This window comes from Phaenicophaeus curvirostris, chromosome 2 (assembly GCF_032191515.1).
Source record: "Phaenicophaeus curvirostris isolate KB17595 chromosome 2, BPBGC_Pcur_1.0, whole genome shotgun sequence".
Lineage (NCBI taxonomy): Eukaryota > Metazoa > Chordata > Aves > Cuculiformes > Cuculidae > Phaenicophaeus > Phaenicophaeus curvirostris.
Genome location: NC_091393.1, coordinates 96,692,740 through 96,802,393, shown reverse-complemented (window position 1 = coordinate 96,802,393; position 109,654 = coordinate 96,692,740). Strand labels below are relative to the sequence as shown.

At 42.7% G+C, this 109,654-nt stretch overlaps 5 protein-coding genes across 5 annotated transcripts; 2 read left to right on the top strand and 3 right to left on the bottom strand.

Moving 5' to 3' along the window:
* Window positions 1–3,369: 3,369 nt before the first annotated feature.
* PROKR1 (prokineticin receptor 1) lies at window positions 3,370–11,858 on the top strand. Its single transcript, XM_069850116.1, has 3 exons — window positions 3,370–3,561; window positions 5,047–5,723; window positions 9,577–11,858. Exons 2-3 carry the CDS (start codon window positions 5,227–5,229, stop codon window positions 10,271–10,273), a joined length of 1,194 nt encoding a protein of 397 aa, XP_069706217.1. The 5' UTR covers window positions 3,370–3,561; window positions 5,047–5,226; the 3' UTR covers window positions 10,274–11,858.
* Window positions 11,859–25,625: 13,767 nt separating this feature from the next.
* On the bottom strand, window positions 25,626–28,465 carry CST3 (cystatin C). Its single transcript, XM_069850125.1, has 3 exons — window positions 28,177–28,465; window positions 27,148–27,261; window positions 25,626–26,036 (listed from the first exon to the last, which is right to left on the bottom strand). Exons 1-3 carry the CDS (start codon window positions 28,432–28,434, stop codon window positions 25,959–25,961), a joined length of 450 nt encoding a protein of 149 aa, XP_069706226.1. The 5' UTR covers window positions 28,435–28,465; the 3' UTR covers window positions 25,626–25,958.
* A 21,580-nt stretch (window positions 28,466–50,045) lies between these two features.
* Window positions 50,046–73,352, bottom strand: APLF (aprataxin and PNKP like factor; the record flags this gene model as incomplete). Its single annotated transcript, XM_069850900.1, is given in 10 exon segments — window positions 50,046–51,020; window positions 54,962–55,000; window positions 56,439–56,485; window positions 58,999–59,124; window positions 64,548–64,936; window positions 67,707–67,885; window positions 70,319–70,445; window positions 71,808–71,888; window positions 71,890–71,969; window positions 73,178–73,352. Coding segments are annotated over 10 exon segments (1,449 nt in total), but the record flags the coding sequence as incomplete, so codon positions are not given.
* A 90-nt stretch (window positions 73,353–73,442) lies between these two features.
* FBXO48 (F-box protein 48) lies at window positions 73,443–75,956 on the top strand (the record flags this gene model as incomplete). The annotated part of the gene is made up of 2 exons (XM_069850899.1): window positions 73,443–73,928; window positions 75,220–75,956. Coding segments are annotated over 2 exons (648 nt in total), but the record flags the coding sequence as incomplete, so codon positions are not given.
* Window positions 75,957–87,054: 11,098 nt separating this feature from the next.
* On the bottom strand, window positions 87,055–103,967 carry PLEK (pleckstrin). Its single transcript, XM_069850113.1, has 9 exons — window positions 103,775–103,967; window positions 100,418–100,573; window positions 96,071–96,252; window positions 94,724–94,815; window positions 93,841–94,025; window positions 92,099–92,203; window positions 90,239–90,322; window positions 88,885–88,954; window positions 87,055–88,015 (listed from the first exon to the last, which is right to left on the bottom strand). The coding sequence occupies exons 1-9, from the start codon at window positions 103,820–103,822 to the stop codon at window positions 87,876–87,878; spliced, it is 1,062 nt and encodes a 353-aa protein (XP_069706214.1). The 5' UTR covers window positions 103,823–103,967; the 3' UTR covers window positions 87,055–87,875.
* Between the last annotated feature and the right edge of the window lie 5,687 nt (window positions 103,968–109,654).

The window sequence follows — 109,654 nt, the reverse complement described above, 5'->3', positions numbered from 1 at the left end:
GAAGAAATCAGGAAATACACAGTGCAAAAGAATTAAAAAGATTTTAACAAGAGACTTTGAAGAAAGCCTCTGATTGCCCCTGGGTCACCTTGGACATTAAGTAATGTCTGTGCAGCTCTGCTAAACTTTGTGTAATTAGGCTGTGAGATCTGCCTTAATGCCACTGTCCACAGAAACTTGTGCAGCTCTGAAAGGCAAAAACCATTTGGATGAAAGAACCATATCTGCTGTTCCAACAGTGCCGACAGCTGTCTTTCTGGGGCATCACTATGGTTGCTGACAGCCTACTCTGCCACTCCTTCAGATGCTTTTTGCAAGCTGAGAAGTCATGCACTTAGTAAGGAAGGAAAAAGGTAGTAAGAAGGAAGTTAACACGATGATCTAATCCATTAATGAAGTCAAAGTTCTCTCTTTCCCAGGGCGCAAGTCACCATTGGAACTGCTGAGTACGCTGAGATTATTCCTGTGTGAATTTTTTTGCCAAACTCCATCAAAAAAATCACTTTCATCTAAGAATAATTATTAGACAAGGTGTAAATTGCAGAAGGCAGACAGTTTTTCTTTATTTCTGACCCAAAGAAGATCCAACAGGCATGTTCTCACGTATTAGAAAAAAATACTAACTCTTTATGTAAGCATATTTAGTGTCCTCAGGAACATTTACACACACTTATGTTTAGCAAAGCCCCTGCACCAAAAGTGTGGTTGGAATACTGAGCAGAAATGGACATAGTTCTAACTCATGCGTGCTGCTACCTTTTGTTTGTTTTTCCAGAAAATCACAGCATGCTTTTGTCACATTTCACCAACTGATTTGTATTAGCAACCTTTGTAAAATTCCAGCTATACTTTTGCAAAGCTTTTGTAAGTCCCCTAGGATTAATTACTTTGCTCAGAGTCAAATTGTTTCAGCAATTAGGAAAAATTAGGCAGTAGCTAGTGAGTTTGCTGTTTTGAAATGAAAGACCAGAGTCCTTAGGTCTGTTCCCAGGGTATATACTAGTTTTAGAAATTCATTGTTCGAAAATCTCTTAAGAAGTACTTTGCATTGCAAATTTTTTTGTATCTTTTAGCCTCCAAATAACTTACGTGTTCAAACTGTGAGCATACTACTGAAAAAAACCCAAACTGACAGGAATGTAAATTGTTTGCATGTTAGTTTGTAGTATCAGCTTTTCTTTCCCAGCCTGAATTTGTCATACTGGTATCACTGGTCTCAGGAAATGCACTGTCACATCGTTTAGAATGTTGTTGACAGCACTGGGGAAGGCACTGAAACCATCAGTAGAAGCTATCAAGGAGAAACCTTGTCCTAAGCAGAAATCCCACACCAGTTGTGCTCTCTGAAAAATAATGGGGACTTCAGCTCTGCAAGCTGCCCAGAGCCCTGTTCCCAGGAGAAGACCTGAAGGTTGCAAAACCACTGGACTGAGTAGTGTTGGGACAACAGAAGACAGACAACTGCCCCTGCCATAGGGCAGTCTGGCTGCCCAATGGAGCTGCTCTTTCAGCATATTTCCAACAGAAGTCACAAGAAACTACGGGATTTCAAGGCAGCCCTTGGGACTACTTACGCAACATCTGCAGCTGGGAAATCCTCATGCATATACCCTGTGGCTTTAGAGTCCTTCCACTGGCATTTCAGCCTATTTTGGCTCTAGACACACCTTTTAAATTTCACTCAGTCCATTTGGCTGTGAGGGTAGCTTTCAGGACCAGCAATTTCACTGTTCAACAATTTCTATTCAACAATTACAAAGCATTGCTGCACACGGCACATGCAGATCACATCATTTCACAATATTACTAGCATTTTCTGAGGAACAGCTTGACGTATATAGCACAATTACTTGGAGCACGGTGGATGAGCAACTGCTGTACAGAATCTGTGTCCGGAGCATGAACTGCAGATCTAGAAGGGCTGTATTTATCAGGGCTCCTATGCCAACTTGCCTTGGGTCAATGGGGACAGACTGTTCTGCAGCAGCTGAGGTTCTGGCCTAAAGGAACATAAATATTTGGATATCACGTTGCTTGATTAACTCACTAGATAAATTAATGTGAGATGGCTGAATAAAGTCTTAAAGAGATCATGCATGTTCTTAAGGTAAAGCTTGCAAGAGCTCCCTTTAGTGTACTATCTTTTTTTAAGGGACATTTAAGGTTTATGTGACACATTTTAGGGATCTTTTAGATGTGATTCTGATGTATGCTGTAAGTTCACTTTGTCTCTCTCTCTAACTTACTATATTTATTCTTTTGTGACAGAATGCAACAAGTGGACTGTGTTCGATTTCCTTGTTTTTCATTTGGTTGCACACTTTCAGGATATTAAATATTGCTTAATGGCTTTTCATATATTACATTGACTGTTAAAAATAAAGCCAAGTGAAGTATTTGTTGTGAAATTCTTAATGCTGTCTGCTGGCTCCAGATAGTGGGGACTCTGGATTTCACAAGGTTTTCTGGAAGAAATATCACATTAGTGGCTATTTTACACCAGACATATTTCACATTAATACATTTCTTTCCTTATCTCTTCTTCCAGAGATAAGTGACCACTAGCTCATTAAAGCTGAGTCTTGTATGTGTCTACTGTAGGCTACATATTTTAGGTTTTCTCCACATCTTCTATGCTCTTCATGACCTTCTACACTCTCCTGTAGTTTCACCAGCTAAGGACTATGTAATGTGTCCCAACTATGCATTTTGGAAAATATCAACTAAAGTGAATAAGCCCAGAGGTGAGGAAGAGGACAGGGGATTCATAGTGTGTTTCCTTCTGGAAAACTGGGAGGCAAGAGAACTGCTCCTGGGACTGTGAGCGGTTCAGATCAAGGAGGAGGCAGCATTAGCAAAGGACACCAAGTGCTTAAGGATTCACTGCCTCATTTCTGCTCTGAGTAATTCCCTGAGAGGGCAAGAAAAGCTGTCAGGGCTTCTCTGATTTACAACTATTCAACATTTTACCCTCCTGCAGGAGCTGCCACAGTTGCGGTCCTAAAGACAATAGCCAGGGAGAGATCCACAGAGAAAGGTCCCTAGGGAAGTAGTTTGCCCTCCTTCCTCGCCCTCCTCTTCACTGTGAGGTTTGTATTTTGCTTCTGTGTCACATTAGGTGTAGGTAGTTGCAGCTCAGCACAGGCAAAACTCAGAGCAAGTGCAGACCGCGGTTTTACACCTTCCATGCTCAGGCTTTGTAACAAAGCTGCTCCGCCAGTTCAATGTGTTCAGGGGATTTAAAGCAGGAGAGAAAAAAAGAAAAGAGCTGAGCTCTATTGTCTCTGTATTGCACTGCCTCTTTAAAATCAGAAATGCATGGACAGCTTCAAGGTGCCTCCCACTGAGAAAGGGCTTTAGATGCACAGAGACAGCAGAGCCATCCTCCCCTGAGCTGCAGGGCAAACCTGTTTGGGAGAGAAATGATCATTCAGCAAAGTCCTCTGGCTGCTTTTAGTGATCCTTTCTCTGCTCCAGTGATAGCAGCACATTTGTAGAGGAGACACCTAAAGGCCACACCCAGGGGGCCAGAGACCTCCAAGAAGATGGGAGCAACTACAGGTACAGTTAGCTGATGCTCTTATGTCAGTTTGTGGATTATTGGGTTGTCTGTGTTTATTGTAAAGCTCCTCTCTTGGTATTCAGCAGGGAAACCTGTTTGAAACATACTGCTCCTTGCTTTGACCAAAATACAGATTTTTCATCCAAGTATTTATTTAGTACTTCTCTTAAATGAATGTTCCCATTTCCAGGGAACTGTGGGGATGTCTTGTAAAACAGTCAGTTGTTTGAAATGTTATTTAGTTTCAGGCTTTGTCTTTCTCTTACTCTGTTGCTCTGCAACTCTTAGCTTGAAAAGCAACGTGGAGACAAGTTGCACAAGAGAGTCTCACAAATTTATTAAGCCTTGATACATCAGAGACAGAGGGTGGTTCCAGGGAAGGAAGGACTATATAGATTGTCCTTTGTAGCCATAATAGGGATGGTTCAATAGCATTTAATACCCTGAAGACCTACTGCTTCAATTCAGAAAAAGCAGTCATGCCCACTGATTCTCTTCTGGGATAGGGCAGGACTGTCCTGACAGCTGGGAGGATTCCCAGATGTGACATGGGAAGATGCAAGAAGGTAGCCCTCTCAGCATTTTGATACAGAGTAGAGACAAATTTAGGGAGTTGATTAAATTTTTTTCCTTAGTATGGAAAATAAATTGATTTTTAACATTTGGTACAATCAGCAGTACAAAGAGGGTAGCCTGCTCTTCCTTGTCTTCAAGAATTCATCTTGCTTAAGAAAGATGTTCCCTCTCACCTCAAGAGACTGTGGAGACATTCTCCCTGCAAACAGCAGATTTAGCTTTACAGTAAAGCCTTACAAGCTGCTTCATGGGACAAAATGTTGTCTATGCAAATTGGCAGAACTCCACTGGTTTGAGAGAAGCAAAAATGCATTGTGCTGGCTGAAAATATAGTACCCCTACTCAATTAATGGCTGCCAAAAAGGAAAGTGCTGGCTTCATAATTGTTCTGGGTCTTGGCAACACTTACTTAATTAAGAAATGTATTTAGAAGCCAGAATATCAGTTGTCTTTTCATTCTCAGCTACCATATCGCTCTGACTGAGACATCCAGTGTAAAGCAAAAGAACTATCCAAAAGACACATCACATACTTTTCAGCAAATTGATGTGTCATCTCATTTTAGTTTGTTTTTTTTTACCTCGCACAGGAATGACAGCATCGTGGGCTTGAAAGCTGCTGGAGGTTTAAACTGAATTTTACACTCCTCCTATATTGTCATTTCACTGTGTACTGAAAACAAAATTTCATCGTTGATAAATAAAACTGCTGGGTGTAACAACCAGTGTATTATGCAATTCAAGGGATTTTATGACAACGGAAGCATCCTTTTACAGGGTATTTCTTTGCAATCTGCGCAGAGAGCAATAGAGCTGTTGGGCAATAAGGTGGTTGTTGCTTTCCCTCAAGCACAGTATTTTTGCAGTAATTTCCTCTCAGGAAATGTTTTCCTCTTTTTGTTTCCACAGAAGGAGATAAATGATGCTGTTGCTCTACAATCTCATGGGGACAAGGACAAGGTGACTCACTGCTCAGAAGGAAACTTTGGATGAGGTCTTTCACCTGCCACCATCATGCCCTGCCACTCTGGGTAACTCTAACATGAAACTAAGGGCTAGCCAAGCCTCGCAAGTCGAAAGAAGATAGACATGGCCATGGAGCAAGCCGAACATAATCCAAATGATACCACCAACCTCAACTTTGCTGCAATCTACAATCTCCACGATGGGGATTTAACCTCCTTGCGAAACTTCTCCTTCCCTTTCAATTTCAGTTACAGCGATTATGATCTGCCACTGGACAGTGAAGATGACATGACCAAAACCCGCACCTTCTTTGCAGCCAAGATTGTAATCGGGGTGGCTTTAGTTGGCATCATGCTGGTTTGTGGCATTGGCAACTTCATTTTCATTGTTGCTCTTGCCCGCTACAAGAAGTTGCGAAACCTCACCAACCTGCTGATTGCCAATTTGGCCATCTCAGACTTTATCGTGGCCATCGTGTGCTGCCCCTTTGAGATGGACTACTATGTGGTACGGCAGCTGTCCTGGGAGCATGGCCACATTCTCTGTGCCTCAGTCAACTACCTACGAACTGTCTCCCTCTATGTTTCTACCAATGCTCTCCTGGCTATAGCTGTTGACAGGTAAGTGGAGTGATATGACTGCAGGAGGAGATGGCCAGAGCTTCTGAGGTTGGCTGTCTACATTTCTAGATTTACAATATGGTCAACTGTTCTGCAAGATTTGCTGGTGTCCAGGTAGGTACTATGCAGATCTAGGTATCCTGTTTCATAAAAATTTAACCACATCAGGTCATGATGTTACCCTGGAGAAAACTCAGTGGAAATTCCTCGATTGAACTTTCCAGGTGACTTGAATGTTGATTTATTAAAACAAATTTTTTCCTCATAAGCATACGCCCATTTCAAGTGCAGGGCATTTATGAGGGAAAGAGGAGAAAGAGAGAGACAAATTAGAAACACCCTGATTAGAGTGTTCATCAGCACTATATAACCTGATTCAAACCATACATTTCTAAGGAATCTTTACTACTGGCTTACACAGCTTTTCCGAGTCTAGCCTTTTCTGTAAACAGTGAAGTAAGTACTCTTTAGTGAGAGAAATAGTTGACTGGTGATACAGAATTTGACAGGTGAGTTTCTTAACAGAGTTATTACATTACAGGATATTTCTTTCTCTCTCTAAGGCATTTTTCCCAGTTTTCATTTCAGTGTGAGAGAGAGTAAAACATAAGACTTCTGTTTAGCCTAGAAATTAATGTTCTTATTCTCTGTCCTGCCCCACTGAGAAAACCCAGGAATTGCGAAATTAACCATTTGATATTACTGAGGTTTTAGCTGGATACTCCAATCTAGAAATGGATGCTTGGCAAGTGTGGCCAGCACTCGCCTCTCCATTAAAGTACTCTCTTCCTCTGTGTCTCTTTACACACCTCTCTGAGGGCTGCACAGTGGCAAGCCAGAAAAGATCCATGTGTCTTTTATGGCACTGATATTTATGGCACTGTTTAGGAAATGACAAAATGCTAAATCAACCCAGTTCAGCAGAGATGTTCCTATGGCCTTCATATGGGGTAAGGAGAATGTATCGATAGCCACCTGCTACACTACCTGCTTTATGATGCAGTCCTGAGATATTTCTATCCCTGCCTCTCATTATAGGAATGTTAACAATATCATTTAATTGCTATCTGTCTATGACTCCTGTTCTCTTAGCCTTGTGCACCACGGATTCTGCCAGACCCAAGCACTTAGGAATAGCTTCATGCTGACATAAGCCTGACATGACTCACAAAAAGCCAGAGACCTGTAGAGAAACCTCGTTACAGAAAGGCCATCACAAGTCATGTTTGGTGTGCAAACACAATATACATCTCTGTATAAACTCTGCATATACATGTTATATGGTTCTCACCTCCCTTTCCTTTTTTTCTTTTTTCCAATTTCTCTCAGTTGTTGTCTTTGGTACCTGATTCAAAAGACAGCTCAGGAACAGCTAACCCTGCTGATGCTTGTATAGACTCATCTCATGTGCAGATGATTCGGCTATTATTGACGTCAATAGAAGTCTGTGGAAAGACTCTGGGGAAGTTAGAGATGCTTTGCTTGGTGAGGGGGCAAGTCCTTAACAAATGTCTAACGAAATAACCTTTTAACAGCAGCTGAGGGTTCAGGGTTAAGCTTCTAAACACTATGTTTTATGCAGCATTATTTTCTATTACTTATCTTTTTTCAATTAGAAAGAAAAAAGTCTTGGAAAGTTCTTCTAGTGCATCCCAGGTTGATGAAGTAACACAGGTCATTGAGCCCTTATGCCTACTAAGAAATCAGAAGATTTCTATTGTATTTCCCCAGGCATCTTTAAAAACAGCCCTGGAAATGATTAATCACTGAAGTTTGTTTTAAGAACACACTGTTTTTGTTTTCCTGCCCTTTTTTGTGAGCTTTTGACTTCGTAAACAGAGAGAAACTTTTGTTCATTTAATGATCAACCATTCCATGTTGGTTATGTCATGTGGGTCATTGATTTTTGTCTTTAAAAAGGATGGGCTTCTAACAAAAGCCTTCCCATATTTAGATCATTTAAAAGGGCTTACCTGTGTAGAAAGAGTAAGCCTGTCCCCACAGGATTTCTGTTGAGTACGGCTCTCTGTCATCTTCCTGGATGCCACATAAAACGCAGACATTTCATTTCACATCTACACCAGAAACGTAGTGTGAAAGGAGAGGATCTGAAGATCAAGAGTTCATGCTAAGGGTCCAATGTCCATGCTGTAATTATTTTGGGGGGGTTAGCTTTATCTGGGTCACCTGGACTGAACACCCATGGGTACTTAGCATGTTTATGTACACTTTTCAAGCACATAATCCAGGGCAGATTCATATGCTCCAGGACCACTCCACAGCCCAAGTGTGGTAAGCAATGACAATCAGCAAATTCATCACAAAAGCCCCTCCTAACTCTCTTAGAGAGATTTATCACATCCAGCCAAATGTTCTGCTGTGCAGATATGCATGCTTATGAATGCACACACATGCATTACCCCACAAACTTATTTCCACAGACCTGATCTAAAAACATTCATTTATCAGCTCCAAAATGAGGATGAGAAATTCTGCTGTCCCTTGACATCTAGCCTGCACCATTAAGAATGATGAACAATTCATCTGCTTCCAAGAACTGGCTGATGAAAAGCACCACTGACTTTCCATTTTATTTTGGAATGAATATATCCTGTGGGTGGGGGGGTTTTATCACTCTGTATAGAATATATATAGATAGAAAAGCCTATGAATGAATGAGAAATTCCATTTCTTGAAAGAATCCTTTGTGTTAAATACAATTGTACTGGGAGCTCTGAAGTGCCTCCAATAAAAATCTCCTTTTAAACAAAATACCCTAATCTTTCTGTCACAGTGTACTCTAATGTAAGCTCTTCTTACGTATATAGCCCCTCTTAAATAATCACTACTCATGAACTCCAACCAAACGAAAAAAAAACAGAGTGAATGCTATTTGGTCGTAGCCCCTTTTTAACTGAATTGATGGCAACTGATATTGCAAGTAATGTACTTCCACTTCTCCACATTTCTTTGTGAAACATTGCAGAACACCTTGCAGTTTTACGGTCATCAGGAATGCAAAAGCCTAGCTCTAGTTTTATGGTTTGGCATATAACTTAACACAGCATATTTAAGATGAATTGGCAATTAATGGACACACAGTTCTTTGTTGGTGGCATGAAAGCATGTTCACCTTTAACCATTCATTAGTATCAGCTTCAGCTCTTTGCAGCTGATGGAATAAGCAGGACAATTATTAGAAGTTACACATATTTGACACCTTGGTAAAAAAAAAATAATATTTAAATAGTTCTCTGCCTAGAGATATTTGCCTTTTTACCTGTGCCTGACTAGATGCATATTATTGCATATTTCTAACTCTCACTATAACATGTGAAATTCCAGATGCTATACCATGGTACATCCTGGATACAACATCACCTGTGTATTGTGCTAGGTCCTGCAAACATATTTGTCAGTAATAGGAATATTGCCTCTCTTTCTCCTTTTCCAGTCTTTCCATAACACCCAGACAGGTGAGCTGCGTTAAAAAGTTTGTGATATAAAAATTACAACTTTTCCAGTTTGATCTTGTTAATAGGTGGGAGTTTAAGATTGAGGTCTTAAAACCGTCCTCGGACACGCTAGCATATGTTCAGGTTTTCAGATTGTCAAGTACCCACTGTCCTAACAAAACTTTCAGCCACTTTTTCAGAGCTTCTGCCTAGATTTGGGGACTCAATTCTAGGCTGCTACTTCAGAAAACTTTCTTAACTTTCCTCATAGACAAATTTGTCAGGCGCTCTCTTTAAGAATGATATGTATTTCCTGCTGCCTAATTCTGTCCACTTGCATTTTGAAGTGTGTTCCGATTAATAGTATTTTCAGACTTCATTTTGTTTGTCTCTTCTAGGTATCTGGCCATTGTTCACCCACTGAAACCACGCATGAATTATCAAACAGCAACCTTCCTAATAGCCTTGGTCTGGATTGTCTCCATACTTGTAGCTATCCCATCTGCATACTTTGCTACGGAAACAGTGTTATTTATAGTGAAAAATCAGGAGAAAATTTTTTGTGGTCAAATTTGGCCAGTTGACCAGCAGATGTACTACAAATCGTACTTCCTGTTCATCTTTGGTATTGAATTTGTTGCACCTGTGATTACGATGACTTTGTGTTATGCCAGGATCTCTCGGGAGCTTTGGTTTAAAACCGTACCAGGATTTCAGACAGAACAGATTAGAAAGAGGCTTCGATGCAGAAGAAAAACTGTTATGGTACTAATGTGCATCCTGACTGCCTATGTTCTCTGCTGGGCACCTTTCTACGGCTTCGCAATTGTCCGCGACTTTTTCCCCACCATCTTTGTGAAAGAGAAGCATTACCTTACCGCTTTTTACATAGTTGAGTGCATTGCTATGAGTAACAGCATGATAAACACCATGTGTTTTATAACTGTAAAAAATAACACCATGAAGTATTTCAAGAAGATCATGTTGTTCAGATGGAGATCAACGTATAATGGAAGCAAATCTAGCACAGACTTAGACCTGAGAGCAAGTGCAATGCCTGTCACAGAGGAGGTAGACTGCATAAAGCTGAAATAAATCTGCAGTTCTAATCTCACGTATTTTGTAGAGAGGCTAAAGAGGAAATAATGACTCCTCAGAAACTTCTCCCTTCTTTGTGGGAATGCTCACCATTGGCGAGAGCCCTCAAAAGCAGCCTACTACACATTTCCACCAGAACTCTTTTCACTGGACTGCTGAATAATCCTGTAACTCAGACTGATACTGTGCTTCAGTTCACCCACCTGTAAATACGAGATGTAGACACTCATTTTAGAGTTGTTTAAAATTTAAGGTGAACAAAATAGTCTATGAATCCATTAAAGCATAATACGATGATGGAAGAGTTGATTGCTGATCCTAGCAATGATGCCTCTTTGTTTCTTCTTAAGAGAAATCTCTTAAACCCTTTGAGATTATATTTCATACTTTCAAGCTATTTGGTGTCCTTTTCCTTCTGCTCACAAGAGGAAGGATGTCAAAAAAAAGCCCATCTTGCTTCATTTCACTCTTTATCCTCTCAGTTTATCCCTCCTGGTGAAGCTCCTCAAAGTCTACAGACTATCAGCTTTCAATTGTCCAATGTACAACATGCTCTTACGAAAGGCACATTCTCTACAAAGCTAAATACTGCTTCACAGCCTAGTGAAGACCTCAGGTCTCCTCCTGTGACACCTTGTTTAAGAATATTTTAAAAATATTCCACTATGTAGTTTCATGTAGAGTGTTACTTTGTTCATTATGTGTTTCGAAATGGCACAGCTACATATTGATGGCACCTGTTCCCTCCTCTCACCTACAGGCACTCCATGGCCAGCTTCTGCTGCCTTTAGTCACTAAGCTCTTCACATAATCAAACACAAAATCATAGAGGTGGGGAACAACATCTCCAGATTGTCTGGTCCACCTCTCTTTTCAAGCAAGGTCAACTAGAACAGGTTCCCCAGGATTGTGTCCAGTTGGGCTTTGACTCACCCCAGGGAGGGAGATTCCACTGAGTCCCTGGATAAGCTGTGCCTGTGTTCAAAAGCCCTCACAGTGAAAAAGTGTTTTCTTATGTTTAAATGAAATTCCATGTGCTTCAACTTGTTTCTCAGGAGGACCCATATAAAAGAATATCTTGTTAGTGGGGAAAAAAACATCCACCCTGCTGAACTAGGCCTAGATATCATATCAAGTCTGTGTACACCTTGAAAATAAAGTGCAAGTAAGGCCAAAATAGCATAGAGATCTTAAGATGATTGATCTGTCCTTCTGCAAGCAACAGAAGCAAACTCCAGGCTTCAGCAAGACAGTCACTGGTCAAGTAGCTCATTGTCTAGTCAAACATGAGGCAAGAACTCAAAATGAATTCTTTATTACCTTCCTCAGTGGTCTTTTTACTAATCTGACTTCATGCAACTACAAGATGGGTGTTTCTTAGCTGATAATCATGATAAAGCAGGTGACAGTAGCAGTAATAACTACTTATTTGAGCTACACATAAGATATCATGGACTTTTGAGTATTGAAATCAAGTCTTTTCTATTGTGATGACAAATGCTTCCTGTTTTAAAGTATGTGGTACCAGCTACTTTTGGAGTAAATGGCTTTTGTAAATAATTTGTCTATTTGTGAATTTAAAGTAAGCATAATAAAACAGTAAACATGGAGTCAATATTAGCATTGTGAATTACTTTTTTTATATTTTCCCCTTAGACATAATTTTCCTACCCAAGTGACTAGCCTGGATTATCCCATTTCCACTGAAGAAAAAGTACCAGGATGACCAATTTAATGCCAAAAAGATACTCAAATCCATTAAAGTGCTCAAATCCTCTTGTCATTAGTTGTTCTTAAAAAAATAAACATTGGAGAAATTCTCATAATTTGCATTGTTAGGCAAAACAATTACTGAAACCATTCTTCAAAATGACGTTTTTAATAGGGATAAGTACTAAATCCATTTGTTTCCCAGCCTGCCAAAGAAATTTAAAGGACCAGAGAGTAGTAGTATTTCATCATCAAGAGGCTTAATCTTGTAATTTCTCCTGAAATCTCATGATCTCTTCTGAAACCACGCACCCATATATATCTCCTGAAACCTGTACTAGTTATTGGGGATTAGCCAGCAACAGCGTTATTAAAATGTCCTGATTCTCCTCCCACCTATTTTTCCTAGAGCTCTCTTGAAACAACAAAACAAACAATTTTCCACACCTGGAAATCCACCTCAGGCCGAGTTATTAAAAAAAAAACCCCAAACCTCAACCCCCACCAAACAACATAGTACCAAGCAAAAAAAAATTGCTTTAAAATTCTGCAAACCACATTGAGAGCCCTAAGAGAGCTATTCTGGTCAGACCTTCCCAGTGTTCTTAGACATGACCATGTTCCTGGCCCTGTGAAGCACAACAAAGCTGCCACAGCCTCTATTGCAGATTTAGGTTTTGCGATCTACAATGTTGCTGTATTTTAACATTTTGAGGTTTTCCCAGCAGAAAAGCAGTGTTTCGGCCTGAACCACTCAATAGGGCAGGAGAAAACGCTGTGCTGTTCTCTCAACTGCATTTGTTGTGAGCAGCATCCCCAGAAAGCAGATTATCACTGAGGAAGGGCAGCAGTCCCTTGTCGCAAGCAGTCACATAGCCTTTTGCTTGTGGCTGCATCAACTCCAAACGCTGCAAAACTGGTTACAGGCTTCACTTACATGGACCAGCATTTGCTCCTAAACTGCGCTCCTGCAAAGCAGGGACCCACAACAGTGAGCCCAAGGATCTTGCATAGGGAGAGAAATCCCGTGGAGCTGTTTCACACCCATACAGTTCTGGCTAGGGAGCATGCGTACCAACAGCTAGTCTGGAGACAGATGCTCCCTCAGCTCCCTGTCAGGTGGGATCTACCCTTCTGCCTCCAGCCCAGTGTCTCCCTATAGTGACACTCTCTCAGTTACATTGGATGGCAACATTTAATGAGGGAATTGAATGTGGACTGCACCTACCTGGGAGCTCTGCTTGCAAGAACCATGCTTGAAAAAAAGAAAGAAAAGCACAAACTGGGATGAAAGCAGCATCTGCAGCAGAGGAGAGGCAGCCCCTTCCAGCACAAGCTCTCACCCTCTGAAAAGGCAGTAAAAACTGCAGCAAGAACTCCATGGCCACCAGCTGCCCTCTATTAGCTCCAGCAGCAATAAGGACTTCACCATGCAGGGGCTGAGAGATGTGTCAAGGCTGAGGAGCAGGTGGGGGTGAGGCATCCTCCTGAGAGCTGTTAGCAGGGTTTAGATAAACCACACTGTAAACTAGATGACATCATGTTCCAGTTGTGACTCACTCTAATTTTTTCTTTTTGCCAAAAGCAAACTGTGGTGCTATCACACCAGATTCCTGCTCAGCTGTCCTCCTGTGTCACAGCTCTCAAAACCACAGGCTGGCTTCCTTCTGCAGCAACTCCTCCAACCTGCATACTGGCTCTCTGAAAAACAAAAACCACATGTAACTGGAAGTGGTGACCTCGAGAGGCTAAGAGAGGGTTAAAAGAAGGAGTTGTTATTCTCAGCAATGGTCACTGAGAAAATGAAGTATGTAGTTTAATAAATCAATAGCAGAAAAAGAAACTCCAGCCATTTTCCCTCTACCAAAGGAGGAAATCTCCAAGACCTCAGGCCAGGGTGAGTCACGATAGCCAGAACATGAAACTTCCCTGAGGAGTGACTGACTCACTCTGGAGCTCAGCCTGAGCTGGATTCCTTTTCCCTTGAGCTTGGCAGCCTTTCCTGTGGCAAGAGCACCCTCCAGCTGCTACATCAGCAGCCTCACATGCTTACTGCATGGCCATGAAAACCATGCCAGCTCAACCACCTTGGTGACCGGGACATACAGATGTTTCCAGGATAGTTTATAATGACACAGAGCAAAAAGTCTCTTGCCAGTTCTACAACTTCCTATCAAACTGAAATGCTAGAGCCAGTTTTGTTCAAAAGCCTCTGAGCAAGCCAGCTGGGCAAAAAGCATGTCAGAGCTTTGGAAACATCCCATTTCATTATTGTCTCAACATTTTGCAGAAAGAATAATTTTCACAGAGCCCCCTGGGGTGCTGCAGGAGATGGATAAAGTGTCAGATTGAATAGGAAAAACATTTCCAACTATGTTATCTCACTAACACAGAAGGGAATTTAAAGACCTACCATTCAGGGAGGAAAAATAGATAATAAAAAAATCTGTAGTAATCTTAACATGTCCCATGAGTTTTAACAGGGGAAGGTCAGTGTAACTAAACAATCCACTCAGCCAAGATGTGCTCAGAGCTCCAAAGCTAATTTCATTTTGCATGCTACTGCTCTCCTTGAAGGGAGCCTGTTCCTGGAGAGTTCTTAAGTGTCCTTCCTTGGACCGGTCTTGTGACCCTAAGATCATCACAGAATCATAGAATGGTTTGGGTTGGAAGTGACTTTAAAGATCATCCAGTTGCAACTCCAGGGATGGGGCATCCACAACTTCCCTGGACAACTTGTGCCGGTGTCTCACCACCCTCATAATGAAGAATTACTTCCTAATGTCTTGTCTGAATCTCCCCCCTTCCAATTTATAGCCATTCCCCTATCACTACAAGCCCTTGTAAAAAGTCCCTCCCCAGCTTTCCTGTATCCCCTTTCAGGTACTGGAAGGCCACTGTAAGGTCTTCTCAGAGCCTTGACTTCTCCAAGGCTGAACAGCCCCAACTCTCAGCTGTCCTCATAGCAGAGGTCCAGCTCTTTGATCATCTTTGTGGCCCTCCTCTGAACCAACTCCAACAGTTCCATACCTTTCCTATGTCAAGGATTCCAGAACTGGACACAGTACTCCAAGTGGGGTCTTAAGAAGAGTGGAGTAAAGGGGCAGAATCACCTCCCTCGACCTGCTGGCCATGCTTCTTTTGATGCAGCCCGGATACAGTTGGCCTTCTGGGCTGTGAGTGCACATTGCTGGCTCATGTCAAGCTTCTGATCAATGAGCACCCCCAAGTCCATCTCCACAGGGCATCAAATCACACCTCTGCACAACCAGAGCCCAGTACACCCAGTTTCACCCCATCAAGCTGCAATATGTCATGCCAAGGGCATCTTTTTCAATGGTTCTGGTGCCCCCTCTCCTCTACAGAAAACATGATCAGAACTAGCATAGCTGCATTTGCAAACCAAAGCCCAGATAAACTTATCTCCAGCTTCTTCCTCATCAGCAGGAGTGGCTTCATCCAGCTCAGCTGGCCATCAACAGAACCCTCCTGATGCTCGTGGGGAGGGGGGAAATCACTGTGCTTTTGACCTTTGATACATGGAGGTAGCAATTTCCCCGAGCAGTTGCTTGGGAAGGGTTGGGCACAGCTCATCTTGCACCAGGACTGCAACAGCGATGGAGCAAACTGGGTGAAGAGAGATGCTCACCAGCCCTGCAGTCTTCAGGGTTGCCATGTGATGGAGAGTGGTATTTCATTTTCTTCTCTGTTACAGAGCAATCCACAGCCTGGCAGAAAGCATCATGCAGCAATTCAATCAGGAAACATCAGAAGGTTGAAGATGTTCAGAGAGAAGTGGTCAGTGCATCTCTCATCACTAGTGTCTCTGCATGGGAAGCATCTGAGAGGGACAGTACTGTACTTTATCTCCCACCCTAGAGTTAAGGGTGGGTGATGTTACTGGGAACGTGGTGGTTCAGGCTTCACTGATGTTAATGCCACAGGTTTTAAGCCACTCTTAGCCACTTCTGGCACTCAAGGGAAGTCAGGGCTTCCTTAATCAGCCCCATAAAGAGGGAAGATAACCTGTATGGAAGGAGGGGCGTAACCTGGGACAAGGGAGAGGGGGTTGCTTGGCGTAACATCTCTACTTCTGAAAGTACTCATTTCTTGCTAATTTTTATATTCAAGATATAAAATCAATTCCCTGGCCTGCCCTGAATCGTGGTTTATTCTGTGGCTGGGGTTGTGCACTTTGTGGTACCCATACTTCACAGGAAGACAGAGAGGATCCTGATAGGTTTGGCTTGTCTATGGGATCATCTTGCGATGGAGTACATGCACACACTTACTTCATAAGAGCCTCTTAGGAAGAAAGTTTCACCCTAATTCACTCATATTGGTTTGTACCTGTTCACATGATTAGCATGACTTTTTTTTAATTGGTATAATATTTACCCACGTAGATTTTATTTTAAGCTTCTTTTTTTTGCTCCCCTGTCATTCTCCAAGTTAAGAACGTAGGATGAAAATTGATGCTGCCACACAGTGTCCCTAGCAGACTGTTGCTGTGAACATCCAGGATACCTGTTTGCAAGGTGAGTGGCAAGAACCACCTCCAGTGCTATCCGCCCACGGATATGGGCCAGAAGGAGGAGATGCCTTTGCTTGCTGATAGTGGCTAGAGCCATATGACCCTGGGGTGCTTGAAAGAAATGGGGTGGAGATGGCATGACACAATGTATGACTTTTCTCAGCTGATGGGGAAGAGGGGACAGTGCCTCCCAGTAAGGCATAATACAACAAAGGCATCTGAGTCACTGGTGTTATTTCTCCTGCTGGAAGTAGAGAAAGCTTTCCCCATCACCAGTCCTATACACACTCACTTTTGGTAAGGTTAGAAATACCATCCAGCACACACCTCAGCACTCATGGCTTATCATGGTGATGAGCAGCTGAGCTTCTCCTTTTCCTCCCAGATGCAAAATCCTACAGCAGGAGCCTACCAGCTCCTGGAAGCTGAGCAATGCCATGCAATTGAGTGACAACATGGGATAGAGTTGTTAAGCAAGTGTCATCTCTAGCCTCGGGTCCTACCCGAGGGCCCACCACCACATTGAGTCATGCACCATGTCAGAGGGGGACAGCAGGGAGATGCTTGTGAGAAATTTGCACTGTGGAGCCTACAGGCTGGCTGCTCCTCTCATTCAAGCCAGGTGGGCATCAAGAGTTTTCTTACTCCTCCTTGCCAAGCCTGGGACCATGCTGCTTGGAGAGAAGAACCAGGCACCCGCCCTCCCACTTCCTCACCAGCAGGCCACCACCAAAGCCGGGCAACAAGAATTGTGGAGGAGACCCAGCATCATCAGTAGTGACCTAATTTAGGACACTTACCTGCTCAACCCTGCAGAAATTATGTCCAGGTCACAACTGCATCCCACAGTGAAGGGGATCTGAAGTCTTACATCTCTGGCATTATCATCAAGAGATAAAGCACCAAGATTCAAAATGGGATATGGGTTTGATCAGTAAATTTGATCTCCTGAAGGTTCCGCACTACAGTGACTCTAAAGCATTGCATGGTATCAATGAGAGAATGAATGACAACCAGTGAGCCCCCAGGGAGACCAGTCTGGAGCAGGAGAAGGAGCTGGAGACAAAGCTGGTCCAAGGTCCATGTAGCAGCAAGGGCTGGCGATAAGGACAGTTCAAACCGGGACAGGTGACCCAGGCTTAAGCTTAAATGAAGTCTCAGTCCATGGGCAGTGAAGATGTGTGGGTGAGGGTCTCAGATAAGGTAAAAAAGCCAAAGGCAAGCTGTATCCTATTTCTCAACACTGCCTGGGCTTTTTGGGTTTCATGGTAAAAATCAGACTGTCACACATGTAAGATGTTCTTCAAAAAAGTCAGCTAGGCTGAAAGCAGCCAGCCTAGTCAGCTGGGATCAATACCTCTGCTTGTTCACCTTAATGAGGATACAGTTGCCTTCAGCTGAACATGCCACACTTGCGGCACACCAGTAATGCCCACCGGCTCCAAAAACTTCATGACTTTCACAGCTGTGTCTCAGCTGTGCTTTGCAGAGCTGGAAGCTACAAGTTCACGTGAGTACACATCCAAAGGTGCAGGCACTGCTAAGGAGAAAGAGTTCTCAGCCAGTTGCCTCTAAGACTCTCCCTGAGAACCAGAGCCAGGAAAAAGCTTTGGACTGATGAGGTGTAGCAGCAGCAAAGCTCTGACCACCTCAAGTTTAAGGAAGCATGACTCTGCAACTGATCCATGAGGTATTAGCAAAGCATAACAAGACACAATATAAAATAAACACTCCCCTGGCCACTCATTTGCATCTGTCACTGGCATTTGAAAGACTTACACAGTGAATGTAGCTTAAAATGAGGGCTCAATGTTCAGCTAACCAAGCTACCAACAGCCAGCCAAACAGAAAGACCTGGCATGCAAAATGCTCTTGGCAGGAGAACTTCCACCAATGCTCTTAACCTGTTGCAAATGCAGTTACACAGCCCACAGTGGAAGGTGCTTAAATTAGGTCAGTCTTTTTTGTCGTTTACTCTGAGTTCAGAGCATGTAGGGTCAATAATCAAGGCTGACACTCAGCAGTTTGTGATGATAGGGTAATCTGTGTCATTCATTTAACTCCTTGGTCATTGACATTTCAACATGAAAATGCAATACTTTTGAATTCAGGAGCTCTTAACACCCAAACTCTCATTTTCTCTGGCATGGCCACCCTTTCTCCTGCGTGCAGTTCAGAGCTGCTGGCTGATAAATACAGCTAAAGTGGTGAAAAAGCCTGGTTAAGTCCACCCAGGCGGTCTGCATCAGAAATGTGGCCAGCAGAACTGGGGAAGTGATTGTTCCCCTATACTCAGCACTGGTGAGGTCACATCTAGAATACTGTGTTCAGTTTTGTACCCCTCACTACAAGAAAGACATTGAGGTGCTGGATCATGTCCAAAGAAGGGAATGAAGCTGGTGAAGGGTCTGGAGCACAAGCGTTATAAGGAGCAGCTGAGGGAACTGGGGTTGTTTAGTCTGTGGAAGAGGAGGGTGAGGGGAGACTTTATCGCTCTGTACAACTACCTGAAAGGAGGTTGTGGAGAGGTGGGTGCTCTTCTTCCAAGTAACAAGTGATAGGATGAGAGGAAATAGCCTCAAGTTGTGCCAGGAGAAGTTTAGGCTGGATATTAGGAAATACTCCTTCACTGAAAGGGTTGTCAAGCACTGGAACAGGCTGCCCAGGAAAGTGGTTGAATTACCATCCCTGGAGGTATTTAACAGACATATATACATGGCACTTACAGACATGGTTTAGTGGTGGACTTGGCAGTGTTAGGTTTATGATTAGACTTGATGATCTTAAAGGCCTTTTCCAGTCTAAACTATGCCGTGATTCTGTGATATGCCTCAGCTCCTTACTAACAACACCAGTGCAGCTATTCATCCAGGCCTCAAGCCAAGATGATAAGAGGTAGAGGCTTGAAAAATGGGCAAACCTGCTAAAAGCATGATGAAGCTGCTTCACGACTACCTAATGCTTGTATAGATAAGTTGGAAAATGGGGAATAAGCATGTACAAATGAAGGTACTAGTTAGAAAAATGACAAGTGAGGGCACGTGAGCAGCTTGGCACCAGGATTTCCTTGGTCAGCAGAGTTATCAGCCCAGTGACAGGCCAGACAGGCACCCACACAGTCACTAACCTCAGTTGTACCTCAGTTTTCTTCGTTTTTCCATAGAAGTTTCTTAGCCGACAGGGACACAGAAAAAATCATGTACAAAACTGAGAACCAGCAGAGACACCCTTGTTTTGGGAGGTTTTGTCCAGAGAACTTGCAGGTAAGTTAAATATGGAAGGTGAGAAAGACATCAAGAAGTAAGAGAATGTGGGTAATATATTTGACAGCCTTTTAATTTTTTTTAAATAAATATATGTCAAATGCTCTTTTGCCATTCAGTGTCTTACACTGCAGCTCCAATAGAACTAGCCAAACTATTACCTATAAGAGTATATATTTTAACATCCTCCCGTAACAACAATATAATGGTGACCTAACCATTTGGTACTTTTTAGCCAGAAATCCAATATTCTAATGTATTTTATTTGAATGCAAACTAATTTTGTTCTACTGAGTAGCCAAGAAAGCTATTAGGTTTTTAAAGCTATTGAGAAGCAACATAGATCATAGTAATAAATTTCTCTTCTAGAACTGTCGTATTTGACTACTAACTGAAAACCTGGGAGCCACTTGCCCCGTACTTCCAGGATACTTGCATTCCCATGCACCCAGCTGTGGGGTTAGGGCAACAAAACTGCACCCAAGCACTGAAGCAGCAGCTTCTAAATAATGCTCAGCTACAGCCTCTCCAGGTGAGTCTTGGTTCCTGGTACTGCACAGTGCTGGACCACCTCTGCACTGAACGCTGTGCCCGCTCTACACAGGCCACGGAAAGTGAGACCAGTCCTGCTTTTGCTTTTCCCTCATTCACCTTCAAATCAAAAAAAAGCAATAATTACAGAATTTAATGATGCAGATATGCGATGACTTTTGCAGTGGTTACTAGTCTCTCTTTTTCACAGATCCTTAATGGCTTTCACACTCAGGAAACAGAAGAGAATTACCCATTGCTTATAATCCAGATTTCTCAGTACACAAGGAAACATTATGCTGGGTTTTGAAAGAGGAAAAAAAAGTCTAGCCTGGCTTGTTCACAGCAAGGGGACTGAACAGTCTTACTGGTGGGGCTCTCATGGTAGGGGTCCCTTCCTCACATTCAACTTCCCATCCACCTTCCCAAGGAAATATTTTGCTTAGGATGGCCCAGCAGGGCAAATGAGACCAGAAGACAAGCACAGCTAAAGGGAGTGATGGTCAGCGTAAGCTGACATAAGATTGCCCTGCCATTCCATGGATTCCCTCACCTTCACCACCTTCCCACCACATTCCTGCATGTTGGGTGAGTGAGATCAACACCTGCTGAAGACTAGTCCTACAGAAAGGACTTGTTTTAAGCAAGAAATGAAGTAAAGGAGCAGATTGCTTGAACTGCCTACTAGAAGCAGCTTACTAATAGCTTGGCTGAACTCTGCCACAAAATGACAGGGTGAGAGATGAAAGGAATCCAAAAGCAGACCAGGTGGCTAGCTGGACATTGCAGTATACACTAACAAAAAGAAAACTGCATACCACCATCTTCTGGTCTGAGATCTTTCTTGCCAAGGCAGGATGGTAAAAGCTTGGTTGTGAACCTCAAAGGAAAGCCTATGATTTTGTACAAGTAGACCTCAGCCGGGAAAGAATTATGCTTTATTTGCCTGGCCACACTTTAAGTTTGTCTAGGTCATCCTCTCCTCCACCATCATGCCTTGTAAAGAATATTTGTGAGTGTGTCTCAGACAACAAGCTCATTCCTTGTCAGCTTACGCTGCCGTCAGCACTTCCACAACTTGCAAGACAAGCCACAATAGCCTCTAAGGGACAAGCAAAATGACTGAAACTTTCACAGCCCACATAGGATTAGATCACAGAGCTAGACAGTGTTTGGAATAAAGCAAATCTAAAGCTGGCTGAACACTAAGGATCACAAACCATCGTGACATTTACACCAAACCCCAAGCACGTCAAAGGCCACATATACCTCTCCATTTCCTGGAGAAGATCTGGAAGGAATGTATGTCTTTTGTGATCTTGAACTTCGCAAAAGGAGTATCCAAAATTATCACTTCAAAGTTTTCCAAAGGCATCAACAATGTTGCAGAACAAAGGCAGGTCTTTAAATCTCACTATCTAAAAATGAACAGAGCTAGCCCTCATTCATCTTACAAAAATGTCTGCCAGATCATCAGTTCAAATTCACAGCTCCTTCTATACTTATCATCAGAACTGGCACTACAAAAACTATGACTCCAGTTCAGACTGGAAAGACAAATGCGTGAGAGTATAGCTTACCTTGCAGATCCCCTGTTAGCGGTGATATGTTTGCCCCTATAGCAAGGGGATCGTGTGGGTCCAAACTACTTGCAGTTTCTCAACACATGGTACATCTTTACAAGCAAAATGCAAAAGAAGGAAATCTCTCCTTGATATTCCTCATTCTGTCTTCAAATCCCACCAGCATGCAGATATCAATCCATTTTACTTGAAATTCTTATTCAACACTTGACAGAGAATGTGACCTGAGCCGCTGAGATTTACAAGAAATCTGTGTACTCGACAGTGACACAAGATACACATCTGGATCCACTTTGCCTAAAAGAAAATGACTTGTGGATAAAATGCACACAATGGGTCCAGAACTGGAGTTAGGTTTCAGACTGAGGTGAGGTTACTCATACACATACATATGTAAAGTGCTAGCAGAACACAAGCTGGTAAACAATCTTCAGCACAAAAAAAAAAAAAAATAAAGTATTGAAAACGTACCTGGGTGAAAGATACTTCAAAATTGATTATTTTCAATTAGCACTACAGCTGTTATTAAATAAATAAAATAAGCCAAATATTTATTTTATAAATAAGACTTGAACTGACAATGTTTCTGAGCACCCCTTGTGAGCAAACTGGAAAGGATGACCTGAGGGAAGGAGTCAATGCCATACCTTTATTCTAGAAACTGGAAATGGGGTGTGTTTCTTAAGCAGCAGAAACAGTCACTCTCCAGACTTGAGTTTCCCCAGCTTGCCTGGCCTCTGTGCTGAAGACCTTTCCTGAGATGCAGTCCACCTCAGGGGGAAAACAAAAACCAAACCAAACCACAAAGGTATTTTAGGCAAGCACTTCCAGCAGCCCCTTTATGGAGAAGAGGGCAGCACAGCACTCAGCTCACCAGGGTTTGGGTTTGTTATTTTTTCCAAGTTAGTTAGAACTTAGTTTCTTCTGCAAACTGTAGATGCCTAGCTGCACCTTTAGCCTAATACCAATTTTTTTTTCCCCGCAGGAACAGTTAATGTAAATACCCCTTGTCATAATAAGCAACTATGTTTAAAATGTGTAGTGTATGATGATTTCTGTACATTTTTAATTGTTTTGAAGTACAACAGGAGTGTGAAATAATTCTTACAATTACTCAGAAGGTATACAGTAACTAAGAAACGTGCTGGAATAAGAAGGTCTGCTAACAGTGTGCTGGTTATAACTAACGTACCACTAACCAATAAGAAAGGTTTGTTTTTTCTGAACATAACTTGTGTCAGGAATGCAAAGCAGGGTTGACATCAGGAATAAATACTTCCCTAGTTTAAACATACCTTCTTCTTCTGCATCAGCTCAGAGATATGGGGAACATAAGAAAAATCCGCTAGCGTAAAGTGGCAAATGTTATTACTCTGCACATGCCAGATTGACAGCATTAACACCTATTTGGCCTTCTGGTGGCATGGAGAATAGCAGATCACAACTACAAAAAACATTGGGACTTCCATTAAGTTTGGAGGAAGATCCTGATGTGACTGACTAATCTCATCCTTCCATGACAGACAGAAGAGCAGCTTCATAGAGTACAGAAAAACTTCTAACCATTAATGACCAATCAAGGGAAACCATGAAGGAGTTGAATAAACGCAGTCCCTCTCCTATCCAATACAGCGTGCAATCAGTGTACCACAAGTATGTCTATGAGGTTTGTGCCCCATTTTTCCAAAGCTGGAACTTACCAGAGGAGGTTGCTTCAGGTGATCAGAGTTTTTAATTCTGTATGTCTTACACACTTAAATGGATGCACACAGGTAATTTGTACGTGTTGAAAGTTAACTCCTTGGTGCCTTGTCAATTAAAATTCTTTATTATCTTTCAATAAGCAATTCCTTATTCTTAGCAATTGTGTTAAATTCCACCTTTTCAAATGAATGAAGTTGCATTTTTTCCAGTCCTCTTGCAAGTCACTTGACGAATTTTTCCTATCTAATAAACTAAATCCAAAGCAATGCCAGAGAGAGCTGCAATGTGTCACTTGGAGTATGGATCCAGTTGTTGTCCCTGCACCACTAGAGATGTTTCTAGCTGAAGTGGGGGAAATAAAACAAGCATGGGTTTTGGGTTGTTTTCTTCCTCCACTTTAGTCAGCTATACACTCGTGAAACTGGTAACCTATTTCTGGGAGCATGGTGTATTCTGATTAAATCCTGCATTTATAACTGGGTTAAATGTTCTTTGACATATCCTTCTTCTAAATTATCCATTTGGCAGATGTAGTCTTCGAACATAGGTTATAAAGTACTACTAAAGAAGTCACAGCAGAAAGACATTACATTGAACTCATCAGTCTTTTCACCACACTCACCTTTGCATGATCCTGCTTTTAAAATGAAGCACGCCGATTTATTTTAGCCATCAGTCAAGCCAAACTGCTACCTCCAAATTCAGATTTTATGTTGTTTGGGTTTTTTTAAAACACTGAACAACATGACCTCGCCTTAGAATACATAGCACATCAGGAACATTGCAAAATGTTCAAAGTGTTCCTGATTTCAAAAATTATTTCAACTTAAGAGGCAGAATTAACAACTGCTGGTTTTAAAAAATATTGAAGCTCATGTTTTAGGCTGAACATTAGGAAAAAATTTTTCACAGAAAGGGTCATTGGAAACTGGAACAGGCTGCCCAGGGAGGTGGTTGAGTCACCTTCCCTGGAGGTGTTTAAGGCACAGGTGGACGATGTGCTGAGGGGCATGGCTTAGTGATTGATAGGAATGGTTGGACTCAATGATCCAGTGGGTCTCTTCCAACCTGGCAATTCTATGATTCTGTGATAGAAGAAACTATTGCTGGATAAACACATCAGTAAAACATGCCTTTCTAATATCTTACCAGCCTTCACAGGATAAAACAAAGTCCTATCATTTCTTCTGTCCATTGCATACTGCCCAACAAATCTAGGTGCTCTGTGCAGCAAAAGCCCCCAAGATTTTCCCATTAATCTGAAGTTTTAATGCCAGAATTGTCAATGACCACTCTTCCTCAAATACTATCCATTGCAGTTCAGCTGCTGAATAATCAAAAATGTTATGATTTTACATAGTAATAGACGGCCAATGTTTTATCAGACATGAAAAAAAGAATAAGTTTTTTTGTGTAATCCACTGCTACCTGGAATGGTTATTACTGAACTGAGCTATGAATTACAGGCAGCCCTCCCTTACAGAGTTCAGGAGCTGACCCTATCTGCAGCAAACGTAGGTTTCCTTTCATACTTACACTTCTACTCTTACTATTTTATCTTAAATCTTAATAGTTTCATGTAAAAATACAGCAATTCCATGGGCTCTAAGGGAGAACTCCAGCAGTAACCGCAGCTCATCCAGTAAACTGGCCCAAGCACACTCATGTCATAAAAAGCAAGAAAGACCGGAACCATTGCCAGAAATGCTAAACACAGTCATCTGATTGGGTGCGGCAACACAAGAGTTAATGCAGGCAGGACCTGAAGTGATCACAGTCTTAATACAAGCCTTGATTAATCCACTTAAGACAAAGCATGTTGCATACTGCAGTGTTTTCAGAAGCTAGGCTTCTTCAATGACAACAGCTAAGGACTTCAATCTCTTACTCAAAACCAGAGGCCACATTAAAGGATAGGGTAGTACGATTATTCTCACCCTATTACCTAGGCATGATAGACTTGGTCATAAATAAAATCAAACCCTCCCTCCAAGACAACAGAAGACCAAAAAAATCAACACAGATCACAGAAGCAAAGTTTTTATGTTTACAGAAGTCACTTTACAGGGACACAGTTTTTTTAATCAGAATTATGATGCTGGAGTTACTTTATTGGGAAAGCTGAAGGAAGATCAAAACAGCTGCTCTAAATCATAACTAGGGAAAAAAACAATGCTGAGATCCTACTGTGCTTTAAAACAAAAGTTACATATTTTAACTTGCATAGCACAAGAATACATAAGTGGTTGAGTTAACAGGCATGGATAAATCCTATCTCAGTTTGTGTTATTGCTTTTTTTTTTTTTCTTTTAAATCTGAGTAACTGGTCGCTGGTCTCTGCTGGAACCACGGTAGGCTTATTCACAGGTATTTTTCAGAAGTTTAATTTGGTTTAGCCAAGGAACAGTGTAGACTGTGAACTCACAAACAGAATGCTAGGAAGAAAAAGAAAGCAGTTATGAGATTAAGAACACAAAACAGTGCCATTGACCAATTATCTACACAGAATTATTACCTAGCATGATGCAGAATGTATGCCACTTTTTATGACTCTCTAGCTTTGCACTCTCCTGACAAGTATTCTGGGACACCGCTCTTGTTAGTACCTGCTCAGGATGAATCATTTTTCTCAAATAATCACCAACAGAGAAGCTGAGCAGTGAGCACTTCTGAAGATCAGGTTACCTCTCCTTTACCCGTTCATTCACATACAGGAAAGCTTTCAGCATGGATAATACTCCAACACAAGCTCTCCAGCACAGGTAAGCACACATGCACAGGTAATCTGTATGTGCAAGTATCAAATCATTGCAGCTGTTATAATGGTACCTAGCTAGAGGCTTGTGTGTAACTCGTGTGCAGTCTCATACACGCAGGCAGAAAGGGCATGTACACAGAAAAGCTAAGCCTATCACTGCGAATAATGCAAGTTACAAAGTACAATGGAAGAACTACACTCAGGCCACATGCATGCAGATGCATCCAGTGCTCTCATCTGAAAAGCTGAAGTACTCTTTAAAGGGCATCATTATTTAGACAAAGCTTCTGTGTAACAGCTTGGTGGGTACAGAGACCAGGAGTAACCTGCATCTTGTGACCAGTGCTTAACTCAAAGCACTGTTCACAGTAATCTACATCTACCAGGAAAGCACATCAAATCAGGCATGCTTAAATCACAATAAGCAAGAGGAGCCAAAAACGGTACAAAGACTCTGGACACTCGACTGGGAGCCAGCAGGGCTGGCAGTTTCCCCCACACACCCTTGTGATACAGACCATGAGCACTTTAAAAGGATTAAGGCACACACAGTCCTCCACACACTACAGCCTCAGAGCCCCACTTACAAAACAGGCTAAGAGGCTCTGTCATCATCATCCAGCAAGACAAGTTCTGTAAGAGCAATATCTTGTCATGCATAAAGGCAAAAGGTCTCCAGTCTTGCCTGAGGCAGACAGAAAACACTGCCCATACCTCTCTGTACTAAATCCAGCCAGGGGGAAGTGGTTGAGAATGCAGGGGCCAGCACACTGTGCTCTGGATCCTACCTTAGCCATGTGTGGTGCATCATGGAAAGCACAGCTCTGGAGATCAGTTGCTGGCTTTGGGCAAGTTGTCCGGCCGATCTCCACTTTCATTATGTACTTGACTCCAGACACAATCTGCAACAAAACAAGCAAACAGAAGCAGCTTTATTCACAGTACATTCAGAAGGGGTCTCTGACAAGAAAGGCCTTGCAGAAAGACAAACAGTTCTATGGTCACAAATAGCTCCAAAATAGAGGACTGCATGCCACAGCCTCCACAGAAGCCGCCCTTGGAACCCTTTCAAAAGCAGGAAATAAAATCCAAGTAAACAAGTCTCACAGCACGGCTCCTTAACCAGCAAACAGCAACACGTATTAACTCATGGGCGGCACAGGGAAGTTACCAGCTTCCCCAACAACAAACTGCACCCCAGGGCATTCAGGCAGCACTCAAAAACAAGCATTTATAGAACCACAGAATCACAACGGTTTGGGTTGGAAGGGACCTTAAAGCCCACCCAGTTCCAGCCCCACCCCCGGCCATGGGCAGGGACACCTCCCACTGGATCAGGCTGCCCAAGGCCCCATCCAACCCGGCCTTGAACACCTCCAGGGATGGGGCAGCCACAACTTCCCTGGGCAACCTGTGCCAGTGCCTCACCACTCTCATCGTGAGGAATTCCTTCCTAATGTCTAATCTACATCTCCTCCCTTCCAATGTAAGGCCATTCCCCCTCATCCTACACCTACATGTCCTTGTAAAAACCCTCTCGCCATCTTTCATGGAGGCACCACCCGTGCAAGAAATCCAGCTCGAACAACCCCTGGAGCTCCTTCTCCACAGCAGCTGCGCTGGGCTCCCTCTCAGGGGTCTCCGCAGAGCGCTCCTGCCCATCCCGTCCCCTCCCGGTCCTCAGTCACCTACCAGCCTCCCCCCCGCCCCGTGTCTCTCCCCAGCGACCATCACACACCCCCCAGTCCCTCCCCAGCGACCGTCACCCCCCCCCAGTCTCTCCCCACTGCCCCCCCAGTCTCTCACCCCCGCCGTACCTGTCTTTGCGCGCTGAGGACGCGCACGGCGCGGCTGGAGTACATGTCGTTGCTGGCCTTGTTGTACTCCGCCACGGCGAAGCGCAGAGCCCGCTGCAGGCCCTCGTCGTTCTCGGGGCTGCCGATCTCTATCGGGGCCCCCAACAACCGGGGCGGCCGCCGCTCGCCGTCCGCCTCGCCGCCCATGGCGCCGCCGGCGAGGAGCAGCAGCACCAGCGGCAGCGCTACCAGCGCCAGAATCTCCCTCGCTCCCGCCATGGCCGCTCTCTGTACCGCCCCCTCCGCGGCTTTAAGCGCTCGGCCCGGCCCGGCCCCACCCGCCGGGGGCGGCTCCTCCGCAAGCCCGGCCCGGGCTCGGGGGGGGCAGGTCACCGGGGGGGTGCGGGGGCAGTGCGGGAACAGCCCGAGGGGATGGGGGGTTAATTGGGGCTAAGGTAAAGCATGAAGCTGGTATCAAGCATATTAGAATCATAGAATCATGGAATGGTTTGGGTTGGAAGGGACCTTAAAGCTCATCCAGTTCCAACCCCCTGCCGTGGGCAGGGACACCTCCCACCAGCCCAGGCTGCCCAAGGCCCCATCCAACCTGGCCCTGAACACCTCCAGGGATGGGGCAGCCACAGCTTCCCTGGGCAACCTGTGCCAGGGCCTCACCACTCTCATCATGAACAAATTTCTCCTTATGTCTAGTCTAAATCTGCCCCTCTACAGTTTATACCCATTGTCCCTAGTCCTATCACCACCAGCCTTTGTAAACCGTCCCTCCCCAGCTTTCCTGTAGCCCCTTCGGGTGCTGGAAGGTCATTACAAGATCTCCTCGGAGCCTTCTCCTCTCCAGGCTGAACAACCCAAACTCTCTCAGCCCATCCTGTATGGAAGGTGCTCCAGCCCCCTGATCATCTTTGTAGCCCTCCTCTGGACCCATTCGTTCCCACAGTTCGATATCCTTCTTATGTTGAAGATTCCAGAACTGGAGACAGATGAGGTCTCACAAGTGAGGAATAGAGGGGCAGAATCACCTCCCATGACCTGCTGGCCCCACTTCTTTTGACGCAGCCCAGGATACGGTTGGCCTTCTGGGCTGAGAGCAGAAGGCTCGCAGTTAGAAAAAAAAATTATTAAAAAGACCAGGTACTCCAAGCTTGACACACAGGATGATAAATCTTGAATATGTGAGAAGGCTAGTCTGGAAAAAAAATGCCTGGGAATAAGTGAGTTGGATATATGAATGAAAACAGTCACGAGTGTTTGGAATAGACAAAACCAAAAACATGCTGTTTGTCTGACACTGGAAAACTGAGGAACTGTATAAAGATCTATCTGAGAGAAACCAGTAGTAGTAGTAGCAGTGGTAGTACTTTCTTAATTTGACTTTCGTATGCCATGCTGATTAAAAGAATATGCTTAGAGAGGGCCCAGTGCTGGATCCAGTTCTGTTCAATATCTTTATTGATGACCTGGATGAAGGGATCAGATGTAACCTTAGCAAGTTTGTGGACAACACTAAGCTGGGAGGAACTGTTAATCTGTTGGAGGGTAGGGAGGCTCTACAGAGGGATCTGAACAGACTGGATCAATGGGCTGAGATCAACAGGATGAGGTTTAACAAGGCCAAGTGCAGAGAGACACAAAAAACCCATGCAGTGCTACAGTCTTGGGGAAGAGTGGCTGGAAAGTTGCTAGGCAGAGAAAGCCCTGGGGATGTTGGTCAACAACCGACTGAACATGAGCCAGCAGTGTGCCCAGGTGGCCAAGGAGGCCAATGGCATCTTGGCCTGTATGGTGTGACCAGCAGGAACGCGGCAGTGATTCTCTCCCTGTACTCAGCACTGGTGAGACCGCACCTCGAATACTGTGTTCAGCTCTGGGCCCCTCACTACAAGACAGCTCTGGTTCTGGAGTGTGTCCAGAGAAGCGCGATGAAACTGATGGAGGGGCTGGAGAACAAGTCTTACGAGGAGTGATTGAGGGAACTGGGGTTGTTTAGCCTGGAGAAGAGGAGGCTGAGGGAACACATTATTGCTCTCTACAACTATCTAAAAGGAGGTTGCAGAGAGGTGGGTGTTGGTCAGTTCCCCCAAGTGATAGGTGATAGGACAAAAGGGTCCTATCAAGGAGGACATCAAGCTGCATCAGGGGAAATTTAGATTGGACATTAGGAAGAATTTCTTCACTGAAAGGGTTATCAGTCACTGAAACAGGCTGCCCAGGGAGGTGGTTGAGTCATCTTGGAGGAGTTCAAAAAGTGGGTAGATGAGGTGCTTGGGGACATGATTTAATAGTAGACAGTTAAAGTTGGAGTTGATGATCTCTAAGGTCTTTTCCAACCTAATGATTCTATGATTCCATATTTCTATGAAAAGATAAGGGCTAATGGGTATCAGTTGCTCCTTATGAGATTCCGATTGGATTCCAGAAGAAAATTTTCAACCATGAGTACAGTTAAATATTGGGATAATCTCCCCAGGGAAGTGGTGGATTCCTCTGCACAGGACAATTTTAAGGTTCAGCTTGACAGGGTTCTGAACCATCTCTTTTAAACTATATTATCACATAAAAAGGATGGGCCAGATGATCTTTGAGGTCCCTTCCAACCTAGCATTCTATGAATCTATGATTTTCTCTTCTCTGTTCAGAAAAGCCCATGCTGTGAAGGTTTCAGTAACCCCTGAAATCTCTCTGCCTTGGGGAACGCCCTGTGCCCCAGGCCATCTTTGCTTGTGAAAGACATCCTATGTCCCTTTCTGGAGGGGACTGGAGGTGGTTGCAGAGGTGGTACTGGCATCATGCCCCATGGCCTCCACGGGGCAAGGCTGGAGGAGAAAGTTTCCCCACAAGGCTCTGGGAAGTAGGAGACTTTTTCCAAGCTCTGTCTCCTCATGGGTTATTCTAGCACTTATTTTCCTCTGCTGTGAAGGGAAAATAAAAAAAAAACAACAAAAAACAAACCACAAAACACAGAACATTTTAAGCTATAAACGTAGTTCCCAGCACAAAACACCATGTGTCATTTCCCATATCTGCCTCCACAACATTAGTGTTACTTTATCCACACTAATTGCTCCATTGAAGGTCAGAGGGGCATCTGCGACAGGGGGAGGTTCCCAGACAGACTGTTTCACTTCCAGTCTCCTCTCTTAACCACAAGCCTATTTACCGCATCCCATCAGGAATCCTAAATTTGGAAAGACAAGACCTGATACAGCATAAGAGATCTAGCTCCAGTGAGATTTAATGCTTCATGGAGCTGTTAGGCTAGGAGAGGGTGAATTTTGTGCCTCATTATCCACAGCAAGTCTTATACTGCAAAGGAAAGGGCTTGTGCACTGGCTGGAAAGTCTCCCTGCATTATAGCAATATGCAGCATGAGAGCTTCCACTGAAAGAATTCCTGTGGGCAGCACCAAGCTGTGCAACTAATTCAACAGCAACAGGCATGAGGACCACCAAAAGCACCAGAGAGACTGAGACGTCAGTACTGGGATGTGAGCCAGAGCTGCAAGTGGCTGTGTGAGTCTTTCTCCATTTATTTTTTCTCTTTGGATCCAGACTGGATCAGTTTAAAACTCAAGATCAGAGCTCACCTAAGTGTCTTTAGAGGTAAAGGCTCTCTTCTGCAATGTCAGTGACTGCTGCCAATGGGAACAGCCAGCTCTGGCCTGAATCAGTCACTGCACCTCCAAGGGACCTGCTTTGTCTCTTCCCACTGCTGACCTTTCCAGCTCCGGCCGCCATCAAGCAGCGCCTCAGCTCCCAGCCACTGGGGATGCTCAACCAGCCCCACACAGCATATGCACGGATCTGTGCCTCACACTAGGGAAGCACCTTGAGAGTGATAAGCAGCATCTGTGGGATTCAGGGAGCATTGACCTTGCAAGCAAAAAAGCAAGCAAAGCCTTAGCCCTGCTTTGGTCACTTTGCTGGACTTACAGTATCCAGCGTGGCTTAAACTCACACTGGCAGGCAGTAAGTCAGTTCTTAGTACAGTCCTGGTGATCTCATGGTTATTTCTGCAAGTGGTCATCGTATGAGGTACAGGACAAGACAGCTGCATTCCCTCTCATCTCTGCTTTGACACCACAGCATGCTTATTTAGCTGGTACTGTTCTGCCTCCAGCCCTCACCCAGGGCTTCAGTTTCTTACCGCATGCCAGTCTGTCACTGGCCCAATGAATAACAAAGCCACTCCAGCAGAAAAGCCCGAGGAAGCAGAGGAGACTTGTTTCCGTAATGTAAGGAGTGGTGACACCTTTTGGGAGGAAAAGATTCATTCCCCTCCTTAGGCAGATAATCATTCACACATTATGGCAGGGGCTCAGGGTGGAGGAGGACTGTGCTTTCGCAGACAGGGACCATCTTGCCCCCAGAGAGATGGGCACAGATGTGGAAAAATTTCTGTCTTGAGCGTGATGAAGCACAGCCTTCAGCCTGGGTTTCTTGTTCCCTTGGGAAGTGGCCTGTGTACTGGCTCCTCACAAGTGGGGAAATGTCACTATGGAGTTTCAACCAAAAGTTTCTTCCTCATCAAACTGCTGCCTTCAGCTTCCTCAAGCTGCAGCTGAGGCAAAGGAAAATTCCCGACTCCTTTCTGTGTATAACTCTCTTCAGCTATTCCTGTACTTGAATCTTGAGACCGGGTCATGGGACATATCCAACCCTTGCCTGAATTAATTCCAAAGGGACATCTTGGGTGCAAACAAACCTATGCACACTTGGACACAAATAAGTAATATCTGCTACAAATAAAATAAGTCACTGTAAATCAGATGCCAGCTTTGAAAACAGTTCAAAACCCTAGTTTTGAGTTAGGATCATTCTTGGTTTAGGGAAGAAATTACAGCTTTTCTGCCATTGCAAGCTCATCTCTGTGCTGAGTAGAGGTGGCATGTTTTGCAAATAGGCCTGGGCTGGTTGCCTGGAGTTGCAGCTCTTCTCAGTGTTGTTAAGCTTCTTTTGAAACTTCCTCAAAGAGTTTTTTACGTCCGCCCACACAGAGAATGATGCATTCCCAGGGCTATTGGTGCCACTTAGCAACACACTTCGGCTGGGAAGCCACGCAGGCAGCAGCAGTCAGATCTGAGACACTTCTTGGTGGTTGCACCAGTTCTTCCCCCCAACTTAACTTAGACAGCTGCAAGGACAATAATGAGCTTTGTCAGGGTTCTTGCCTCAAACAACAGGATCTACCCTTTGCATCAGCAATATTTGTGTTGAGTGGGGAAGAGAAAAGCAAAATCTCAAGTCACACAGCAGAACTGAGAACAGCCTTGGTCTCTTAGTCCCAGTCACGGGTGCTCCCCATCAGGGATGTTCTGGGGCTTTGTTGTTCCCAGTGAGTCAAACCAGTGGTTCTTGAAAACCAGTAGCTCTGAAAATTAAACTACTAAACATAAAAGGGAGTTGCCAAAAAGTGACACATGACAATGCAGTTGTGGCAAGTGGTAGAAGTAAGAAGACATTGAGGAAGGAATGGGTAGGGGTGGAAACGAGCTCTTTCCCCGTGGAAAGACTATTTCAGCCCAGAAAGGCAAGATCTATTTCAGCCTCACTTGACAACATATGGCATTGACTTCATTTGCATTGACTTCTTGATCCCTGGTCTCAGACCCAGGCTGATATACACAAATGACTGAAGAATATCTTAGTTCTCTCTTTCTTTAAGAGAACATTGTGTCCATCTCCAATGTGGTTTTCTTGTTTATCCTACTAAATAACAAACTGGTGCTGGCAGATCATAAAATGGAATTGTAGAATCATAGAATGGGTTGGGCTGGAAGGGACCTTAAACATCGTCTAGTTCCAACTCCCCTGCCATGGGCAGGGACGCTTTCATAGAATCATAGAATAACCAGGTTGGAAGAGACCCACTGGATCATCGAGTCCAACCATTCCTATCAAACATTAAACCATGCCCCTTAGCACCTCATCCACCCGTGCCTTAAACACCTCCAGGGAAGGTGAATCAACCACCTCCCTGGGCAGCCTCTGCCAGTGCCCAATGACCCTTTCCGTGAAACATTTTTTCCTAATGTCCAGCCTAAATCTCCCCTGGTGGAGCTTGATACCATTCCCTCTTGTCCTGTCCCCTGTCACTTGGGAGAAGAGGCCAGCACCCTCCTCTCCACAACCTCCTTTCAGGTAATTATAGAGAGCAATGAGGTCTCCCCTCAGCCTCCTCTTCTCCAGGCTAAACAACCCCAGCTCTCTCAGCCATTCCTCATAAGGCCTGTTCTCCAGCCCCTTCACCAGCTTTGTTGCTCTTCTCTGGACTCTCTCCAGAGCCTCAACATCCTTCTTGTGGTGAGGGGCCCAGAACTGAACACAGTATTCGAGGAGCGGTCTCACCAGTGCCGAGTACAGAGGGAGAATAATCTCCCTGGACCTGCTGGTCACACCATTTCTGATACAAGCCAAGATGCCATTGGCCTTCTTGGCCACCTGGGCACACTGCTGGCTAATGTTCAGTCGCTGTCAACCAACACCCCCAGGTCCCTCTCCTCCAGGCAGCTTTCTAGACAGACTTCTCCCAGTCTGTAGCACTGCATAGGGTTGTTGTGCCCCAAGTGCAGGACCCGGCACTTGGTCTTGTTAAACTTCATGCCATTGGACTCTGCCCAGCGGTCCAGCCTGTTCAGATCCCTTTGCAGAGCCTCCCTACCCTCCAACAGATCAACATTTCCACCCAGCTTAGTGTCGTCCGCAAACTTGCTAAGGGTGCACTCGATGCCTTCATCCAGGTCATTGATAAAGACATTGAACAGGGCTGGACCCAGCACTGAGCCCTGGGGAACCCCACTTGTCACTGGCCTCCAGCTGGATTTCCCACCATTTCCCACCACTCTCTGGGCCCGGCCATCCAACCAGTTTTCCACCCAGGAGAGTGTGCGCCTGTCCAGGCCAGAGGCTGACAATTTCTCAAGCAGAACGCTGTGAGAAACTGTGTCAAAGCTTTACCGAAGTTCAGGAAGATACATCCACAGCCTTTCCCTCATCCAGCAGCCGAGTCACTTTGTCATAGAAGGTGATCAGGTTAGTTTGGCAAGACCTGCCTTTTGTGAACCCATGTTGACTGGGCCTGATCACCTGGTTCTCTTGCATGTGCTTCATGATAGCACTCAAGGTCACCTGCTCCATGACTTTCCCTGGCACTGAGGTCAGACTGACAGGCCTGTAGTTTTCTGGGTCCTCCCTCTAACCCTTCTTGTAGATGGGCACAACATCAGCCAGCCTCCAGTCCAGTGGGACTTCCCCAGTCTTCCAGGACTGTTGGAAGATGATGGAAAGGGGTTTGGCCAGCACATCCGCCAGCTCCTTCAATACCCTTGGATGAATCCCATCCGGCACCATAGACTTGTGGGTGTCTAGTCGGGCTAGCAAGACTCTGACCACCTCCTCTTGGATCACGGGAACCTCATTTTGTTCCTCTAGCTCCTGGGTTTGTACACAGACGGAATGACTTTCTTTACAATTAAAGACTGAGGCAAAGAAGGCATTAAGTACCTCAGCCTTTTCCTCATCCCTTGTCACTGTTGTTCCTTCTGCATCCAAAAGGTACTGTATGGTCTCCCTAGTCCTCCTTTTATTATTTATATATTTATAGAAAGATTTTTTGTTATCTTTCACAGACTTTGCCAATCTGATTTCTAGTTGAGCCTTAGCCCTTCTGATTTTTTCTCTACATAATCTCACTTCCCTCCTGTAGTCCACCTAAGAGGCCCGTCCCCTCTTCCAGAGCCCATAAATGTTTCTCTTCTTCTTGATATCACTCAAGATCTCTCTGTTCAACCAAGCTGGTTTTTTCCCCTGCCGGCTTTTTTTCCAGAACATGGGGATGGCTTTCTCCTGAGCTGCTAGGATTTCCTTTTTGAAGAGCTCCCAGCCCTCCTGGGCTCCCTTGCCCTTGAGTACTGTTTCCCATGAGACTTTGCCAACCAGCCTTCTGAAGAGTTTAAAGTCTGCCCTCTGGAAATTTAATGCTACTGTCCTACTAACCACCCTCTTCACTTCACCTAGAACAGAAAACCCTATCATCTCATGATCACTTAGTCCTAGGCGTCAGCCTACTGCCACATCCCCCCCAAGGCCTTCTCTGTTCACAAACAGCAGGTCCAGGAGGGCACCATCCCTTGTTGGTTCATTCACCAGCTGTGCAAGGAAGTTGTCTTCCACGCACTCCAGGAACCTCCTAGACTACTTCCTTTCTGCTCTATTGTACTTCCAGCAGATATCAGGAAGATTGAAGTCTCCCACAAGAACAAGAGGCATTGATCTAGAGATTAACCCCAGCTGTTTATAGAAGAGCTCATCAGCTGCTTCTCCTTGGCTGGGTGCTCTGTAACAGACTCCCATCACAAAATCTACCTTCTTGTGGGCTCCTCTGATTTTAACCCACAGGCACTCAACCTCCTGATGGCCACAATCCATCTCAATGGAGTCCAAGTCCTCCCTTACAAAGAGGGCTACCCCGCCTCCTCTCTTACCCTTCCTATCTCGCCTGAAGGGTTTGTACCCCACCATAGCTGCACTCCAGTTATATGAGTCATCCCACCACATTTCTGTGATGGCAACGACATCATAGACTCCTTGCCCTACGACAGCTTCCAGCTCTTCCTTCTTATTACTCACGCTGCGTCCACTATAGTCTTCCATGGATAGGCAAGATGAACTTAAAGGTCTTTGCCATACCTAGTGTCTATGATTTTATGAGTTATTCCAGTCAGAAAAAGAGGAGGTGAAACGTGAATGAAGTTAAAAAGACATGACGTCATAGTTCTGTTTTCCTTCTTTGGACTTAGTAGCAAACTAAATTGTGCTCAGCTACTTATCATTAACAAAGAATCTTTAACTTGCTTTCTCCCAAGTTTGTTTCCCTTTTCTCCTAAACCAATTCACCAGAGAAAAGCAAGAGGCTTTCTCTTGTATATGCAAAGCAAAACAATTTGGTCTTTGAACAAGTAACAAAATTCCAGGCATAGCAAATGAATCAGCAATGTCTTGGCAATAGTACATCCAAACAGAAACTCAAATACTTAACTCCAGCTTTTAGCAGCACTTTTTTTATCTTGCCCTGCTGGGCTGACTCACACCAATGCCCTTCAAACCCTTGCAGTGCTGTCTCTTGTCCATTAGTCGTTGCACAGCCTGACCCCCATCTCCTCCAGGCTTTCTACCACAAACTCTCCCACTGAAGCTAAAGGATTAATTTGTTTTCAGGGGCTCACAAGTACAGGCTGAAGGTAAAATGCAGCCACCAGCCACCAAACTCTGCAAGGCATCGTCTTAATCTACCAAGCTTGAGGATATGCCAAAATGGCAATGTAGCAATCAGGTATCCTGTTTAAAGGAGTAGAATGCCATTTCGTCCCGTTACTGAACAATTCTTCTGAATTCTTAATGGTCAGCTAGGTTTCAGGTCCTATGATATGTGTCATCTTGTAAAAGTTCACACATTACAACTCACCTTATCTGTACCCCTTACACACAGGAATGCCTTCCCCAATCAGTGATTCATGTCTCCAGGAGACTTCATGTTTCAAATACAATTTTCCAATCTCTACAAAGGTAGAAGGGTTGGTACCTCTTGTCAGGGCTTTGGGTGCAGCAATAGGCTCTACAGTCAGGTGCTGTGGGACTGCACTGCCTTATGTCACCCCTGGCTCCCTGTTCCACTTCCCTTGTAGGATGGCCCTGATCTTGCTGCTTCTTAGTGCCTTTAAGCAAGGGAGATCACTAGGAAACTATTTTGATAGGATGAATGGGAATGGAAATTTCTGTGGATAAAAAGGTATTATAGGATACCAAAGTTTTACCCTCAGGTTTACCTATGCTTGTGGCATCACTTTGAGGTTACTTTCAGTGTTGCGATTAGTATAATTCCCTGCTCCGTCTGGTCATCCTAAAAGGGAAACTCTGTGATCTCTAACCTGGATGCCCAAGTAAGACCTGAACTAGGTAACAGTTCCATCTCTGTTCAGCCAAAGAACTACCAGGCAGGGTATCCAGTCATCACCACTTGTAGTAGCACCACCGCCTTCAATCTCCCAGATCTCTCTTGATTATTCATGCAGCCACACAGTGCAAATGCGGCTGTTCCCAGTAACCCAAGCAGCGGTACCCAGTCACATCCCTGCAGGAGCAGGGAAAGCATCCATCCTCCTGACTGTTACAACAAATGTCCCCAGGCTGGACACCTAATAGGAGAAGCATCTCACATTATTTGTCAGGGTTTGCAAATGGTGGCAATTCTACATTTTACCCTTGATCCTCAACATAGCAATGTCAGGAAGAATGATCTTGCTTTGCTAACAGATGGAAGCACATACAGTGAAGGCTCAGGTTGGTGAGGTATGGGCTTGTAGGTTAAAAGAGAAGCTGAACATACTGGAAGGGCCATTTAAGGATGACAATACTGTCACCACCTTGTGTCCATGCTGGAGATAGCAGAAGATGCACATTCTGCCGAAGAGATTTCACTGAGTTTACTGATTTTCCTTTGCATGAAGCTATGACAGCAATCTCTTAGATTAATTAATAATTACTGGAATATGTCACACTTGGTAGGAGGTAAATTATTTTGGCCTTAGCAAACAATTTTCAGACGTGCTGTTTTCTCTGTGGTCACAAAACCATTACAGCCTCAAATTTGCAAGGGAGCTGTTGGAGGGGCAGGGATGTTTTTGTGATAATAGCGGGGTCTGTAACAAAACAGTGAATGCAGGGGAACAGGAACCTCTGCTCCAGATTTCACTGTGACGTTGCTCACTGTGAGATTGTTCAGGTCCAGCTGACTTCCCAAATAAGTGGAAGCAGCTGTTTCCTCCAAATCACTTCATGGTAAACAGCACATCAACATAAATTCTGTTTCAAAAACAAAACACATACACCTTCCAGCTCTAACTGGAGCTACAAGTCTGATCTGCAACGTTGAGAGAAGTTCAGATTCCCACCACTTCACTTTTTTCCTAAAGACATCCTGAATTTATTTGATGCCAAACTGTGGTATCTTTAACATCTAAAGCTAGAAAACTCTGATATGAGATGCTTGCATTGGCAAGCCTGGCCTGTGCAGAGGAGACAGCTGTTTCTCTTGCTTTCTGCTATTGCCCCCTTGGCTTTTTTAAGAACTAGCTTGGACTTCCAGTCGTTGCACTCCCACAAAGGACCCTGAAGGACCTGTTCAGATGCTTTGGTTGCCTTTGTTGTGCAGAAATCTCCCTGATTCCCTACTAAAGACCACACTATCAACTGACTCTTTTGTCCTTATTTTCTTGGGAGCCCACTCCAATGTGCCAAGTGCCCAGAAAGAATAAATCTCTCTCTTTTTCAGTAGGGTTTGCTTTTGACACTTCTAGCCTATGAAGTGGCTAATGAACATAGTGTTGCTTTTTCAGTGCTGATGAATAACTTGGCAGCTTGAGTCCCACTGGCTTTCAATGTGATCCATGTTCCTTTGCTTCTCTAGGGTCTAAAGTTAAGGAAGGTCCCTGGTACCAAGTGCACATGCTGGCATCAGCCCTGCAAGCAGCACACTTCCAATGATGAGCCCTCTCATGATGAGTCCTCACAGAGATCCTCAGACAGAGACAGTAGCCATAAGGAGAGGACTCTCACAGTGACACACCTCATGATGGACACCAACATCCATCAGCTATCTCCAGGACTGGTGTCTAGGAATTCTGGGTAACAGCTGGTTTGAATTGCATGCCTCTCCTAGACTTCATGATGGCAAAGTACTCATTTTGAAGGCAGGATGAGGAGCGTGGATGAGCAGGGATTATAATTTCCATCTCTCCTGCTTAATGCTGTAACCTCTCTTCTTTTACCCCTGGCCTTCGTCACCCTCTTGGAGGAACCTGAGTTCCTCTCTGAACATACATGGACTTGCATTCACCCAAACAGCCATAAGTCTTTCACACTTCCTGGAAATAATATGAGAAATGCCAAGATGTGGAAAGATCATTCATAACTCATTGCTCATTGTGACCCATAATGACTGTATTTTAATACTAAACTGACACAGGGGAAGGGAGAAGAAAGATTTTCACAATATGAAAATGTTAGTGCTTTTTTTCCCTAAGCACATAAAATACCATGTTAGTTTTATTACCAACAGTACATTAAGATCATGTATCTTGATAGGTGCATTTTAATGCACTGCTTACCTCTATAGATAAGGCTAGGGGCAAAGCATCCAGCAAATGCTATTGTTTAGATTATGAACTAGTGTTTGGCAACATTGCACTAATATTAGGAATTAACTAATCCTTAACTTCTTAGAGAAAGATTTCAACCACTTTAGGCACATATGAAAAAGGGCTGGAAGCAGCGTACCTCTTGACCAGAGACAGGGTCAAGACTGTTACACATTGAGGCCAGAACTATTGAAGGAGGAGAGTGCTTGCATATCTGTATGCTCCTGGCAGCTGGAATTTCTAGTGACTGCTTCAGGGAAGCAGTTCCTGTGGGCTTAGTATTTTTTCCACAGTCATGGGAACATATTGCAATATTTCCAGAGCCATATACAATTAGAAGACAGCTGTCTTGTAGTAGCTAAAAATATGGTGTCATTCAATGATCATGAAGTGCTCATCCTTGCAAGTTCTGTGCTTTAACAGGAGTGCACGCATATGAACGCATATACAAACAGAGTTTGGAAGCAGAGCTGTATAAGCAGTTTGCAAGCAATGCTCACCCCACATTTCCTCACATAAAACCTTGTTTTCAATAGTTTGAAACTCTGTCAAACCTCAAAAATCTAACGTGCCCTTCCTCCAGAGCTCTTCCTGTGTTATGAATGTAGCTGGAAGAACTTGGCTCTTTCTTAGAATCATAGAATAGTTAGGGTTGGAAGGGACCTTAAAGATCATTTAGTTCCAACCCCCCTGCCAAGGGTAGGGATGCGGGATTTCACTGTGGCGCGTATGCTGGGACAAGCGGCCGATGCCTTGGCATACCCTTGATATTAGCAGCAAGCACAGAGCAAACGGCCAGTGTTCTCATGCTTGCTAGCTGGTTGAGACCTTGGAATCTTTGTCTCCTCATGCAGGCAGACCCTGCACAGCTGCATTGTTCGATTCGATGGCCTCCAACAAGCCTTAAGTCAGCAGCACGCTGGCAAGAGCCTTGGTGGAAACATTGAGTCCCACACAGAGAAGAAATAGCCCGTGCAGGAAGCATATTGCCTTTATAGAGCAAAGGGAAAGTTGATCTTTCTATTTGTAAAGAACACCTCTGAAACCTTACAGCTCCATTCCTGTATAATTCTTTTCCATTATGACATATACAGTGTAAATGCACTGCTAGGTGCTGCAGAGTTAAAGTGAAAGCACCTATTCCTTTGGGTTGAGCTGTACTGCAAATATATTTTCTGTAAATCAGGCCTTCATGTGTAAATGATTTGTAGACCTAGAAGAGACCAGGACCAGGAGTTCATCACTATTGCTAAATTCTGGCAGAAAGCATCCATCCATGTTACAATTTTTTCCCAGACTGGGACTTTTTAGTAGGACTATCCAGGTGACTTTTGAAAACATGACATTTTCAATAGCTCCAGCAACTGCCAAAAAGGATTTGAATGCAAGCAGCAAGTTTTGATCTTTATTTATAGTTCTGACTTAAGGTAAAAGACTGCGAATGTTAGACTACCCATTTGTATCAACAAGACCTCTCAAATGTTATTCAGGAGTTCAGGTTAGAAGACCTATATAAATAGAAATCACATGCTAACAAGATGTAATATTTTACTACCTCACATAGAAAACCTCATTCTGAATGGTTTATGCTTCAAAGCATGACTTGATACCACTGTTAGTATTAGCTCAGCTAGGTACAGGATCCCGATGCTTTATGCAAGCTATTTCAGACAGCTCTCAGCCATAGAGAAGGCTTTGGCCCTAATTTGACCTTAGTTTTTCCACTGGGAAATGACAATTTGTTGCACATGGGGTTTTGCAGAAGTGCCAGTTTCAGTGAAGGCTGCTGTTTTCTCAGGGCTGTGATGGACCCACTGGAGGGGAAGGCAGGCAGTGACAGTACCTGCCTGGGAACTTGGGGAGCAGACAGACCGATGTGCCTGTGCTGGACTGGGACAAGCAAGGACCGACCATCTTTCTGTGAGATCTGGGAAAAGAGTTCTCAGCAGATTCAACTGTTGGGGAGAGCTAAGAGGAGACATGGCAGGAAGGAGCCTGCAAGGGTGACATTATTATTACCATTTTTTAGTGTGGAAAGAAGTAAAAATTTCTTCTTCCTATGCAAAACCAAAAAGCAGAAGTCAAACTTCCCCAGTAACACAGCCCTTCCTCCTGGCTGGATTTAGCTACGGTTAACAAACGAATTTACTGCCTGTCAACCTGATAAAAGGAAAGCACCTGCTGACAGTTCCTGGTTTTAGGCAGTAACACTTAGCAGTTCCCCATTGTTAAGCTAAACCAAATCAACGCCTGAGTTTCCATATTCTAGGGCCTAAATTCTTCAGCACAACATCATCATATTTCACTGTCTTCATATGACCTCTTCAACCTTCCTTTATGTTCCCATTGAGGCAGTAGGTTTTCAAAGGATTTCAAAGTAGGATTCAAAGTTCTCCACCTCATAGGAGCTCATTATCACACCGCCACAGAGAAGACCTTTATCTTGTGCTTCAGAGGTGCTCTTTATCCGACCACCTCTTAGGTGCACTCAGTTATAGAATCCTAGAATCACTGAGGTTGGAAAAGATGTCTAAGATCATAGAGTCCAACCATCAGACCAACACCACCATGACTACTAAACTATGTCCCAAAGTGCCATGTCTGCATGCTTTTTGAACACCTTCAGGGATGATGACTCCACCACTTCCCCGTGCAGTCTGCTCCAATGCTTTACCACTCTTTCAGTAAAGACAATTTTTCTAATATCCAATCTAAATCTCCTCTGGTGCAAATTGAGGCCATTTATTCTCATCTTATCACTTGTTACCTGGGAAAAGGGACCAACACCTCACTACAACCTCCTTTCAGGTAGCTGTAGAGAGTGATAAGGTCTCCCCCCAACCCTCCTGTTCTCCAGGCTAAACAACCCCAGTTCCCTCACTTGGTCCTCATAAAACTTGTGCTCTAGACCCTTCACCAGCTTCCTTGTTCTCCTTCTTGTATAGAGGGGCCCAAAACTGAAAATAGCATTCAAGGTGCGGCCTCACCAGTGCTGAGTACAGGGGCACAATCACTTCCCTGGTCCTGCTGTTCACACCAGCCAGGATGCTGTTGGACTTCTTGGCCACCTGAGCACACTGCTGGCTCATGTTCAGCTGGCTGTTGACCATCACCCTCAGGTTCTCTTCTGCTGGACAGCTTTCCCGCCACACTTTCCCAAGTCTCTAGCATTGCATGGGGTTGTTGTGACCAAAGTGCAGAACCTGGCACTTGGCATTGTTGAAGCTCATACAATTCACCTTGGTCCATTGATCCAGCCTGTCCAGGTCCTCTGCAGAGCCTTACTTCTCTCAAGCAGATAAACACTCCCACACAACTTGGTGTCATCTGCAAACTTAATGACTTAATGAGGGTGCAATCAATCCCCTCGTCCAGATTGTTTATAAAGATACTAAATAGAAGTGGCCCCAACTCTAAGCTCTGAGGAAAACTGCATGTCACTGTCTGCTAACTGGAGTTAACTCCATTCAACACAACTCTCTGGGCTTGGCCATCCAACCAGTTTATTTTACCCAGCAAAGAGTACACCTGTCTAAGCCATGAACCGTCAGCTTCTCTAGGAGAATGCTGTGAGATACAGTATCAAAGGCTTTACTGAAATCCAGGTAGATAACATCCACAGACTTTCTCTCATCCACAAGGTGCATCACCTAGTCATAGAAAGAGATTGGACTGGTGACATGATCATAGGTGCCCTTTATCACTGAGCCTCAGAGGATCTCTTCACAATACCATCCCATTGGAGCCCTTTATTGCTATGCCTTAGAGGAGCTTTTGATCATGCCACCTCAGAGGAGCCATTTGGGCTGCCTAGGTGAAGCCCCTTATACTGTGGGCTTGGAGAAGAGCTTTATTGTGTCCCTTTGGAGAAGCTATTTATTGTGCCAAATTCTTAGACTCCTCTTGTGATGACTCAGACGACTCACATGCCATCTTGCAGGAACCCTTTATGTCACCATGTCACGGTAGACCTGTATCAAACCAACTCAGCAGAGTGGTTTATCATGTTGCCTTGCTGGAGCCTTCCATTGCACCACCAAGTGCAACGGGCTGCCCTTTATTGTGCCCCCTTTTGGAAGGCACCTACTGCAGTGCCTTGGAGGAGCATTTCATTGCAACAGCTTTGAAGAGTCCTTTATCGCACAGCCTTGGCAGAGCCCTTTATGGTGACACCTAAGTGGAGCCTTTCATCATGCTGCCTCAATGAAGCCGTTTACCGCACAGCCTTAGCAGAGCCTGTTATCCCACTGCTTTGGTGGAATCCTTAATGCACCAGCTTGGAGGAGCCCTTTATCTTGATGCATCAAAGGAGCCCTCCATCACACAGCCTAAGAGGAGCCCTGTTTTGCACTGCCTCAGTATTGCCCTTTACTAGCTCAGAGGAGCCCTTTATCACGACACATCAGAGGAAGCGTTTTTCTTCTGCCTCAGAGGTGCTTCATTATCATGTTACCTCATAGGTGCCCTTTGCAGGTTTGAGAGGTGGGCTTGTGCAGTTCTCATGAAGTTCAACAAGGCCAAATGCAAGGTCCTGCACCTGTGCCAGGGCAAACACAAGCACAAATACACACTGGGCAGAGAATGGAACGAGAGAGGCCCTGAAGAGAAGGACTCGGGTGCATTGGGTGATGAGAATCTCAGCATGGGTTGGTAATGTGTGCTTGCAGCCCAGAAAGCCAACCGTATCCTGAGTTGCATGAAAAGAAATGTGACAGCTCATGCTCACTAGGGGACATTTAAATCTCCTGCAGTTGCTTCCAGGAAAGCCCCCGCTGCATTCGTCACGTTCACAAGATCTGACAGCTTCCAGCAGACCTGTCTGCATGTCCCTGGGTTTCCCTGGTTCCGGGAACCTCCACTTTCCTCCGCAACACATGCTCAGCTGCAGAACTTACTTTTGCTGCCACTGTGCTCCTTGTCAACTGAGGAAGGTTCTGACAAGGTGGTGTTATAAAGGGTTCCTCTGTGATGGTGTGAGAAAGGGCTCCTGAGAGGTGTAGCAATAAAAGATTCTTGTGACATGGTGTGACAAAGGTCCCCTGTGAGGTGGGAACTGCATCAAAAGAAGTGTGACCAGCTCACACTCCTGCAATTGCTTACAAGAACATATCCGCCACGACAGCCGCTTTTGTGAGATCTGTCAGCTCCCAACCAATCTCTCTGTGCATCCACACATTCCCTGGTTCCCAGAACCCTGCCTTTGCTCCCCAACATGTGCTCAGCTGCTCACCTCTGAGGCGGGGTGATAAAAGGCCTTCACTGAGGTACCCCAATAAAGGGTCCCTTCAAGGCGGTGCAGTGAAAGTCTCCCCTGAGGCTGCACAATGAATGGACTTCCACAAGGTGATAAAGAGCTCCACAAGGCCATACAATAAAGGGCTCCTCTGAGGCAACGCTATAAATGCGTCCACCAGTGCAGTGAGATGAAGGACTCCTCAGTGGTGACACAAAAATACACCTCCGAGGCCACTTGATAAAGGGCTACTCCAAGGCAATACAATACAGGTCTTTTCTGAGGTGGCCTGAAAAAGCGCACCTCCAAGATGACTCAATTAAGGGTTCCTCCAAGGAAGCATCTTAAAGGGCTATTCCAAGAAAGCACCATAAAGGTCTCCTCTAGGGCTCCTTCCAGTCAGCATAATTAGTGCTCCAAAGAGGTGGTGTGACAAAAAGCTCCTCTAAGGCAGTTCCTCTCAGCTGGCACAATAACAGCACCTCTAAGGCAGAGCAATACAAGCCCTTCGCTGTGGCAGAACAATAAAGGGCTCCTACGAGGCAGCGTGATGACAAGCTCCAGCGCGATAGCACAATAAAGGGTTTTCCTCTGAGGAACTATAATAAAAGGCATCTCTGAGGCAGCTCAATAAAGGCCTCCACTGGGGTGACGTGATAAAGGGCTCCTCTGAGGCAGCACGATGAAAAGCTTCCCTGAGATCATGCAATGAAAAGCTTCTCCAAGGCTGCACAATGAAAGGCGCCTTCCAGTCTGTGCGACAGAGCACTCACAAGTGGTGGCGCATTGAAGGGCTCTTCCAGGATGGGGCAATGAAGGGCTCCTCCGTGGCAGCTCAGTAATGGGCACCTCTGATGCGGTGCAATACATGGTCCCGCTGAGGTGACACGATAAAGGGTTCCTCTGAGGCAGAACGATTAAACGCTTCTCTGAGATGGTGCAACATAAGGCTGATAAGAAGCAGCATGATAAAGAGCAACTCTGAGGTCGCACATCTCACACAGGGGAGGTGAGGCTTTTCTCTTGGCAAAGACTTGGTGCACACAGGCAGTATGGGGCATTTCTGCCTGTAGGTGGAATATAGGCTGTCTACAGAGCAAAGAAATTACTCTCTAGTTGGAAAATACACTGCTCATCTATACAACAGACCTACAGAGGTATCGCTACACAAGTTTGTGAAGAATGGACTAGGTGCCAGCTAAGTAAGGCATTCAGTTTTATTGAATTTTGTGCTAAGTTTGACTTTTCACCTTCAGGGTACTCTTTCATTGCAAAATTGTCTGAAGCTGGAAACTCACCCAAAAACTAGTCCCAAGTGTATATGGCAGAGAAGCTAACATGATGACCAGTCTGCTCTGGTCTCCTTATCTTAGTTTCAAGCTCAACAGAAGATAGTGCAAGAGACAAGCTGCATTACTGCAGTCCATTCCAGAAGATAATTAAAGCAGAGTCCTTCATTTCTGGCCTGCCAGACACCAGAATACAGCAAATTCTGCAAATGGGTACTTCAGAGAGAAAGCAATGAGCAAGTCAGTGCACTTTAGATCCTATTCTACAAGCCTTTCACATGTATGAGAGCAGGGGGGTGCCTCTCTGGAAGCAAGTCTTCCCCTTGCCAGCAACAGGCACCTCGACAATGAGCAAACACATACATCTGCTCTGACAAGATGACTTCACATCACCATCTTGGTCAAGCCCTGCAAAGCTGGGCAATACCATAATTAAGCCTGCTCAGGCAGCTCCTGCTTGGCTTGAGGGTGAATTACATCCCCTTCTCCCCACGACCAGCATAGAAAGACTGGAGGTCCCAGAGCACAAAAGCTGCTTTCTGCCCGACTCTTCCAGGTGTAGCTCAGTGCATGGCCAGGCTTCATTTATTCCACACTAATAACATTCTCTGAAGGACAGGTCTGGAATGCATTTACTTCTTCCCTCCCCTTTGTCTCAATATTAAAGCCATAACCAGCTCTGTTAGTTCCCAAATGGCAAGGCTGGGGTCCCTGCAATGATCTCTGCTGAAGAAGAACCAGCCAGCCCCTGAGGTCCCCAGCCTCTGACTCCAGTGCTCAGCCTCCCAAGGGCCGGCACCTTTGGCCTTCAGACACCCGCTGTGACCCTGCCTGCCACAGCCCACTGCACACTCAGTGCCTCCGGCAGCCAAGCCCTGTGACGGTCTTCTGACGGTACCATCAACAATATTCGTGTTGAGTCTCCTGAACAAATCCATCAAGGAATAAACTGGGAATAAACTTGGTTAAAGGTCCATAGCTGAGCACTCGGAAATCCCTTCTTCCCTTCTTCCGACAAACCTTTGTTTTGTCACAGCAGGATAGGGAAGAATTAAGAGGCAAGAGGGGCAAACAAAAATGGAGTTAAATTGAAAATTCATTAATTCAATTCAAAAATTAAATTACATTCTTTTAACTAAAATATCCATTCCCACTCCTAAGAAAGTCATTATCCAAGAGTTCATGTGTATTCAGGCAACCACAAGAAAAATGACAGCAGAGATGACTGTGCAGAATGAGCAACAACTGTTTCCTTTGGTGCCTGGCTCAAAACCCAGGCAGCCTCCACACCCTGGTACGCAGTGTTCCCATAAACAGGCTAACAGAGGGTAGTCTTGGTCAAATTCCTGGTGCCTGATAGGGAACCACTCCCAGAGTCAGGCCCAGGCGACATGTCTCCTGTCAGCTCCCACTGAAGCAGCGTCTGATTTGGAGGATCTCCCTTCAAGAAAGACAGATGCCAATTCAAAAGCATTTGGAGACTACAACTAAGAAGGAAACGTGGTCTCATACAATTAATTATAGGGTGAATGGACTGGAAAAGAAGGCAGAAGACAGCTGTAAAAGGGCCTCTAAACATGTAAAAATATGCTGCAAATGAAAAGGCAATTAACTTCTCCCCATGCTTTGTGTGGAGGGCAAGGAGGAATGGGCTTGAAATGAAGGAAAGAAAATTCACTTCAGGGGTTAGTGGAAAAGACTTCAGAGGCAGATTGAAAGAGGTATCATGAGTTAAAAGGAGGAGGAGAAATAACAGTTTGAGCCTCAATGCAAGAAACAGAGAGCTTACCCATCTTACCCTCGCCTTATGAAAACAGATGAGGACCCTCTCAGGTGACTGCCCTTCTCATTCATTTTACTTAGAAGTATGGTATTTTAAAAAACATTCTCTTTGATGGGGGTGGTAAATATTTCACCAGTCTTTTTCCCAGAGCTAATAAGCATATATTATGGGCTAATTTGATGCAGAGACTATATGCTGAAATGTTATACTCTGCCTTTGGGAGGCAGCTGGCAGAGATGGTCAGACATCCCTTTTATTATTTCACTAACATATTTACAGAATAAACTACAATTAGAGTGAGTCTGATCACAGGGCTATCTCTAGACTCATCCTTCTAAGTTGTGGTGCATTCCTGAAAAATACTGGGTAACTTCACATTTGAGGGTCTGCTAAGTGTCTGCGTAGTCTCACCTGTACCTCAGAGTAGTTTCAATCAATATTTTGATATCCTGCAGTAACAAGTTCACCCCTCCAGAACAATAAATATATATACACCACTGCTAAGGAAAGAATACAAGTATAGGAACATATACTTCAACAGAGATAACATCAATCTGCCGGCATAGAGCAGCTTGATTACAGCTTTGACTTTCCCAGTATGCTCTTTCAGTACCACATGTTTTTTTCAGTCCTGATGTATCAGTAATAAAACTTGATCCACCATGCAAATTCAAGCATTGCTTCTAAACTTGCTCTTGTGATTACATTTCTGACCAGGAACCTCCAGTGTTTCTGGAGGCTTCTGCTTTCGAAGCAAGGGCTAGAAGCTCCTAAGACCCGCTTAAAAAGCCATTCACAAGATAATGCTACAATACAGAATGCTTCTGTTTGAGGATAATTACAGTCACAGAAATCATCGGACTCTATAAATACTGACTGGATTCTTTCTGTATGAAATAGCTTTAACAGACAGTAAGGACTGGCCAACAGAAGCTGATGTTCTTCAAATTCAGAACAGTCACCCATCATGAATGTTTACATTTTCAGAATCCACAATTTTTGAGAGAACCTTCTGACACAATTGGCAAAAGATGATCCAGCATCCCAAATCAGCCCAATGGCAGCTTGTAGCAATGGCCATTTTGTTTTCATCAGAGAACATTTTGCCACCCAACTGAAAAGCTTGAGTGTATTTGGATGTCTATTTTCAACTAGGATTTGGCAGAGGTCCACAGGAGAGTCAAAGTCACACAAGAATGCTTTCCCTGCTGAATTTCAGAATTGCGTCCAAAAAGCCCCCCATTCACAGGGTTCCAGGCATCTGTCCTGAAAGACACTAACACTTTTTAATTTACTTGCTTGAAACCTCAAGAAAGTTGCGGACACACTAAAGGCAAGATCTTCCAATGAAGTCTTTAGAAACCATAGACACAGTTACAACTTTTTACCAAGTTTAATTGTGCAAAAATAGTCATCAAGACTTCAGTCTCATTGTGAACTGAACACAATTCCAGTGATGTATGGTAAGAGGCACTACTGTAATTAGAGCAAATACGCCATAATTATTGTTGATACAACCAAGTGGTTCAATACATGAGGAAACTGTTCTCAAGTGATCTAGACAATCTGTATTTACTGTACATCAAGAGAATCAAAGAAATTAAGCCTAAAAGGAAAGCTGGTAGCAGACTAATGAAGTTTGAGACTGTGCTAACTCATAAGAATATTAAAAAATTATTTAGATAGATCCGCCAGTGATCACCAAGACTTAGTCTGCAATACTGCAGGTATGAAGCCGAACTCATCTTTATTCAACACAGTACTGAGCTTCAGTAAAACAAAATACTTCCCTAATGCCAATATTTCTTTCAAGCACAGGAATGAAGCATTAACAGGATGAAGTATTAGCAACCTTCAAAACTGTATTTCCAACCATGAGACACCAGTGGTGCTGCAGAAGAAATAGACCAGAAAATAAAACCTAAACACTTACAGATCTTAGTCCTCTGGCTCCAGAACTTAATAAAATGAAAAAAAACTCACCAAATAATACATATAGAAAAGAAAGGTGTTGCTGAATCCCCTCACCCCCATTAAAATCCTCCTGTAGTGCCTACATCACTGAGGAAAAAGCAATTCCTTTTCTGGTGCATCCAAGTTTTAACACAACCAGATCAGACATTCATCATTTTGTTCTGTGTAGCTACTTTTTGGTCTTAACAAATCTATGTGCTTCTTGCAAGAGTGTTTCAACTTCTTCGTTATCCTTGTCTTCTGAACTTGGTTCCCAGTCAGAGTCTTCATCCGTAGGCTCGCACTCCTCTTCCTCATCATCTATAAAGCTGTCATTAAGGTCATATTCATTTGGTTCATCATCATTGGCATTGTCCTTCTCCACAGCCCTTTCTCCTGTAGGGACAGAAATGTCATATATATTCCTGAATCATAAATACAGGTGAGAGAAGGGAATCTGCTAGATCATTCACCTCCTACACTCTCAACTTGGATCCATGCTGGACAGTCTGTGCTTCCTTTCTGAACACAAGCTAAGGAAAAAACAAACACTAAACACATCTTTCCTGAGCTGGGCACCACCTACCTGTTTCCCAGTTCAGTCTGTGCTATCATGATGCTTTCTAATCTGCTGTCCACCCATCATCTTCAGAACCTACACTTTTGTGATGAAATTGCCTTCTGCCTTTACAGTATTTCACAATGCTTTTTACTGGCAGGAATCAAAGACTCAGAAACCTCTGTTTACAAGAAATGGATGCTCTCCACAGCATGTTCCTAAACTGTTTTACACAGCTTCTCTTGCAGTATTCTTGTAATTGCTTGGATATGTTGGCACATTTAAACCAATGTTCAAACCAATTCCCAGAGACAGGATAATTCTGTTATTTGGAGAAGCCTTACCTATCTGACATGACAGTGTGTACAAAGCTGCTGCCATGGCAGCATTACCTTCTATTATGTAACAGTAACTGTGAACCTTTAACAAGTTTATTTCCGCTGCTTTCTGATTTTGACAGATGTGTGTAACCTTTGCTCTACAAGCTTATGCTATCTCATTTTTTCTTACATGTCCACAATTCCTAATTAGCCACAGTCTTAATATTCCAGTCTGCCTTTAAGTCATACATCTAAGTAAAACCGTGCTTATTCCCCTTCTTCCCAGCCTCCAAGTTTTGCATTCTTATCTCACCTACACACGTCAATGATCTCATACAGATAATCTATCTGTTGAGCAGTTCTTATCATCTTTCATATGAAACTACAAATCTGTTCATTTCCTCGGCTACGGACCCCAGTCCAAATCAAAAAAGTTCATATTAGCCATAAGCATTTCTTACCAATCTCTTGCAACCATGGGCTGAAGCCCCAGTTGCTCAAGCTATACACAGGGTGAACAAGCAAGAAAACCAGTACTGATGTAGTCCAATCAAATCCTCTATCAATTAGCTTTCTGCTAGTGGCAATGTTACTACTCCAGAACTGTTTTATAGTCTGATTAACATTTTATACTCTATAGCCACTCTCACCCAAGCTTTTCAGAAGCGTTTACAGCATTAGTCAAGTATCTCAAAGATACACCATTTTATGGATGAATTGTGCTACAGAGACACTGAATGTCCACCTAGAATAACATCAGCCATGCGTGACACAGCCAATAAGATAACTGAAAAAAAGTCCTATGGCTGGTAATCAATATTCTTTGTAGGACTGACTGTGCACCTCCTAGCAGAAAATCCTGAAAATGCTCTCTGCCAGTTTGAGCTGTCATCCACTATTACGCTTGCTAGTTTATTGCTCATCAGACTTAAGGCAAAATTAATCACGTCCATGTTTACCAGCAGAATTACTTATCAAATCACAGACTATGGTCCTGCAGAGCAAATTATGTCTTGGAGGGGAGAGTTCAAAACAAAGATGCTAAATATGGCAAGAACAAATTCCCTCTTCTCATCTTACAAGAACAATAAGCCCGAAACCTGCTTAGTAAAGAAACTCTTTGTCACCTTCACAGCACTGTGGGTATTTTACAGCAGAGCTAGGAATTTTCTGGCAAAATACGCATTACTTCCATCAACCTATATATTTTCTTTTTTTTCCTACAAATGTACGGGGAGCATGCTATGTTTTTACTCCTGTACATCAATGCTTTTAGATTTCAGCAGTGAATTATGCACTTCCTTCCATGTCTTCCCACTCCCCCTTCTTTCTGCTACAGTTCAATTCAGCCACACAAGCCCTGAAGCTACTCATTAAGTACAGCTTAATTATTGTGTGTTCTGTGCTGGGAGACAAAAGCTTGCTGATCACCCATTTCCAAGACTGTAAGAAAATCTTGGAAGCAAGCTAATCAGCTTGCTAGAAAACCTCCAGAGAAGTGTGTAGGAGAATCCTGCATAGTTCAGAGCCACAGCAGGTCATTCATCTAGGTAACAACAATGCTGCGAGGTCATTCAGCAGTGAGAATTTAATGACAGCATAACTCTGACCTTTTTTCAGCTTCCTCCCTTACGACCATTCCCCCCTGAGATGCCTTTGAATATTTCTCAGAACATAGAGCACATTCTCTACAGGCAATTTGCAATCCCTCTGGCAGACTGAAGATGTTAAAAACTAAACATGTCATGTAGATGGTACCCTTCTTCTTTTAGCTGGTGGAGTTTAAATACACTTGTATGGAAATTAATCCTCTTGTGTTTAACAGCACAGTCATGCTGTACAGCAAAAAATAAAGGTTAATGGAGCCCTGCCTGTCTGTGCAACCTTGCATGGCTTGGCATGACTGCCTCAAATACGAACCCACTGAGCCCAGTCTTTCACAAGCTTTGCCCTCAAGAGAGCTAAGTAAACCAGTCAACAAGATACTGGTGAAAAAAAAATGTATCAGCAAATACAAGCAGCAACTTAATTAATTCCCTTATTTGCCTTGTGCACAGAATATCAATTCTTCCCTGGTTCTTACTTAGTAAGAGGAGTTGATATATTGAATTTCACTTCTGTGTTAAAAGTTTTACATGCTCACAAACTAAGCCCTTTTCCATCCACAGTAACACTTAGCTGACCACCTGCCACGAGCTGCCCACGCAAGAACTACCATTCAGAAAGGTGTTCTTATGAAAGGCACAGCTGCTGCAATATTAAACCTTCAAGATTTAGAGGAAGGACTTTATATATGCACACAGTCCAGCTTGCTTCACCATAAACTCTAAACTCCTCACTGCTCTTACAGTGCTGCTAGCAATTCTCACCATGCTGTAATACGCTTTCAATAAGAGAGCAGTGACCATGATGGGGCTGGTACCCATGGGGTGCAGCAAAGCAGGTAACAAATAAGCCTGTTTTGAAGATTTCTTTTGGAAATGCTCAGCCACACCTTGGTGATCTCAAGACAAGCCAGCTCCCACTTCCACTTGAGATGCAGCAGTTCCACATCCTCATGCCTTGCTCAGGCCAGGGAAAGTGAAGACACCATATCATCAGACTTTCATATCGCTCTTTAAAGCTCACTTTTAAGTTATTTTAGAAAGAATAGGAAGCGTCACATTTGGAATCTGAGACACAGTAGAAGCCTGGAAACAGACCTGAAGGCTATTTAAAACTGGAGTCAATGTACCCACAACATATAAGCTAACATCGTCAGCAGCAGCAAAGCAAGCTAGGTGCACGGCTGGTAAAAGGATAAGATGCACATACACAATTATTACATTATCAAGAGAGACTACAGTTTGCCTGTGCTGCTAAATAATCCTCACTGATGACTAGAAACTGAAGTAAGGATACATGTTGCGTACAGTGAAAGCTGCCCCCAGCTCAAAGGCATTAACCATCTTCTACACTTGGGTCCTAACAAGCCAGTACCTTTGCCTGAAACACTGATACCTCATAGTAAATGTCAGAAAAGCTCATCAGCACACGCATAGATGTCACCTAAAAGTTACTTAAAGGTCAGTGCAATGCAGAAGAAATATTTTAATGTTTTCAGAGCAATCACTCTTTACAGGGCAACCTTCACTTGGATTCCTTTCATCCTACTATGACCCCTGTGTAAAGAAGGAAGAATCAATTCAGCCATATGTGTCTCTCCTTAAAACATTTGTTTGTTTTCTTGCCTGATTCCAGAGAAGTACAGGTATGCTCATCCAAGAAGCCTGGCACAAATCCAATTTCAGCACTATTACTTGTAAAAGAGCAAGCAGGGTTTTACTAAAATAACAACTACTTTCTCCTCAGTTAAGTACTATCAAGCATTTCCAGGACTATTAAAAGCCAAAAAAACCAAAGTAGATCAGTCACATCCTATGCTGATGTGCCTATTCATAACGTTGGAACATACTCACTATTTTTCGATGTGCGTTGTCTGGTTCCTCTCTCAGTTACTAAAGAAAAAAAAAGTTATTAGTCATGACAGAGTAGAACCGAGCATAAGGGTTAATCACAGCAGGTTCTACAATAAAAGACTGACCTATTAAAGTAATGCTGCAACAACTGTGTTGTATTTACAAGCATAAAAACTATTCTCCTGTCCCTATAAACTATTTTTTTATTGAATGATATGTGAGAGAATACCAAAATGAACTCTTCTTACAATTATGAACCATTCCATTTGTAGAAAAATGTCATTAAGAGTGGTATTTTTATTTTAAATCACAAAATTAGAATATTTCAAAGCACTTAAATATTTTACACCATTATTTACATAAATGCAGTTTCTCCTTAATAGTATCATAATCCTGATTCTTTAAAGTAAAATACATTACCATTATATTTCTGTAACCGTTCTGCTCTGAAGTATGGTTTACTGCATTGGGATTTCAAGTGGAAAAAAAATCTTGAAGTCCAATAACCAAGAAAACCACAAAAATGCAAATTATCTCTTTGAATTCTTAAAGAGCATACAAAATGTCAACATTATGCCCCTCTGTGTTTTTCAACAAGTCTACCTACTGGGATATAAAAGACTAGATAAATATTAGGATAGAAACTTAGATTCAGTTTTAATTATATGCCCTCCTAGCCTCAAGAGAACACACATGCAAAAATTTGTTCTCTCGGTAAGCAAATCACTGGTCTAAGGAAAAAAAAAACCAAAACAGACAGACGTGCTTGCAATGTTTGTCTTAGACCATCACAAGATTTTATAATTTAATGTTTCCAGAGGATTTCCAATAAAAATAAACATAAGAATAAAAATAAAAATGTAAGTATGAAATCTATATATAAAGATATGAATCTAGACAGCTAAGACACAAAAGTATTTCTGTGTACACATTTTGCTATGGGGATGGGAGAAAAGCTATAGAAATAATTTACTGCAGCAGCCATTTGCCACGTTTAAAAACAGTTCAGTAACACCTAGATATATTCCCTGTTTTCACTGTAATACTCCCACTCTGGATGGGGAAGTACAATCCAGAGATCCAGTAATACCACACTATACAATGTTTTATTTTCAATAAAACCTACTAAGCTCAGGAAAAAAGCCACTTGCCATACAGCATTTTTGTCAGTATGTGAGATACAAGAGCATATGAACTACGTTAATTGTATCTGGCCCAGACTGTCTCACTTGCATTGAAAAACATTTGACAGAATGCAAGTTTGCAGCGGCCAAGCAATCTTCCCCATCACAGACAAGGGCAAGATCTCAAACTTCAGTGGCACAAGGGCACAGAGTATTACAAAGCAAGCTGCAAATGCAGAGTTTTTCACTTACAGTAGCTGAAAGCATTTTAGCCCAATTTTTTTTGTATCCATTACTGGGTTTTGGGGTTCCTCACACACACACCTTGAGCTACACTAAACAACTTGGCTTACCTGGAGGCGCACTGTGCTTGTATTCTAGCTTGTGCTGTGGATTCTTCCTGCAAAGAAGAAAACAGTAAAAGCTCAGCTCACCACCATGTTCCACACGTAATGAGCCCAGAAGTCTTTGGTATTTTATCAATAATTTCCATTTCTCTTCAAAATAAAATTCTGCGACCAGTGCCTTATGGCAGTGTCTCAGCTTGTAGTATGTAAGGTGAAAAAAAAAATCACGTTAAAGAAGAGCTGCTCTTGTTTCAGTACTAAAAAAACAGATAGCTGATCAAAAGCAAGAGATGAGGGAGTTTCCAAAGTTGTATGACAAGATGCATTTGGTCAGTATAAAAAGAACTGATCCGATTATTAACTCTCACTAAAAATGAAGCCAAAACATAACTTGTAGTGCATTAAGTACAATGCGTGCACAGTGCATTACAGGTCTGAGATGTCCAGGTGTAGCTTCCACTTTCTGAAACACAAGGCTACAAATCAAATAGCTTGGGAAAATTAAAGAATTTAGAGAGAACTGCTTCTCTCAGAGGGCCACAGGGAGAGGCCACAGAAGGATTTTGAGAGAGATGACTCATTTCTGCAATACACTGCTGTAATCCAGCAAGTTCAGTCTACCAGTTTACATATCTTCTATAAAAAAACAGCACCAAAGCAATGAAAGAAAATTAAAGTCAACTTACTGTTGGGTCTGCAATACCTGTTCCCCTCATTCAGGCTGTGATCCAGATCATTAACACACAGACAGAGCTTCCCCCTCAGTCATCCAATGCTGCTCTAGTAGTCTAACTTGGTCCAACTTACATTTTGCTATTCTGTGTTGCTAGTATATTAGAGGCTTTTCTCAGGGCTGCACATTAAAACAGTTTCAACTCTATTTTTGTGCAGAAGATTTTTAAAGATTCTAATTTCAGAAAGAAAAACAGTTCAGCTGTTTTAATTTTTGCTTCTGAAAATAAGCAACAATTAAAGCCTGCTCTTTAGAGTGACATACCATGTGGTGCTACTTGAAATTTGAGATTGATTTCTGTAGCTGCAGAAGTTTGTTTTACAAAACACCCTTGCTATGAAGACTGCCGTGTAAAATCAGTTGCTTATTTATGTTTTCTTAATCTTCAAAGAACAAAGTAATATAGTTAGTCTTCGGTAGAAAAACCTTATTTTTATGTCAAATACCTTGTGACAAATTCACACACTTCAAGTTGATTTACACTTCTGCAGCTCTGCCAACCCGAAGTACTTTACGTGTGCATTAGAAGTGGTACTTATCTGAATTAAAAAATGGAAATACAGCTTCCAATTAAATACACTGTAGTGGAACAAAAAGCATTAACTATTTTAGTGTTTCACTACTACCATCAGCACTAGACCATTTGATCGCAGCTCAAGGCATAGCACTTAGATCATTTAACTACGTTTCCCTCAAGTAGTAGACAATAGATAAAGACAACAAAAACAACAAGAAAACCCTTAAAACTGCATCTATTGCTTTGTTGAAAGAATTATCATTGTGCCATGGGTGGTTCTTTTCCTCTGCCCCCAAAGACTGAAACACAGATTAAGAAATCATCAACTAACACAGAACAGAGGTTGTCATATCTGGAAAGAAAGATAGTTCTGGTTTTGGATAAAGTATCCATTGTGGTTCTGAAAAGTAAGCTGGTGATTTGGTTAATGGTATAAACACACATTTCTCATCCTAAGATTAGAAATTAAACTACACAGCTATTTTTCAGAAGAAAAACACTTTTTCTGCATTAGCTGAATATAACATGGCTTTTTCTTTTATTATGTTTTATAGAGAACACACTCTTTAGGATCACCACACTTTCTGAGAAAGACAGGGGAAAATGTATCTGCTTAGTCACAATCTTCATTCATCGCAGACCTCAGTTTCAATACGCCCTCCCAGAAGTGCTGTTAGCTAAAAATGTATCCTTTCATCCACTGCATCAATTACACAGCAGTCATTAAACTCTGCTTAATGGAAGGGTAAAACTTAGACATTGTGAAACAAAATTAATTAAGCCAATCTTTCAAAGAAAATCAACAGAGCTTAAAATAAATTGTAGCCAACCATAAACTGGATTTTATTGCTGTTACCTAAATTATGCTTTCTAATAAATCAAATATTGATTAAAACAGTTTTTGTACAAAATCTCAACAAATACTCTACTGAAACGTAAACTAAAAGTTACATATCGAGAACAACACGTTACAATAAATTATTGTTTATATAAAATAAGAACAGTTTTCTACATGTTCACAAGTGAAAAACCATTTTTCTCTAGGTCACCGAAAAGGTTCCAAACATCAAGTTTTCATCTTCACTAGCTGAAAACACTAACAAGCACTTTGCACACATTTTGGTGCTGCAAAAATAGCAGCCTGCCTGCTGTTAATTTCAGAAGGCAGCGAGAATTTAGAAAGAGCCCTAATGATAGGCTACAGTCAAGATTTAACATCAAGAATTACTAGTTGTTCTATAGTAATTTTGTAACTCCAATGGAGAACTTTCTTAACCTGCAAACAAGAAAAGCCGTTTTGTTCAGTGTTTCTTTACCTGTAACAAGCTGTTCCATATGGACATTCAGGCCGGTTATCGTTGTCATCCTGAGTTATGACCTCCGTTTCATGATAATCAACATCATTAGGATGACTGAACTGTTGAAAGTGAACAGGATTCTTCCTGCAAAAGACAAATATGTATCGAGAAGTGACTGTTAATTTAAACATGAGAAGTGTGAGATAAGAAAGATTGTCACCGAATCGGTGACAATTCGTTTTTCTGTGGTTAGATAAAGAGAAGCTTTTCATGTTTAACTTTACGCAGAATGCAAGACCTACGTCTAGGTTAACAGAAGAAAAGTTTTGTCCCAGCACATGCTGCAAAAAGAGGTTAAACGAGGAATTTTCCTATTTTCCATTACCTTCAAGTCTCAAACCTCCAACATTTACACGATCTACTGATGTAGTGATATAGCGTGACTCCTTCTCAGTGGTTGACTGGCCATTATGCCTCCCTCTGGAGCTACCAAAGTGCTATAGAAACTAATACCAAAGCCTTGGCTCAAGTTTGAAGGGCCAACACATGGCAGCCAAACAACCCCAGTACTAAAGACTCCCCACACCTTTGAGTGATTGCCTACTAGATTCAGGCAATGTGTCTCAACTATAATTTCTGGTCTGTAGGCAAGTTACTCCTCCTCCTCACTTGAATACTACAAATGCCAGCATGCTATTCCAAATGGAGCAGCTTACCGGACACTGGTTATATTGCCAAATTTGCTTTGCCTACTATGACATTTCATTTGAAATAGGAAATTACAGCAATGACATGGAGTTATACCATAAGACATAACAACTCTGTATGTAGTGCAGTCACACCTTTAGTGATGAAAGCACATTACAAGCATCCACAACATTTATGCAGTCGAATCCAAAGTAAGTGATAACATACAAATCTACGCATTGTTGAAAGAACATCTCTACTGCTTCTAGACAAGAAATTGGAATACACACCATACACGACAAGGCAGCTGTCAACAACGCTGCTTAGAGAAGAGTTTGCTTTACAAAACTCCTGTAAGTGACATTAAAAAGAACACAGAAAAACAAGCTGCAACTTTAGGAGACATTCACGTGACAGACCAAAACATAGCACAAAAATAATGTCAAAGCAAACACACTGGTACCAAAAGCAAATCTGCTTTTTCCTTATGATTTCTTTTCTCCCAAGCATAAAAGCAAGAAATATGAGCTATTTGAACAATTTTCCAAAAGACATCCACAAAAGACTTCTGTGATTTACAACACTAGTTCCAGAGTACATAATCTTCAATGTGTTTGTGACTGCTTTAATTTACACTTGTTATAGCTTTATTTAGAAACACAAAGCCAGAAACATCTATGTAGCTAGCTACATATACAACAGCTTCCTCAATGATCACAAGCCTTCTTCCTTTAAATTCATAACCACCTCCTATGAACTTTATGGGGAACAGCTGAAGTTGATTTCAGCATTTCAACTACCACAATAAGGAAAAAGAAAGGCTTCTGTTGGAGCTTTTGCAAAATGATTACTTGAGCCCTGTGAGCTCTTCTAGCCCTTCAGGCCTCCTTTTATGCACTTGGAAAAGTATTAATACTTTAAATCTCTGTTTGCCTGGTACCTTTCGCTCAGGAAACACAACGAGCAAGCTGCAGATAAACTCTTCAATGAGCTACTTACCAAAGACCAGTGTCCTTTGGGTCTATTTAAATAGGTGACAGGCTTCTTGTCCTGGTCTTTTCTGGTAGTTCTGTTCATTTCTCTAAACTAGTGTACATAAATACTGTTTCTCTAGAAATCACTGCAGAGTTTCATTTACCAATCATTTACTCTACCACAAGTTCTCTGGAAACATCTTTTACACCAAATTCAAGTTCAGTGCCTACTTCTTTTCCCACCTAAAAATAAATGGGTCAAACCCAAGTAATTTTAGAGGATATTGCTTTGCTTTCTAAATGTATACAGCTAACTTATTAGCAATATTAGCAAGAATTTCAGGTCATTTGAAACACAATTCACCTTCTCAAAGGGATACAGAAGCAACTAATATTCTGTGAAATAATTTTTGTATTTATTCCTATAATAACATACAAGTAGCAACACAGTCACAAACGAAAGAAGACCAACCCATTGTATTTTAGGATATATCCATTTCATTTAAAAAAGTTTACTTTGAAACCTACTTGGACAGCAGCCCTTATCAGAGGAGAGAGGAAAAAAGAAAAAAGAAAAAGAAAATAGCCCGAGAGGAAGGAGGAAAAGAAACAAAAGGGTCTTGATGTACACTCCCTATCACAAAGCTTCAGCATTTTTGGGCCACTGCATGATGCTTCACTACCTGTGAAGCACCCTACCTCCAGATGCTCCGGACTAGTGGAGACAACATATTTTACCCTACTTTTATCTGGATAATTTGTACTTATTGTGAAACACACAGAAATGGAATTAAAACCAGCAAAATAAAGTAGAACAGTGTCTAGCTTATATTAAGGAAACATTTTCCCTCCTTGAAAAAAATCTAAAGTTTCTTCCTTTTATTAAGGGTTTGCTTTCTTTGAGGGTATTTCTTTTTAATATTTTTTTTAGACACAAGAGATTTGAGTTGTAAGAGCATATCGTTCATGCCATGAGCTGCACTCCAAAGTGAATTAGTTTCGCAACAAAACCTCACTGCACAGGAATATTTTATTCATCTGATCAAAACAAAATCATTAAGCTTTTAATTGGTTGATTTTTATGTAAGTAAAGCCTATTTTAAGAATAAAGTATTGTGGGACATTTGCCTTTTTATAAACATACACAGTTACTGCAACTTTGCTTTCACAGAAGCTCTGAATTTGTGTACTCACATTTCATGGTGCAGAAAACTATGCAAACAAAAATTATGCAAATAAAGTTGATAAATTTTTCAGAATCACTGCAGTCATCTCAAGCAGAAATTGATTACAGCTCAGTGTAACACTTAAGACAGTTTTTCGTCTGTGCAGTGACCAAAAGCAACCTTGCAAGCTTTTTCTAAAGTAAGTTTAATTTATTAGGTCAGACTCCCTTGCTCGCCACAATCACAAGCAGAAGGCCTCAGTCTTCTGAAGGGCTTATTTTCTCAGCTACTAAAGAAACTGGTAGTGAAGGTGCAATGAATTACCACACTAGTTATAAAGCCAAAGAATTCAAGGCCAAAGTTATACCACAACCACACGTAAGATGCTTGTAAGTTCTAACTTCTAAGTGTTACTAGAAGAGAGGACTCAGGGAGACAGATGCAGGTCTTCAGCTGCCAGATTGACAGGCTTAAGGCGAAACGAAAAATAGTTATTTACATAAACAAACAAAGAGCAACGTATGTAGAAGACTGCACACACAAATCAAAAGGTTGGCTGAGCATGCCCTGCTTTGACAGCTGTGAGAAAGATGCAAACACACCCAAGCAGCAGGGCACTGTATCGCAAGTTAGCAAAAGCATAGAACTGTGGACAAAAATTTTGAGTTGCCATTTTAGAGATGAGAGTTCAGATCTACTTCACCCCTTCTACAAAGCCCTTGAAAGGGGGAGATGGGTTTGGATTTATTTTTTAATTCCCTAGTCTTCTAACTTCAGACAAAAACAAGCAGCAGACAAGAAAATGAACACGAGTATTCAAAGAGTAAGTTCCTTGACAACAAACACAAACATAACATACACAGAACACTCTGCCTCCTGGTGGTTATAGAAGTTTCTTTCAAATTCCTAAAGTTTCAGGCTACCTCAAAAGGAGAATCTGTTACTGAAGGACGATGACAAGAAGAATCCCTGGAGCAAGAGTTGTGTACCAAGCTTGATTCTTTCAAAAGCAGTGTTTTCAAATTCATAAATGAGGAAACTGAACTCTGGGTTACAGAGTTATTTCCTAAATGTATAAGACATGTTAATGTCTAAAATTAATAGAACTAATCTTTTCAATTTGTGCTCATTAACTAGGCACCTACCAAAGGTGCCAAAGTCATGTCCAGAAGACAAGTAGCCCTTAATAGCAGTTTACAAAATAAAGATTATAACTCTGAAGAGCACTTATTTATTGGATAAATGACATTTTATAAATAAGAAAAATCACATAGAAAAAAGCATTATGGAAATGTTACACTTACAAAAGCAGTACTCATTTAAGGTGCTGATTCCTACAGCACACCTCATTAGCAGACAATTATCATGAAGTTATGAAGGAGAGGAAAACTCTAAAACTAGTTTCTGCTCAAGGAAAATACTACACGATGGAAAATCAAATACACTATGAACATGGTCCTTTCAAGTATCCATTCAAATCATACTAACATACGTGTTCTGTTAAAAATATGGCTAACTCCAATGACTTGCTTTACTCTAACACATCTAACATCAATGCAGAAAGCCTACTTGGTGGTCTTGTGTTAAAAGCAAATACTAAGACAGACTACCAAGCATATTTCTTTTGCTGCAAACAAGCAGGTTTAGTCTTCTGAGATTTCCTGAAAATTAAAGCTCAAGTTTTTGAAACTTCATCTTTACAAATTTCTCTAGCAAAGTAGGATTTTGTTATGTGTTATTTCAGAGCATTCTTTTTTCTTAAAAAGCAAAACTTTCCAAGAGTATTGCTGCTAAATGTTTTAGAATACAGACCCAAAACGAAATACGCACATGCAGACTCCTAGTCCATATTACACATAACTACAATTTGTATTCCTAAACATTAGGAATCCTTCAGCATATCAGAGCATTACATCACCTTAAGAGGGGAAAACTTGTCAGAGCAAAATTAAAAGCAGCTGGAGCAAACTAAAAGCTGCATTTGTACTATTGGATCAGCTTCACTGCCTAATAAAACATCTTCTTATGATATCCATTCAGGGCAAAAATTGAGATATGTGAAAGAAAGCTACATGAAAACCAGAAGTCTGATGTGCTTATTAACACAACACCTTCACACTTTTGAGTTACACAATTACCGACAGCATTAGGGACATGAAACATATACAAGAACCCATTTACTTGTGCTTGCTTTTTTTCCTAAAGAACTCCTCTGTTTTTTCCTATTGGTCAAGACCCTTAGGAGGTGGGAAGAATAATAATCATTAAATAAAACCACAGGACCCACTGTTTCCAAGCTTAGCCTTATCTTTTGTGCTTACAACCTGCATAGATTCACCTAGAACACAAAACCTTCTCCCAGCTGCAGTTCTCAAGTCATTGGTCATTTCCTAGCCTCAAGCCCATTCATATATCTTCTACCTGCTGGTACGTGTACTGTACACACAGGGGATTTTTTTATTTTTTTTTTAATGGACCTTTGTTTTTCCTACAACACTTCATCTTCTAAATTTGTTTAAGTACCTCATCCCTTGTTTGAGTTACATTAGCCACTAGGAAGACCTCCTCCTTCTAGACTTTTAAAATTCTTATTATGCCACTTGTTCGTCATCAGTCCCCTGTGTACTAAAATATGTTTTTCAAATCAAAGCTTGTAATTATTTTACTGTTTTCTGTTCCATAGCTCATACATTACTCCTTAATAATAAGCTATCTTAAGCTAGTTTTAATTTTGCTTTACCTGTAACAGTTTTTTCCATACATGCAAGGTGTCCTCTTATGCTTGATCTGTTTGGAGCTTTCTGAAGCATCTGCACTTCTGGTTGAATCAGAAACCTCGGTCTCGTAATCCAGATTTGCATCAGGCTCAAGAATCCCTTCCTGGGCACCAAAACATTGGGAAGTCCTGCCCCCGTGAGCTTGTTGGCTTGTAGAACCAGTAATCTGCTCTTTGTTTTCTGTTTCCTCAATTCTACTTGTTTTACTGGAGATCTGACCTATTCTTTTAGAGCATTTACTATGCAGCTGCCTATCACTTTTTTCCAGAGAACTTCCAGGGTTTTTTGTTCCAGTCTTGCCATTTCCTTCCATGTTTCTCATGGCACTCTCAAGAGGAAATCCAGATGTACTCTGTGGAACAAGGTTACATTTTGAAGGACCTGATAATTTACACTCTTCAGAATTAAAAGCTTTATGGTCAAACTCTGCCTCATCTCATCATTCCAGTTTTCAAAATCAGAGAATCACAGAACAGCTCAGTTTGTAAGGGACCTCAAAAGATCATCTGGTGCAGCCTTTAACATCTTTCTACTCGACTTTCCAAACTCAAGTTAGTTGCTAAAAACAGCTGCTAAATGAAAGGCTCAAGCTAAAAATACACATGCAGTTTAAAGAAAAACTTATCCTAGAGCTCCTGTCCTGAGCTTCCGTTGCCTCACAACACAATCAGATTCCTCTCTCATCACTTCAGTTTGTGAACAGTCCAAGGACTTGAGCTTAAATTAAGTTTTAATTGAAAGTACTGCTCCTGAAAAATGAATGAGGGTTATATGTGACAAGATACAGGCTCTAGAAGAACATACATTCCTATACAAGAATCAAGTTTAATCCCTTATGTACCAAGGTATATGAGATCTATATATCTTTATCTATATATGAGAAATATATGGGAATACATGATAAATACCTTGAGCTTAATCTCAGCCCAATACATCTTAAACATTTCAGCTAATGACTCTAAATCATAAACCACATTTGTCAGTAGATACCACTAGGCAATTATTGCATTTTTGAGAAATACTGCATCTTAAATTTCAAGTGTACATATGCTCCAAAATAAGAGATGTGTGCTTTAGAAAAAACATGAGATACATAACTAAGACAGGAACACTGTCCTGACAACAGAAATGCTACCTGGAACCATGTTACCTATATTGAAGGTTTGACTACTTGTATACACTACAGTACTATTGGAAGACCTGTGTTCCGTACAATTTCTCTGGGTTCCCCCTCCAGTAAATTTATACTTCGTCATATGGATGTGTTTACTGGAGCTTGAAAATCAGCTGGTGGTTTCCTATTTGATTTTGTTCCATTCAATGCAAGTCTAACAAACTGCTAACCACAAGCAGAGACAATGACATTTGAGCAGTAATGTCATTTAAAAAAGGGGGCAAATTCAACAATAATATGAAACGAACCCGACAGCAGCATATTTAGGAAGTCAACTCAGAGACAAACATGACTCTTATTATTGACACCCCCAAAATCAGGCTCAGCAAACAAGTGCAGTTTAGGAAATAAACCTTCATTTGCAAAAGGAGGTCTAAATTACTCTAACTTGCCTCTCCCACTTATGACTTATCTATTGCACATTTCAATCTATTGCCTACAATGGGGCTAAACACTTTCACATTTATGATGATGATAAGTTAAAAAACAGGTTGCACTCAAGGAAAACCAGTGACAACAGCAATAATGGCACTGGTTATAATGTGTATATGGTCTCACTGCCATCTGGTGGCTGTTGGCGCTTTAAAGAACTAAGATTCTTTTTACTTCCTGGCCCGCAGCATAGTTTCTTAATCGCCTTAAATATGACAGCAGAAGAATGGTTTTGGTTTTGACATAAAAATTCCAATCTTTTAGAGCTCTCTATAATTACTACTTTTGCTTGCACTAACCCATTATTTTTACTGCAAAGTTCTGAAACCAGTTTCTTACACTGTACTTCAGATAAAAATGATTTATGAAATTATCAGAAGAAAATAAGTAAGGCTTCAAATTGTAAAATGAAATAATTCATTATGTAGTTACTCACCTTATAATTTGACAAAGAGAAAATAGCAGCGCAGCTGGTATTAACGTATCTAGCCAACAAGCAAGCTCACCGCTGAGCACTTTTTCAGATTAAAAGACACCAGTATGTTATATCAAAACTACCATGAGGGTTATGCTCTCCGTGAATAGATAACTTCAATTAACCTTTATATTTAATTAAAAAACAAAACCAATCCCCAATTGTTTGCAGTGTCAAAACCAATGACAGGTATACCAAATAATAGTATTTTAACTATTTTATCAGATCCTATTATAGATCCAGGCGATTCTAATGCTAAAGATTAGAAATTCCTACCCAGATTATTCACTTAAAGGAAAAGTCTGTGAAATCCTCAGTTTGTTCTCAGCAGAATGTTTTGTTTGTCTTTGTTTGCCTAATGATTCTCCTCTTTTCATTACTAGCAAGGTGATATCAGTATGCATTTACCTGCCTACAAATGCAGCTGTACTACGAAGACACACAGACACTGATCAACTGGACAGAGCATTTTGGATTTCAGATACCTTTTTTTTTTCCTTACCTTTTTTTGGTTCAGATTTTGAGACAGTGGCATAAGCACACTCCCTGCTACCCTTCTTCAAAACATAGCAGTTGCTAGGCCACACACCATAATTCTCTGACCATGAAACTTAAACAACTAGAATGGCACTAGTTTAGGTAAACTCATGTTGCATTACACCAGGGTCATACCATCACCTGTCCCCTAAAGGGCTCTTGGAAAAGGAGATCACACACCAAACCACTCTGGGGACCGGTACTTCGGCACATGTTTTCCTGCCTCTTGCAGTAAAGCTGAAAGTCTGGCATCTCTGTAGAGATCTCTGAAGAGATGCCTCTGTAGAGGCTCTCAACAAGGAAGTGCAGAAAACCAAGTCTCTGAAGGCTTCCAGGATGCTTGCTATAGAACTGTACAATGGATTGGCATTTCAAAACAACTCTTAACAACAAATCGCAAGCGGAACACAGAGTTACGTTGTAGACCTAACCTTCAACATGACATTGCCAACTACATTCTCATTTTCTGTAATACTATGGTTCTGCCCTGAGCCAAAGAATTACCTGAGGTGAAGGGACAGGGATGGAAAGACAGCTCCTTTTCCACTGATCTTGTTCTTCACTTTCAAAATCTTCCAGAGCTTCTCCAGAAGCTAATCTTTTTTTCTGCTGCACATTTACTTCTGATTTTAATGACTCCATATTGCTTTCTCCCCTTCCTTGGCCTGTTTTCATTTTACTACCTTAAAAAGAAAATACAAGGGTACTTTTGGAATACAATTTTTACAGTGAAATCCTGATCACATTAGAAATCTAAAGCTACACTGAAGCAGAAAAAGCTACATTGAACCAACCTCTTCTAAGCTGGAATCATCACCCCACGTAATGATTTTTTAAATTGTTCCAACAGTGTTTGGACAAATCTCTAGCTCCTTCGAGGTCAGGCTGTCAACAGCACACAGATAACCCTTGCCCCCACAGCTCCAAATCTCAACACTCACAGATCAAATTGTTCAGTCTTTGAAACGAATATTATATACACATATATCACAAACATTACAGTACTTGTGGAAAAAAAAGCAAAACAAAAGAAAATACCACCCCACCCAAAAAAAAACCCATACAAAACAAAAACCATAAGAAAATCACAGTAGTGCAGGTCTCAACACACACATCTGAAGTCCTCTGGTACGCACAATTTTTACATCCCAGGGAATAAGCCAGTAGGCAACAGTCTAGATTTGGAAAGGAAGAACAAAGCCCAAAGCATAAAGTTTCTTATGCTTCTTATAGTTTTCTCAAAATTAGCTTTTGAGGAAAGGAACAGGCAAGGTAGTCGATGGCACATGACAGAGGTGTTTAAAGCCACAACTTCGCAGGTTAATGCATCCAGACACCTACATTTACTATAGGATAGGAAGCAATTTGTCAGACACTACATGAAATACTTCTGCAGGCCTGCTTGGGCATCAAAAGCCAATCTTCTCCATTACACCACCTCAGCAGAAATAAATGGTAGAAAAAGAAGCATTAAAGAATAGCTATTGGACAGAGAGGAGCAGGCACAGACACACCAGCTGCAGATCATACACTTAGACTGACTAAGGAAGGAAACTCAGCAGTTGGCACCTGAACCACGCCGCACCTCACCATAGAACAACAAGCAGGTTGCGGCAAGCTGTATTCAGCAGGGAGAAAGATAGAAACGCTGGGGGAGCACTGCTAGCGTACACTGTCATTTTCCTTCTCCTCTCTCATTTCTTTAGTCCTCCAGTTCCATCATTAAAAATCTTCAAAGCAATAAATGCTTTGTGATATGTTTGTCACAGAATGTCTAATGGCAGTTTTAGAAGTCTTTACAAGCTCCCAGGACCAAAGCAGGATATGCTAGAAAATCTTCTCAGGATTGTGCCAGTGTGGCACCGTTGTGTCACCTGCTGATAGTGACTAAACACAGCATTCTGCTGCTATCAATGTTGACAAACAGCAGTAGAAATTTATCAAATATGCAGCAATTTCCTTTTGCAGGAAGTACAATAGGGAATGCAATACTACTTTAGCAACATACTGGTAATAAACTACTACATTATTATGAACTGCTCCTCCTAGGAGGAATCTTTGGACTAAGTGATCAAGTTTGACTCAGTCACACACCACCACCCCAAAAAAAATCCTACTTTTAAAAACTGTGAAATTAGAAAAATCTAAATTTAGAGGGCAATACATTGGTGAGTTAATTGTGGAGAAGGCTTGGAATAAAGGTACAGAAACTACCCAGAATTTACATACTAAACAAAACAGTCGAGTTTACAGGAAAAGGCTCAAGAACCTCAGATATTCAGCTGTCCAAAAAGAGTATGTTATCTGGCATAAAAAAAAAAAAATAGAACAGGAGGAAAATCACACACAGAATCACTAGGTTGGAAAAGACCTCTAGGATCATCGAGTCCAACCATTCCTATCAAACACTAAACCATGTCCCTCAGCACCTCATCCACCTGTCTTTTAAACACCTCCAGGGATGGTGACTCAACCACCTCCCTGGGCAGCCTGTTCCAGTGCCCAATGACACTTTCTGTGAAAAATTCTTTTCTGATGTCCAGCCTGAACCTCCCTTGGTGGAGCTTGAGGCCGTTCCCTCTTGTCCTGTCCCCTGTCACTTGGGAGAAGAGGCCACCACCCTCCTCTCTACAACCTCTTTTCAGGTAGTTATAAAGGGCAATAAAGTCTCCCCACAGCCTCCTCTTCTCAAAGATAAACAACCGCAACTCCCTCAGCTGCTCCTCGTAAGACTTGTTCTCCAGTCCCTTCACCAGCTTCACTGTTCTTCTCTGGACACGCTCCAGAGCCTCAACACCCTTCTTGTGGCGATGGGCCCAGAACTGAACACAGGATTTGAGGTGTAGTCCCACTAGTGCTGAGTACAGAGGGAGAATAACCTCGCTGGACCTGCTGGTCACACCGTTTCTGATACAAGTCAGCTGATCAGAAAGAGTGCTGTCACAGCCGTAGGGCTGATGATAAAGGAGACAATAGCATGTCAGCTGCCAGGCATGGAGCACAGAAAAAGAAGAAACAAATTAAGACTTTCTACTGCTACCGTTATAATTTAAGAAAATGGTATCAAAGCACATAAACGTACATTCATATGCAAATGTATTGCACTGCAAACCTACCTCCTTTCATTGCAGGTTCAGAAATTGTCTCAACCAGGAGGTCTCTTTCCAGCATCCAAGATGGAAGCATTCTTTTTCTTTGAATGGATTTTGACTGTTCATTTTCATTATCATTAGAAAGAGGAACCTGAAAAAGTCTTTACTGTTTAGTGTCTTTTTCCATTTACAAATGAGAGGGAAAGAACTAGATCAGAAGTTTGTACACAGCTATGTCCTTGAAATGCATCCTGGATTACCATCTACTTTTTGGATGCTGCCCATTGCTTGCTTTTTTATTTATTTTATTTTACAGTTCCTACTTGCGCAGAAAAACAACATCTATAGAAACCTTCACAGAGTAAACAAAACCTCTTTAGACCTTTGCAATAAATATCTAAAAGGCTACAAACTGAAAGCTTCACAGAAGAGCTTTACCAGCACCATGCTACAGTTTCCACAAGTACAGATACAAGAAAGAGGAGGTTTCACAAACAAATGCCTTCCTGACAAGGAAAGAAAAAGCCCTGAAAAGCCTTGCTAGCATTCTTTCAATTCCTTTCCCCAGGAAGGAATCACACTCTAAACCTCATCTGTAAAAACAATGTAAACAAACCAAAGTCACACAGAGTACATAGTTATTTACTGGAAGTGTTACTATCAGTTTGAATTTCTACTTACTGAAAGGTAAGTATCCAACCCAGGAACATCAGCTACAGTAAAGGCTGACATTTCATTTGTTGTACGTAGTTATTACCTACTGTACAGTGACCAAGGTGTTCCTTTCAGCACACCATTGCTAAATACACAACAGAAGATCTAAGAAAAATTCCACTGGCTCCATACGCTGTTTACCAGATTGCCTGAAAGCCATTTTACTCAGCAGCATTTAAAGAAGCAAAAGATGCTTGCTTTTAAAACTCTGTTTTGATAGACAGGATTCTGGCTGCCTGGAGAAAAATGGAGGGTTATTTATCTCTGTGCTCATATGAATCTTAACAACATAACTCCATCACAGCTCTACAATTCTAATGAAACAGGCCACTAGCACATTATAAACAGATATTATTTATAGCCAGTACATGCTGATTACACTCCGACTGCAGGTTCTGCAGATACAGATCTCAAAAGCTTTTAGGCTGGCTGGAAGAACAGTCATTCATTCCCCTAAGCCTTCATGGGCACCTACGGGGCAGTTACTGATATGGACCAGAGACTGGACTTGGTTCTGTAGTACTGAACTCAGCTACAATACTGTGAGCTTAAAATATTGCTGTAGCAATAGCAAGTGTTTTATATTCAATAGAACAAATTACTGCAATGTAAGCATCATACACATAAATACATAATTGAAATGTATTTCTATACTTGTATAACACACAATCGCAAGAGATATTTTGAGTACACAACTTCGATTGTCATAATTCACTTCTCAGAGGAAAAAAAGTTTAGAAAACAAAATCTTTCTAATTTTCAACACGTTTACAAATATTAATAAAAATTAAGCACCCACCAAATGTCTGGAAGCAGCACCATTTTTTCTCATTTTTGTGGCTCCCTTTATCTCAGGAGAGATCTTACTTGGAACATGCTGGTTCTGTTAACGACAGACCATAAGACATCTCAACAAGATGAGCGGTTGGCGCTTCTTCAGCATCCACTTCCTGATCTTTTTCTGACAAAGAAAAATCATTTTTAACTAGTGGAGCTCATCACAAATATAAACACACAGTTCTACTCAAACACAGGAGATGGTGTGAACGTTTGCTATTAGCATACTTCTAAACTGACCATAACACAGTCTTGCATGAATTTACAGAGGAAAAATACATGCCTTCCTTTCTACCTTCCACTGAGAGCATTTTGAAGGGAATATTTTCCAGTCACTGCTTACCACTGCTGTAGCAATTTGGTTTTTAAGTACATAATTCGCACTAATCACTGTCACAGCAAAACTTTGAGAAAGCTAGATTTACAGGTCAGAAACTGCTTTACATAGATACGACAACATCCCAAGATTTGGTTCTACACTAAAAGTCAGATGACAACGTTAGACTAGAGGTTTCAGCACCAGGTGCCCATTGAACCCAGCACCTCTCTGCAAGTGCTCACTAGAGGCAACAAGCCCGCAGCTATGAGTGGGCACCACGTACACAGGTGCTGGTTTTAAAAACCTCCACTCAGAGCCACTGTGTCCAAAATGCTTTTCATTCCTGGAAGTGCAACTGATTTTCCTTTACCCTCGCCCTTCCATTAGTGAATTTGCTAGCACAAAGAATCAGTGGGGGAACGCCTGGATGCTGTCGTATCCACTGCGCTTCATCAACCCTGGAGTCACTGCTGCCCCTTCCACAGGTTTCTGCATCACACTGGAGGCACTCGCTGACCGGCTCAACTTGGCTCCACCAAGAAGTGTCATAGAATGGTTTGGGTAGAAAGAGACCTTGAAGATCACCCAGTTCCAACCCCGGCCATGAGCTGGGACACCTCCGACTGGACCAGGCTGCTCAAAGCCCCATCCAACCTGGCCTCGAGCACTTCCAGGGATGGGGCGGCCACGACTTCTCCGGACAACCTGGGCCAGCTCCTCACCATCTCTACAGAAAAACAATTTCTTCCTTAGACCTAATCTAAATCTCCCCTCTCTCAGCTCAGAAGCGTCCCCGTCCCGCTGCCCTGACCGAGGGTCCCTCCTCAGCTTTCCCGCAGCCCTGACAGCGCCGGGAGCTGCCCTAAGGTCTCCCCGGAGCCTTCTCTTCCCCGGGCCGAGCGAGCCCAACTCTCCGCCCCCCCTCACAGCGCCCCTGCGACCCCTCCGGAGCCGAGCGCGGGGGCAGAGCGGGGACAGGGCCGGGCCGCCCCCGGGGACACCCGCCGCCTCACCGGGAGGGACAGCGGGACCGCAACGGCACCGGGAGAAGCGAGACCAGGAGCCGCTACGGCGGGAGGAGGAGAAAGAGGTGGAAAAGGAAGAGGAGCAGGAGCAAGAGGAGGAGGAGCAGGAGAAGGAGGACGAGCAGGAACAAGAGGAGGAGGAGCAGGAGAAGGAGGAGGAGCAAGAGGAGGAGCAAGAGAAGGAGGAGGAGCAAGAGCAGGAACAGGAGAAGGAGGAGGAGCAAGAGCAGGAACAGGAACAGGAGAAGGAGAAGGAGGAGGAGCAGGAGGAGGAACAGGCGCAGGAGGAGAAGGAGGAGCAAGAGGAGGAGAAGCAGCAGGTTCAAGACCAGCAGAAAGAGCAAGAGGAGGAGAAGGAACAACAGGAAGGGCAGGAGGAGGAGCAAGAGGAGGAGGAGCAGCAGGTGCAAGAGCAGCAGGAGGAGAGGGAGCAACAACAACAACAGGAGGAGCAGCAAGAGGAGGAGTAGGAGCGGGAGCAAGAGGTGCAAGAGCAGCAGGAGCAAGAGGAGGAGGAGACAGCCTGGCTGACTTCGTGGCTGTCCTGCCCCCAGAGATCAGCTCTCAGATATTTGGCGACCTGGACGCGGCGAGCCTGTGCCAGGCGGCCGTGACCTGCAAGGGCTGGCACCGCGTCATCGAGAGCAACGAGCGGCTGTGGCGGCACCACTGCCTGAGCGTGAGGGCCGTCTGCCAGCGCGAGGTCGACTGCGATCGAGGAAACGGGTATTCCTGGAAGGTAAAGCTCACGTCAGGGATGTTCCTGTCAGCGGCCTGGAGGCTTCTGGGCTTGGCCATAAGAGTAGATAAAGGAATTGCCTCAGCGTTGCTCCTCAGTCCCAGGTTTGTAGGGCACGCGCTGCAGTCAGAGCAGGGCACCCCAACAGCTGGACATCTGGTCAAATACACAAAGAGGTGAAAGCACGGCTGTCCCGTTTCCTACAAGGACCACTCTGTTTCGTCCTCACAACACGCGGCCTCCACACTGATGTTCATCACACCAGAGTATGCACAGCCCTAAGACGGAAGGAAGCCCACATCCCAACAGACAGGGCTAGAGGGGGAAGAAGACAACCTATCCCACCTAGGCAGTGGGGGTTGTCTGGTTGCATTCAGTGGCAGTAGATCTGCTGGTGAGGAATGACCTCCTGGAAACTCATGCCAGGCCTCTGCCTCAGTCTGCCTTGAGCAAAGTGCATCCAGGAGAAAGAAAAAAAAAAAAAAATGGTAGAGAATAGGAAACAAGCAGGAGCTCTGAGGAGCTGCTTTGGCACTCTTCCCACACACACTCCCAGTTACAGCTGCCTGAATGTACTGAAAGATCTATCACCATCAAGTGCAGCCCACGAGCTGAGGTAGATCAGGAATTTAAGGAGAGTGTTTGAGAGCAGAAGGGCAGCACAGGGGTGAAAAGAGAGAAGCAGCAGCAAAAACTGACTTCTAGACTCTTAACATTTCAGCAGGGTTGATTCAGTATGAGGAAAAGCCTTGAGCAGTAGTGTCTGCCCTTCAGTCATACAAATCTTGCTACTCTCGCACAGGAATTTGCAGAGCTCCTGGACCAATTCTGTGGTTTATCTGTATTTTGGAGAGGGGATGTGAAGTAGAAGCAAACACGCACCAAGTCAGCATTTTCTGGCACTAAAAGCTTGGCTGAACATAAGTATCCATCCGGTTTGCATTAAGAGCCTAAACAAGTTAAAGGTCATAAATAATCTAAATAGGAACAGAAAGTGAATTGTATTTCTTTTAAGGAGTAAGATGAATTTCTGGTTTAGGGTTTTCGTCTTTACCTTCAAAGAACTGAGGCAAGAAGTGATTCTCCAAATGATTTAGAACAGAAGAGATAGAAATAGACCAAGGTCTGCTTCTTGGCAGGAGTTCACCTTCCTAGACTTAGTGTCTAGATATCCAAAGACGTGTTCCTAATCATTTCTCTAACTTTATTTTTCCAATGCAAAACTTACTTGTATTCGATGCAACTTAAATTGCTTCACTTCCAAGATTTGAGCTGTCTGTTTTTTCATCAGATCACGTTCCTGAGAAACTATTGGAAAAGCAAAGTGAAGCAAGAATGGCTGAGTGGGAAATACAGCAACATTCCTTCACAAAACAGCTTGCCAGAAAAAAGCATGTATCCAATGGACGTCGACACATGGGGAGAAATTCTGGAAGCAGAACTTGAGAGATGAGAAATAAGTGCTGGTTCTTGGAACTCAAGAACCTTCTATCAACAACTCAGACTGTAAATATTTTGCTGTTCAAAATCATTTGTGTTTGCAAACATGATGAAAACTTCTCAAAAGAAAAAAAAAGTTTTGCCTTTTTCTTATCTGCACTTTATCAGATTAATTTTCTATACAACTCTAAATAAGACTAAATATTCAGTTGTAATTTTATATTTGTAAATTTAATATTCCGCTGTATTGTCAAAAATATGTTGATTGTGCTTTCAATTTGCACTTTTATTTTGGAAGAGATTACTTTAAAAAAAAAAAAGTGTTTGACTTGAAGTGTAACCTGTCAGCGGCACATGAGAGCTCCCAAAGGAAGGCAGGAAAAGGGACAAGTCCAGGCATTTGGAAAGAAGAGGACAAGGCAGCCACCTCAGGATCGGAACATCCCCAGTGCCCATCTGATGGGACAGAGCCCTCACAAGGCTCTTCTCTGAAGCTGCACCCACAGAGGTGTTAGTGCTTGGCAGTGTTGCGTTTCCACTCCCGAGATGTGGGATTTCTGGACCATCATTCAGATGCAGGCAACAGTTAGGACTGAAGCAGCCATGGAATTAACAGCCTCTCTGACACTAGCTGTGCATTGTAGTTAGTGGCATAATAAGTAGAGGAAAATTTACTATAACTCATAACAAAACTTCATGTATTTTTGTAGTCAGGCTAAAACACCTTCAGAAACTCAGGTCTTTCCTATGGGATGACTCCCAGCACGCAGACCCTGCTTTACCAGCACCGGGTTTTTGCACTGACTTTAAAAGCTGCTGCTAGTGAAAGAGGATGTGCCTGTTGCTTTACTCACCCTAAGAAAGGCCACAAAATCAATTCATTACAATTCTATTTGAATATTAGCTTTTCCTACCTACTTCGCACCGAAGAGTAAAGTAAGTTGGAAAAACCCTGGAAAGGTCCCTGCTGCTTGAGGTATTGCTACAAAGTTCAGTCACTGAACTGCGACCAACTTTCTAGAGAAAGACTTATGCTTATGAAACTTAGTTAATATCGAGTGACTTCAAATCAACTCCTGCAGCTTTGGCAAAGGACCTTCTGGCAATTTACAAACAGTAGTGTCCTGTACTGAACATGAAGTTCAATGGCACTAATAGACAGAGTTTACTTACATGATATAGGGCTTACTTTACACCCAGCCTTTAGCTTTAACAGGGCCCAGCAATAGAAGATGGAGCAGTAGAGCGGTTTTGATCTGAACATACAGTCTGTGGTCCTCTTGGTTAAAAGCCTGTAGTTGGTTTTGTTTAGTTGTGTTGGTGGTTAAGCAAATCATTAGTTTAAACTTGGTTCCAACTTGCACATATTTATTTTCTTACAATTATTTATCCATTATAGAATATCTGGTGAAAATATCTAGTATTTTTCATTTCCCTTTATTGTAAGTGTCTGGGCTTACAAGCTGTTGTAGGTGCCCATATCTGGAGTCCAAGGAAGAAACAGAATAGACAGTTGAGAAGAGTAGTTCTATAATGCTTCCAAGAACAGTATGTTACCTGATCCCTTTTCTAGTTTGAAACATTCAGCAGATTTCATCCGAACTGATCCACTTCCCTCAGCCTCCTCATTAGACGAGGTTATTTGTTCACAGCACCAGTACCTTTTCTAAATTATAACTAACATATCCAATTGAAACAACTCTCTCCCCAATAACTTTGCATGACATGATGCAATGACTGGATAATATATCTTATATGTCTTTTGCAATTTATTCCTTATAGGTGTTAGTCCCAGGCTCAGGATGCTACGACATCAGGTTTTATAAAGATCTCTCTTTACTGTCAAAGGAGATGATGCTATTTCTGTGGGTCCATTACTAAATGGACCCCTGGCTCAGTGCCAGGGAAAGTCATGGAGCAGGTGATCTTGAGTGCTATCATGAAGCACATGCAAGAGAACCGGGTGATCAGGCCCAGTCAACATGGGTTCACAAAAGGCAGGTCTTGCCAGACTAACCTGATCGCCTTCTATGACAAAGTCACTCGGCTGCTGGATGAGGGAAAGGCTGTGGATGTGGTCTTCCTGGACTTCAGGAAAGCCTTTGACACAGTTTCTCACAGCATTCTGCTTGAGAAACTGTCAGCCTCTGGCCTGGACAGGCGCACACTCTCCTGGGTGGAAAACTGGTTGGATGGCTGGGCCCAGAGAGTGGTGGGAAATGGTGTGAAATCCCGCTGGAGGCCAGTGACAAGTGGTGTCCCCAGGGCTCAGTGCTGGGTCCAGCCCTGTTCAATGTCTTTATCAATGACCTGGATGAAGGCATTGAGTGCACCCTTAGCAAGTTTGCAGATGACACTAAGCTGGGTGGAAGCGTTGATCTGCTGAAGGGTAGGGAGGCTCTGCAAAGGGATCTGAACAGGCTGGACCGCTGGGCAGAGTCCAATGGCATGAGGTTTAACAAAGCCAAATGCCGGGTCCTGCACTTGGGGCACAACAACCCTGTGCAGTGCTACAGACTAGGAGAAGTCTGTCTAGAAAGCTGCCTGGAGGAGAGGGACCTGGGGGTGTTGGTTGACAACCGACTGAATATGAGCCAGCAGTGTGCCCAGGTGGCCAAGAAGGCCAATGGCATCTTGGCTTGGATCAGAAACGGTGTGACCAGCATGTCCAGGGAGGTTATCCTCCCTCTGTACTCGGCACTGGTGAGACCGCTCCTCGAATACTGCGTTCAGTTCTGGGCCCCTCACCACAAGAAGGATGTTGAGGCTCTGGAGAGAGTCCAGAGAAGAGCAACAAAGCTGGTGAAGGGGCTGGAGAACAGGCCTTATGAGGAGCGGCTGAGAGAGCTGGGCTTGTTTATCCTGGAGAAGAGGAGGCTGAGGGGAGACCTCATTGCTCTCTACAACTACCTGAAAGGAGGTTGTAGAGAGGAGGGTGCTGGCCTCTTCTTCCAAGTGACGGGGGACAGGACAAGAGGGAATGGCCTCAAGCTCCGCCAGGGGAGGTTCAGGCTAGATGTTAGGAAAAAATTCTTTACAGAAAGGGTCATTGGGCACTGGAACAGGCTGCCCAGGGAGGTGGTTGAGTCACCTTCCCTGGAGGTGTTTAAGGCACGGGTGGACAAGGTGCTGAGGGATATGGTTTAGTGTTTGATAGGAACGGTTGGACTCGATGATCCGGTGGGTCTCTTCCAACCTGGTTATTCTGTGATTCTGTGAAATTAGCCAAAATAGATGCAGTACCCAAAATTTACTGAAGATTCTGCTGTTGACCTGCTGCCAAACATGGCTGAAGTGTAACTGAATAAAGAACACTGTTAAGTATAGTGGGTGCAGCGCACTAAGCTCAATCAACTGCAAACACCACTTCCTTTAGTAGTAGCTATTCTGCTCTACAATTATATTTTCTTAGCTCAAATTAAAAATAAACCCAACACACCCAAGTGCAACAGTTTTTCCACTGAAGGTTCTGCCTTGCTCCCTCCTGCTCACAGCGTCTTTTACCCTGACTTTAAGAGAGCCAGATGTGAAAAAAGTGCATATAAATTACTAATGAAGAAACTAATACCAGCAGTACATTCTCATCACTTCAACAGTGCACAATTTATTAATCATAAGACATTAAAAGTGCACTATAATTGGTCTGGTCCCTTACCCTTCTCACACAGCCTCCTCCAGTTACCTTCTGTCTCTGTAGCTCCCTGACATTTATCCTCTCTTTCTGCTCCTTTCCTGCCCCTCAGCTGTCAGTTCTCATGTATTTGTGGGATACAATTTTTAAATAGAATAGTTATTCTAGTGTAAATCCTGACACAGTATTCACTGTGTGCTTAGATGTAGCTTTTCCCCATTCTTGTATAGATGTTGGAATCACCAGTATCTCTCATGTCTCTGCCTCTGTCCAGAGCAGGTGCCTGTGCCTCTTCAAACACACAAGGTATTAAACACTCAGCTATGCAATTAGACAAGGCCTGGATCCTTTAAACCTGCAGTAGCAGTGGTGTAATTTTCTCATGAAAAAAAATTATTTAAAGAGAAAAAACAAGTATTTAAATACAAGTTCTCACCAAAACAAAGCTTGCTTCCCCACCTCAACATATGCCCCTCCTTTAAGGGTTTTAATTCCCCCTGGAGATTTCATTCCAGCAATTCTCGTTTTCTATTGTACCCCTCTCTGCCCCTGCATCACCTACATGGCCTACTGGCTCTGCTGCAGGCTGGATATTCTCTTTTCCTTTCAAAAACACCTCAGCAGCCTTCACGACTCCAAACAGTGGCACTTCCTACATCAGCTGGTTGGGCTCCTCTCTTTCCCTTTCTACCTGTTAATAAAAAACACTGAAATGACAGCAAGAGAAACATTGCACTGGTGCCGAAATTAGTGCTAGTGCAGACTTACCCTTCCCCAGAGAGCATCCTCAGCAACTAAGGTTTTTACACATGTAAAACCCACCTACCATCCCAAGACACGTGCCAGCTATCCTCACACCTAGGGGGCTGGGGAAAACCCTTTTTCCAGTCCAGTGCCCAGGTCTCTTAACCATAAATTTCTGAGGAAGTGTAAAGTTCCACTTTAGCCAACCGCACGGACATTCCCACTGCATTCACATGTTATTTCTATCCTCTTCCTCAGAAGGTATCAGCTGCAGAAAGGCGTTCAAGGTGCCCATCACCCAGGCATCTTGTTGGCCACACGGCTTTCCTGCTCACCCAGCTTTCCTAAGACAGAGAAGCCTTTTGATAGAGCACATGAAGCTTGTGTGGTGCATGTCCCAAGCTGCCATGCATAGCTGGACATCCAAATACCGGCACTGGAGCTCAGCCTGACATCCTTTGAGGTCAGTATTTTATTTCTGCATTTCCAAAACTGCCCGTGCTGTTAGAACCTTCCTTGCAACTGCTCAGTATTATGGTGCCCCATTTTTGAAGGGAGGAGCTGACAGTGTGGCTTTATTTCATCCTGGTGCAGGATGTGGCTTTGGGCCACTGCCATTAAGAGTCTAAATGAAAAAGAAAGCACGAGGTGTTTAATCACCACGGACCTTTCTTCATTAGACCACTCAAATTTCAAAGCTAATTTTGTCAAGACAAGCGTTTCTCCTGATAGGCATGAACTAACGTTTCATGTCTCTATCCTGTTCGTCTCTGGAAGGTCCCAAGTGACAGTGTCATCCCAACTGAAGACAGAACCTTTGGGCTTAGGACTGGGATGAGGTGCTTAAGCTCACCAGAGCTGACAGAAGGGTAATAAAGACATACAGGTAGAGGAGAATTTGCGGTGTGGTTGTGGTATTTTCTATTTTCTCTCCAAATGGACTTGGGTAGAGGCATACTGACAAATCAAGAGCATCCTGACACTTTGTGGTTGGTTCTCAGCATATTGCTTGTTCAAAAAGTCTGTCCCAAAACCATGGAAGAAATCACCTGCTGCATTTAAGTCTAAGTGAGCAGCAGCTTCTGATCAGCACAACAATGCTAAGGACTGGGGGGGACAATGCGAGGTGGGTGGTTCAGGCCTCAGTGCTGAGGGCTGGACCCACTTCTACTATAATGGTAAACCAAAAACCCAAGCTACAACTGTGGGGAGAAGAAGACAGGTGATGGGCAGCAAACTCTGAGATGAAACCCAAAAGGACAATTCTACGTACTGGCCTTCCTAACTCCTCAGAACCACCCTGTCTGACACTGCCACCAGTCCAGCAAACATGGATTTACAAAGACGGGGGGGATAAAACCCAGCCTGGTAGAGCATGCAGATCAGATACAACATTATTAATTTTTTTAATCCAGATTTTAAAATATTGTTAGAATAGCACGTGCTGGTTTTATTGCCCAGTCATTAAAGATCTTCACGGTCAAAAGAGCTGCCGTACTGCTCCTTTCAGCCACACTGAAAGGAAACAAAATTAAGCAATCTACAATAACCAGAAGCAAAGCATAGAAAAACACAGTTTTGGTTCTAAACACAGAGCAGGAAGCCCTACGTTCTAATCCAGGGAAGAAAATTACTTATTTTTAGGCCAAACAAGAAGCTCTATTTCAGGAGGTCTCACAAGTAACAACGAAAGAAGAACCTTGTTTTCAGTTAGAAATTTTTCAAGGATGTTTTTCATCCGCTTGGCTTATGGATCACCAACCTGCCATTTTAAGAGCTAAAACAGTTCCCAAAATACCTTCAAAAGGTGATGAAGTAACCACATTCAAATTATTCTTCATGCATCAGATTCAAACTTCAATTATATCATCATCCCACACAACAAAAACAACCCGTGGATACAGTTGGCTGCTCTCTTCCTCACTCATTTTGCAGATCAGCCAGTACCAAGCCTCATTCTTATACGGAAGCTACTTCCACAGAGCTGGCAAAAGACTCCCTTGGACTCCAATCCAGAGACTGCTGAAGCCAGATGGGAGCGCTGCAGAGGCTCCACATTGCAACGAGGGCAGCTGAGGCACATGCGGTGGGCAGGCAAAGTCATCTGGAAAGGCAACAGTGCTTCACAAGACATAACACCAACCCCTCCTCAAGCACAAAGATACAAGATATGTACTCAGCAACCCTGCTCCTGGGTGGCAGAGAAAGGTGAGAAGCGAAAGAAGGACTCCTTACTCACCATCAAAATTGGTCACAAGAATTTCCATCCACTGTCCTGATGTTAAAGGGTGAACGCTTGATACTTCAGATGAGAGCTCCTCTTACAGGCTAAATAATATAGCTATGCCATTACTTAATTTTATAATCTGGAAGCAATTCTTTAAGCCAGAGACTGTGTGAACAGCCTTGCATTTTATTTTATCCTAGCTTTTTATTTTATACTAACTTTTGAAAATAATCTCTTACATCTTGTGGCATATTAATCACATGTAAAGGCACATATATTCCACCTTTAATTACTTTAGGACAAACCCAACAGAATACATTTCCTTAAAAGTTAATCAAATAAGTAGTCTAAAGAATATGCCACTGTTCTTTGCATGCCACACTGAGCATTCTTAGGCTGCCAAAGCCATCAAACCCAAAAACTCCTCCAAGAGAGTTGGCTGGTGAGAAGGATGAGCACATACACACCCCAATAAGCCAGCAGGAATCCCAAGCAGGGGAGAGAAAACAGAAGCCCAGCTTCAAGTCTTGTATTGTGCACAGAAGCTCGCACTGAGCATGATCAAACCTTTACACATCAATGAGAAGGCCAAAGTTCTCAAGCGAAAACACAGACTGAAGGTAGTCACAGAACTATTCACTACCCACAACCAGCAGAGTATTGTTATCTACTCATTTTGCTTTTTGATGTTCCTCCTACGGTCTCTTACATTTTTAAAAGGTACAAACCAAAATTAAAAAAAAAAACAAATAAACAAACCCAAAGCCAACAAAAAAACCACAGCCCCCCTCCTCCCACACTCCTCCTCTAAAATGTTTCTGGCACCAAAAAGCTTATCTAATGGAAATTTTCAGGATTCTTAGTTCTGGTGTTACCCAAGCCTGAATTTAAACCAAATAAAGGCACATTACAAACAATGAACAGGGCTTATCCAGAGCCCTGTGAAACAAGTTGATTAAACCTAAAATAACCTCTACTGTATTTGAGATAAAATTGAGGAGGGAAAAAAAGGAAGTAAATGGTGTTTAACATTCGTAATAAAGTGAAATCTAAGACAAGACAGAAACAGTATTACTGCAACAAAGAATTATTATGATGGTTATTCTGTGATTCTGTGATTCTGTGAAATAAAAACTTTGTCTAAAAGAGTAATTTGAGAGTACATACAAGATCACACCTTAGAAGTCTTAACTAGATTTTTCTTCTTTATGAGCAAACTACGATTAAAGATGCCTCAACAAAATGTTCTATTTCTAAACTCACATTTTCAGTAGACCTTTAAGGCTTTGTTAACTAATTCCTTCAAATAAAAAAAGGAAAGGCAGCAAGTGGCAAAGGGCAGCACCAAAATAACTACCTTTAGCAACAAAAGAATACTAAACTTATCCTTCAGAAAAAAGTTACAGCATAGAGAAAGTAACCAGCCTTTAGAAACCACTGCTAGAAACACATTAGGAGGGAACTACCTCCACCTCCAGTATTTATTGGATTGTAACACCTTACACCTGTGCAAAAGTTTGTTGGGCTGTTGCAGTCCTCGCAGATATTTTTTTCAGTGTGTCTTTGTGGTTTGCTTTCTCCTGTTTTCTTTTAAACCATGGAAGAAGGAGCAGTCTGTCTACATGAGTGTTTTTATGGGTGCATGGTCAATAAACATTCCTGAAAACGTGACTGTAGGAAGCACACAGTTAGTGTTCCAAGGGAGGGAAAACTGCTCAGTGTAAGGTGTTGCAAGTTAAACATGAACCTAAGAGGACTTACAGGAGATTATATCATACAAGCCTTACGGTAATCAAAGATTATAAATATAGTCCTTGTCCACAATGGTTCATTTTGCTGTCCTTTAGTCTTTGAAATAAAAAGACTAATTCCTGTTATAAGTCAAAAAGGAAATGGTGTTGATGTAGTAACTGCTGAGTGCATAGCACTGTGATTTAAATAGAGAGTAAAAGCAGTTAGAGGAAGCATAGCACATTAAAAAGAGCATTGCTCTTCTATTTTTCCTCTTTCAATTAGTAGTTTCTTGTAACAGGCCTGCTCTCCTGTTGTGCTCCTGTTCAGGATACATGCCCCTTCCATACCTTCTACATAACTAGGCTGGCCTCATAATTTGATAGACTTGTAGCTGCTATTTGATACTGAATTTCCTTGGACAAAGCCCTCCCTCCTTAGTGCCTTTCCTGACTCGGTTCAAGGCTTGTGACAATTGTCATAATTTCATGCACAGTTCCTAAGGTCAGACTGCTGGTGGCATTCAGGTACTTACTTTGATTTTCAAAAGCACTGCCATGAGTTAGGAAGACAAATGTCTTTGAAAACTACCCCATAATAAACCTGGTCACTAGTTTATCCTTGTGAAGAGCTTATCAGAGAGAAAGATCTGTGAAATGTATTCTTTTTCTTGTCAGGTCTTGTCTGAAAATGGACTAGAGCACACTCACCCTGGAATACAGAGCTAATCATTGATGTAAACGTGCAAAAGAACCTGCCTAAAAGGTAGAACCATTTGGAGTCACTCACACTACCAGTTTCAGGGGGCAGGAGGGCCGCAGGGAGGACCCAGGAAACTACAGGCCTGTCAGTCTGACCTCAGTGCCAGGGAAAGTCATGGAACAGGTGATCTTGAGTGCTATCATGAAGCACATGCAAGAGAACTGGGTGATCAGGCCCAGTCAACATGGGTTCACAAAAGGCAGGTCTTGCCAGACTAACCTGATCGCCTTCTATGACAAAGTGACCCGGCTACTGGATGAGGGAAAGGCTGTGGATGTGGTCTTCCTGGACTTCAGCAAAGCCTTTGACACAGTTTCTCACAGCGTTCTGCTTGAGAAACTGTCAGCCTCTGGCCTGGACAGGCGCACACTCTCCTGGGTGGAAAACTGGTTGGATGGCCGGGCCCAGAGAGTGGTGGTAAATGGTGTTAAATCCAGCTGGAGGCCAGTGACAAGTGGGGTTCCCCAGGGCTCAGTGCTGGGTCCAGCCCTGTTCAATGTCTTCATCAATGATCTGGATGAAGGCATCGAGTGCACCCTGAGCAAGTTTGCGGACGACACTAAGCTGGGTGGAAGTGTCGATCTGCTGGAGGGTCGGGAGGCTCTGCAAAGGGATCTGAACAGGCTGGACCGCTGGGCAGAGTCCAATGGCATGAGGTTTAACAAGGCCAAATGCCGGGTCCTGCACTTGGGGCACAACAACCCTATGCAGTGCTACAGACTGGGAGAAGTCTGTCTAGAAAGCTGCCTGGAGGAGAGGGACCTGGGGGTGTTGGTTGACAACCGACTGAATATGAGCCAGCAGTGTGCCCAGGTGGCCAAGAAGGCCAATGGCATCTTGGCTTGTATCAGAAACGGCGTGACCAGCAGGTCCAGGGAGGTTATCCTCTGTACTCGGCACTGGTGAGACCGCTCCTCGAATACTGTGTTCAGTTCTGGGCCCCTCACCACAAGAAGGATGTTGAGGCTCTGGAACGAGTCCAGAGAAGAGCAACAAAGCTGGTGAAGGGGCTGGAGAACAGGCCTTATGAGGAGCGGCTGAGAGAGCTGGGGTTGTTTAGCCTGGAGAAGAGGAGGCTGAGGGGTGACCTCATTGCTCTCTACAACTACCTGAAAGGACGTTGTAGAGAGGAGGGTGCTGGCCTCTTCTCCCAAGTGACAGGGGACAGGACGAGAGGGAATGGCCTCAAGCTCCGCCAGGGGAGGTTTAGGCTAGACGTTAGGAAAAAATTCTTTACAGAAAGGGTCATTGGGCACTGGAACAGGCTGCCCAGGGAGGTGGTTGAGTCACCTTCCCTGGAGGTGTTTAAGGCACGGGTGGATGAGGTGCTGAGGGATATGGTTTAGTGTTTTGTAGGAACGGTTGGACTCGGTGATCCGGTGGGTCTCTTCCAACCTGGTTATTCTGTGATTCTGTGATTCTGTGATTCAGGCAAATGAAAGCATTTATAGCAAGAAATGTAGGTAGGGTGGCATAAGAGACACTCTTCCACTCATCCCATTTCCATGAAGAAGCAGACAGCTACATAGCCATGTGATCCATCTTCAAAAGAAATGCCTATGAGGTTAGGGACCCTGTTCGTATAGTCTGGTGCAAACATCCAAGCTCTTCCACAAATACACTGACCAGCACCACCTACTAGAGAAAATACTGTTTATAGGTGGGCACCTGTACCCTTGACTGGGGACAGGAAAAGAATAAGACCAAAGACTAGTAAAACTTCTTAGTTTTCTTAAAAATTGGCAGTTATATCCCTCCTTTGCCAAGCTGGGCAAGTTTCAGTTGCTTGGTTTTGTGTGGAGTTTTTTTTTTTCTGTTTTCCCATGCGATAGGATATTTTTGCATTAGTGAGCTCAGAAACTAAAAATAAGCAGCAACCACAAAGCAATTATCAAAAATGCAGGCTGAGCAAAGAGAGTATCTTTTTGCCATGAGCCTTCCTTCCTCAAAATGACAGACTAGGCTTCAGTGATCCTGCATGAGATACAGGAAACGCCTGCCAGAAGGTGATATCCTCTGGATGTCTTAAATGGACACAACAATGTAATGTCTGGCAGCCTGCTGCCCATGCAAGGCTGTGTTTTCTTTGTGATAAGCAATACCAAGGCAAAAGACATCCAGGCTCATTAGCTCCGATACAGGTATAATTAAGCAGAATTGAAGAGAAGCTTTTTCAGACTGAAGAGATCTGAATAAGAATTCTTAAAGGATAAGTTACCTCATTAGATCTACAAACAGAGTTTTAAAAGTTTTGAAGTTTACTTGCACTCAGAAACATCAGTCTGCATCAGGAAGAGTCTACGTACAGAATCTGACATTAACCCAAATTTCAACTCCTGCTTCAAGTTTAGGACTTAGAAGTTTGATACATACAGTCAGACAAAACTGTAAGGATTGATCAGGTAAACCGACCCTCTCAAATAATAATGTTTATTTCAGTTACAACAAGCACAAGGTTTCTCTTATATTACTAAGGTACAGAACCAAGAATTGAGTGTGTTGCTGGAGGTTACAAAATGAAAAAGAAAAACCTAAACCAAACCACTCCAATTAGTATTTCAATGTAACCAACTCATGCATCCTCTCTCATCTTCTGCAAGATTCTTAATTCAAAGACAGGCCAAATCAGCAGTATATGACACCCTAGCAACTGCATTGGAGACCTAAATGAAGGGAATCAATGATCCTAGAACAGATTCTTGTGGAGAAATTTAGCAAAGGTCAAAATCAGATGATAAAGAAGTCGAACCGAGATCACTTTGTGTTTAAAATACTGTGGAAAGAGACTTTTCTTCATACACCTGTCATTGAGCTGTACTTGCTTTCCGCATGGTGTTTCCATAACTGTCTACATCCTTCCCTTCCTTGACATCAAAAGATTATGAAGGAGTGGATCAGGTTTCAAAATGAGTTGATTTATTTCCTTAAATCCAAGACATTGCTCATGTAGGTAAACAAGCAGTAAAAAGACCTGGTAAAGAAGAAAGTGTAAAGCTTGTCTTGGGAAGACTTTGAAATATCTGAAGGTACTGAAACACAACACAGGTTGAATGGCAGGTGACCACTTGAGTTTCTCACTTACAGTTGATGACATGACTGTCCCTTGCTGATGGTGAAATTTCCACTATCAGCTGTGGCAGCAGGGAAAGTTATAAGGTACAACTGTTTGAAGGTGGACTGATGACTCTAAGCAGCACACACTAATATGGCATGTTCTATGCTATAATTTAGTAAAATATTACCATAATATAAGTGGAAAAATGTTAGTTTGTTAGTCCCCACTATGGAATTGAAACCGACTACCCACCCTAACCCACAAGCCTTATGATGCCCTTCTGGATGATACTGCTTTCTCCTGTTTTGTTTTCAGCAACTAATTTCTGTTGTCTGTCTTCTCACTGGCAGATCATCTTCATTTTCCAGTCCTAGAAACTGTCTGAATTGCTTTGATCCACTCTGTACGCTCTGTGGATGAGGCTGCTTGCAAGTAATAGTGGATATCATTTGCTGTGATGATTTCAAAGAGGATGTTGTCAACATCATACTTCTTGGCTACAGGGGAGAAATAAGTCAGTTATGAGAAAATGAAGACTTTTATTTACAATGTTTCTTCCTTTACACACTGTGAGGGGATTTCCTTCCTTTTTACAGCTCTGCCTATCAGGCCTTCATGAAGAGATTGCAAGACTGAGTCCCTGATATAGGTCTCTCTCTTGGAGAAACAACCCATGAATTCTGAACATTTCACTTTCAAGAGTCTCTGGGTAATTAATCCCCAGCTGCAGAAGGATTTCCAATCCTGTAGACAGGTCATATCCCCCAAACCTTTCTGTGCCTCGCCAGATGCAAAACCAATGCCCATGTGGCATCCAAAATCTCTGGTTCTTTTTATTTTTATCTGCCAGCACAGCCCACACAGATGCTGAGATGCCGAAAGACCTTCTTGCTGGGTATGATAGCCTGCCTCTCCTGTAGAGAGGAGGATGTGTGGAATGAGTGTTTTTTGTTCCTTGCAGGAATGTTTAACCATTGCTGTTCCCACAACATTTTGTTTTGGGAGGGAACAGGATGTGAACAGTAAGAATTTGTTGGCATAACCTTGTCTAATGTAAAGCTTCCATACGAAATTCATCAATTAAAAAGAGCAAACTCAGTTTACTTTGTCCAAGGCCAGTTATCTTAACACAGGGATGGCATCATCCTTTCAACAAGTCTTCTCTAAACAACTGACAAAACACAAAATTCCCTGTTGCTACCTTTACCACAGTATCCTTTTCCAGTTATTAAGACAGAAATAGAGAGTCTAGTTACTGGAGGAATTACTGAACTGTTGCATATAGACCCCTTTTAAATAAAAACCACTTGTGATTTCAGGCAGATTGAAAGAATGAACCAAAAGGGTATTATACAGGGTTCCTTACAGTCTGGCATGTCTTCCACTACAGTCACCACACAGCCTCTCAAGTGAATGGCTCCTAGTGGTTCTTCTCCCTGGGGAGGACATGGAATCTGAATGAAATGCCACAATTCTGAAACTGTTTACATGTTAGTATCTGGCTACAACTTGAGAATGGAAACAAAAACATTTGCTGACTCTTAGCATGTCACCCAGGAAACCAGGAGTCCTCAGTGTGTGCATGACATGGAGTGGGAAAAACCTGTGATAGGGGGAAAATAGAGAGGAAATCTCTTTTGGGATTTGGAATTCAGAATCTGCAGAGCATTAGCATGTCCTGCACAAAGGGACAAGACTATAAATCTTGTGCCAATTAAGGCACGGGTGGATGAGGTGCTAAGGGGAATGGTTTAGTGTTTGATAGGAATGGTTGGACTCGATGATCCGGTGGGTCTCTTCCAACCTGGTTATTCTATGATTCTATGATTCTATAACTTTCCTTTTGATCTTACAGCGAAGAGAAAAAAGGTCAGTTAGAAAAAGAGCAGATCTTAGAAGTATTCTTTCCAAGCAGTAAAAGCAGCTATAACATTATTCACAAAATGTCCTCTTGTGCATTTCAGGACTGTGATAGTCAAAGAAGGGATGAAGATGCATTTTTGTTGGCATAACTTTCAAAGAAGCAGACCCTACAAGCTGACACACCTCAGGTCTTTGGGGTCCCAGGAGTGGGAAAGGCAAGCTGGGAATAGGGAGGTCAGAAACTCCTCACGGCTGATCATCCAGTGTGTCTAGGCTGCCTCTGCCAAGGGGGACGTGCACTGCATAAAGCACATGTAACCCACAATGGCACTGCTCCTGCAGCAATGCAGGATAAAATAAAACCTGTGGGCTGAATCCAGCTTTTGGATTTTTTGGATTTTTTTCCATATTTTGAAAGGCTCCTGCCTTTGTTAGGACAAGATTCAGCCTGTTAGAGTTATACAAGAAATGGAATGCCATGTCTCAGTTGAACACAGAAGATACTTCAGTTGTAAACTGCAGAACAACTTTATTGTGTTTGTTTGCACTTATGACCTAGTTGATTTTAACCAAGTGAGAGCACACATTAATTCTAATTAATGACAGATAAGAGATGAGAGCACAGTTCAGTGTTACCTGTTTCCAGGTTTAGGCGGCACTTGCCACCCTAACTCAGCAGCCTCAGAAACCATCCCTCACTCTGCTTTTCCAGAGGATGGCAAGGCCGTGTGAGCACAAACAGCCCCGCAGGCCTGCTTGGCCTTCCCTTTCACACATTCCCATGCAAATGCTCCATTCAGATATTTCTACGTGTTTGCTTTAAAATAAAACAGGGAAATAAACCGCATGTCTCTTACCCCAGCAGGATCATAGTAGTGGAGATATGCTGGGTCATCTCTTAAAACAAACTTCCTCACTTTCCAGTTCTTCCTCCGATGTCCCTACGAAAATTCAAAAACAAACTGCTTTGCCTGCAAACTTTTACAGACAGCTTACCTACATGAGAGAACAGGCAAATACAAAAGGGAAAAAGCTGAATATTTTAGGCAGGAAATATTCATTGGAATGGGACTTGAACCTGGCCTTCCTGCATCCCACTGTTTTTCCTAGCAACTGGGTTATCACACTGGTTTCTCTTTATTATTTTGTACAAAAGTAGAACAGCTTCAACATAGGAGATTCCCCTACGCATATCTCATAGTCTAGCAGTTATGACATTCACATGAGGCCTGTGAGAACTGGGTTTAAACGCTTGCCAGATATGGCTGCAAAAAGTCTTGCAGGAAAGTACTTCAAACTATTGGCAAGAAGGAGCTGAAGGTTGTTCTCTCCTTACAAAGACAACAACCCAGCAACAACAACAAAAAAAGCTTATCTGGCTAAAGCACCCCAGAGAATGTTTGTGGCTGAGAAGCTCAAACACAAATAACACCACTTCTGATAGGGACATGGATGCCTCATTGCCTGTTTTCAAGACCGAAATGATGGGTGGGGAAAATCTAGATCTGCTTAAAGCATTCTCAGCAGAAGCAGTGACACTCCCAAGCAATGATCCATAGTTCACTGAGGGTGACCAAATCCAGACTAACAATGGTGGCAAACTGTCATGAATCACTTCCTCTCAGCATTTCAAAATATTAGTTTCTCAATTAGCTACACTGTTTGCAAAGAAAACTCCTACTAACCAGGAAGATGTGAATGTGACAGGGGAAAAATTAGCAGAAAGATGTGTATCTAATTTCTTCCATCGCTTTTGAGTAATTTGATTGAGCAAAAAAAAAATACAAATGAGCACCACCAAACAGTTCTTAGGCTCCCAAAGAATATTTTAATGGTGGAGGTTCAGGCTGATTAAGAAACATTTCTTTACAGAGAGGGTGGTCAAACATGGGAACAGGCTTACTAGAGAGGGGTCAATACCCCAAGCCTAGCAGTGTTTAAGAGGCATTTGGACAAGGCCCTTAATAACATGCTTTAGCCTTTGGTCAGCCCTGAAGGGGTCAGGCATTTGGACTGGATGATCGTTGTCAATCCTTTCCAACTGAACTATTCTGTTTTATTTATTGAAGAACCCTGGTCTTGCCTTCAGTTCACTAATGTGTGCAGCTGAGGGAACTGGGATTGCTTGGCCTGAAGAAATGGAGGCTGAGGGGAGACCTCATCACTGTGTACAACTGCCTGAAAGAAGGTTGTAGCAAAGTGGGTGCTGGTCTCTTCTCCCAGCTAACAAGCGACAGGATGAGAGGAAATGGCCTCAAGTTGCACCGGGGGAGGTTCAGATTAGATATTAGGAAAAATTTCTTCACCAAAAGGATTATCAGGCAGTGGAAGAGGCTGCCTGGGGAGGTGGTTGAGTCACCAACACTGAAGGTATTTAAAAGGGGGGTAGATGGATATAGTTTAATAGTGGACAGGTATGGTTGGACTTGATCTCAAAGGTCTTTTCCAACCAAGCGATTCTATGATTCCTATTTAAATCTACAAACCGTCTTATTTCATAGTAAGAACAATAAACATTGCAACACTGGGCAGAAGCCCTGGTGCCATGTTATGGCAAATGTTCTTTGTGCAAAGGCATGAAGGACAGAGATTAAACCTGTCGAATGTGGAGATAGCATAGGTTAGTTTCTTCTCTTAAGCTTTCAGGTATAAAAAGTGTAATCTTCTACCCATGCAACATCATCCCAGTGACAGGATGGAACACATGCAATACTGACCTGTTTCAGCAAACATCCTTGTTTGACTACCATGCCTCTGAATTCTTCTTTCAGGACCACATCATCATCACTAGAATTTCCCTCGCAGAAAAACCCACTGTCTGTCTGCATGACCACAAGAGAAAATTCAGAAGTTACACAGCTGCTCTATGTTTATGTACACATATAAGTTTGGCTTCTCTTTGGCTTCACTCCACCTTGGTTTTTTACAGCCCAAAAAATCAACTCCTTTACTGGAAAAAAACCTCCCAGGGAAATTGAGGAGCTCTCCAAGCCACCGTGGAAGCACTTTAGTGTGAGGTAGGACCAGTAAGTCTCAGAGCATCTGAAAAGAACTGGAGTGTCTGTGTATATGTCCGTGCCTCCACTGGTTACATTTCCTCCACAATGGACAGGCTGCCTCAAACCCATAATGTCACAGGTTTTTAAATGCACAGACAGCAGTGCATGTGAAGCAATGCCAGCACAGCCAATACACTCCAGGCTGGCCATCTCTGCATCTAACAGACCCTTCTTCCTCCATCCATCACAACTATCTAGAATTTAGGAAGAAGAAATGCTCCATCTAGGCTGTATTCTCCCACAAGAACTATCCCTAGACTTTTAAATTCACAGTTTTCTGTATCTGGGACGTTGTGATGTGCATACATCATAACAACATAGGCCGTCTCAGGATCCATGCATCACATCCATTCCACACCAGATAAATTGTGACACTACTTACTGCAACCTTACACTGTTCAAATGAATGTAAGCATTCACATGGCTTAGAGTTAACGTCTGTGCTGACGGCTTGCATGGTAGCAATTCAGATATTGACTTTATGTGACCTCCTCACACCACACTGGTATTGAATCAAACTAGAAACAAGCTGAAAATGAGTGGAGTGCACACGTGCAGCTAGGAGAAATCTCCTAGGCAGTTGGGAATTGTGGTGGTCACCAAGGTAGCCTTCACCAGCAGTGTCTCTGCTTCCATTGCTGCACAGATAAATCTTCCTACCAGAGATACATTCTAGGAAAACAAATAAAGTAATGAAAGATTGATTTTGCTGAAGCTGAGTGATTTTATGTGGTAAACATAAACTGAATTGTAATATTTAAGCATTTCACTTGACAAGAAGACATGCTTTTTTGTTCCTGTAAGTTCATAAGCCAAACATCTTTAAAGCAGTATTTGACTACAATTGTGATATTGCAGGTTCTTCAAATCCATCTACAGAACACGAAGCAATAAATTGAAAAGGTTGAGTAAGCTACATAGGACAAGTATTACTTGGGGATATTAAAAACTTCTGCTTCCCTGCTCACAGGCAAACTGTGTGCATACGTGTGCGCACACTGAGTCACATTTGATGGCTCTGCACAAAAACAGGTTTGTAGCTTCTGCCATTCTGAGATAATGAATTACTCTCTTCCCTTCCACTGAATCATCTGGGGAACTGATGGCTACATTCTGGCCACTGGTGAAATTACCAGGAAAAAAGTCTAGATTAAAAAAAACCCAGCCTGATCTCAGCACTCAGTTCACGTTTAGAAGGGTGTCAGAAGAAATATGTCATGCTTACAAATATTTAAGTGAGCCAGTTTGTTCCCAGTATCACATAGAGAAAGATAATTAACACGGATCTGCATTTCTGTACAATCTTTCCTCCAGGAGTGAAGAAACCTAACAAGAAGCCCGAGAAAAGCAAAACATCAGTAAGTCCGAGACAATTAAAAGAGCCAGAATACAGCACTCACAAAGTAGTAGTAGGCATCAATGAGATCCAAGAAAGGTGTGTCAGACAGGCCTTCAGCAGCAGCCTTGGATGTATCCCCTGCGGGTTGTAAGTAGCCTTCACTCAAGAGGGAAGAGGCAAGCATGAGACCTTCCTTGCGATTTCGGATGGAGTTGCTGGACACCAGCCAGTCAATTACAGAGGTGCCTGGTTAGAAAGGAACAAGCAATGTCAGCTACAAACCAAGACAGGCACAAAGAGGCCTAAAAACAAATAGGCAACAAGCCTACTCCATCTGTTCATCAACTTCCTGAAAGACGTTCTTAAGTGACAACACAGAGAGATAATCCAGAAAGGTGCTCAGGTCATCCAATGAGGGATGGCAAGTTCAACTGATGGCAGGGGCCAATATAACTCTTGAACGCTGTACCTGAGGGAGAAGAGAGCTGGGAGGAGATGCAGGGCTGAGCTGGGAAGCCACAGGGACTGGGGAAGTACAAAGGACTGCAGGCTGCTGTGTTACTGATAGTGCAGTTGAAACAGGGTGACTTTTGACTCTAAGCACCCACAGATTTCACTTGGACAGGAATTAATGTGACACAGTTTGATGAAAAAATCAGAAAGGAATAACTCTTCTGGAGTTAAGTGTTTCACGCAACTTTCTACAAAGATCTACTTCAATCTTTCTGGCACTGGCTAAAGTTCTTCCTCTTCTCTTGCTTGTCATGGTCATGACTGAACGCTTCATCCTTTGAGTACCTCCTATGTTGTCAAGAAAACAACTGCCAGGTTTTCTTCTCAGACTTCTCTGTGCTCTACAGAGCTTAGAGCCCTTTCATCTATCTTTAGTCTCTCAGCCCTATGCTCTCTTTGTTGTACGGAAAAGAGGGGCAAGACCTGCTTACCTGTAAAGCAATAATTGAATACTTTTTTGTCTTTTTCCAGCTTCAACTCCTTTATTCCCTTTTCAGGATCTTTCATTGACAGGTACAAAGCACTGTGCATAAAATGAACCACAGAAACGGTTAGCAAATGGAAAGCTTTAGCCAGTTCGTGTCATTGTCATTCATGAGGTCTTCACATTTTCCTGGCATTTTGATCTCTGCAGAGCCTTGGCATAGCTTAGTTTAATCTCCTAAAAATTTTACATTGCAAAGCCTGGAAGCCTCACTACATCACTGTCACAGCTGCAAGAGCAGAAGCAGGAGTACACAAACAGCTCACCACCCCCTCCATATTTTAAGAACAGAACAACTTGTGGTGACTGTAGTGTGAAGAGAAGAACACCCACTGCTGAGGCACCTTTACAGGGCCCCACAGTCTCAGTGCTGACAGCGGAGCTCACTGCTTTGCTATGTTCCCCCCAAGAGTCCTTGGCTAAGCAGAAAACCTCTGACACTGTGATACCTCCAAAGACTGCGTGCTCTCAAGAGCTTTAAATAATCTCAGTGACCCCTGGTCTGACTTCCTTCCTTCCCCATGCCTTTTATTTGCTCAGAACTCTAATTCCTTGGAGCTCCAGAATGACAAGAGGGACAAATATTAAATGTCACAGGCTAAATCCTTTGGCCTGTTGGTCATGGTGATCCTCCACTGAAGCCTCTGAAGTCGGATTTAGTTGGATCTTGGTCCTATGCAGTTTTACTGTCCTCCAAGTAGCACTGCAAACTCGTTTATATTTACTTATTTGTATTTACTGCTCAGGAGCAAAAATTAAGTTATTCTTATTTTTTTAAGTACTGACAAACAGATGGTATCCTGTGTGTGCCCTTTATCTCTTCTCCTTTTGCCAGTTTCAAGTTGTCTGCCAGACAACCCACACAACTCACCATCCAAAAAAAGTAGGCTAACATCAGCATTTCTCTGGAGAGAAAAAAAAAGGTTTAAAATAGTTTTGCAATAAATCAAATATTGTATAAAAATGTCTCTCCTGGAAGAGGCAAGCTTTGCCTAAGGTCTCCTTTCATACCACAGCGTGCTCAGAAATCTCCTTATCAGCAAAATCCTGTGATAAATAAGCATAGTTTGGTAAAAGATGATGCATTAAAATCAATCTTCCCAGTCCTGATCACTAGCTCATTTCTGCCACATTGTCCGCTCTGAAAACATCAGTCATGCAGAAAGGACTCTGAAGAAAACAAGAGAGGTAGTGAGGACAGAGGTGCTTCGAAGCCCTTACAGACCGAGGTTACGGATCTGGCACACCACCTATGGATGGAAGTAATCAAGGGAGCAGAGCTACAAGCACAAACCTCAGGTTGATTGTTTCAGGAAGTCTGATAGACCTTCTTGTGGATTTTCTGGCAAACCTTTGGCCTCCATCTAGGCAACTAATTGCTTTCTTGATATCCCGTACCCAGGCATCTCTCTCCTCCAAGTAGGCAGCTTGAAAAAAATGGTCCTGCTGCTTGGCCACAGTGAGCTTGAAGACAAACTGGAATGATATATGCAGTTTTGTTTAAAGTTACTTTGGTGTAGTCAGTTGGGAATGATTAACCTTATACCACCACAACAATCAGCCTATCTGTGCTCTAAGAGACTATGGAAAGTACCTTAGAGCCACAGTTAAACTAAAAAAAAAAAAAAAAATCTCTGAAGAAAAACATGAAGAGGCATTGCAGATAACTGACTCCTTTTGTTATTCCCTCTGAGGGATCCTGATGAGGTTAGTGTCCTGTCCATACAGATGAGGTTAGTGGCATAGTAATAGCTGCAGATTTTAACTTTTTCTGGGAAGCTTAACACAGCTGAAAGACTGACATGCCCAGCCCCTGCTGGCTTACAGTAAAATTTGCACTAGTGTTGCAGAGATGTGATCAGCCCGAAGGAGGAAAAAAAAACCAACCCTGCATCATGTTGCTCAGATACTGATTCACAAGGGGAGAAAAGGTCACAGTCACACTGGAGAGTAGCTGAACACGTCTACAGCCTAAGCAAACCTTTAAGAACTTGGTAGGGAGATGATATGTCCAATCCTTGGATACATCTTATGATCACTACCTTTCTAAACACACTAGCAAAAACTGTTATTTCCCAAAATTGAGAGAAGATCTTTTTAAGGTAGTTCTAAGCAAAAGAAAACCCCAACACTAATCTAAAAAAAAACCAAAAACCCACCAACCCTACAAAGTTCATGCTGTTTGATCTCATTTTCATCCAGTGATCTTTTGGGTGGAAAATCTGGATCTAATTACTCAGTCAAGAGGGTTTCCAATTCCTCTAAAATATAGTTCTCTATAAGGGGAACTGTAAGTTGTTCCGTAGTTGTATTAGAATAAATACAACAGGTTCTGACTCAACTGGCATCTATAAAAAGGACAGGCTAATCAGCAAGCAAGCAGCATGGGTCAGTGGGGGCAAGTAGAGAAGAGACTGCTGTCAAAGAGCAAAGAGCAGTGAATCTACAGCAACGAAATCAGAACACCGAAAGAGTCTGTTGACTCTTGCATTTGCATATGGCTCATTTCTGAACATCCCAATACACATCTTCCATGTCGTTGCTGATGGGAAAAACACCCTGAAACTGTGCAGAATTCCCACTTTCACAGATGACAGATTTCAGTCTTATAAAGCATTGGCTCCTTAAAAATCCATTTCAGTCAGAGAAGTAACCCTTTCTTATCTGATACCGTTCATATTTCCAGCAACACACACCTTGTCTCTTATGCAGTAAAGAGCTACATCCTGAAAATTGACATACAAAAAAGGGGGTCTGCAAGAAAGCTGGGGAGGGACTGTTTACAAAGGCTGGTAGTGATAGGAGTAGGGGCAATGGGTGTAAACTGGAGAGGGGCAGATTTAGACGAGACATAAGGAGGAATTTCTTTACGCTGAGGATGATGAGGCACTGGCACAGGTTGCCCAGGGAAGCTGTGGCTGCCCCATCCCTGGAGGTGTTCAGGGCCAGGCTGAATGGGGCCTTGGGCAGCCTGGTCTAGTGGGAGGTGTCCCTGCCCATGGCAGGGGGGTTGGAACTGGATGATCTTTAAGGTCCCTTCCAACCCAAACTATTCTATGATTCTATGATAAGGTGCATGTGAAAAGCAGGCAGGCAGATCTCTCCAAACTGCAATATCCAAGAGTTATGCTAACACACCACATTAACAGAATAAAATGTCAAAACATTAAAGCAAGCTTTTACCAAAGGAAAAATCAGCATTCTCAAAATCAATATGCTAAGAAGCAACGTTCAGTGAAATGCTAAAGAAGGTGTTTTCCAGTTTTCCTTTTCCCAGGAGATTAGGAAAGCTCTTCCTCTTAACTTTAGCTTTTAGAAAGCCTGGCCACTAAGCAAGACATCCAGGCTTCCTCTGAAACTGGTAAAGAGGTTGAGTCTCTAATCCTAGAGCTGACCAAATCTTCTTCTGATGATGCATATCTGTTTGTGCTTTTAAGAAAATTAAACCATTAGACCGAACTAAACACTAACATTTTAGTCAGATTCATTTGTCCTAACTTAAAATATAAGCAACCATACATGACAATGCCATCCACAGGTAAACCATGGGGAAAATAGAGAAAGCACAAGTATAGAACAATAAATATCATATTAAGCAATGACCCAACTTCAGATCAAGAACTGCAAAGAGCGGTGAATGCATTTTGAAATAAAATCTAAAAATATGCAGTTGCAGCCTCTTCTGAACAAGGCTGTACCTCTGTTTAACAAATCCAAGATTGTTTTCTTTACCCTCAGCACCTGCTTTTTCCAATTGATGTAGGACATGAAGTGTATTAGTGATGTACCCTGAGGTTTCAAGCTAGGCCTTGATGCAGATGCTCAAGTTGATTGAAAGAGCTGACTTCTAACCAGATGAATATAAAGGCCTGCTCATGGCTCAACAGTTACTACCACAAGTGAGTGAGACAGGACTTAAAACCAACATAATGAGAATTATCTCAATTTTCATCCTACAGAACACCTGTCCTAAAAATATATTTTCACTTCCAGCCCTATGAAGTAAACTTAGCAAACCACTCAGAACCAGAGTAATTCGTATAAGAGGAAGAACTCTTTGTAGGCTTTTGTACATAACCTATGAGAATGCAGGATGGAATGCAGAAGAAGATTTGGATTCAGCAGTATAATAAAGCTGTAAAATGCAAGATACTAAAATCAATATACTATATTTTCAAGGAATATATGTATAAATTTAGGTTCATTTATATTGGGCAGTAACTACTTGTAAAAACAGTCCCAGCGATGGCATTGCTGATATGAATAAGCATGTTGCAGTTTTAACTGTTTGAACAGAGTGAATTTTAAGAGAAAATATGCCTCCAGGCGTAAAATATGTTTGTCTATGGACCTGCAGAATTATCCCTCCAGCTCAGTAAGATGGATCTGCTCCAACACCTGCTGAAGTTGTTTGGATCGCTTCCACTGACTTCAGCAAACTCTGCATCAGACCTATCTTATGTAAAGGTGCTTTTCAGACCCCCAGGTCTGGGATCCTCCTGTTTTGTTTTTTTTTTTTTCCCCCTCTGTTCAACCTCAGAAAAGGCCCCAGCAATTAAAATGAAATGTAATGTAAAACTCATTATGTAAACTCATAATGTAAAATGAAGCATAATGCAAAACTCATTGCAGTCAAATGAATGATCCTTGAAGACTTCATCATACAGATGCAATGCATCTCCTGCAAACTGGTACTTCCCTCTAGCAACACTTTGAGCAGGTGAGAAGCTCTCTCACTCTGCCTTCAGCAGACATCGGCTAGTTCAGACCTTTCTGCCTGTTTTGTAGAATGCACATATGCTGGTGAATTATCCTTTCCTTAAATGTGCAAATGTTACTGACATTTCTGAGGAACTACTGTAGACCAATACTGATGTCAGTGACTCAGTGGGAGTTTAATAAAAAAAAATAGAACAAAAAAAAACCCCATAAACTGTTTGGAAAAGAATGTCTCATGAGAAAAGATTTCTACCATTATGATGTAGGGTCAGTGATACTCTTGAACAGAGAACCCTTCTCCCTGTGCATCATATCTTATGTATAGAGCAAGGACTGCCTTGCTGCGGCTTGTTAGTTAGATGATGTAGGAACATGGTGTCAAATCAGCAGAATTAGAACCAACTGTGTGCACTTAATATCTGTTCCTTTATTTGGTTTATTTATTGTTCCTGCCCTGTGCTCTAGTCCTTAGACATAATTTTGCTTCACCTTTATTATTAATGGTTTGCAAAAGATGTAAAGGCAAGAGCTGCAACACAAGGCTCTCAATCAGTGCCCAGGCAACGCACTGACACAGCTGCTGGCTGAAGCAGGAGGTCAGGTCTAAAGCTGCAGAGGTTGAACAGCAAGGCTTGCTGAGCTATGCCCAAGGGTGGCTCAGGCAGGAGCTGTTAGCAAAAAAGGAAGAGTAAATGAGCTTGACCACAGCAGTTAAATGCAAACCCTTTTGAATCAGCTGGACAATCCCCTTGCCAGCTCAGGGATTAAAAAACCTGTGTTAGGCATGGGGTGGGAATGCATAATCATGCGATTCTCCTTCCAGGTATGATAATACAGTCTCCTTGTGCAGGCAGCTCACAGTACCCAGAGAGAGCTAGGAAGAGCATACTATCAACCACCATCATAAAAAAATTGTACTAACCATTCTTTTGCCAAAATCTTGGCATGGGCTGTTAATAGAGCTTCCTTTTAGTGGGATCATTCCTTTGGGGCTGTTGTCAACCTTCCGCTTGTAGAATTCGATCCCATCTTCTAAGAGCACGACCCACATTGGCTTCCAGGTATTAAATATGCTGCCCTGCATCAATAAATCACTCTGTATATTATGTTCAATAAATCACTCTTCACACAGTATCCACTAAAGATATGACCCTCCAGGGCGTGTCTGACTGACACCAAGATAACTGTAGTTAGTGTCTCAAGGGGAACACACCACAACCGCACCCATCATCTCACTATGCAGTAAAACATTGCTGTTACTTTTCTGACCACTATTCATTTCCCCTTGCAGTTGCTCCAGCCATGAGTTTTTCCAAAAACACATTGCCTGCCCCAGCAGATGGTTTTTTTCAGTATCAGTTAGTCCCAACCACTGTCTTCAAGATAACATAATGGCAATATTATGAATAATCCCCAAAATTTCTGGATGCAAACTGGCCCATTAGGACAGTTTCATTAACCTGGGCATCTCATGTCTTATCTGGGACTTGACAGTCATTGAGGCTTGGGTCTCTGATAAGAAAGCACACGCTTTCTTATACATATAACATATAAAAACTAACTATAAGAGTAATGAATAGTTTAAGGGCCTGAGGATGCCCATCTTCAATGCTGTGCTGAGGAACTGAGGTACTTAATTTTTTTAAAGCTTTTATTTCCTATTCCTGAAACACAGCTGTGAATGCATGACATACAGAGATAATGAGAGGTGTGGATCCTACATACAGTGAAACACGCAGCAAAACTCAAGGACTCAGGGAGGAACAACCTGTTTCTATGTGTTGAGTGTGATTAATCACTAGAATTACTAAGACTGATGCACCCTAACAAGATGATCTCTCTGGTCCTGCCTGCAACCTCCTGCAAAAGCAGTCACAATCCCAGATACCCCAGTGACTCGCGTGCTCAGCCAAATGAACATTTAGATATGCTGAATACCAGCAGTTCCTCTGAAGAGCTACCAAAGCATACAAACAAACACTTGTAGTCCCCAAATCAGAGAGGCCATCCTTCAAAAGTATTAGTCTCCCTTGCTTTTTCCATTACAGAGGTCGAAAATTATCCTCCTCCTACAACTCCATCCATATCATTGTTAACCCTGAAAGCCTGGCAGAGTTAGTCCACATTTGCATTTTGTATTTCTACAGAAGTGAATGGTACAGAAACATGCCAAGTCTTTCATTTTATTATTCCCCAATTTAACCCTTTGTCTGCCACTTCCTTTTTTTCTGCTTCACCTTCCAAGAAAGGCCCCTTGCTCTCTGAATCAGACCTTATGTTCTATTACAGGGTGGGGAGGGAAAATTGACAGCTGAGATCTTACTAACAGCCAGACCTGCTTCCAGCCTCTGCAGCCCTCATTGGAAGCAGAAGGTGCCCCACAAATGAATGCTATACCCTTTAAAGGAAAGTCACTGTCCTGTGGGGCTCTCCAGAAACCCAGCTAAACAGGGAACTACAAAAAAAGAGTCTCATCTGGGTACCACATATGGGTTCACTGCTGTTTTCTTTTTTTTCGTTGTTTATTTATTTTAATAAGCCATAAGAATTTACCAATTTTTGAGAGCACAAATTGGCCCATTGGATCTTTTCCTGCTTAATCAAGTAAGATGATGAGCCAAGAAAAGACCTATTGCAAACTCCTTTGTCTGTGGGTTTGCCACCGGTTACAATACTTATGTTCATAAACAGAGAAGTCCAGTAATTCTTTAAGAGCAGACTCTGCCATGGTCTGCCAATGGAAGCCACTATGGAACAGTGTTAGACTGGCAGTTTCAGATCCATACCAGCAGCAAACTCAAACATGGTCACATTACTCTTACTAAAACAACCCATGAAAGACAAGCAAGCAGGATGTGGGATTTTATTTTCTTGGACTAAAAATCAAATCATCACACCTACTCCAAAGACTGCACATACAGATAAGTGAGCATTCCTTGAATTGCTCTCTGAAATCATTAGCCGCTTCAAAACCACACACTTTGCTTTGGTAGAACAGCATTTTGTAATGTCTGCAGCACTACAAGATTAGAAAATTAGCCGTTTCTTATGCTCAAAAGAAGACACAAGGTCACTAAAATATACAAACAGAGGTTCAAGCTGACTTAAATTAACACCAAAGTTGCATCCCACTTCTACTGGAGGTCACATTGTCACAGCTAAAGCACTGACTCCAAGTACAGCACTGCTCCCCAGCCTGATGTAAGTATCAGGAGGAGAAAGTCAGTGATAAATGGCCCTCATTCTCTGCAAAAAGAGATATGGCTGCATGTATGACTCCTTTGGGAGGCCAAATGCGAGGTTTCACTTTACAGGCATAAAGAAAAGGAGGAGAGTATGTAATTAGCAGGTAAAGTTAACGAGGAGCATGCTCATCCCAGCTGGAAGCTCTGGGTGTGGAATTCATAGCAGCCTCACTGATATATCAAACAGCTGGTACCAGTTTGATCTGTATCTTCTGTTCCTTTTGCCCTCCAGCCCCTCCTCTACCACACTGCCACTCCTGGCCACCAGCAAAAACTTTTTTCTGCAGGGACAGAGCCAGCTAAGAGGCTGCCTGTTCTAAGAAACGGACACAATTTCCACTTCCTTGTTGCCATTGTGACAGCACCAAGCAGCAACTTTAGCAGGACCTGAACAGAGAAACTTTTTGGGGACTCAGCACACGCTGGAATGGGAAGGACTGACACTGGCACATCTGTATGAATCTTTTCCCTGGCATACCAAGCCAGGCACACAATTCGGGACTGTCCCAGTGGCTAAGTTACCAGCCATTCTGCTGTCATGGAAAAATACTGTGACCCACTGGCTGTATATATCAGGCCACTGGAACTAGAGATCTGCAACACGCACAGCACTAGTTTGGCTCTCCTTCCCCATGACAGCATCACTAGAGCTTTGCAATTACTTACAAACTTACTCCCTTTCAGTGTCAGTAGAAACAATAACAAAGAGTGACCTTTTCAAGCTGCTACCTGTTTTGCCAAGCTTCCGCTACAGGCATTAGGTTCCTTAGTCAAAATACAAATCTTTTGAAACAAAAGTACATTGGAAATATGTGCAAAATGCATTAAGTATTATTCTGACAAGATATTGCTGCTAGCAAGTACCTAATAACACACCATTGTTTCACTGCTCTAAGAATTCTGTGCATTTGCCTTTTCTTTTTGGAAAGAAATTACCCTTTTTAATAACCAAAACCAAAGTACGTTTCCTCACACCTCACTAACCTATTCAGAGTTAGTTTCTTCCTCTACCCAGTCCAAAACTGCCCACTTACCTTCTTAACCAAGTAGCCCTCCCTTATGCGCATTGGTTCTCGCTCCATGTCTCAGGCAATCCTGCTCTCGGGTCTATCAATGCCGGCAGTTAAGTTCCTCTAGCAGCAAAGTCTGAGGGCTGGTGTTTTTACAGTACAGCTGTGTCACTTTCACAAGTTCCTCTGCCTGCTAATCACATGAAAACCAGCCCATTTCCTCTTACAAAGTGAGAGATAGGGAAACGCGGAGGCACCGTGTGTATTCATAGTTTGCCTCTGACAGAATTGGCAAGAGCATGACAAAATGCTCAACTGTATCAAACGTGGCCAGGCTTAATGACAGAGTCACAGGAAATTACATAAGCATTTTAGTGCCCAATCCCAAGAAATCAGGCCCACTCTGCAAATGCATGAACTCTAGCAAAACAACAAACAGAGTGGAGAACTGTGTTGCTGCTTGGTGCATGCCAAAATGGTCCAAGAGAGAGGTTTCCAACTCATTGGTTCTGTCACTGCATCACTTCATCCCACCTTTGAAGTTTGACTCCCACTGAGAGAGCCCCTGGGGTCTGACAGAGAGCAGGAGAGCCCTCACTTGGTTAATGACGATGCGCCCCCTGTTGATACAAGAAATTTGTTTATCAGGCTCAATCAGGTTTGGGAGTTTGACGCTGAGATCTCTCAAAGACTTTAGCTGTCAAACGGATTACTTGGATTAGGCCAGCGCATTACATAAAGCACTGCACAATGTCACTTTCTACAAGCATCTTTTACGTGCTGCAGAGCTCATTTAGCTATATTTGGTAAAAGACAAGACAAAAAGGGTTATTTTTCAAAAGCTGAGATATACCAGAGTCACAATCCGCCTTCCTCATACAGAGGGAAGGGTGTTGGTATGCAGGAGGCAATGAGGATCCTGCTGCATTGCCAAGAGCAAAATACTTTCCCACACCACACACAGGACTCTAGACCACTTTCACAGCTAAGACAGTTCAGATAAAGGCTGAGCCCAGATGAGGGTTACTCCATCTCTCACCTCTGCCACTTGTAAAGACTCCCAAAAGGGGAATTTTCCCACAGAAATTACTGCTCTCCATTTGACTGTCTCAGCCTTTACTCAGAAGTATACAGAAGCCTGATAAGGTCTGGGACAGAGGATCAGAAGTTTAGAAGAGCCCTCAGAGACTTTCTCTAGCCGTTCATCTCTGATGCTTATTTAGCAGTCCTCCCACAGGTGAGGTTGTGCTCTTTCCTTGGTCGCCTGTTTTAGTGCTTCACCAGCCCAGCGGCTGAATGTTTCTCTTCACTGTGTGAACTGATATTTTCCTTTCCAGACTTTTCTCAACTAGCTGCTCCATCCTCACCTGCAGGCAGGGAACCTTTCCACACCAGCAGTCTCAGGCTATACACTTTGCAGTGCATTCTGCCCGCAGCATACCTTTCTGTGATGCTTTTATGTACTATTAGGTTGTTAGCTTTCCTGTTTCTAGAACCTACAGAGTCTCAGTATGTTGTTCCCTTGTTCATGTAAATCATGCTAGCACGAGGATCTGATTGCTATGAAAGGCTGACCAAGTCAATCATCCATTAGGCGGTTTGCAAATCGAAGAGTCAATATGCACATTCGAAGTCTCCAGCTGCCAAGTGCACTTGACATCAGCCAACAGATTCTAAAATTACTAGAGAGAGAGAAACACACACATAGATAATAGAAGCTACATACTCTTTGTAAACTGAGCTAAAAGTAAAAATTTATCATTAAAAAGTGATCCAAAAGCTTTGTGTCGTATTTACAATTTTACCTGCCTACCACTCCCAGAGCCTGGAACGAAATGAAGGCACATTTCAGAGTTCAGATGATCTAACTGGATTTTTGACTTTTTTAGTTCTGTGAAGGCTCTCTCCATTTTCCATAACCCTTTAACTGATGCTTGATGAACTGAGGAGCTTGTAGAGTCCTCCTGTATAATGTGACCTTTGTTCAGTAATTCCTTTTGCTTTAAGAGGGTGAATTACTTTCTTCCTTTTCATTCAAGTGGTTCTACCTTTGGGAAAAGGTGCATTTTTTTTTATTACTTTTTTTTCTCTGATTGGATAACCCAAAAATATAGGTCACAGACAATTGACAACTCCAATTAAATACCTTTCACCGTATGGCTGGATGAGCTGACCTATCCTGTTATTAGCTGCCTTGAGGCTATAATGCTACAGAGCCTGGGGCAAGCATGAGAGACTAAGAACTGGCTCACAGTTCACACTTTTGTCTTCACCTTGAGGCCCCTCAGACCTGAAGAAAGGAAATCTCTTCCTCAGCTGGAAGGGCTAATGGGGAACAAAGAAATGATCTGCCAGCATTTTTCTCCCTGCAGGCAGCTTTTCCACAGGTTTTTGTGCTCTCCTGCTTCCCACTGGTTTAGTGTTTGTGCTGAGTCAGGATGACAGGGCCCTGCTATATAAATTGATTATATGAAACATTCAGGAACAGATCCTCTTCAATAGAGCTTATATATGACCTTACACTAAAATTGGTTTAACATGAACAAAAAAGGATGCTGACTCCACAATTCTGAAAAAGCTCAGTTTCTCATTTACCTGTATGTGTAAATGTTTCTCATTTACCTTGGAGATGTGAAATGCAATTCTAAGTATAGTGGCACCAAACCAATGACTCCAGAATTTACTGTTAGCTACTTAAAGTGACTCAGTGTCAAAGCGTATTACCTCCATCCAGTATTAGTTGAATATAACACTTTTATAACACTTCCCTTACTCTATATTTTTTCTATTTCATCTTCAAAGTTCAGCTATTCCTTTTACCCTTCTACCTTACATGTCTGGAATAATACTTTTAACACTTGGTTTCATTTATCACACACAATCGCAGGGGAATCAGCACTTCATCTTCTCCCAGGCAGAAACGTGCTAATCAGCAAAAACACTCCCATGAAGCAAAATGGTCCTTAACCATACAGTGGACACGGCAGGCGTGAGGGACAGACTAGACTGCTGACTTGCCCTCTTTGTGCAGCTGTTCCTAAAGAGCAGCACCAGGCATAAGAGAGAGGAAGGACTGTGTTTCTTAAAACTCTCCAAAGAGGGGAGAAGAGAGCTTTGTCTAGCAGAAAGAGAATGTCACCTGCATTGTGCAAGCCTGCTATAAACTTACCCTGTTCTTCCCATTTCTCTTCAAAATACGTAAAGGTGTATGATGCTGGATTAGAAACGTTTGCCACGACAGCACAGTCTGCAGACTTTAGCTTATTTTATTGCCAATCTGTTCTTGTACAGCAGATCTTGCTGCTGCATTTCATCAGAAAATTCTGAGTTTTTTCTGTCACTTCAGGATCGACTCCTAAAAAACATTTAAAAGAAAAGTGATCAATTGCATTTATCTGACCAAGATCTAGACAAGAAACTGATGGACACTTAGACTAAAAATCAGAGCCATATCTTTGCAAATAAATCCGTTAGCTGCAAGGAACACAAGCAGTTTCTCAGCTCATTACATCAGCTTCACTGCTCTCTCTACTAGCCCTTGCATAGCTCTTCTTCCAACATATTTGATGCACAGTAAATGCCATAAGCCCTCTCCATCTGTAACATAACATGTGAGTTCTCTATAAATATGTATCTTTTCAGCAAATCAAGCTGTATTTCCAGAGGAAATTAAATCAAAAGCTGTAGGTTTGAAAATATTGTCTGCATAGGAAAAATACTATACACAAGTGGTTTACAAAGATAATAAAGACTCAGTCCAGCTTATAAATCAATAAAACACTTTCTTACTTCCACACAGACGCAGATGTCTCAAAAGAATTACAGTATTAAATGGAGAGCTGGCAGGTGCAAGTCTCAGCACAATTCAATCCATAAGGAATCACACATATTACTATTTTTAGTGAATGAGAGATTGTGGCTTCCCATCCACTTCTCCAAAAGAAACCCCAAACCAGAACAATTCCAAATTTAGCAGTGTGTTAAGAAAGTAACAAAAGAGAGGCAAGCTTAGAAAGGCTATTACAGGTATTGTCCACATCACCTTGGAATCTAAATGCTGTGGTTTGGCTGTCATAAGTGAAACATGTTATTCTGACCTCAAGGCACATTTTCTATATTTAGTTATTATGGAGCATTGCAGAAGGATTACTGCATTAACTCTACATGGGAAGATGTGCATAAATGCTAATACTGAAAAGCTTATGCAGCTGACATACTATCATGTACAGAGAGATCACATTAAGTGGATGCAGTCAAAAGACCAAATAGCTTCCTCCAGAATGTTTTCTAGACAAACTGGAACAGCACAAAGCATAGGCCATGGTTTATCTATATATTAGCTCTGACTTTTCATTGTGGGCATCCAGCCTCACCTCTCCCCTATAGTAGTTGCCCATCAGTAATATATACACGCAATGCAGCTGACACAGGGAAGGCCTAGGCACAAGAGAGAAGTCTTGCAGAATGAAGCTGACCTCCCAGAAAGGCATAGCAAATGCAGTGCCTCCCCCAGATCTACACTGATAAAGAGCATCTGGTAGAATCAGATCAGTAAATATACTAACAGCATGTGAAGTTACCAGATCAATAAAAGAAAGCAATGCTTATGTTTAAAATTGCTTCTTCATAAATGTTCTATTCTCACTGAATTTCACTTTCACACTGTGGAACAGTTACTCAGCCTCTGCATACATGATCTCAAGCATGATGCTTTTATAGTTCTCTCTCATGTTTGGTGCTATTTGCCATAGCAGTCTGGAATAAAGTCACAGCCTGAGCTGTGTCCAGAACAAGATGATCATTCAGGCAGAAATAATGAAGGGAAAAAAAAAACTCGTTATAGATCTGACCTCTCATGTACTTGGGAAACTAATTGCAATCAATGCCTTCAGCTACACACAATTTACTACAACATGATACGTCTGGCCTGTGAGGTGAGTAAAACTGATCCCTGGCAATGGCCATTATTCTTCACACACCACCTTAAGTGATACTATCAGATTCCCCATGTGTAAGCCTCTGTGATTTCATACTGAATTACATTTAAAGTTACAGAAGTGGGAATTGCTGCAAGCAAAGCTTTCAACAAGCCACAGAGTGCAGCAGTTCTAGCAGAATATAACAAAAAAAAAAGTATTCTCTTGCAATAAGCAAAAAAAGATAGGAGGAAATGCACTTGTGGCTGTCTTTTGTGGAACCATACTGTTATGAGATACGTGTCTATATATAGCAACTGCCTCCTCATCTGAAAACCTAAACAGTAGTAACTGGATCATCGGATAACTTACAAGATATTTTCAAGACTATTCATTGTTGACCCAGATGAGGGTTGAGGGGGATCAATTTTGCCTACTTTTGGTGATTCCTTTTGAGGATCTTTAAAGTCAGCAAAGATCTTTGCAAAGCAATCAAGTTCAGTGTATGATCCATGATCAAAAGTTGGCCTCCACTATGGGATGATCTGCTTCTATACCTTACTACTTTATTCAATGCACCTACTCTTTGATTTGGAGCCCTTTGACCAGATGAGTCGTGTGTGACTCAACAAGCCTCAAAGATTCTTCTCATACATTACTGTTGATGCTGCTACTACCTCATCATATATAGGGATTTGTTGTTTTGTTTTTCTTTAAATGATATTTGTTTCACTCTTGACTGTCCAGTGGGAGAAACGATGATTGCATTGTATAACAACACCCCTATATGAAAGTCCCTGCTACAGGTGACTGCGATTGAAGTCTTACAAAACTCATCATATACGCAGCTCTGAGATGCAGTGATCATGCCCTGCCCATATCTTTGTGGGAACCTTACTGTGTAGACACGTTGTGAAGCCAATTCTTAGCTGGATACCTACTCAATGCAAATAAATTAGGATTTTAATTTGGTTTTTTTTGTTTTGTT

Coding starts and splice junctions, on each gene's coding strand:
- PROKR1 (XM_069850116.1), top strand. CDS start 5,227: ATGGCCATGGAGCAAGCCGAACATAATCCAAATGATACCACCAACCTC. Junction 5,724..9,576: donor CTGGCTATAGCTGTTGACAG/GTAAGTGGAGTG, acceptor TGTCTCTTCTAG/GTATCTGGCCATTGTTCACC.
- CST3 (XM_069850125.1), bottom strand. CDS start 28,434: ATGGCGGGAGCGAGGGAGATTCTGGCGCTGGTAGCGCTGCCGCTGGTG. Junction 27,262..28,176: donor TCCTCAGCGCGCAAAGACAG/GTACGGCGGGGG, acceptor GTTTTGTTGCAG/ATTGTGTCTGGAGTCAAGTA. Junction 26,037..27,147: donor ATGCACCACACATGGCTAAG/GTAGGATCCAGA, acceptor TTTTCTTCCTAG/CATTCTGTTTGTGAGTTCAC.
- PLEK (XM_069850113.1), bottom strand. CDS start 103,822: ATGGAGCGAGAACCAATGCGCATAAGGGAGGGCTACTTGGTTAAGAAG. Junction 92,204..93,840: donor TTGATGCCTACTACTACTTT/GTGAGTGCTGTA, acceptor GTGGTCATGCAG/ACAGACAGTGGGTTTTTCTG. Junction 88,955..90,238: donor ACTACTATGATCCTGCTGGG/GTAAGAGACATG, acceptor TGTCCTCCCCAG/GGAGAAGAACCACTAGGAGC.